This window comes from Pocillopora verrucosa, chromosome 8 (assembly GCF_036669915.1).
Source record: "Pocillopora verrucosa isolate sample1 chromosome 8, ASM3666991v2, whole genome shotgun sequence".
Classification (NCBI taxonomy): Eukaryota; Metazoa; Cnidaria; class Anthozoa; order Scleractinia; family Pocilloporidae; genus Pocillopora; species Pocillopora verrucosa.
Genome location: NC_089319.1, coordinates 1,718,914 through 1,823,526, shown reverse-complemented (window position 1 = coordinate 1,823,526; position 104,613 = coordinate 1,718,914). Strand labels below are relative to the sequence as shown.

The following is a 104,613-nucleotide window of genomic DNA, read 5'->3' as shown; positions in this document are numbered from 1 at the left end:
ACAATGGTTTCCACAGGGTAGTCGGCCAAAAATGTCGCGCGTGAATCATATTCACATAAAACGAATATTTGCGAAAAAACTTCAAATTAATTAATAGTCTCTTTATCTTGGGTAAATTAATTTGGTTAAACCGGCTTGCGCGGAAAAAAAAACATGTATTGCTTTTTTCACTTACAAAAGCTGTCGTTTTACTAGGTATCCTCCAGCGAGAAGAAGATTGTTGTTATAAATACGTACACAGACTGCCCATTTATAAAACATCCTTTAATTAGGTTGCCGATGCATACCAGTTTCGAACTTAAACGGTTGTTGCGTCTGCCTGTCGCAGCAGCTGCTGATGTACAGACAATTGAAAGTCCATTAAATTTGTAATATGGAAAGTGTTCATCTTGGTTATTATTCAAATGTTTGCGTCAAATCCCTTTTTAATGTTTTAATCATTAGATTTTTTATATAAATAAGTGACTTCTGCCTGCTCTATTTAGGCATTGGTAATAAATGATGCTTACCGAGTATCAATTTCATTCTAGAAAAAAATTGGCGAGTTGATCCTGCGTTTAAGTATTAGGAAACAATTGAATTATTTACCATGTCAAAAGTTTTAAGTTCACTATGAAAGTTATTGCAGAAACGACGGTGCATATGAAGATTTGACATGAGAGGGTATATTACTGACTAATATTTTACTGAGGAGAAAATGCTGCCATATTGAGTCTCCCGTGATATATTAAATTTCTTAGAATTTTTAGACACACTTAAGACTGAGCTTCATTACCGTAAACATCATCGTGCGGCAGTGTTTAAAGCGCGAAAAATAGAATGCCTTGAATTGTTTCTGCACAAAAATTACTCCCGCGCTTTCCACAAATGCGTCTCACGTATCTACATTATATAAAAACACACTCTACATGTTTAGTTCATTTAACGAAATATGAACTATGCAGAGATAAATTTCGGGAATACATCTTTAATGTGGGTACTCTCTCCTCTGTTCAGGTGAGGAAGGTCAAAAACAAATGGCCGCTGGCTGACGCATGAAGATGGAATTACGCAACAATGAAGATCCGACTGGGTTAGAGTTAAAATATAATTTGGGAGTGTAAAGATAACTTACATATATCTTGGCTCCACTTTTGCTATCGATGCATAATGTAACATGCATAGTGTATAATTTATCCTTAGAAAGTGAAACTGCGCAAATACCGCGTTGTCCGTAAATAACGTCGTCATGCAAATGTGACAAAATTGACGTTGGCTAACGTCCACAATGGCATGAGTGCAAAAGTGCGGTCAATTTTTACTGGCTTAACCCTCGAAAAAAGAAGGATAAAAGGACATTTGTGGATAAAGGCTGTGACATGTTGGTTACTTGCTTCGTTAGCTTCACGTAACATCCTGAATCTAGGTCGTGGAGCAAAGAGATACCAAAAGACCGCGGTGATATGGCTGAAAGTCTAACATTTTGTGGGTTTTAATAGCGTTCGGTAAACCCCAAGAGGAACATAGGGATAGTGATTACAGGAGGCCAAAGAGCTACCTCAAAGATCTATCGGAGCCGACAACCTACCGCCCTTTGTTACCGTTTGCCCAGTACTAAGGAACGCGGGCTCACAAATTGTTTGTTAGCGCTAGTCATGTGCTCTTACGTAACGTATTGACTAATTTCTGTAAAGATGTCGGACCAAGACATGTCTCCTCTGCATCGTTAAAAGCCCTGTCGTGCATGTACGGATTTCAATTCATGGATGAATCAAGGGAATAGAAACAAATGTACAACGGTAAGGTCTTTAGATCATCACAAAATCAATAGAATCCGAACTACAATATATTTGAAAGAAGAACATCATCACGACGTGATGGAGAAATTATGTTACATCACCTGGGTTGCATCATGTGTTATTCGATTGCCCCAAATTTTAGGTGGCAATGATAAGCTCCTCTCAGAAATCTTGAATAATCCTTTAATTTTAATTTTTAACCCAATTCTCATAAGAAGCTATTTAATAATAATAATAATAATAACTTTATTTAAGTGTCAGTGTATTTTAGCACTGCTGTGCTAATTGGGGACACTGTAAATAAGGAAACAAATATCGTAAATGAACAGAAACTCGTTAAGAACCCCAACTGGTAGGAGGCAGACCAGTTGGCTATTTACAAAGCGTGCAGGAGTTGAATTCGGGGCCACCGAAGACAAATCCATCTAGTGGCAGGGAGGAGGACTTGAACCCGGGACCTCCGGCTTACAAGTGCAGCGCCCTAACAACTAGGCCACGCTCGCCTCCTCAAATCACTGAAAGCGTTTCCATAGTATTATGCGAGCGCATGCATAACTACCGGAGTGGGTGACTGTCGATTTTGTTAGGAAATTACGGCTCCACTCAAATAGCCTTCGGTTGCTCATTAACCTTTCCAAGGATAGTGAACAGTTAATATTCAGTCAAGCATAATCGTAACTATTAATAAGACACTGTTAAGACCTGTTTAACAGATGCCTAACTACATTGATCAGTATTATTCCCTTTCCGTGCTACTCGAGCTAGATACAGTAGCATAACACCTCCAACTTGTTATTTTAGGGCGTCTCATGGTCTTTGCGGTCAGAGTGTAGAGTTCAGTGACAACCTCTTGTTTCCTCCCTCCCTCCCCTTCCTCCTGACATACTTTCTGGTTTCCTTCTTCCCTACACACTCCTCTCCCTTCGTCTCCCCACTCCCCCGTCATCTTTCCTGTCACCCCTCCCAGTCATCCCTTCCTTTAAACTTCTCTCCTTACAGATTTCCTTTTTCATCTTTCCTTTTCTACTGTTTTTCACTTTCTAGTATTATGAAATTATCTCCTTTCACTAGTTGCATGTTTTTATTCATTTTTTTTAACAGAGTTATAGCAAGAACTCATCTCAAAGCCATGACTCAGCATCTCAGGATGAATCCAGTATAGAGTGTCCCCTTGATAGGCCGATCAACATGGAACTTTCTTCATACAATGGCTGCTTATTATCCAGACAATCCTTCTCAACAACAACAAAATGACATGGCTGGTTTTGTAAAAATATTTTCCAAATTTTATCCCTGTGAAGACTGTGCTTCACATCTTAGAGAAAGGTAAGTTTTAGCGCAGCAATACAGGCATTAGATTTTTCATTTGACTGAAAATTGTGTACTGTTTATCGTGATTTTTTTTTTCATTCAGGTTACAAACTCACCCCCATGACATAAGCAACAGATACAGTTTTTGTCAGTGGATGTGCCATGTGCTTAATGAAGTGAACAAGAGGCTTGGAAAAAAAGAATTTGATTATTCAAAGGTTGATGAGCGATGGCTTGATGGTTGGAAAGATGGATCATGCGACTAATCAATATATATAGCATGACAATATGATTGGTCATCAGTGTTTTTGGTCATCTATTCATTTTCTACAGAAAAACGATCAGTCACGGTGGTGGTCGCGGGAAATCCGGATGTTTCTAAAGGTGACTTTTCTAACGTTAGTTAGAGCTAAGAGACATGTTACTGCAATCTGATCCCAACGCTTTCTTCTCTGCGGGAACCGGTCGGACTCAACTCAACATTTCGTGTTTTAGGACTGTTTGACGATGTGAAGAGCATTTCTAAAGAGTATTGTTTAAAAAAAATACTTAATGCTCGTTTGCTAAAGTATAAAAGCGGCATAGTGATTACTTCACTGAACATGTGAAAACCTGTTCTCGAGCAAACGAGGTCTAAGGTTCGTGTAAACAATAATAGATCATCAATTGTTTTAACTGGGTTATGTGTTGACATTTTTTTTGTCAACTCAGACAGCGGATGGTGCAGAACCTTAGTTTACACGTAACTTTCCGCATGCTAATCTTCATGGTTTTGTTAAAGAGATCATCTCAAATAGGCCCAATGTGATGCCTTTGAGAACACGTTAGAGCAGAAAAAATGAAAGAATGTTCCACGAAATACAATGTAGTCCTCAAATTCAAGAAGATGGACACAGCACGTTATGTGGAGCAAATATTTGCTTTTCATGTCGATTCGAAATCACAACGATATTTGTGTTTTGGTTCAATATCGACGACGTGTAATTAATTAGACCACAACTACTGGTAGTATGTAGTGATGATTTTTATTCCCTTCCATTCAAATGTCATCACGAAACCACATAAAAAATACAATCTTGAGAAATGTGTGCTAAATTTTTCTAGCAAATATACAGTCAGTTAACTCTTATGAGGACCATGAATTTAAACTTGGGAAAATCAAAAAATAAAAAGATTAAATCCATTTTGCAATCTAATGCTATGGAATCCATAATTAGAATGTTCTTTTCTATACAAGAGACACTGAACGACTCGCTAATCACTTCCAATTACTTGGTCAGACAGAACCGCCGACCGGCAGTGCCGCCGACAAAAGCCATAAAACCTTCAATGAATCATTTTTAAGACAGATACAGAGAGAAACAATAATCAGATTGATATGCAGATCTAATTTTAGAAGGCCAAAGGACGAATAAACATCTAGATCACTTTTTTAGTGACGTCAATAGTTCAGTATCTTTCTGTTCAGTCGTAAGCCAATATCAATACCGTGACATCTCGCCGATCGGCGGTTACCGTAACTCGGCGACATTGAGCTTAGAGCTCAGTCATTATTTTTAAGCTGAAAGACTGACATAGGAAGAAGTAAATTTACCCCAGATCGTGCCTTTATTGAAGAGCAGTTGTAAGAATCGTTTGCACCAAGGTTCGAGGAAAGCTGCGACTGTCTGGGGACAAGTTGACTAACTATAAAACATTGGTGAGTTAAAAATCGTTGATTATTGTATCACTTCTCAAAATGTCTTTTTAATGAGAAACGAGAAAGTACCGCAGCCCCTTGCTTTTTTAAACCGAATGTGTGAAGCTACTTTTCAGTGCCGCGGGAACAGTGAGTTCTAAATGAGCCTTTTAAAATGGAAAGAAGTTACTTCCTTTTCATTTACAATCCTTTCGCTTTACAGGAGTTTAATGGCAACTTCAAATGGAAAAAATCGAACAAAATAGAAAAATCTTCTTCGTCTTTTTTTTTCTTTTTCTGCTCTTAGGTTCTTGGTTTATTTGTTTCTTGTTTTGCTTTGTTGATTTTGTCGTTTTTTTTGTTTGTTTGTTTTTTTTTTTATCAAATTGACTTTCTTATTCAAAACTCAGTTCGTGGGATCTTTACTTCGAAACACTTGGGCAGAGTATAATTGTTCAGTGGCCAAATCCAACTAAACTCGTTTAGCTTCTCTGCTTAATTTCATCTCTAGCATCACCTGGAAAATCATTACCAAACGTAACACCAAGTTTAGTTGCAATATCCGACGCCTCTCGTGAAAGAAATTCGTAGCTATGAAGAAAAGATAGAGCCTACGGCCAATGTTTACGTAGAAATTCTTTGATAATTGAGGAAACACTTGGCAAAATAGGAAACGCAATATTGGGGGCCCTCAATGGCGTAATGGCCTTTAAGGCTAATGGTTAAAATTTTTGCCATTATACGGCTAACGGAACTTCCTTCTCTTTTGATCAAATGAAAAATTTTTACGGTTAACTTTTTTTTTACGATCAACGGTTAAAATGTATCAATTTTTACGCCTAACGGCTAAATTGTTTGGCCGTTCTACGGCTAGCTTTTAACACCATCGAGGCCTTCATTAGATAGTCGTGCAACTCAATTATATCCCAGTTTCCCTCGTCTTCTCATTTCCAAGATCAATATACATGTGAAAACCTGTTCTTGAGCAAAGGAGGTCTAAGGTTCGTGTAAACAATAAAAGATCATCGATTGTTTTAACTGGCTCATGTGTTGACATTTTTTTTTTGTCAACTCAGAAAGTGGATGGCGCACAACCTTAGTTTACACGTAACTTTCCGCATGCTAATCTTCTTGGTTTTGTTAAGGAGATCACCTCGAATAGGCCCAATGTGATCCCTTTGAAAACACGTTAAAGCAGAAAAATGTTTATTAACAAGAGAGGCTTATCCTCTCTCGATGTTAATTACTCCAAGAATCGACAAGCTTGGGCAGACCAAATAAAACAGAACTTCATAGAACCTATGATTTACTTAGCGTAGAACGTTTATTCTGTACACTAAGGTAAAAACATTATTAACAATTTCTTTCCTTGTTATTTTCAGATCTGATTTGCTCATCTTCAGCAAAGTATTGGTTCCAAAAACACCATGTCGCTTTTCACTGACACAGAAGCGGCGGAAATCAGCCTTCGCGTGGCCTTCTCGTTTCTTGTGCTAATCACCCTCGTCAGTAACTCTCTGGTCTGTCTTGTTGTCCTGAGAAACCGGCTGATGAGAAGTGCCATGAATTATTTGTTGGTGAATCTCGCCTGCGCCGATATGGTGGTAGCTATATTTGTGATCCCTCGATATATCCCAATTCACACGTACGAACACTCCATGGGGCACACCGGGGACTACCTCTGCTAACCGGAGGGAATCTGGTATGGACCAGGGGCGTGGTCTCGGTGGTATCACTGATTGCTGTTGCAGTCCAAAGATATTTTGCGGTGTTGTACCCACACGACAAGAAAAAACGCATCACAAAGGCCAAACTCAAATTCATCATACCTGCTTGTTGGCTGTTTTCAATCTTCTGGAATATTCCAGTATATGTGTTGGTGAAATACAACGAGGATTGGCTCTCTGGTTGGTATTTGAATGCCTATAGCCTTGGATGGCTCATTGTAGTCGGAATTTTACCGTTGTCTGTTATGATGCTTCTTTACAGCCGAGTGGTTTTTAAACTCTGGGTCACAAAGTCGCAACCGGTAGAGCAATCACAGCGCGCCGTTATCAAGTCACGCAAACGTGTCACGAAAATGGTCTTGACCGTGACAGTTGTTTGCGCAGTATGTTGGCTTCCCAATCTCATTGCCTATGTTCTTGATTTCTATGGGTTAAACTCTCAAGGCGACATAATTCACACGACAACCGTTGTCCTAGTAACTTTAAACTCAGCTGTTAATCCGATCATCTACTGTTTTCAGAGCAGACAGTTTAGGAGATGTGTCAAGGTACTATTGTTTTCTCCATGTTTGGTGCGGCGAACTGCAACTGTAGGACCCGCCTAGAATTTCGGATACGCTGAAAGGAATCATGAGGCTCCTGAAGAATTGAAGATGGTTTTTTCACCTGAGAAATCTAAAGGGAAAGAGTAAAACTTAGTTCATGAACTAAGAGAAGTCGTCCTGAAACAAGCATCCTCCCAGTGACATATTTCACAGGCTAAATTTAGTTTGAAGTTATACTGCGCAGCTATTTTAAGAACGGTGTCTCATTAACCATACGTAATAAGTTACAATAGGCTTTGATTTTTTACCAAAGCAATTCCAGAAAAGACATGATCATGTTACAAAAATCAGTTTTTATAGGCCGCAAGAGGCATTGAACTCGACTTTACAGCGCTGAGTCGGCTGAAAATGATTAGAATAAACTAAGATATGAGAGACTAATTTGAGTTTTACTGGGCTAAGGACAATGTTTAAAGGTCAGGCAGTCGGAAACACGATTTTCTTAAGTTATTCTTGAATCTCTTGTTTCACAGTTGTTTTAAAAAAATGTCAAAAATAAGTGGCCCGTCGGCAGGGAGACTGAGGCGAAAGGTGATAGCTTTTGTAACGAAGTAATATTAGCTCTTGAAAAGATATTGAAAAGAAAAATGAATGACTTATTCATCAGTTTATACAGGGAACTCCTTGCTATGAACTCATGAGCCCTTTGTATTTAATTGAGTCGTATAGCCCCCCTTTTCCATTCTAGAGAATCAATCCACATCCGGGCCTTAAGGCAATTTATTATAAATGCCACTCCCCTCCACCGATGTGCCATTTCATCATGAAACAGGAAAATCAAAGCTTCGATATTGAACTCTAAGGAATATTTATATAAAATGACTCTAATGTAGTTACAATTTGCGTTCATCCAGTTTTTTGGTAACACTTCGGTTGAAAATAATATCTTATTTAGCCCTTATCAACAGAAGTAACTGAAATATACTAATCGATGAGTTATTTTATTTGGAAAGTTAAAGAAATAACTGATATTTAAACCAAATTTAACTCAACAAAAATTATGTACATTTAAGATATAAGACAAGAAGGTTGACAATTAAGTTCTCATATATACGCTTGTCTAAATTTGCTAAGCCAGACGAGCGCATATTAGTAAATACATTAGATAACGGTATTACATTGCTTTCCGCCGGAAAGCAAAGTAATACCGTTCGTATTATGAACAAGTTAATGCCATGATGGTGCTTATGTCAAAGATAAGAACTTCGAGTGATCGTTACAAATACTACACAAGTCGCGCACACTTTTCAATCAGGTTTCAGGAGGTGTAGACAACGAGCCGTCCCCCCCTTTTCACCGAAGTCCATCGCGCAAGTAAAGGAATAAAATCAGTGGAAAAAAATTGATGTCTGCGTACCTCACTTCTAGAGTTCCGTGGCGCACTAAAATTATTTTTCTTTTCACAGATTCTTTGTTTCCTCTCGTGATGGACTTCGCCGAAAAGATCAGACTGCTTGTAGTCTACAAAATGAATCTTAACATCTACTACTTTATAACTGCACTTCTTATGTAAAAGTCTTTTTACTTCTGCTATTGTTTCCGATATAAATTAATCCTGAATATAGCCAGTTCTTTTCTTTACAGGCTTTTAAAAGGCTTGTGTATGTTTCAGTCATCAAACTGGCCTCTATTATCTTGAATTATAGTCCCTGTAAATGCATAAATATTTGTCTCTATGACGAGATCACTCAGCTGTTAGGTTCTTTTTTTTCTTTTTCTATTTTTGGTGACGTCAGTGACGTAAGATAAGTTTAATAGACACATAACTCCCCATTGGTATAAATTATTACTGTGACATAACTTAAACGATCTGGTCTTGATATCCGTGAGTTGGAGCAGTTTTTCAGCGCTTGTATTAGTCCGATCACGAAGCACGCATGTCCTGTCTCCCATGATGGTCTCCCCACATACCTTCCCAACGAGATTGAAGGGGTACAAAAGCGAGCAATGCGCATCATCTTTCCCTTTTGCTCATACAATGGGACATCGGCTGAATCAGGCCTAAATAAACTTCAGATCGCCGTCAGGAATTATTTGACAAACTACCCAATAAAATTATTCAGAGCGAAGAGAATAAGCTCCATGACCTTCTTCCTGCTCGTAACACAAGTACTTTGAACCTTAAAAATAAACGGAAGTTTAAGCGCGTGTTCAAGACAAAACGATTTCTTAATAGTTTTATCACTTTTAATGCCCTTAAAGCCTAAATCTATTTTGATAGAATTTTAGATTTAATCGACATATTTCATTTATAACCAAAACAGATGTAAAAAAACTTGCTTTAAACCACTGATAGTTCTATTTAATGCTACTATTGATATCATCTTTTGTAATAAGCGTGTAATTCAATTTCTAGTTGCAAAGCGATTGTGAATAAACTATGTATCTTTCATCTTTATCTTTTATCCTATGTTGGCGCCTGCGCGACACGTGACACGTGACGGTAGCACAGGGTGCGTGCTAGAAACGTGACGTAACTACAACGGTACTGTTTATTCATCACCCCATAGACGACTGGGTTTAGACAGCTATGGAGTCTTGTTAGTATATCTGCAACAAACCAAAGTTCTTCATAGGAAACATTTCTGAAATCCAACAGCATCCACGCGACTTGATTAGGCAACAGCAACACCAAAAACAAGAACATAATTACTGCCACGGTTTTCAGTATTATCATACTCTCTCTTGAATTTTCTTCTCCTGGGATCCGTCTGTTAGTGAATAAATTGCTGTTTCTCGGAAACACCGGTCGATTTCTCATAAAAAGCCATATTCGTATGTAGCAAATTGCAGTAATCAGCAGCCGTAAAATATACTGTGCTGTGAGGAGTGAGACGGTGTATGCCTGGCGATGAGCAAGGGAAGGCCAATCTTCTTTACATTTGCCATCTTTTGTTATTTTACCAACAACAATGAGTGGAATAACGAAAATAAAAGCTGCCAGCCACACGAAGGACACCCATATTACTGCACCTCTTCGTTTTAGCTTTGGCCTCCAAGGATTTGTTACAACATGGCACCGATAGATCGCCATGGATGTGATGGTGAAAAGTCCTGCATTGTATCCGGTTGTAACAATAGTCAGATGTACTCTGCAGCTGTATGTTTCAGACGTAAGGCTGAAGTGTTGTAAAATAGAAACAGGCGAATCCGAACACAGCAAAACCAAATCTGCAATAGCCAGACTTATAACAAATGTTCCATGAATTGTCTTCCTAGCGTTTCTCTGATGAACTGTGATAAGAACAAATATGTTTCCTACAAGCCCTATGATGAATACTGTTATGATAACTGCAACCTCGGTCCACCATTGCAGGTTCTTCTCCATGGCAGGGCTTAAAGAGTCGTGGTCAATGCGTCCGTTTTGTGAATCGTTTCTGCCCAAAACTTATTCACAGTACATGTGTCACGTTTTCAGTGCTGCAGCCACGCTCACAAACCTACGAGTATACCATTACTACAATGTGTTCTACGCCCACAAAATAAGTTGCAAAACAAGTCAGTTAATGAACTATCTGTGAATAAGGACAGTGTAGCTATGATAACTGGTAGATGTTAGAGTACAGACACAAGGATATTTGGTTATCAAAGCCTATTAACCGGACCCACAATGTTTGAACAGCGTTATACAGGCTTTAAACACAGTGAGTCAAAGTTTTTTTCACCTTTGCAGTTCGTTGCGGTTTGGGTTAAAAATCTTCACAATGGCTTCCGCAGGGAAGTCGGCCAAAAATGTTGCGCGGGGGTGAATAATATTCACATCAACGAATATTTGCCGAAAAAAACTTCAAATTAATTACTGGTCGTTTTATCTTGGGTAAATTAATCTTGGTTAAACCGGCATGCGACGAAAAAATTACCTGTATTGCTTTTCCCACTTTACAAAAGCTGTCGTTTTACTACGTATCCTCCAGCGAGACGAAGATTGGTATTATAAATACGTACACAGACTGCCCATTTATAAAACCTCCCTTAATTAGGTTGCCGATGCATATCAGTTTTGAACTTAAATGGGTCTTGCGTCTTGCCTGTCGCAGAAGAGGGGATGTATGGACAATTGTTGAAAGTCAGAATTTGTAAGGTGGAAAGTGTTCATCTTGGTTACTATCAAAAGTTTGCGTTTCAATATCCCTTGTTTAATGTTTTAATAATTAGATTGTTATAAAAAATAAAGTGACTTTTGCCTGCTCTATTTAGCCGGTGGTAATAGATGCTGCTTGCCGAGTATCATTTCATTCAAGAAAATGACAGCGTCTAAGTGTTGGGACACAATTGAATTATTACCATGTCCGAAGTTTTAAGTTCATAAAAGTTACTGCAGAAACGACGGGAAGTTTCATGGTTTGCATATGAAGATTTTTAAATTAATGAGGTTGAAAATGGTGCAATACTTGAGTCGCCCGTGATATATCAAATTTATTAGAATTTTCAGACACACTTAAGACTGAGCTTCTATTTTGTTCTAGTGTCAAACTCCGAAAGCTTTTTTTTTTATTTTTCTACCCCTAAAAAACCATAGACGCTGGAAAAAAACAGCTACGCCCCAGCTTTGTCCATTGCTGGACCAATTAAAAGAGCCTGTATTTAACATGACGTTTTAATAGCCACTGCATTTAATCAATATTTGAGCACCAATAGTGTGAAGAAGTGACAGCCTGTTCACTATCGGTAAGCATAGAACTCAATCTTATTGACGTCCCTCTGTAATTTTCTCAAGCGAACATGATCTTGACAATTCGCTTTCTCAGTTTCGCTTGGAATCAGATCTGTTCAACAGTCCCTGTTTACCACCAGAACATTTTATCCATTTTACACATTCTACAAAAGGTAAGCAGATCAAGAATGAGTAACCAAAATTTAAAGGTATTTCTTGCCAAAGAATTTGTTTGTTCTAGAAAAGCAGGCTGGTCGATTGTTATAATAAAACGTGCGTGATGCTTAAAGGAGCTTGACGTTAAATTGAGATCCACTTTGAGAGGAAGCATGTAGTTAAACAGCTTCAGCATACTACTTTCAAAAATGTAAAAAATATCTATTGGTGTCTAAAACCAACACAGCGGCCAAAACTAAGGCATGTGCAAATGAGGTCAATTTTTGCAGCCAGCCGCGCTTTACTTTCCGGAGAAAAAGCTCAATGTGAATTGACCACCCGTGCAAATTTTCTAAAGGTGGCTTTTTCTTTTTCGTCAGAGCTAAGACACATGTTACAGCAGTCTGATTCAAAAGCTTCTCTTCTTTGCGGGAACTGGTCGGACTCAACTTAACATTTCGTGTTGTTCAGGGACTGTTTGACGAGGTGGAGAGGGAATCTCTAACTCGAATATAATTACACAAAAGAGTATTGTTTAAAAATACTAAATGCTTGAAGTATAAAAGCGGAACAGTGATTACTTTCACTGAACATGAGAAAACTGTTCTCGAGCAAAGGAGCTCTAAGGTTCGTGTAAAACAATAATAAATCATCCCAATTTTTTAACTGGTTTATGTGTTGAAATTTTTTTTGGTAAATCAGACACGCGGATGGCTGCAGAAACCTGAGTTTACACGTAACGTTTCCGCATGCTAATCCTTATTTGGTTTTGTTAAGGTGATGCCTTTCGAAAAAAACACGTCTAGAGCAGAAAAAAATGTTTATTAACAAGAGAGCCTTATTCGCTCTCTTGATGTTAATCTATCCCATGAAACGACCCAATAAAACAGAAACTTCATAGAACCCCATGATTTACTTAGCGCTAGAATGTCTATTCTGCACACTAAGGCAAAAAAACATTATTAACCATTCATTTTCTTGTTATTTTTCAGATCGGATTTGCTCAGCAAAGTATTGGTTTCAAAAAACACCATTGTCGCTTTCACTGACACAGAAAGCGGCGGAAATCAGCCTTCGTGTGGCTTTTCGCTTTCTTGTGCTAGTCAGCCTTGTCAGTAACTCTCTGGTCTGTCTTGTTGTCCGGCGAAAACGGCTAATGAGAAGCGCCATGAATTATTTGTTGGTGAATCTCGCCTGCGCCGATATGGTGGTAGCTATATTTGTGATCCCTCGGTATATCCTAATTCACACGTAACAATACCGACGGGGCACACAGGGGAAGACCTCTGCAAGTTCCTAACCGGAGGGAACCTGTTATGGACCGGGGCGTGGTCTCGGTGGTATCACTGATTGCTGTTGCAGTTGAAAGATATTTTGCGGTGTTGTACCCACACGACGAGAAAAAAAACGTATCACAAAGGCCAAACTCAAATTCATCATACCTGCCTGTTGGCTGTTTTCAATCCTTTTGGATCTTCCTCTATATGTGTTGGTGAAATACAACGAGGATTTAGATTTTTGCCTCGAGGATTGGCCCTCTGGTTGGTATTTGAATGCTTATAGCCTTGGATGGCGCATTGTAGTCGGAATTTTACCGTTGTCTGTTATGACGCTTCGTTACAGTCGAGTGGTTTTAAACTCTGGGTCACAAGTTCGCAACCGGTAGACCAATCACAGCGCGCCGTCATCAAGTCACGCAAGCGTGTCACGAAAATGGTCTTGACCGTGACAGTTGTTTGCGCAGTATGTTGGCTTCCTTGTCTCATTGCCTATGTTCTTGGTTTCTATGGGTTAAACTCTCAAGGCGACATAGTTCACACGACAACCGTTGTCCTAGCAACTTTAAACTCAGCTGTTAATCCGATCATCTACTGTTTTCAGAGCAGACAGTTTAGGAGATGTGTCAAGGTACTTTTGCTTTCTCCATATTTGATGTGGCGAACTGCAACTGTAGGACCCGCCTAGAATTTCGGATACACTGGAAGAAACCGTGAGGCTCTTGAAGAATTGAAGATGGTTTTTTCACCTGAAAAAATCTAAAGGGAAAGAGTAAAACTTAGTTCATAAACTAAGAGAAGTCGTCCTGAAACAAGTATCCTCCCAGTGACATATTCCAGAGTCTAAATTTAATTCAAAGTCATACTGCGCAGCTATTTTAAGAACGGTGTCTCATTAACCATACGTAATAAGTTACAATAGGCTTTGATTTTTATCAAAAAAATTATAGAAAGACTGATCATGTTACGAAAAACAGTTTTTATAGGCCTCAAGAGGACTTGAACTCGACTTTACAGCGCTGAGTCGGGTAAAATGATTGGAATAAACTAAGATATAAGAGACTAATTTGAGTTTCACCGAGCTAAGGACAACGTTTAAAGGTCAGGCAGTCGGGAACACGATTTTTTTAAAGTTATTCCTTAATCTCTTGTTTCACACTTGTTTTAAAAAAATGTCAACCAAGAAAAAATTAGATGCCTGTCGGCAGGGAGACTAAGGCGAAAGGTAATAGCTTTTGTAACGAAGTAAGATTAGTTCATGAAAAGATATTGAAAAGAAAAATGAATGAATCATTCATCAGTTTATACCGGAGAACTCCTGAGCCCTTTGTATTTAATTGAGTCGTATAGCCCCGCTTTTCCATTTTAGAGAATCAATCCATATCCGGGCGTTAAGACAATTTATTATAAATCCCACTCCTCTTCACCGATGCGCCATTTTATTATGAAACAGGAAATCAAGGCTTCAATATTGAACTCTAAGGAATATTTATATAAAGTGATTGTAACGTAGTTACAATTTGCGTTCATTTAGATTTTTGTTAACACTTCGGTTGAAAATAATATCTTCAAAATTTAGCCCTTATCAACAGATGTAACTGAAATATACGAATCAATGAGTTAATTTTATTTGGAAAGTTAAAGAAATAACTCATATTGAAACCAGATTTAACTCAACAAACATTATGTACATTTAAGATATAAGACAAGAAGGTTGACAATTAAGTTCTCATATATATTCTTGTCTAAATTTGCTGAGCCAGACGAGCGCACACTAATAAATAGATTAGAGAACGGTATTGCATTGCTTTTGGATTATGAACAAGTTAATACCATGATGGTGCTTATGTCAAAGATTAGAGCTTCGAGTGATCGTTACAAATAATATACAAGTCGTGCAAAGTTTTCAATCAGGTTTGAGCAGGAATAGACAACGAGCAGTCTCTCCTTTTCGCCGAAGTCCATCGCGCAAGTAAAGGGAAATAATCAGTGGAAAAAATGATTGATGTCTGCGTACCTCACTTCTAGAGTTCCGTGGCGCACTAAAATCATTTTCTTTTCACAGATTTTTTTCCTCGCGCGACGGACTTCGCCGAAAAGATCGGACTGCTTGTAGTCTACAAAATGAATCTTAACCTCTACTTCTTTAGAACTGCACTTCTTCTGTAAAAAGTCTTTTTACTTCTGCTATTGTTTCCGATATAAATTGATCCTGCAAATAGCCAGCTATTTTCTTTCCAGGATTTTAAAAAGGCTTGTGTGTTTCTGTCACCTTGAATTATAGCCCCTGTGAATGCATATTATCTCTATGACGAGATCACTCAGCTGTTAGATTCTTGTTTCTTCTTTTTCTCTTTTTGGTGACATCAGTGACGTGAGACGAGTGCAAAAGACGCGTGACTCCCCAGTGGCATAAATCATTAATGTGACATAACTTAAACGATCTGGTCTGGGTACCCGTGAGTTAGAGCAGTTTTTCTGCACTTGTATTTGACCGATCACAGAGTATGCATGTCTTGTCTCCCCACGCACCTTTCCAACGAGAATGAAGGAGAACAAAAGCGAGCAATTCGCATCATCTTTCCCTTTTGCTCATAGAATGAGGCATTGGCTGAATCAGACTTAAATAAATTTCAGATCGCCGTCAGGAACTATTTTATAAATTATTCAATAACTTCTTCAGTGTGAGCTCCATGACCTTCTTCCTGTTCGTAGCACAAGTACTTTGAACTTTAGAAACAAACAGAAGTTTAAGCCCGTGTTCAAGACAGAAATCTTTCTTAACAGTTTTATCACTTTTAATGCCCTTAAAGCCTAAATTATTTTGTCAGAATTTTATATTTAATCGAAATATATTATTTATCACCGTACAGATGTACAAACATATTTCCATAAAAACTGCTTTATACCACTGATACTTCTTTTTAATGCTACTATTGATATCGTCTTTTTTAATAAGCGTGAAATTCAATTTTTTAGTTTCTGAGCGATAGTGAATAAACTATGTATCTTTCATCCTATGTTGGCGCCTGCGCGACACGTGACACGTGAACCGTAATACAGGGCGCGTGTTAAAAACGAGACGTAATTACGACGGTACTGTTTATTCATCACTCCATAAACGACTGGGTTTAGAAAGCTATGGAGCCTTGAAAATATGTCTGCAACAAACCAGAGCCCTTCATAGGAAACATTTCTGAAATCCAACAGCATCCACGCGACTTGATTTGGCAGCAACAATACCGAGAACAAGAACAACAATTACTGCTACGGTTTTCAGTATTATCACACTCTCTCTTGTATTTTTACTCCCGGGATCCGTCTGTTAGTGAATAATTGCTGTTTCTCGGAAACACCGGTCGATTTCTCATAAAAAGCCATATTCGTATGTAGCAAATTGCTATTATCAGCAGCGGTAAAATATACTGTGCTGTGAGGAGTGAGACGGTGTATGCCTGGCGATGAGCAAGGGAAGGCCAATCTTCTTTACATTTGCCATCTTTTGTTATTTTACCAACAACAATGAGTGGAATAACAAAAATAAAAGCTGCCAGCCACACGAAGGACACCCATATTACTGCACCTCTTCGTTTTAGCTTTGGCCTCCAAGGATTTGTTACAACATGGCACGGATAGATCGCCATGACAGTGATGGTGAAAAGTCCTGCATTGTATCCGGTTGTAACAACAGTCAGATGTACTCTGCAGCTGTATGTTTTTCAGACGTAAGGCTGAAGTGTTGCAAAATAGAAACAGGCGAATCCAGACACAGCAAAACCAAATCTGCAATGGCGAGACTTGTAACAAATGTTCCATGAATTGTCTTCCTAGCGTTTCTCTCGTTAACTATGATAAGAACAAGTATGTTTCCTACAAGCCCTATGATGAATAGTGTTATGATAACTGCAACCTCGGTCCACCATTGCAGGTTCTTCTTCATTGCGAGGCTTAAAGAATCGTGGTCAATGTGTCCGTTTTGTGAATCGTTTCTGCCCAGAACTTATTCACCGTACAAGTGTCACGTTTTCAGTGCTGCAGCCACGCTTACAAACTTACGAGTATACCATTACTACAATGTGTTCTACGCCCACAAAATAAGTAGCGAAACAAGTCAGGTAACGATACTATTTGTGAATAAGGAAGTGTAGATATGATAACAAGTAGATGTAGATTACAGAACGCAAAGATTTTTCTGTTATCTTAGCTATTCACCAGACCCAAACACTCCTCAACAGCTAACCTTGCATCTCCAATGTTTGAGAAAGCTGACCTTCTTACTGTGTTATGCAGGCTTTTAAGACATAGTGAGTCCAAAGTTTTTTTCCGCCTTTTCAGTTCGTTGCTAGTTTGTGTAAATCTTCACAATGGTTGCCGCAGGAAGTCGGCCAAAAATGTCGCGCGTGAATCATATTCACACAAAACGAATATTTGTGAAAAAATTAAAATTAATTAAATATTCTCTTTATTTTGGGTAAATTAATTTGGTTAAACCGGCTTGCGCGAAAAAAAATACATGTATTGCTTTTTTCACTTACAAACGCTGTCGTTTTATTACGTATCCTCCAGCGAGAAGAAGATCGAAATTATGTATACGTACACAGACCGCCCATTTATAAAATATCCCTTAATTAGGTTGCCGATGCATATCACTTTCGAACTTAAATGGTTGTTGCGTCTGCCTGTCGCAGCAGCTGCTGGTGTACAGACAATAGAAAGTCTATTTAATTCGTAATGTGGAAAGTGTTTATCTCGGTTATTATTCAAATGTTTGCGTCAAATCTCTTTTAAAATATTTTAATCATTAGATTTTTCATACAAATAAGTGACTTCTGCCCGCTCTATTTAGGCAGTGGTAAAAATGATGCTTACCGGGTGTCAATTTCATTCTAGAAAAAAATTGGCGAGTTTATCCTGCGTTTAAGTGTTGGGAAACAATTGAATCATTTACCATGTCAACAGTTTTAAGTTCACCATAAAAGTTATTGCAGAAACGACGGAAGTTTTATGAGAAGGTGTATTACTGACTAATATTTTACTGAGGAGAAATTGCTGCCACATTGAGTCGCCCGTGATATATCAAATTTCTTAGAATTTTCAGACACACTTAAGGCTGAGCTTCACTGCCGTAAACATCATCGTGCGGCAGTGTTTAAAGCGCGAAAAATAGAATGCAATGGTGCACGAAACACCTTGAATTATTTTTGGACAAAAATTACTCCCGTTCTTTCCACAGACGCGTCTCACGTATCTACATTATATAAATCTCACTTTTGCATATTTAGTTCATTTAGCGAAATATGATAAGATGAACTATGCAGAGATCAATTACGGAAATATATCTTTAATGTGGGTACTCTCTCCTTTGTTCAGGTGAGGAAGATCAAAAACAAATGGCCGCTGACGCATGTAGATGGAATTACGCAACAATGAAGATCCGACTGGGCTAGGGTTAAAATATAATTTGGGAGTGTGAAGATAACTTACATCTATATATCTTGGCCCCACTTTTGCTACCGATACATAACGTGCACACACGCGTATAATTTATCCGTAGAAAGTGAAACTACGCAATTACCGTGATGTACGTAAATAGCGTCGTCATGCAAATCTGAGAAATTGACGTCGGCTAACGTCCACAATGGCATGCGTGTAAAAGTCGGCTTAACTCTCGAGAAAAGAAGGATAAAAGGGCATTTGTGGATGAAGGCTGTGACATGTTGGTTACTTACTTCGTTAGCTTCACGTAAACAAGGTCGTGGAGCAACGAGATACCAAGAGACCGCGGTGATACGACTGAAAGCCTAACATTTTGTGGGTTTTAATAGCGTTAGGTAAACCCCAAGAAGAAAATAAGGATAATGATTATTGGAAGGCATAAAGCTAACTCAAAGATCTGTCGGAGCCGCCCTTTGTTACCGTTTGCCCAGTACTAAGGAACGCGGGCGCACAAATTGTTCGTTAGTGCTGTGTCATGTGCTCTTACATGACGTATTGATTATTCCCCGTCAAGATGGCAGACGAAGACATGTCTCCTCTGCATCGTAAAAAGCCCTGTCGTGCATGTAGAGATTTCAAGTCATGGATGAATCAAGGGAATAGAAACAAAAGTACTATGGTAAGGTCTTTAGATCATTACAAAATCAAAAGAATCAGAGCTATAACATATTTGAAAGAAGAACATCATCATCATGTGAAGGAGAAATATGTTACATCACCCGGGTTACATCATCATTACACATGCACAAATTTTATTCGTTTGTCCCAAATTTTAGGTTTAGTTCTTCTCAGAAATCTAGAGTAATCCCTTAATTTTAGTTTTTAACCCAATTCTCATCAGAAGCTATTTCAAATCACCAAAAGCGTTTCCACAGTATTATGCGAGCGCATGCATAGCTACCGGTATAGGTGACTTTCGATTTTGGTAAGAAATTACGGCTCCACTCAAATAGCCGTCGGTTGCTCATTAACCTTTCCAGGGATAGTGAACAGCTAATATTCAGTCAAGCATAATCGTAACTATCAATGAGACACTGTTAAGACACCTGCTAAGATGCCTGACTACATTGATCAGTGTTTTTCCCTTTCCGTGCTACTCGAGCTAAATGCAGTAGTATAACACCTCCAACTTGTTGTTTTAAGGCCTCTTATGGTCTTTGTGGTCAGAGTGTAGAGTTGAATGACAACCTCTTGTTTCCCCCCCCCCCTCCTCCTGACATCCTTTCTGGTTTCATTCTTCCCTAGACACTCCTCTCTCTTCTTCATCCCCCCCCATATCTTTCCTGTCACCCCTCCCCTGTCTTCCTTTCCTTTTTAACTTCTCTCCTTATAAATTTCCTTTTCTACCATTTTCACTTTCTAGTATTATGAAATTATCTCTTCTTACAAGTTGAATTTTTTTATTTATTTATTATTTTTTTTTTACCAGAGTAATAACAAGAACTCATCTCAAAGCCATGACTCAGCATCTCGGGATGAATCCAGTGTAGAGTGTCCCCTCGATAGGCAAGAGCTTGGCCGATCAACATGGAACTTTCTTCATACAATGGCTGCTTATTATCCAGACAATCCTTCCCAACAACAACAAAATGACATGGCTAGTTTTGTAAAAATATTTTCCAAATTTTATCCTTGTGAAGACTGTGCTTCACATCTTAGAGAAAGGTAAATTTGTCATAGTGCAGCCATACAAGCATTGGATTTTTCATTTTACTGAAAATTGTGTACTGTTTATCTTTATTTATTTATTTTATTCTTTTTCTTTTTTTTTTTTTTTATTTAGGTTACAAACTCACCCCCCTGACACAAGCAACAGATACAGTTTTTGTCAGTGGATGTGCCATATGCACAATGAAGTAAACAGGAGGCTTGGAAAAAAAGAATTTGACTGTTCAAAGGTTGATGAGCGATGGCTTGATGGGTGGAAAGATGGATCATGCGACTAATCAATGTATATAGTATTACAATATGATTCGTCATCAGTGTCTAAAAACTGTAATAGTACTATGCAGGAACCATGCAGGAGGAGGGGCTGGGGGACTGTAGCCCCCCCACTCTTTTAAATTAAACAAAAAGTTGTTTAACAAAAATAACAGAGCCAAAAATAGCCCCCCCCTCCACTCGAAAACTTGCTGCATGTTACTAAACATCTTTCAAAAGAAATATTGCTTATTTAAATGATTCTCCAGTGTGCTGGTAGATCCAGTATAGTTAGGGGAGAAATATTGTTGAGACAATGAAATATAACAACAAAAATAAAAATGAGACAATATGTTAACCTTAGAAAATAAGGTATTTAATCGGTGCCTTCAGTGTGTAAGGGATATGGATTTTTATGAACAAAAGCTAAGCTCTTCTCAAATAAGAGTTGTGCAACCTTCAAACAAATAGATGTTTCCCCCACCAGAAAAACAAATACAAAAGCAAATGCTCCTCTTTGAGCTTGGCAAAAGCTATTACTTGAGAGGAAGTAAGATATAGCAATACTTTGTAGTATTCAGTGATATCACTGTAATTTGTAAAACTGTTTTAAAGTTTTGTTAACCCTTTGGCCCTGTAAGAGTGACTAACATCTAATTTCTCCTTACAATATCAGCCCTGAATCACACATTAAAGTCACAAGAATGAAGGACACGATCGCCTACTAAAGTAGCTCCTGATTGTTAACAAATTTTCCTTGTCAGCACCTTACAATCAACATACACAGAATGGTATGATGAATATGCATACTGATGTAAGGGTGTAAAGGGTTACCTCTCCTACCCTGAGAGGTTATGAAGTGATTGAGGTGTGGCCTCTTTTAACACCAGAGAATAGGCATATGATACAACAGTCACAGGTTGGTGTCTTTATGTATTACCAAATTCCCTTGAGTAATTTTCAAGGACATTTACAGTGCATAGAAGCAAGTATTACAATCACTTCATGGGAGATACAAGGTCACAAGAGTTTTAAATTGAACTGGATAGAAAAGTAGATGAAGCCTTCTCAAACCCCCTGGAGTTTTGACTCTCTAAAAGGTTTTTCTTCAAAATGTAATTTGGTTTGATGATATTACATTTTTCCAAAAAAAACTACCACCCACAATTTTTTGGCATGTTTGATGCTTTCAAGTTTTGCTTAACCCTGGATCACTAGCGTTCATTTTGGTGAAGTGATTTCGAATTTTCAAAATTGAGGGGTTGGACAGCTGCAGTATTTGTAACAGAAATTGAAATCTTCACGAATTCTAAGAACAATAAGGAAATTTCACCGATGGTTGATTAATGCAGCTTATTTCACACTGATTGAAATTAAATTTACCATTAGCTATAAAACAAAAGAATGAGTTCTCCTGAATGGGTGAAAGAAGATCTACTTCGCGTTGTATTTCAGTTCGTTAACGGAAGCAACCTTCTTTGAATTGCTAGCATGCTGAATATTTATTTTGTTTCCAAGAGGCTGGTATTAATTTTGAATCACCGGCTATTACGATTAGAATCTAGTTATCAGCGTATCAATTAAAGTGATTATTAAGAGTTCCACAACCTATTGAAAAATCGATACCCTCTTCCGAAATTTCATGGTGTTAGAAAAAACCTAGGCATTTTCTGAACGAAAATATTTGGAAAAGTTCAGGGACGAACTGGATAGAATAATGAATAATTTTTTGCGTACATTCATCGGCAATTTGGCCGAATGATAATTTTATTAAACGCTAAAGCAATACAAAATTAAGAAAGCACGTAGGGTTATGAATATTAAAGCTAAATGCGTGGTGCGCTTAGAGGAAAGCTGTATATTCTCGAACATTCAGGATTTTTCTTCCCCCTTTTTAATTTAAATCTGAAAAAAAAAGAATCACGTCTTTTTCAGAACACATCTACGGTTTCAATTTTTGTTGGGATTTTAATTGGATTTCTGTATATTTTGAGATGTTGCAGCCTCTTTTTCTATGTTCAACGAATTGAGAGAAATTACCAAAACTTAAAGGAAAAACTTGTATGAAAGATATCGCCCTCAGCAACAGGGCTTTGGCACTTTGTTTTCATATTGGGGATGCTGAATTACTATCTTAGCCTTAGGGACAAATTTAAATAAATGTAATTAGAATTGACCGAGTTCTGCGTGATGTGACAGCCGGTAGTGTAAAAAGTCAAGACGGAGTATCTATTTAAAATGATTTCGTAATTTTGAGGAAAAGAAAAGGTTAAATCTTTTTTCACAAACCCAATTAGAGCACCAGAACTCGATTTGTCATAGGCATGAAATATTCATTTATCTGAAGTAGAAGGCGTCATGATAGATTTATCTGCGAAATTGATTCCCAAATTTAAACGAAATTAAAAAGGCGAGGCGAACTTTTAATTTTCCCGGCAACACTAGACCAAGATTATTTAAGAAGAACTGCAGTAGGTAAAATCATGATAAAAATTCCTTTGGATAGAAGTTCTGAGACAGCCATCTAGAAGGCGATAATTGGAGGAAAATTGAACACCTTAAATTGTGAAAAGTTTTTTGATCAAAATTTTCTTCGCTCAAAGTTCAAAGTACACCGTCCTTTATGTACTTTGTGCATCTTGCAAATTCATGTCGCCAGTACCCAAGTTTTTTTCGTGTCTTGAATAGGTCAAGTCATATGAAGACGATTAATTACACCTTTGCTCCAGGATTTGTATTTAAATTAATCAAATATAGAAAGGGTATTGTCGAGTCAATTACATTAAAAGCTTCCGCAATACACAGTGCACTTTCCGTGTTCTGTAAAAATACCTTATTCAATCATAATCTGTGTGAGTTTTATTCTAACAATAAGTCCTTACACTGAGGAATATTGCCTATCAAAGACTCAATTTGCCACTTTCTATATTTGTTTGCCCAGTGATTCGTCGGTAGAAAAAGAGATGAGATTTGGCTGTCATGGTTTATCTCTGCATCAAGGCACCGTGACAAGTTCTTAAGTGATCTTTATTTCCTTCTCAGGCTTAGCTGCTGTGGCAAATTCATGAACCAGAGAAGGGCTTAAGTCTGGTTGACAGAATTAATTCGAAGCGTCATTTTAGAGCTTAAGGACTAAAGCTTATCGTAAGTTTAAGTGTGGTTTTGAAAACTTGACCTATAGCGCGCACTCGAAAGGTGCAAATAGATTTAGCTGAAATATTCTGAACTGGCAGTGAAATTTTAGTAACAGCAGGAAGGACTGAAAAAGAAATTAAAACTTCAGTGATAAATTGGCAACCGGAAAACGACCAAAAAGAAACTGTGAAACAATTAAGGACTGAAAGGCTAGACATATTTGCATTGAAGTAAGGATAAATGGCTCTAAAAAAAGATATGACAAATCAATAAATTAAAGATTCTTTGCCGAAGCACACACTAAATGGACCCGCAGACTATTGTACAGAGATGTATTTTTTTAAAGATCTTCGCTTCGCTATGAAGTCATCAATGGTGCTATCAGTTCACTAAAATTCAATTTTAGAACCGTACTTGAAGCTTTGAAACTCGAGATTATTTGATTTTATTGATTAATTTTGCTCAATCGCGTTCACGAAACTGATTTCTTCACAGGTTATTATTTGTTTCACGGTGGAGGCATTTGTCACTGGCGGTAGAGAAGACAAGATAAACCCATAGATTACAAGCTCGCACAGGAATGATTCACGGAAACGCCTCTAGCCGCTGGTGGGTCGAGCTTTTAACAGAAGTGACAATTTTCGTTATAGGCTTTTTGGGAAATATCTTTGTGCTTATTATCGTTCACAAGAGGAACGCCAGGATGACAGTACATGGGATTTTTGTTACAAGTCTGGCTATTGCAGATCTGGTTTTGCTGTGTTTTGATTCACCTGTTTCTATTTTACGCCGGTTCAGTCTCGAGTCCGAAACGTATAACTGCAGAGTACATCCGTCTGTTGTTACAACCGGATACAATGCAGGACTCTTCACTATCACTTCTATGGCGATTCATCGGTGCCATATTGTAACAAATCCGTGGAAACCGAAGCTGAAGCGGAGAGGTTCAATAATTTGGGTGTCGCTTGTGTGGCTGGCTGCTTTTATTTTGGTTATTCCACTTATTGTTGTCAATAGAATAACAGAAAATGGCAAATGTGAAGAGCAGTGGTCCTCACTCACAGTCCGTCGGGCGTACACTGCTTTGCTAATGACACTTCAGTACATGCTACCACTGCTCATAACAGCAATTTGTTATCTTCGAATACTGGTATTTTTGAAACAGCGCCCTGTATTGCCGGGAAACAACGATCCCAGGAACAGAAGTCCAGCTCTAAATGAAGAGAACACCAGAGAAACAATAACGATACTAAAGACCGTAGCAGCAATTGTTTTCTTGTTTTTGGTGTTGTTGTTGCCAAATCAAGTCGCTTGGATGCTGTTGGATTTCAGAAATGTTTCCTATGAAGAGCTTTGGTTTGTTGCAGATATACTGACAAGACTGCATAGCTGTCTAAACCCAGTTGTGTACGGAGTCACGAACAAACAGTACCGTCGTAGTTACGCCAGCTTTTTATCGTGCATGTTTTGCACGATATCGTGGATGTTTTGCGATTGCGGACGATCTGGGAGCCTTGATCTTACGCCAGCGGAAAACGCCACCGCATAATTAAGGAAACGACTGAGCAATTTGCCTGTGGTTACACGGAACAGTGTTAGATTCAAGAACTTAGGATTTTCTTTAAAAAAAATTACATTTGTTAAGGGGCGCTACTCATGCCATGTTTGACCAAAAAACATTAACCCCCTCACAAACTTTTTAACTAAATACGTTTTAACGCAAAATGTTTCCCATATCCCTTGATTAATTCATATTATTCTATGTTATTCCCGTGTGATTAACCTCGGTTGCCAGACAAATTACCTGATCTAGGCGGAGCATCATCAACTTTATATACAAAAAGGATAATCTCGAGAAACAACTCAAGGAATATAGTTCCTTCTTAAACTTCCTGGTTATGCGCTCTACTGTAAACGTTAGAGTTAGCGCCAAGGGAGCTTGCTAATGCTTTTGATTCAAGAAGGGGTGCTATAGCTAAGCAGATTCTCCTTTTGAGGAAATTTTAGTTTTCGAGGGTTGGCACTTCGTCAGAGCGAGAGAAGAAGGACTAACGCTCGAAACGTCAGCTTTGAAACTCTATACAGTGGCCAATTTACATTATCAACTCAGTCGATAAAACCAACATTTTCAAATTTTTTGTGGGCCTTTTCGCTCTGACGAAGGGCTAACGTTCGAAACCTCAGCTTTTAAACTCTTTACGGAAGTCAATTTACGGTTTTAAAAACCAAAATGATCTTGTTATACTCTCCCACCGACACAGCACCATAGTTTCCTCAGAAACTTACCCCCTCTATTCGGTTTTACCGCGAATGCTCAAAAATCAAACAAAACCTAATACATTTTAGTCCATGTAGCTTTCCCTGATAATATATCTGTTTTACTGATTTAAATGGTTACTGAGGTTTTCGTTCTAAACTTTGCTTAGGATTCCTTAGCACTAATCAAACGTACTTATTCTTGAATAACCGAGACGATTTATCGCAGATTATTTCCAAAATATCAACGAAAAATTGGGTGATGGCTACATTGAAATTGAGTGACTCAAACTTGTAACACTTTACGCTAAGAACCAGGAGCTTATAATGGGCTCCTGCAAGAACTTATAAAATGCTAATGAGGAGGAAATTTGTATATCGACGAAAATCCAAGTCACGACGCGACAGTGATTCAACGGGTAAGACAACGATTCCATATATGCCGCGAACGAATGTTCTCTTCGGAACATTTCTTTGTCGCGACGGCACGCCTATCACGTGAATTTTGATCATGCAGGGTTTCATAGCGTAATAAACGCACAGCTGAGTGCACTCCCTAGCAGGCAATGACAGGAAAATTCACTTAAATTTAATTTGAAAATGCAAGTTGCGCGAGTTGTATTAATTGTGGTAAGGATAGGAAGGACGTAAATACATTTGTTATGACGTCATGTCATGGTTACTTAACTCGCCAGTAACATGAATAACAAGCGCTTCAATAATTATCATCTTGTTGTAGGAGACCACTCATGGCATTGGTGGCGTTTTAGAGGAAAAAAATTATGAATTTATCATTTATCTTCGTCCTTTTTTTAATCATACTACCGTCGACGTGTTAGCGTGAATTACTAAGACCCTCATCATAATTATGACTCCTAGCGTTTTAAATTGGGATGAAATGTTTTCCAAAGGCCGTAATTCGGGTTTGCCCTTTGTACAACTTCTTTTTAAAGTCATTTAATGAGTGCACCCATCAGTTTAGCTTTTGAAAGCGCGCAATTGCTCCTAACCGGAAAGATATCTCCATAGCAACAGGTCCTTGTGTTGGAGGGTGTGTTAATCATTGACTCTTGTAACATGTTATATTATATTTAAACTATTAATCAAGCTCACGGTTCAAAGTACTTTAACATGAGTCCAAGACTGAACGTAAGGAGATTCCATTTTTTAACGCTCATTGTTATACGTTATCGGAACCAGTTCCACAGGACAGCTTTACGTCTTAGCGACATAACCTAATTTAGAAACATGTAAAATACATGAATATTGATCGCTGTGCTTAATTCAACGCCTACATTTTTATATAATGTACCAGTAGTTAAAATAACAACCTTGAACAAAACTCCTTTATGAAGAATTTTTGTTACAGGATTCAACAAGTCGAAAGATTTCATGAATTACTGAGGCTCGATGTGCGCGAGCATCAATAGATGACATTAAACGACACGGCAGGTAAAGAAAATGGAATATGCCATTATAGAAAGAATAGCGGGTTGTACGGAGAACTTGTTACCTTACAGCTGCCTATTAAGTGAGTTGACTGACCAATCATATTTCACGATCTGAAACATTTGTCCAGGGTATTGCCAAAATTTTCCGGAGGCTAGTGAGGCTCTTGGAAATTATTCTGAATTATTGATGAATCGGCATAGTTAGTGAAAAATATAAACGGAAAAATACAAAAAGAGTACTAGTTTAATTAACAGTATCATTAAGAGAGTAACATGGTCAGTCAACACTTGTCGGGAAAAAACTTTTCATCGAGCCATCATCGATAAACAAAGACAAATACATCATTGTGTAAATTTAGGAAGCGGTCAATCAAGGAACTCGAAGATAACAGCTGGAAGAAAGTAAAGCTTTGTTGATACAAACGAAGCTTTCGCCGAGTTATTGAAACTCACAAGTACTTACCAAGCGATAAGTGATCAAAGGCGAAGACAGAACTTAACTTCTTAGACTCAGTTATTCATGTTTGAAATGGAGAACACAAAATGGGGGTTCCAACTTGCCCTTGAGGTCACTATCTTTATCGTGGGACTTACAGGAAATATCTTTGTACTGATTATAGTTCACAAGAGAAACGCCAGGACGACAATTCATGGAACATTTGTTACAAGTCTGGCCATTGCAGATCTAGTTTTGCTGTGTTTTGATTCGCCTGTAGCCATTTTACGTCGTTTTGGTCACAAGGCTGATGTATTTAACTGCAGAATACATTTGACTGTTGTTACAACCGGGTATAATGCAGGGCTTTTCACTATCACATCCATGGCGATTCATCGGTGCCATATTGTTACAAAGCCGTGGAGACAAAAGCTTAAACGAAGAGCTGCAAAGATATGGGTGTCACTCGTGTGGCTAGCTGCTTTTATTTTGGTTATTCCACTTATCATCGTCAATAAAATAACAGAAAATGGAAACTGTGAAGATTGGCCTTCCCTTGCTCATCGCCAGGCATACACCGTCTCACTCCTCACAGCACAGTATATCTTACCGCTGCTGATTACAGCAATTTGCTACTTACGAATATGGCTTTTTATGAGAAATCGACTGGTGTTGGCGAGAAACAGCAATTTATTTACTAACAGAAAAATCCCTGGAGAAGACAGTACAAGAGAGAGTGTGATAATACTGAAAACCGTAGCGGCTATTGTGTTGACGTTCTCGGTATTGTTATTACCAAATCAAGTCGCTTGGATGCTGTTTGATTTCAGAAATGTTTCCTATGAGGAGCTCTGGTTTGTTGCAGATATATTTACAAGGCTCCATAGCTGTACAAACCCAGTTGTTTATGGAGTCATGAACCCACAGTATCGTCGTAATTACATCGCATTTCTTTCGCGCATGTTGTGTTGTCGTCGATTCCGACGTGTTGCACAGGCACCCCCAAATAGGACAATGGGTGACCAAGCCGTTCCACAAGCTGCATGTATTGAGCAAAACATATCACAGAACCACCAGGCTGACAGTGGCGGTAACATAGAGCTTCCATTAACTATTCAATATTAGTGGTTGGGTCAGTGGTTGATGTGACAACTGTCTCCGCTTTTCGAAGAGTTTTCAAACAGAATCTACCGCATTCACCTCCACACATTAACAAAAGAGCTTTAAGTACTTGGTTGGAAGGACACCAAGAATCAAAGCCTGAAATTGACATAATGAGCGAGAACAAGTGGTTGCATTCCAATGAAAACTCAATGGTTTTGTATACTCAAACTTCAGTTTGTTAAGACTCTTTCTAATCTGAAAAGATTTGCTCCAGTTGGGAAAGATTCCGCTTCAATTTAGTAAGGCTTGCTCCAATTACGAAGGCTTGCTCTGATTTGAACAAGTTCCACACCAATATGGAACACCAATGCAGAGAGATTCTGTTCCATCTTGGAAAAAGCTTACTTCAATTTGGAAAAAATTTGGTGGAAAATTTGTTATTCGTAAGGAAACTCGTTCTTTGCCACCACCTTTAATTTCACAAGCGGTTGTTCAATCGCGCCATGAGATCGTCCTTTAACAAATTCCGCAACTTGTAACAATAGCGGAGGTAAAATAGTACAGTGCATACTCCAAAAAGATGACGCATTTCCACTGTGTACAAAAAATGCTATGAAAAGCTTTATTTGATCTACAAATATATGTTTTTATAACCTTCTGGCAGTTAGCTCAATAAATAACATAAAAAAGGACCATCAATACAAAAGGAAGCTCTTTCAATTCAAAAAGTTCTCTCCATAAATATGCTTGCCATCAAATGTGCTGAAATGTCCAAATTACAAGAACTATTGAACTTGAATCCGATTAGAAGAACGATTAAGGCGCCCACTTTTCTTCTGAGAAGGCGTGTCTTTGATTTTATTCGTTAGGCTGCCGGGCTGAAACAAGACCACATCAAAATTAGTAGAAGACAATTTTTAAGCCACGAGCATTACTCCATTGAAAAGGATGAGGACGATTGCATGGGATTGAAAAATAAAAAACGCTAAAACTTGCAACTTACCTTTAGAATACTTAGAGAACACATCAAGTTCTTGTTGACCACCAAAACGCCACCAGCATTGTCAAACTCACCGCAGTAATTTGGAGCACTGAACAGAGTAACAAGCTGGAAATTAAGGACAATAAATATGAAATGAAATTGCCTGTCATTCCAGACAACGCTCATGAAGTGAAATAACAGTGGACAAAGCTTTTTCGTCTCAGGTTTACATCCAATCTACAACTACATTTACACATGCAACTTCCTTCAGTAAGTGCCGACGAAACATTGTTCACTGTTTACGTTGGTATAGAAAACTTGGTGTTGACACTTATTTGGGATAAGTTACCATAGAAAAAATGTCCATCAACCTCGTACAATTTCACTGTGAGGGTAACAGTATCATCGGCACCATGCAAGAATATTATAGATCTCACAACGTTCTTTTACATGCAATAAACGTTCGGGTTTGGCTACCTTTCTCTTCTCGAAAAATCTGTAACCGTCTTCAACAACCTGTAAAAGAAGACAGAGAAAGCCACAAACAATTATCACCACGAATGAGCTGCAGAAGCTCAGCCAACGTTTGCCTCGCTAACGTGGACAACTTTCGTAAGGGAACAAACAAAATACTTTCTTAGTCTTAAATATCAAGTGAATTGAACCTCTTAGTAACAGCCTAACCTAAACTAAGCCTGTCACTCACTCTACTTCCGGAGGGAGGGGAGGGTTCATCTTCGCTCTCTTAGAGCGAGTGCCGTGGCACACAAACCAAAGTAATCACTACGGCCAGTCACACAAAGGGAAATAATACTCGGAGCCAATTAAAAATCAGTGAGCGCGGGAAAACATCGTGAATTAGGTAAAGATTTGTTTTAAGCACTGCATCTGACTGGTTGATAGGGTGGCGCGAGTATTCTGACCAATCACAGAGCGTGGGGAAAAAGAACCCATAAAATCTCGGATTCCTTTTGACACTCATTTGAAAACTGCTCTATGCTTCGAAAACGGAGATACCTACGCTCTGAAAAGTCCGAGGGGAGTTGGGCAAAAAAAATGTCTTATTGTGTACCTGATGAGCACGTGCTACTAAGCTTAAGTCGTGCTTCTCGAGAAATGATCGGACAACATCACCACCAAACGTCCACGATACACCGCGGTCGTTTTCGCCCCAACCAGTAATGTCCTAGGAATAAATATTTGGGAGAAAGAATCTCGTGAGAATGACCATAAATAAACATAGGGTATCAACGATACGTAATTGGATGGAGAACAACATTTAATACAAATAACAACCGTTCCTGAAGCTCAATATTGCATTACCGATTATGCGGCCGGGAAAATAAACAGTACAATGATAACAGCTGATAAACATACAGCCTGTTGCAAGTGCGCAGAACACACCACCTTTTCTAGCGATGGAAACTGTTAAAATTGTTTTCAATTATAGGTACCAAATGCACATGAATAATTAACCTTGCAAGGTATTAAGTTCTGTTCATTATTTATAAAGACAACCTTTATTTGAACTTGGGTAACCACACAAATACACCTTTTAGTGCGTTAAAATTGAAAATTTACGAAATGAGTATGACTCCTGAAAAGGTTTTTTTTTTCCATTAGGAAACTTTCATGAGAAATGTTTGTTTCTTCTGTATTTCCTCGCTTTTTCAAACCAGTTTCAGACCCTTTACGTTTGCATCGACAAAGTTTGGTGTTACTCTCTAGATGTCACACCTAACCCACATTAATCATACGACCGACGCAATAATTTAGCAGGAAATAAATATATATCCTGTACACCACTCCCAAAAGAAGATTGGATGTCAATTGGTGTACATCAACATGACCCGAAATAAAAATTCATGCAAATTCATTCAATTCTGTACCTCATCTGGGTCGGACCAAAGTAAATCACACACAAGTCCATCGTCAGGAACATCCATGGGCCGCTCTAGAGAGCGCAACTGAAGATCAACAATAACTACTGTCATGACTGTTTCACTAAATAATCCACTGACAGAGGAATAGTTTTTATGATTACCAAGATTGCTCAGAAACGTCCACACGATACAGGAATTAAACGCTTGAAATTCTGAAGTGCCTACGGTACTAGTACAAAATTTGCCGACAAACGAGCAAATGCATCAGATGAGTAAAGACATAAGGTAGTCCAAATTCAGACGTTTCTTCAGCACACGGAGTCAATTTGATTCTCATGGTTTCAACACATTTTTTTTAACCTCATCACAAGTGGAGCAATTATAACCGTAATTGAGTCAATTACTGATGGCTTAATATCTTTATTTAAGGGAATGCTTTACAATTACAATTGAAATTAAAGCCGCTATGGACCAACCTGATCAAAGTCATGTAAATCTGGAGAAAGGCCTCCATGAGAACAAAAGATGGTACTCTCTACAACTGCAGCTAAAAAGAGTTCAAGTACAGTTAAAACGTTTGTGAATGTTGAAGTAAGCATTTTTTATAATTATATAAATTAAATGGACACCATTCTCAGCAGTTTGATTGGTTTGGCTATTTATTTGTAAACTGATGAAAATGTTACCAAATTACTGTCTCTAAAATAGGAGCATTTTGCTAATTGTGCTTTACCTAGAAAACAGAACTGTAGTTTTTAATCTTAAATTAACAATAAAAATACCTTAAATATAACAAAGCATTTACCAATTGGTAGACAATTGAAACAGTCTGTGAATGTTTTCCAAAGTTTTATGTTGTATCTTCTTTTACATTCATCATAGAAACCATAAATTCTACGAGGAAAAACAAATTCAATCCACTAAATGAAACACAAACAACACTTTCTTTTTTTAATTTCTACCAATCAAATTTTCCTTAAGCTTCCTTAAACTGTATCCCATCACTTGTCACTTCCTTGTAAACAACCTGCACTTAATCATGCATTTCACACACAGGGGGAAAAATCCAGAAAGGCAACAACCAAATAAAGAGCTCACATTATTATGCCCAAGTGAAAGCCTTTAAAATAAGATATTTTTCTCTTTTGTTCAATGTATCTTCACTTATTTAGAGAATGAAGATTACAATATAGGGTCTGTTGAAGATGAAAAAGAGTTTCTGTTTGCATTTTGCATTAAAATTACATGGGATGATATTCCTAGGGCAACTAAAAGTAAACGGACAATGTTCAATAATCTCAGACAGAGGAATGAATGTAAGCCCAGCTTCCCTTACAACTGTTGTTTGGTCTCTTCAAAATGGGGGAGAGAGGGCATTGCCTGACAAGAGAAAACATCACTGAGTTACAGTACACAGTGTCCCACCTCAACCCACCAGGCCTAAAAATTAAACTCTTGTATGCATATCATGCCTATGTTCTTTTATTGTAACACCTGCAGCAGGGAAACATGTCCAAAGGGGAAGATTAGAGGTAGAAGTAACATTATCAAGGTAGAATGGTCAATCTGCAATGTTGTGCAATAAGAGGAAGGAAAACAGGAGTGAAATGTAAAGGAAGTCAGAGATTCTGCAGTCTACCCCTCTCCCCCTGCCCACAAAAGGAGAAGAAATTTTCCTCTTTCTCCAGTTACAACAGAGAGGACTACCAATAACAAAAACAGCAGTGCTAAACATCTCAGGCCAAAATGCTTCCCTGACTTTATGTGATTTGTTTGTTTGTTTTTATCTGTAATATTCACTAATCTGCAAATTAAGTAAATTCACCTGTTAATGGAAGCAGACTCATGATTTCCTCGCAGCAAGTACATTTTATCAGGATACTTGATTTTGTAAGCAAGTAGTAAACATATTGTTTCTAAGGACTTCCTTCCCCTGAGAAACACAAATTATTAAAAGCCAAAGTTTTCAACACCTGAATGTGGAAGCGAATGTGGAACTCAGAGAAAAGTGGACACCTGAAGAATTTATTGAATGTGATGGTACATTCCGCAGGAAATCCGGGGAAACACACCTGAGAAATGTTAACCATCGGCAGTAATGTTTTGTGGTTTGCTTACATGTCCTGATATCTCATTATGTGATTCCAGTCAGAGAACAGTAAACAATCTGGATGTATTTCAGCTGTTAAAGATTATAATATTAATTTTGCTAGTAAATTAATTCAGCATGCGATAGACAGATGACATCACTGGAAATTATAATCATGCAAGAGATAACAACTACATGATTTGAAACAGCTGTAGAAACTTAGTTCTACCTTAAAAACACTCAATAGAAAACATTTGCTTGCTTTTAGTGCAGATCAGCATAGGTGACAATTTGGATAAAGGAAAATAGATAGATAGATAGATAGATAGTTTAATCTCAAATGCATTTGCAGCCCGAGGGCTGAATTACACATTTTTACAATCCAAGAAATTTAAAATTTAAAATTCAAAAACCTAATTACACGTCTTATTATACCAGCAATTTACAATATAATAACATAATAGTAAATTAAATAAAATACATTAGCTATAAATGTAAACTAATTAAAATAAATTTAAATTAATTAAAAGTATCTACATTATCATTATCATTATTATTACTATAATTATCACGCGTGCCGTAACAAAAATAAAGGATATCGTATCGATAAAAATCTAGCCATTAAACCTCCTTGCCATAGCAAATATAAAAGTGTTCATCGTTCTCGAAGTGCGAAGGCGTGGCATATTAAATTGGCGCTTATTTTTGAAGTTATAGCTGGGTTATGTATGGGTGGAAGAAGCGCCTTTAACTTGTGGCTAGGGTTGTCTAAGATACCTTTAAAAAGCTTCTGACATAGAAATTCGTAATGTTCTAAGATGGGTCGTATTCCTAAATCTTGAGCAACCGCGCAATCACCCGCAGTTATAATGGAAATTGACCGTTTCTCAATACGTAAAAGCTCATTCTTCAGATATTGCGGAAGCGCATTATAGAAGACAGGTATCGCGTACTCTGTTACAGATCTTACACATGATGTGTAGAAAAGTACTAGGTCTTGTAAGGGAACCCTAGCTCTCTTTAGTTGCACTAAAAAATACAACCTCTTACTGGCCTTTTTGTTTATAATTACTCTCTCCGAGAGAGATGGTGCTGATTGCTCAACAAAAATGCTAAAAAGTTGGTAATTAAAATAACTAATGATGTTTAAGCCATACCTGTCCACATAGTCTCCCATAAATAGGCAGGCAATGTCTGGAGGGTAACCTAGATTGTCAAAATGCCTCAGAAGATCTTCATACTGTCCATGGATATCACCAAAAATATTCATTGGAGCACCTAGTTCTAGAAGCACACCCTCTTGCATGAAAACTTCTCTGGAAACCTGGCATAATAATCGGATGGTTCCCTCAGGAAGCTGAACCTGTTTTGGACCAGTCAATCATTATAATCAGTACTGTTAAAACATGGCAAGGAAACAACTTCCATCTGCAAATAGGCCATGAGAGCAGTAGATGATATTAATGACAAAACAACACTAGGATACAAAGGGATTGAACCAATCAACCATGTGATTGCATTTATCACTTTATTCATAAACCAAGGAAGTGATATTTTAAATACTGTACATGCTCCAATAAATCTTCTCTTTAAGGCTCCCTCTCAAATATACCTCCTTCATCAAACAAAAACCAAAGTGATAACATTTGTTTTCCAATGATTACACCACAGCACTGTCACATTCACTAAGGCAAAGTTTACCAATTCAAACCAGTTTTTTCTTAGTTTTTGTGTACACAATAAGGATTTTTCTTTTTTAAACAGAGCTGTGTGATTACTGCATAAGCTATTTATTAAAGAAGCAGAAAGTTAAGTGAAAAAGTTACTGTTAGTATTAACTTGCACTTTCATTCCCATTGAGTTTGTTGCATTTATTTAGTCCTTTATCTAAAAGCAACTAAAATCAATTGTAAACTGAGAGCATTTGTGATTGAATAACATCTGAGGAGAAATGTAACCAAAATATTCACCCGGTTTCAAATTTCCTTTGTCGTTATAAACAACAACACTCTCGTTAATGGAAGCCGGATGAATTCATGCTGACATTAAAATTCAATTTCTGAATTGACAACCAAATTTAATCCTTGGGGTTGACTAAAATCTGCATATACAATTTTTGTTCATTGTTGCTATGATTATTATCGTTGTCATTTTGTACTTTATTTTTGGTATCGTCAAAAATATAGTAACTAAAATTTTAAAAAAGCTTGATGTTGGTTAATACCACATAAGTTAATAACTGGTCGGTTTCATATTTTATGACAAATGGTCGCATTTTTTGAAGCTGCACGAAAGAAAAGATAATAACAGTGGTTTATTTTGGTCAACAAAACATCACTGTCGCTTAGTTTTGTAAAGTAAAGTAGATACACACGCATGTACCCTATAACAAAGAGCAGTTTTGTAGTAACTGAGGACAAATCTGAACTTGTGAGACTAAAATGTGTAGACCTTCGTAATGCTAATTCATATTTTATTGATGCAAATAAAAAATTCTGCTTTTCCTTTCTATGCGCTATTGGAAAAATTTACATTTGAAAGCGACCCGCCTTTCGCAGGTCAATGAGCAAATGCTATGAATTTTGACTCAAACTGAACTTTATGGGCAAATTTTAATTTTTACTCAAAAGTTTTGTTGGCAGGTATAAAATAATTGGTGAATGAAACGAAAGCTGTATCGAGAAGAATTCCTTGTGATGTTTTGATGAGCTATCCAAATCAATTCTATGAGCCGCACTGGTTTAACCTTCTGCAATTTTTCTCAAAGAAAGCTTTACTGTTTGCAAACAAACCTACCTGCTTAGTCGAAGAGTTTCTGTAGTCAAGAAGCTGATTTATTGCCTTATCGACATCAAGTCCAAATTTTTTGCAAAGGTCTGTCATTGCAGAAGGCTACATTGCTAGTGAAAACCTACAGCCACGTAGAAGTCTCTGGTAAACTAACTAATTCCAAGGTGTAACCTTGTTCACGGATGGTAGCCATGTTTACAAGTGCACAAAAAGACAAACACTGTAGAAAACTAGTTTATGACGTCACAGTTAAAAGTTCAGTGGACTGGACTCTGATCACTTTACGGGAAACTCTTTCACATTGAAAACAAACTTAGCAGGTATCCAGTTGAGTCGAAGCTGAACTTCCTCAATCAGCTTACAAAACCCTAGATTTCAGATCATATCTGATTTCTTAGATTGAGCAAGCTGGGATTTAGGCAAAAAATGGCAAAATTCCAACAAAGAGAGCTACCTCAAAGGCTCACTGCTAACATCACTAAAAGTATAGAAGCCAAATGTGAGTATGGGGAAATCTAATTGGAACTGAAACTTTCCTCGATGCTCAACTAATACATACAGTTTGATACTTACAAATCATTACATTCAATACTCAATTTTTATTTTCAGTTTCAGGTCCCAATTCTTAATTTGAACCTATGACCTCAGCAATTCTAGTGCAGTGCTCTACCAACTGAGCTAACAAGCCAACTGAAAGCTGGTCATTATGTTGATTCGTAATTTACAGTCAGTGATTAACCTTTCATGCATTTGTATCACAGAGGTATGTGTTCAAACCCTATACCGGCCTAAATTTTTTTCAGGCTTAATTTTCACCACTGTTTATGTAAGTTTCATTACTGCAAAGATTCCTTTAGTATTAATTTCTTAATCCAGAGTACACATGTATTCATTTTACATATTCACAGTCATTAATGCAAAGTATGTCACTATATGTTTGCACATTCACTCATCCAGAGATACACCTAAAGACAGTGATTATCAGTTATCAAGAATATATTTGATACAACAATCATTTCCTAATACTTCAGTAGGAGAATGTATCTAGTATAAGTCTTTTCATTGTGGTCCCCACAGACTGAGATGGCTGGTCGGAAGCTTGGTAACTAAACTTATGAAGGTAAGGTTGAACGTCTGGGTAGCTTATATCAAAAACATTAGCAACATCTGACTGATTCGGCATCTTGGGAACATACTCTGGTCTGTTCATCACTCCAGCAATACAAATTATTTTTTCTGCGAGAGCCTCGCCGACTTTTTCTCGGCAGATCTGCCGTTCGTGCTCGTTAGCTAGGCTGACGACATTTAATTTTATCGTCCAAATTTCCCACGGAATATTCTCCATTCCGAAAGGCCACCGAGCTTTCTTTCTTTGATAAAACTCTAGAGAGATTTGTCCGCTCCTTAGGCCGTTGGAACTTTTCAAAGATTCCCTAAACTCCGCAACTTGTCTTTTCAAGGAACGATGTAACTCATCCGAATCTACCCGAACATAGGTGCAGTTCACAAAATCGCAGTCAACATCAACCATCCCAACGGTTCCTATGCTATAAGACCCTTCTCTTTTGTAGTTAAACTTTCCAGACGTCCTGTGAAGTAAAATTGAGTGAAAAATACTCAAAATTGCCTCTTCAATCTGTCGTCCTTCGACAGATAACTCGAAAACTTGCGATCGCGCATTCATTCTTCCTCAGTCTCGGATGCTTTCGCCTTCAGTTGCCACTCAATCTTTCTGTTGTTCTCGAGAAGAAAGGTAGAGGAGGTACTGGGAGCTAAGCCGTAATGCGAACGAGGCTAACGAGCTTGCGTACCCGATTTAAGATGGCTGGCGTTATGAGAAAGACTATTGACTGGTTTAAAATTGCTTGGGCAAGGGAGCCTGTGCTGTTTATGTCATGTGTTTTTGGAATATCAGGTAGCTTAACTGTCTGTTAGTTTGTATAGAAATGTTTGTTAGTCGATAGGTGTGCTAAAACAGGCTTAAATTTCGTTCAGCTTACTGAACTATCCCGCAGGTCTTTCATGATCAGATACTTAGCTTCAGCCAATACTGATTATATCAATACAAAATGGAGCTATTCCGAAGTAAAAAATGAAGTACAGGTTATGTAATCTCTATCGAAAGATTATTCAATGTCGTTCAGACTTATCTTTGCATATGTGCGTTGACAAAAAGGTAGGGACAACATTGCTTTCCTATAAAGTTTCGTGGTTGTTTACTTTAATAACAACGTTATGTTTAGAAGAGCGAATTTTCCATGGAAAATTAAGCAGAGGACTCTTCTTTTGTCCAATGAAAAGTTTTTTCTTAATTTGAAACTGCAAATTTCATTCTCTAGCAGATAAACTTAGAAAAGTTTTGCTCTCAATCACAAGATCCTAGTGAACTCCGAAAATATAGCCTACTTTTGTTGTGTTATTTTCTCATAATGTGATAATTAAGAACTCTGATGTAGCACTCGAACTTACTTACTTTCTATTTCTTCTAGGTCCAATCTTTGCACTGGTCAGTCCATGGACAAAAGATACAGTTGCCACAATGAAATCAATACCCCATGTTTACCCATGTAAGTTAGTGTATTTGTCAATTATTTGATATCAGTATCACACCACTTCATGCTTCCAGTTTGTTTGCATGCTGCTGGGGAAAAGCACAGCTCATTATTTAGGTTGTGTTGTTTACTTATTTGTTTAAAAAAATATGGCATTGAATATTTATCCTCATATTTTATAGCATTGAAATATGAGAACATGATAATTTTTGTACTTTGTTTTTTTTTTCCAAAGATCCTCAGTTAGAAGATCAAGATTTGAGTGATGTTGACAGCCATGGAGATAATATTTTCAAAGTTAAATATCTTTTTTGACAGCCTACTTGTTCTGAGCAGAGATGTGTCATTTTTTTACTTGTACAAAGTTGATTTTGCATGTTTGATAATTTCCTGAGAGTGAGGTAGTATACCCTGTTACAGCAGAAATAAGAATTGATCAGTGGAATGCTCATGTATTATCAATTGTGTGAAAGTTTGTTACTTGTGAGCCACTCCAAATAAAGTCAAACCTTGGTGTTGACAACAGTTTTATTGAGGTACTTTCTCCATTTATGAGTAGAAAAGGCAACGATTCAGGTTGGGGCAAGGAAATCCTGGTAATTGACCCTAATTGAGAATCAAGAAAGTTTACTAAGTCTGAAATATTATTTTAGAACAAACCAGAGTCCAGTAAGGATGGGACACTCCTATCATTATGATCAAGAGCTCCCCTCTTTCCTCCCTTCCCCAAGAAAAAAAACCTACGTATGAATCTGTTCCTAAGAAAGGCTAAGGGCAATGCTGAAAAAAGCTCAGGATCCAATTTATTTGTGTTTTCTATGCTTAGTGGTTGTACTAGAAAATGTATACCTCTCTTAACCCTTTTACTCCTGATCAAGTTTGTATTTCTCCTTACTCTCAATCATACAATTTTTATAATGTTAGTTCAGAGAATTTTGTATTGGATCAACAATTTTCTCCAAGTTGTCATTTTTCTCTATTCTCATCACTAATGTAGTTGAACTTGTATTAATATTATAAGGAAAAATTCTGTCCTGGTCACTCATGTGAGTTAAAGGGTTAAGGTATCTGTTTGAAAAAGAATTGAAATATGCATGTCTCCTCCCCTCCTCCTTCATGACATGATTAATTTCGTTCTGATGCACTGTTGGGATATTTTTGGTTTTACCATCATGCAGTGTAATCTAGTACTTGATAGTAGTCTTTTCACAGTCTGTTTCTTAGGGTGTGAAGGTGTTATTCCAAGTTTACTGAAACTTTACACACTTCAAATGGACAATTGATGGTTTTCTTAAAATGACGTTGTTGAAATTGTGCTAACTTAATAGAAGAAAAGACAAGATTTCAAGGATATTTGATTTTAATCAGCTACAAAGTTTACATAAGTGAACATTTTATCCTTAGTTATACTTTCATAAGAAAGCGTCTCTCTTTAAAGTTACAATATTTCAAGTCTTACTTGAGTCCTGTACAATATTTACAAAGATAATAATAATCTATTTACCTTAGAATTAACAATATCTATATTTTTTACCATTCCAACTATTCGATATATCTTGTAGCTTTACAAACAAGTACGAAATCCTTACGAAGATTTGTAAATTTTAAATAGACTTGTCTCGTAAGGGTTCAGAGGATTTGAAGAAGTCATCGAAAAGTTCTTTCCAATTTGATTTTTCAAGGATTCTGCGAAATTCGAGGAGCGCCAAGGAAAAACTGTATATTTCTTTTTCCTTTGCAACACAAATTTTACTAATATTTTAGGACGTTCATTGTTGTTTCAATTAACCAAAGTTTTCCTCACGAAGGCGAATGAGTTACATTTCTTATTTTCTCTTCCGATGGTAATAAACGATAATTTTTATCGGGGACGAGCCAAAAACTTCCCCAGCATCCTATTCTTGAAATACTTACATATACTCGACCTTGAAACGAGTTATATGTTATAAATCGCGTTACTGTTCATGGGCTGGGAAAAAAGCGGTATATTTTCGGGAAATGTTCGTAGGTTTGGTGAGGAAGGGCACGAAGATTCCCGAATACATGTTTAGAGCCAATCGGGAGTAATGTCAATACTCCGGTGGGTTCTAAATCACGAAACTTAGAGATAAAACTACGGGTCCAGTCGACTCTTGGGCCTGTATCAGGTGAATGTTGTCAACGCAATTAAACATGAACCACTTTGCAGAAATGCAGAATGTCTTCTTTGGGAATGTTGACCCAAGCCTCTTCCTGAATATAACACTGTAGCGCAGGTCCTTTACCACCCTTAAGGTTTCCCGTCAACAATAAAAGCTGGTTCATTGTTTCTCTCCAATGGCAGCCACCAGGAACATTGATAGACCCAGCGAATTTGTTTGCGTCGTGTTTCACAAAAATTTCATGTTCTTGTCTGATGATTTCTGTTGCTTCAAAATCAGCTTGTTCAGTCAGACCATTTCCGACGGGAATAAGTCTCCTGATATACCCTCGAACAACTATAATAGAAAACTTAAGGTTAGCTATGCATGAAATAATTATCTTTATCAATATTAATCATGTTGTTTATCATCAATCATACTGAGACACAAAACGGCGGACCCAGTCGCTATAGGCGAAAACCCTTGCTATTACGTCACTCTGACCTGGGGCTGACGCTCAAAAACGTCAGCTTCAGAATCTTTTAAGATGGCCATATTGGACCGAATTACTGTATCTATACTTACCAAAATTTGCTTCGCAAAAAGATCTGAGCAGTTCTCTATAGTGACATGGCTTGCATTCTGTGGATAAAAAATAATGAATTACATGTTACGGCCAGTTCAAGCAAATTGTTGATGAGTATTCTATGGCTCAATTCACCTGCTGACAATTTCTTGCTATTGATGGTTCTATCAATTGTCAGGGGAAAAGTCCTCCGTGGTTTTAATTTAGTCATGTGCGTCATCATGGCTATCTCCGAAAAAGGCTGTGCGCGGGAACAAGACTGTCGTCTGTGGGATTAAGGCTGCGAGTCGGAGTATTGCTACTCCTCTCCTGTGGGGTGCTAACCCTTTCCAGACTCCCCCCCTCCGAGGGTTGTCAAGTTTTACGTAAAGCTTGCAGCCAATCATTGGCGAGGAGGGGCACTGTTAGAGTCACATGTCACAACACGATGACCCAGGCAGGGATTGAACACAATTATGGCCTGCTAAAGCCACGGCATCGATCTAAACAACTACAAGAGTGTGCGATCAACGTTGCGTTGCGTGTCATGTTAAGAATTCATTCTCAGTCATTTTACCTTTTCGTCTTTTATGTATGGGTCTCTTTCTACCATTCACCAGCACAGTGTAATTCAGTTGTGTCATTATTTGGTCTTCCTGAGTTTCTAGGTACAACACTGGACGTTGCGCCGCGGAGCTCTTTACGCAAACTGCATTTCTTGTCTCGTTTTCCTCAGTTCCTCTCAACAAAGTCAAATTCTGTCCCCACTCAATGTAAATCCTTACACCAGGATGCCGTGCGGTAAAACACAGTTTATAGTCGGCGTGCACATCACGTGGATTGAACGTGACTCGCAGGCCACCAAAAGGGTCTGACCAATGAAGTTCCCCTTGGTGACACTTGGTCTCTATGCTGACTACTGATGGCCTTTCTTGACGAGGAACACCGCTGGCAAAAGGAAGTTCAAAGAGTAATTATACATCGGGGTTGCTATATTAAGTCTCATTAGCTACAGGGACACAGTCAGTTATTACTGGCAGCGTTTTGGTTACGTCATACATACAGTATCGACGACAATTTCTATCAGAAGAAATGAATTCATATTAGCAAAAAACTTCGCAATATAGCCCACCAGAAATTTTATGTAAGCTACAGTCGAACCTGTATTAAGAGGATGTAATTGGAATTCGGTGCACCAAAAAAAAAATGTATTAGTGTGGCGATTCGTTTGAGGTTTTTGTTTACTAAAGAACTACTCGCCCTTGACAGGAGAGAGTTTTGCTCAAGAAGGCGCCCACATTACATGAGTATGTGGAAAGACTGGAGAGTGATACGCGACTTGAACTTATTCAAAAAAACAATTTTCATAGGATGTGAAGTGTTACGCGATTCACCATACTCTAAACTCCTTTCTTTAACGTTTTAAAGATATTTTTCACATTTTCAAAGCTCACATTTCAGATAGCAGATAATTCCAAAAGATGGAATTAGATATTGCGCGCCATTTTCTTAATAACGTTACTTAGGTTGTGTAAAGGCAAAATGTACGTTACTGATGTTACTCACCCGAAACATTCCGACAAAATATAAAATAAAGCTTATCAGAGGTCACGACATTCGGAAAAAACGGTTTTAGTCCTAAGTGCATGGTTCATGCCTAAAGATGCGTAACTTGTGCGTTGGCGACAAAACGAAATGTAAGATAGCTTTTGCCAAAAAGATGTCGCATATTTTCGTCAATAATTGAGAATATTTCTTTCTCTGTCTTTTAGCGGGAAAGCTATCTATCTCTTAGCAAAAGATGGCTAAAAACAGCCAATACGATTTTAATCAGAGATAAGGTAAAGAGCTCATTGATATTCCAAATCTCAAATATCATTACACTTTCCTAAGGCGAAAAGCTTGAATTTTTTCAATTTTTTTCCTTTATCAGCTTTGTCTCTTATCGAGATTATAAATCTTGTCAACAGTTATTTGGATTAGCGTGTTGCCTCCAGAATATTCTTTGGTTGAATTATTTATGTGAGAAAGAAAACTTGCGCGCATTTTGCCGTGATAAATTTCGTGATATGGGCCTGAGAGCCCTCTTCAGAATTAAATTATACCAGCACCTGGCGGTTATATTTTGATTGAATGCGGTTATATTTTGATTGAATAACTTTGACGCCGAAAAAAAGACGTTGGGATGGTAAAATGGTTTTGTATTTTTGTTTCCGGTTTTTTGTTAGAGAACATGCGTTTTCCACTTTCTCTCGTGAATTGCAAAAACACACAAAGAGAAGAAGCAAAGTGAACAATAACACAATTCTGTTAGGCAAATCGGGAACTACGCACTCGCTGTTCCTTTTGTTTGCGCGCATTCAAACAATGGGTCTCCGCAAACACAAAAGCAAAGCACGTGCCCCAAACAGACAGTTAATACTCCAGATGAAAAAGAAAACAAGTTCGAATTCATCATTCTACACGACGTTGCACTAATTTTACAGAGCACTCATGAAAACTGGAAAAAGGGGAACAGATTCGCCATCAACTGTGTTTTACCAAGCTTTTTACCAAGTAGACCTTGAAATTTTTCACATTGTGTTGTCTCATAATTGCTTGTCAAATTTGATAGTTCGTGTGTACAATCCAGTAACGTCATTGCTGGGAAACTTTGTATTTTGAGCATGGTTTCCATTCATCGAACAAATCTGTTTCTTTTCTGTCAACCGGATAAGAACAAGTTCAGATACGGCTATCTAAAACTCTTTTCATAAAATTAACAACAACGATTTACGCGGACTATCGCCTACTATCAAAACAAAACACTTAAACTTGCGCTGGTCATAAAATGGCGCGGACATATCGATGTAACTCAAAAACTTGCAAAATTAAACCAAAGAATACCGGTCGAGGGGAAGTTGCGCGTTGGTTACGGTATTTAATAATTGTTTCTTAGAACTGCAGCTTCGAGTCTTCACCACATACTCATTTGGCACGCGCTCGGTTTATTAAAAATCTTTCCGCACTGATAATTACTGACGTCTTCTGTTCACAGTAAACTACCAAAACTGAGTTATTTTCCTACCTTCCTCGCCAGATGCAATCTTCTTCCAAGCTGGTGGGACACACCGAGTTGAAACAAGTCAATAACAGAAGCCAGCGAACAACTTTGAATGACGTGCAGTACTCCATCGCGGCTGTGTTGTTTAGCTGACTGACTGGTTAATGAACCGAACTAGTAACAACGATGTTAATTTGTTCTCCTAATGGCACGAGGCAGAAGTATTTCGATAACCGCAGTTGTGATGGATGGTCCAATCACAGAAGCTCGTTGTCTCTCCTCAGGGAGCAATAATGCTGTTCGTGTGAAAGAAGACAAAACAAGTTATTCAAGTGGCAGAGGTGCTTAGAGCTTGCGCTGCATTAACATATGAATAAAATCATTCATTTGTTATGTACAAACGAGTCGGTGTAACAAAGAAGCCCGCGGACAGCTTGTCAGTCGCATGGCCTCTAGAAGAAAAAACGCTTCGGGTTGTTTTTATGAATATATTTGATACATGCCATTTCACAAACGCGTGCCGAACTTTCTTGGGGATAAATCAATTAAGTTGAATATTCATAATTCTGTTTCAAGCAAATCGCAGTCATTTAATTCGGGACAAATTCGATTAAACTTTTATATATCATTTTCATTGTATTGAAAACTCCCATAACCTCGACAGGCGAAAAAGTAATCCCGAATTGAAGGCTACAAGCAAAGACTTGTTGAAAACCAATTTGCATTTGAAAACAAAGTTTCAGCAACTGACACTTTTCTATATCTTTACAAAGATATATATCAACTCGTTGCCGAGGCAAAGCAGGTACTCCCGTTAAAATATTTTTCATTACATGCGGTTAACTTACCATGTCGCTCTAAAGATAAACAAGGTTGACTCAATTCACAAGAAATCCTGATTAGTTCAGCTATGTGTCAAATTGAGCCTATGGTAAACTAAAACTTTACATCGCGGCTTCTGGGATGGTTTCCTTGCTTTGAATAGCGTTTTTGAGGGCTTCCCTTGGTATCATAACCAACAGAATTAATGTATCTATTTTTAACTTCTATGGCAAAGAAGTCTGATGAATTTTAATAAATTTTTACTGAAGATTGTTTACACAGGAAAGAAACAATTTTTCCATTAAGTAAAGAGTGTTTCTATTTGCGTGGATCTAAACCGGCTAAAATTTGAATAAAGAAAAGAAAACTGATCAACCAGCCGCAAGACAACGCCCTCTGGACTGGAAATCAACCGGGGCTCTTTGGCGCACGTGCGATGAGACTTAATCGGTTTTATTTTAGATCGCATGCTGCATTGGGAAACAGGTTTCATATGATTTTCACCCGTGAAGTTGTTTTAGGATCTTTTTTCGTATCAGAAAAGTGGATATCATACGAACTATTACAAGACCTAAAGGTGCTCCGATTGAATAAAGAAATCTCAAAGCCTGCATTATACTTAGAGGTTACAGTAAAGATTGCTGAAAAAAAAAACCGAACTTAAGTCACAATATATATAACTGAAAGACGCAGTGAGAGTTTAACATAGTGTATAGTGTATCCTCAACTGATTATTCAGTTTTGGAAAAATTCTATTGTTGTCTTCTTTTTACCTAAAAATCTGCAACTTTATTGTGTGTTATAAAAACAAACACTCCAAAAAAACTGAAATTTATCAAAAATGAGTTTTTTGTAATTCTCAATTATTAGAAAGAATACCAAGTTTCCGCTAATACAAAAACTGAATTAATTTTTGGAGAAATGCGAAAATTTCAATTTTTTCTTTTAATTTCAGTTTTTTTTTCAAGAATTTACCATAACTTCCGATCAAGTAGTCTTCATTGGAAATTTTCAAAAACCACCAGTTCACCGACTTTATAAAGAAGTGAGAAAAAAATTCTGAAGCATTCTTCGTTGATTCAACATCAACATAAAGATATTTCTTATGAAAACAGGCTGTTTTAATCTTTATTTCTATTATTATGCAGCGAGTTTTAGCTCTTTCGGCGTAACCTCAAATTCAACCGAACAAAGCTTTTTTAACATCAGTTTTGTTTTTGAAATGCAACGATAAACGGCAATCTTTCAACCTAATTTGAGAGAAAATGAATTTGTTGCAGATGAAATTGAGACAAAATTTATCTTACCGCCAGGGTTATCACCAAGTCAAGTTAGTGCTTTTGACCCAAAAACTACGTTCCCAAATCACATCCGCCAAGAATACGTACTGTTATATCACTAACAGCTCCAAGTCAGGTATTCTACTGTTTTCAGCACATGCTATTTTCAAATCTCTACCTTCTGTTACACGTGGATAACATCTGCTGATGTATAGCAACATGCTGTTATGAATATTGATAAGAGGGCATCGCATATAATAAGCATAAACACGTGTTTGCCAACTTATGTTGTGCTGTATTCATCCGATTAATTACCCGTAATTACTTTGATTTTTTTTCAAGCAGTATGGAGTTTATATTATTCAGTGACATTCTTCTTCTGTAAAGCAAACTGAAAAAGTAACAATTTTTTGAAGTATTTCATTTAATTCCAGTAATATGTTAAATTCGCTTACACACGAGCAACAATCATGTTTTGAATTTTCAACAAAGGAATTAATTTTTTTAATGTTTCCGGTAGGTTGAATGGTTTACGGGTGCAAATTTTAAGAAAAGGCATTCAAAAGACAAAAAAGTCAACAATTTGATTTGCAAGCACTTTTAACAGCTAAGTTAAACAGCGCCTAATATTTCACAGAAAAAAATCGATACCTCAGGCTATGTCAATTGTGCAATGAACACTGCCGGCTAAAATTAAGTTTTTCTAAAATAACAATCGGACTTCGAAAAGGAGACCTTTATTGAACCAGCGAGAGCCATAATACTCTGTCAGTAAACCTCAGACTTCGACTATTTTATTACAGGTTTTTCTGCCTAAACACGGAAGCCATTAATTGCGAGATAGAGGAATCCATCACTTATCTCTCTATGCAAACTTGTTTCGGTTTTCATTTCGCCCACCTGGAAAAAGCAAGGTTACGCGCCCTTCGCTGCACTGTTTACAACAAGGCGGAGGGCGGTTTACAGCTGTTCTCGTGTTCACAAGGTGGACGAGACCAACCATCATGTAATCGATAACATTGACGCGACCGCCAGACCAGAACGAAAGATATTACTCATGTCAGTTTTTCATTGTCACTGGCGTGTTTTCGTATCTTTTGATATTAATTTCATCAGTTAATTTTATTTCTTATTTATAACATTATTTACCTATTTATTTATCTATCCATTCATTTAGTTAGTTAGTTGGTTAGTTATATTCTCCAGGCGTTAAACGTTTAAAAGATACATAGAAAGCTGTGAACAGAGTGAACTTTGGGTCGGGTTTTTGGGGTTACAAAAATCTCTCGCTAGAACTGGGTATTCTATTCCATTCTGTTTTCCAACACGGATAAACTAGTTTTCTCTTCATCGATTTCGTCAAGTGTACTCAACGCTAAATTTAAAAACGAGCAAATGTATGAGTTTCGCGGCAAACGACCGAACAAAAAAAGGAAGCTCATCAGAACCAGGACCCCAGGCTCTCTGAGAACATGAAGAAGAGAGACCCTGGTGATAAGGACGAGTATGCATTGTAGAAGCTTGGCGCCAAAAAAAAAGAACCGAAGAAAACAAAAGAAACACTTCGCTTTTCTAAACCACCTTGTATTTTTTCTAATTATAGCTTATTATGTAAATAGCCGTCTGAATGCTAGTTTGAATTATGCCGTTAGAATTTCGTGATTTGCACACGTCAAATCGTGTTGAGGTACTAAATACTTGTATGCGCATAATTTCGAGAAGGTTGTCTCTCTACTTCACGGCCCAGATTCCCGAAACGCTCGTTCTATGTGATAAACTCGCCATTAGTACAGTAGTAACAAAGATGCGATTTTAGGCAAAGGCTTAGTTAAATCGTTTATATATCCCTTTTCAAATGCAGGTGAAGTTTTGATCGGCCTCGGTGACCACTAAGTGACCTTAGATATTCATTCCTAAAGAGATTTTTCTTGCATGTGCAAGCCACATTTTGCTCATGCTTATATCTTTCAAACTCGTCCCAAGATAAAGGGGTGAGTTTCTATAGGAACTGTAGTGCTACGTCGGTGGGAGAGTATAGCAGGTAATTTAGTGTTAACAACTGGGTTGAAAACGTAAATTAGCCACCGTAAAGGGTAAAAAAGCTGAGGTTTCAAGCGTTAGCCCTTCGTCAGAGCAATTCGACGCTCTTCAATCGCTCTGACGAAGGGCTAATGCTCGAAACGTCAGCTTTTTTACCCTTTACGGTGGCTAATTTACGTTTTCAACCCAGTTGTTAACACTAAATTACCTGCTCGTCCCAAGATAAACTGGTTATCTTGTGAGTTAAACAGGATAAACACATACATTAATTTCTACCAGTATTTCCGTAGTTTGTAATCACATGTGAGACGCTTGCAATCCTTAAAGAAATAGTTTTTCGCTTTTATCGTCTTGGCAAAACTATTTTATGAATAATTTGTTCAGCTTAGTCGATTTTTATGGATATTTTGCGTCATGAACTTTGGGCAGAAGTTACTTTCGTCCTCTAATTTTAAAGTTGTAAACAACCGCTCATTGAATGAACGTTTGCACATAATATAAGTTAAACTAATAAACTTTAGAAAACCAAATGAGATAAGACTAACGTACCTAGCATAGACGCACTTTCAGTCTACAAACGACAATCTTCTTGATGGTTCCCAGCACAAAAGCAACATTTTTGCATCCCACAGAGGTCAAAGTACTATGGAATCTAGTTTCACACTGCGATAAATTAATTTCAATGGCTGAAACATGTCTCGGTCAATACAAAAATGTCATAATTGGTTTATGCGAGAACCATTTGCGTTCCAATCCCAATAATCCCCTTTTGTTTTTATTGTTTCGATTGTCGTCTTTAAAATTGTCTTTTGAATGAACAACTTAACCCCAAGGAATGAATGAAATTATCGCTTGGGTCATTGAATTTTTTTTTAATATCAGTGACTAGGAATTTTTAATGTAGAAGTAAGAATTGCAAACAGTTTTAGTGATGTTTTCTAGATCACTTTAATAATTTGAGTTGCTTTTTGACGTTATTAATTGCTCTCTGTCTCGGTTAATAGGCTTTGTTGTAAGTAGTGTACGTACAGGTGATCATATCAGAAATTGAATATGAGAATGTCTTTACCTAAAGACAATCGTGGCTCTGTGTAATGATTTGAAAGAGAACCGTTTAAAGACGGAAGGGGAGATTGAGAAACTTAACGCTTTTGACAAATTTTGTCAAATTTCCCTCTGCTTGTTGTTTTTATTGATGTTGTTACGAGTTCGTCGAAGTTTTCGTTCCGTTGCGATCTTCAATTGTTGGTATTCATTTGCACATTTCAATTCGTTGAATTCTCGCCAGCAAAGAGTTCGTTCAGTTTATCAATTGCAGCAATCGTCAAAAAACAAATTTGCTTAAAACCAACTTTTAAAGAGGCTAAATCAATCCTCCGGAAGAGAATTTTGGAAACTGATAAACCCTGCTGGGAAGTTGAGTGTCATATTTTTATACATATGGCGCAAATTCATCCTTACCCTTGAGTGGCACAAATTCATGAAAAATTATAAAGAAACCATGGAGTTAAAAGCTGAAAAGAAAACGTTCTCACCGGCATTACATGGCACGTTTTAACGCCTTTGAGTGACAAAAATTTTTCTCTCCCCATCCTACCAATTAGCAAGAAAAACATCAATCGATTCAAAATGATACAGTATTAGCTTTTTTCAAAGCTTGAAAATGGTGTGGAACCCCAAATGGTTGTAGCTAGGGTGTATTTATGTATATACATGCAGCAACGGAAGGTATTTCCGCGGGAATAAATCAACAAATCAAACTGACAATTATAAGATATTAGCTGGATGTTTGCTTTTGTTGGTGGTTTAATGAATCCAGATTAAAGTGTTAATCCAAAATTTTGACAAAATAACTTCTGGATGTCTGAAAAGCTCTTGATTTAACAACATCGCACCCATTCTTATAAACTAAGTTGCTATGTCGCATTTTGGCCCAAACCTTTCCAAAACTGGTTAAACTTTAAAATCTTTAAGATACTGGTCCTGTTTAAGTTTGCGCTGCTAAATCTTTCCTTAACTGCCGTCTTGTATCGACTGTTTATGAGAAATGAGTAAAAAATAGTTAATAACGAATAGCTTGTAGTCGAACACCTAGCGACAAGTGAGCGTTGAATATCTACACTGTATATAATCATACACTTATCTTAATTGCACCCCTTTCCCGAAAAAATACGAAGTTACAAACCTTCACATTGTAAAGAATGAAAAGCTTTAGCCAAAGATGTTCCTGTGTATCTATTCAATTCATCAGTTCAACCCCTCTTTTCCTTGCCGCTGGACTAAACTAATTTGCGTTGTCGCTAACAAGCCGACAATATTGGTTCACTCGTTCAATAGCAAAAGCCCATGGTGATTTGTCTTGTTATTTATTGTCTAAGGTGGATTAATCCGTTAATTATGACCTCTTACAAGTTTGACAAGGTATTCAACTAATCTCATCTTTAACCCTTCACCATTGAAAATCAAATTTAGTTAGCATATAACAATGAAACTGTACATCGCGCGTTGTATGAAGTTCTACGGTACATTGTTTGAAAAAATTAATTAAAAAGCTCGAATCCCGACGCTACACTGCCAGTCTTTTACGACTGACTCTATTATGCGCGGGAGAATCGTCTGTGACAGGCTCTTAGTCAGAGGCGGGCCGAAAATGGCTGGATTGTCGGGACAGCCGTTTTTCCTAACAGTCTAGAAGAGTCGTTTCGCTCCTTCCGGCACTACCCAAGAGCATTAAATTAGCTCGCTGGAACACTTCACCAGAGAAGCACAGGGCTTTTCAGATCTCCCTTAGCCAGGTTTTGAACTTTTTTTTGCGAATTTATCCAAAGGATAATTCATCCCAGGGGAGGGTTATGATATATCCCAGGAGTAATTCGTCCCAGCGAAGGGGTTATGCCACGACAGTCGGGAAGTCGCGACCAGTGAATTGATTAGACTCCATTTTGTGTTGTAAGCGATTTACAGTATGGTTAGCTCTATACCAAAACAACGTTTTAGAACACTTTATAATCAATTACATCTAATTTAAAGATTTCAGGTTTAAGAACAGTATAATCATGTAACCATTTTAATAAGAAGTTATAATTCAATTATCAACAAAGATGAAACCCTGAAATGCTTATAAGCAGTAATAAGACTCTTCCATGGAATGCTTCCTTGCAGTCAATAACAGTTGTACTTTCTTACACAGCGTTCTATCATCATGTTAACCACTATGTTATCACCAAGTTACACTTTGACATCAGTAGGCATATTCTTCCTACAATTCATTTCTTGTTGTATTGACAAGGAGAAATTGTTTAACGATCAAGAGAGTCTTGAGTGGGTGGACATTTTCTTCCTCTGTTTGCCCTTCAGTACAGATACTGTATGGAGAATTTTCAGGGCTAAGATGATAGAAGTAATAAACTCTCTGACTCTCAAGGCTAATAAAGAGATTTCTAATTCACGGTTTTGATTACTCGAACAGAAATCAATTGTTCCAGAAGTCTGTATCAAAGGTTTACATTAACTACGTGTGTGAAAGCTTTACAATGGCGGTAAAGGATTTGTTGATGAAAACGACTTCAAAATGAAGGAAATTTATATTTCTGAAGCAAAAACAACAATAGGGCACTACGTGAACGTCTCGGGAAACAAACTATCTTTACAAATTAAAATGAAAAATAAGTTAAATAAAATCGAACATCCCAACCAACGACTCGCTTGCCCTTGTCTGACGTCCCTTCATAAAGATGCTCTTTATTCTACTGTAAGACGCCGGTGTAAGAGTTTCCAACCGGAATATCCTCTCTATACTCCTGGGTATAATAAGCTATAAACCAGCTGTATCATAAAGGTTTAATTCTTTCTTCTTTTCCCGAATTCTGAAATGCCTTGCATATCTTCTCACAGCTCCAACCGTCATAACGAAGGCACTTAGGTCAATCATAATATCAAGTCCTGTTTCTCTCCTTTCGCCAGCATGAGGGCTTGGTTATGATGAGTAATTGTAATCACACACGGGCCTTCTTCCCAGGGTTCCCCATCTACTTGAACCGGTAGAGACCTGGTGTCCTTCAGTGTAAGCTGTCGAGAAGAGATCAAAATGCACTGGCTGAGATCAAAGAATGTAAACTGGGATACAACTGATCATTTAGTTTATTGATTCCTACCCTTAAGTCACAATGTTTTCATTTGTTCCAAAAAGGAAAATCTTAATGTGATAGCTATAGTGTTTATTGTAACTCCCTTGATCAGATAAGTAAATCTCCCCTCTTGCTGCAATTCTTTCTTTGCAAAAAAGTTAAGAAAATGCATTTATATATCACGACAAAATCCTCCATCTTGAGTCATAAATTCCCTTTTTTTGACAGGAGAAGTCAAATTTTAACCAGTCCTTGGAGTAAAAGAATTACAATATAACCTTCCCAATTGTCAGATTGATATTCTACTTTACAGTCCCAACTGCCACATAATAATGTTGAAGTCACTGGCATCACGTTTTTGTTTTTTTTTTCCATAAAATAATGCCTTATTTCTTGACTTTCCACTCTACCAGTAACATTCCAATAAATACCATCCCAGAGGAAGTGATAAAAAGGATTTTATTATTTTTAATTAGCAGATTAATCCAAAATCAAATAAAACTATTGTTTTATATAAATAAATATTATTGTAACATCATCTAACCAGAGTTACTGTTCTCTCGATTATATTCAGCAAACAAAAGAAGACTGGTGCACAGAAAACCTTTGGTCTCCAGTACTTACTTTTATTGATCGTGCTTGACCAAGCCGTAGTGGATCAGCCATATTGACTTGTAACCTTGCAATGTGAAGAGCGGAATAAAGCCCTGCTACCTCCAGGATTCCATCATTAATGCTGCCAAAAGAACAAAATAGATCTTTCCTGTAAACAGAATTACCAGTTACCTGTATTTTGTTGCTTTCTTAAATTTATATTGTTCATGGATAAGGAATGGATCATGTTATATAGTTGGTAACAAGTCACTACTATTAACAACAGGTCTCGTACAAAATGACTCCAGGCGTACTGCTTCTAACACATGTAATTGTCACTCATCTCCTCACACTGACTCAAACCAGTAAGCGTTTGAGTGCCATTTTCAGGGGGCAAATTTCTTTTGCTGAGGAAAAAATTTGCTCTCATCTAACTTTCTTTCTTCTCTTATTTGAAAACATTCTAAAGTTTAATGTTTAAGTTCCTTCTAATGACCTCTCCTTTTAAAGGTCACAGCTGTGACCCCAACTAGCAGTACTTTTGTTTTGAATTTTTTTTATTTTGTAAATCTCTCAGTACTTTTATTTTGAATTTCATGTTAAATGAAATGGTGTTCAATTTTATTGAACAGTTACAATAAACTGACCTTGGTGGTGAAGAGTGTTCCTCATCACCATTAACCCACAATTCACAGCCTCCACACCAACTGTTAATGTTCAGAAAAACAATTCCCTCCAGCTCTGGCAGTTCCATTTTTCTTCCATCCATTTCCAGCTGAAAATAAGTAATGTTCAAAAGTTAAAGGGCATGATACTAACTTTAAGTAAATGCAATCTGAGCTGGATTTGGTCTGAATACAAGACAATGGTCCCTTTCATACCTCAACAACTTCATGTAGGTTTTTGCAGTCTTGTTCGAGGACATCTCTGGCACCATACAACCCATACACTGCCTGAAGAGAAAGAAAAAAAAAGGAAAAACCTGTATAATGCCAAGTAACCAAAACAATGTAGTAATGAGTTCAGTAAGGCTTAGTCTGTGCAATCAAACTTAGAGTAAAACAAAAGAAAACAAAACTGGAAAAAAATCAGTATTTACCTTATTAATAATGCGACTGGTAAACAAAGATGGCTGACTCTCACGATGAAGGTGGAAATTCAGAACTACTTTGGCATCGCAACCAATAGAAAAGTAATTATTCATCCAAAACACCTAATGAAAGAGTGGAAGGAAATAGCCAAGACTCACGATATTTCTCATTGTGCAATATGGACTAAGTGTCTCAAACCACACGTGATAAAAATGAATTTTCAAATAAAACTAAAACTTAGTTAACAAACTACCTGACTTGAAAGGAATACACAGTGAACCATTCACAGAATAAATTCAGGAGATACATATGAATGGCTTAGAATCTGGTATTACCTTCTTACGCCTCCTTACATCAAAGTACCGTCGGTTACTCTCAATAGTTATTTTCCATCTATAAACAGAAGGGTAGAATATTAGAATAAAAAAAAAAGTCTAGTTGGTATAAATCAATATTTACAGTTAAAATTCTTAATTAATGCTGCTCTCATCCATGCCTTGTATTCCATACCTGTCCAAAGGAGTGACATTAGCCGTCATTACAGATGTCAAAACTTCGTTAACATCTTCCTCACCAGTGTAACCACTCCCCCATCCCAGAACTCGTGCCAGGTCATTCCCAGTACCTAGAGGAAGAATTCCAATGTATGGTGGCACCTAGTAACAAAGAAAATAGAGTATAAGTTTCTTGAAAAAAAATTGTACATGGCAAGTTTCTTTAGCTAACAATCTTAATTTTTTCATTGTTTTCTTTTTCAATTCAATGTCATTTTTCTCCTGTGTTGCACTTGGTGTCCAGGCACATGATGTAGACAAAATTCTGTGTTAACACAGTTATTCATTTACATGTATTGAGTGATGAAAATTAAAGTTGCTTAGTAGAAGTTCACAGCATGAAGAGATTAGTGCATGAAGACTGCACCAAAAGAATACTGTATACATCAATCATTGATTCAACACAACAAAAATGTGGTACAATATAAGCTTGCAATTTATGAAAATGGATAATATATGTGGAAACCATTTTCAGAGTTGTAAATAAGACCTGGCCACTGGCCAACCTGTATGCAGCCAGTTACTTTGCAAGTTAATTTAATGATCAAACTTAAGAAACAGCAAAGAGGTTAATATAGATTGACTAAAATACTTCATACCTGTCACCCTATAATTTTGAGAACAGTTAACAAATAATACTTCAAACCGTAAAGATAGAACTGTGAAAACAAAGCTCTGTGCCTAGTTTTATCCCTTAGAAGAGCTTTGACTACAACATGTATTGATTATTTTCAGCTATTGGTGCAACCATAACCTGACTGACCTTTAACTTGACTTTATCCAAAGCACCAAGAACCCATCCAACACTGCCATCCCCTCCACACACCAGTATACGAGTCCTGTGGTTTGGCAGAAGCTTACAAAATTCTAATGCAGATTCAGGAGGAACCTCATGAAGGTCTACTACCTGAAAATATCATTAAACATTTAGCAGCTGTTTAATAATTTGCTGTTAATGACAAGGGACTTGTGATGGAAGAATGGATAGCAAGTTAGACTCCAGAACAAGAGGTCCACTGGCAGGTTCAAACACTGATTAATATCTGTACTGAAAGGTTAGTAAAGAGTCTGCCATCCTCCAATAGTCTTGATCAGCCATCATAGTAAGCACTCTGGTGATTATTAGTAGACACCACAGAGAAAGGAGTTCTGTCAAAAGTGACTGCTTATGCATCATTACCATAAATGGATGCTAGCAAATTGCTACCTGGCAATTAGCTATCTTCTTATCCATGGAGTAGTAGCGAAACTCATAGTGGCTTCATGTCGTAGAAAGTGAGCATTCTCCCTCTTAACTTATATAAGTGCATTACCTTATTGGAAAATCACCAAATACAAGCTATGGCATGGCATAAACTAGGATTCTGTCAAGTTGACATGTAGCTCTAAATGTGCAGACATTTAGCTTGGTGCTAAAAAAAAATCTATGCTCACTGATATGATTTTTATTTCCTTTGTTTCAAATTATGAGAAATTAACAATTACTGGGAAAAAATAGAAAAATTTAATTGGAAACAAAAATTGAATCAAGAGAAAATTTTGAATCATTACATTTCTCTATCAACTGTTTGGAGATCACTTCCAATTTTTGAATGCTACCACTCGCACTTACCTGTACTGGATTTAAAAGATTTTTAAACGCCATTAATAATCTTTCACCTTCATTGTCCCCACTCTTACGATTAGCAAACACAAGCAGTGGACTCCAATTTTTGATGGGCGGTGTGCTGACTTCTCGAACCACAAATCTCTTTTTACTTCTCCAATTTTCCACAGTCAAACTAATGCAATGTGGAGGTAACATCATAGTCTTATACTTTCCAAAATCACACACATTTGACTTGCTTCGAAGGCAGTAATCATGTGTTTTATCCTGACACCATACACATCTGAGATCGCATAATCTCGGTTCAGTACCACAATGAAAACCGCAGACACTGCAAGTGCTACATAGAGGTAGATTCCCACGAACCCATTGGTGGTTCATGTATTCTCTCTTCGAAAGAACGAGGACTTTGCAAGCAAATCTCTTGGTTGCTCCGTCGATGCATTCTTCGTGAACTGAGATCCCACAGTTTTCACAATAACCGCCTCTTACAAGAGGACGCTCGCAGAAGTTACAATACGTGGGCTTGTCAAGTATTTCTGTCATAAACCATCGATGGCCCTTCTGAGGGTCTCCCACTCGTAGTCCTCTCTTCCAAGTCAGACCTAACAATTTTGTTAGTACCCAAGAAAGTAAAATGAAAACTCCACAACATGCAAGAACTTGGTATGCATCTCCTCGCCATTCTAAGATGTCTCCCATTGGTTTTAAACATATCCACGCAGAGCTTTAGGGGATCAATTTAACCGCACAAGAATCATGCAGACAACACCTGTTTCTTCAGCCATGTTGGTAATTACCCATACTACCCTGCGTGATACAAGAGGATGAGAACTGGGTAATAGTGAATCCTAACCTTGACCTTACTTCGACTCTTGACCTTAAGGGAATGGGTGGCAAGCTTCAGGCTTGGAAATGAGTGTACAAAATGAGAGGAAAAGATAAAAGTAAAGGAAGAGAGAAAGAAATCGGATCGCGTATAGGAGATCGAGACTATCGCTGGCTGCTTCTCAGGTTGTGTCTACGTAGTCGAAGGTTTTCGTAACTCTCGAGTGTTATGTAGGAGGCTGTGTAAACACGGGAAAATTTTTCATCACTTTTATTTTACAAACTCTCATCTAAACACATTGAGCGACCAATGAGAACGCTTTCTTAAAAACTTTTCATATGCGCGTTGCAAGAGTATGGTCTGCGATGATCAACTACATGTTATCAAGCACATTACGACTTCTTTTTCCTCTAAAATAGTTTAATTAAACTTTAAAGATATCATTACAATGAGAGCACCTCGTAAAAGTCACTTGAACCGCCATGTTGTTATAAGCTGGTTACCATGAGGACACCGTTACTTTGCATACGAAGATGTAAATGATCTGTTCTCTTCGTGAACTGAGATCCCACAGTTTTTTTGGAAAAGTTGACAAGACTTCTTGTTCGCTAATCGCGGATTTGGATGAAACAGAAGTACTAAACAGTGAGTCAAACGCAACAATATGGCCTCACCTCTACCTCAAAAGCTTTTTCTTTTTTGTTTCTAACCGTTTACAAAAATTTTTTTGATAAACTTCCAAAACTCAAGAAGTAAAATTAGTTGAAGAGTATTGCGAATCGTTGTCTAATCGCTTTCAAGTTAATTAGTTTAAAACGTCCCTCTTTAAAAGAGACCGCTGATCATGTTTTGATCATGGTAGGTGGCGGCGGCGGCTTCTTTAGTGATGGACAAAATGCACCGAATCATCCTCACGAAACAGGGAAAGGAGGTAAAGGATATCTCCACGGGGGAATGGGTGGACAGAATTATGGTGGATTTGGAGGTGCTGGTGGTTTTCTTATCGACAAAAGAGGAGTAGGCGGCGGAGGAGGTTATTCTGGGGGGGAATGGTGCAGCTAATGAAGAGTTTTCCTGTGGTGGAGGTGGGGGATCTTTTAACGATGGAACACATCAGCAAAATAAATGTTGTCATAATAGCGATGGTCATGGAAGAGTGTTCATCACATTACTTCAGAGAAATGTACTTGGCAGCTCCTTCCTTAACGTATAGTGGTAATTCTGCTCTAAAGTGCTGATTGGCTAGTCGGAACTATTTTCCTCCACTGTGGTGAATAATTGTTAATCGCACTAGTCATGGTGACTTGTTACGAGGAACAGTTGGTTTAATTTACATCGATAAATTCTTTCTTAGCCGTCGAGATTTGTTTGTTAGTGTTAATAAAAAAGCACTGCAGTTAACAGTGGGTCCTGCAATGTATGTCAAAGGCTTTACTGATTTTTACTTGACTGATATTTACTAGTGTGATCAAATGTCGCATAATCAGGGCTATCAGTGTTTCCACACCGTCCAGATTCTCTCGAGATTACATTTAGCATCGCTGCATCCAAGAACCAAATATTATTTACGAGCTCAGACTGTCACTGACGTCATCGTCAGTCAAAATGAAAGTTTACATTTATCTTGAAGTTTCGACCACCTGCAATCATTAGAATTTAAGGCAAAGGAATGATGCAGCAAACAATCCTGATTGGTTCCCAAGAATCCCTGACGGTCAGGGTCTCATGCTGAAAAAGAAGAAGAATTCAAATCTAACGCTTTTGGCGTTAACCCTTCGTCAGAGCGAATGGAGGAATTGTAGGTAATGTAGCCTCAAATGTAGCCTACTAACAGCCAGGTGAACTCGAAATTGTGTCTTGGATAAACTTCAACACATAGTTGTATTCCTCAGTATTCCATACCTCTAGGGGCAGTCTGGAATGTCAATAACAGTTTTTGTTCAGACTGCACAAAGTCTTATTAACTCAGTATGTAAAGTCTTTAGCATATAGCCATCCATTCCCCGATTTTGTAGACAGCATATCATGATGCTACACGAAGATTGAAACTTAGTGGTTTTTGTCTTTGGGTCACGATATTTTCTCAACGTTATGAATGAAAGGATAATGACACTCGAATTGAAAAACACACAGAGGAAATCTTCCTCTATGAATTAAAAAAGGGGGCCATTGATATGCATTAAGTACAATCGAGTTTCACCAACCAACCACATCCAAGAGGATCTAATTTAGTTGTGACAATCGCAGAGACACTTAAAATTTGATAAAGAGGGTGACGTGTTTCGAGCGCAGATGAAACCTCAACTGTCTCAATTTGCCTGATGTTTCCCTGAAAGTTGAAAATATCGCGGTCGCTGTTCGCCAGAAATATAACGGTTTTTTTTTCTGAGAGCAAACTCTTTGTATCCTACTGCCTCGTCCTCACCATTTTGGCTGCCCTAATACCAGAAGTACAAGGTGAGATTTTCCTACAGTAATGTCTTTTTTATCGCCTTAGTACTATTTAAAGTTTACTGAGGCAATTTTTACCTGAATATTATCGTTATTGACATCTCTAACTTTTCTTCTCTAACCATTGAGTATAACGAGTTATTTCGTCTGAATACTTACTCTCCCTGCCATGGCATAGGATAACAAATACATTTTACAAAAGGTTCATACATTGTTGAGGTCATTTTGCGACCCATCTTTTGGGTGTAATTAGGGGAATGGTTTTTTTCGAAACGCCTAAAATAAAAGTTTGACTGAAAATAATTAATTTGGTATCTGTCTCTGCAATGCTGCCCATCAACATTTTTTATTTTTCGTTATCACACGATGGGGTGGGACCCTTCATGTGTAATAAAATCTGGCTTTTTGTTCAAAATTTGGCTCTAAAGTTAACTTGAAGTTCGTTCAAATTTCACAAAATCTAAAAAGGACAATTTGTGTATTCCAGTTATTTCCGAGTTTTATCGCTAAAAATTATTTACAATAATAAAAGTGAATCGATGCACCCTTCAAAATATGAATAAGATAAGCGTTCTACACCCTGACGTTTTATTCGTGCGCTGAATATCGATTTGATGTATAATCAATTCGGACAAAGAACATTTCTTTTTATCTGCGAGCATATATCAGTTTCGTAAAATTCGTATCGATAATTTTTTTCGTAAAAATAACAGGCATAGCCTAGGCTTCTAATGTCTTTGTTCAGAGTGAAAAACTTGTTTTATCGCGAGAAAGAATAAAAAATGAACAAAAAGATAAAACAGAATAGGACAAAAGAGCAACTATTCCAAAAAATTTTGTTATCCCTTGTTGTAAAAGGAATAAAACATATTTACCTGGGCCGGTATTATTATAGTAAGTAACATAAGAAAAATATTCACATTTTTAGAAAACATTTGTCGGCCAGTCTGCATTCAGTGGTGCATTCAGATCACATGCCTGTCATTGAAAAAACTGTTATGAATAATTTGCCACACGGGTGGTTTGTTTCTCGGCTACTAAGTAAGGGTTCTTTGCCAACGTGATCTACAACTGGGCTGTAACAGTAGGAATGAAATCACTTTATTAAAAGCACCTGGTAATCTATAATCTTCTATGTTATTCGGTACTGTAGTCTTTTTAGGTTGGGCAGATTAGATTTTGAATAAAGACTATAAGTCGCAGGGAGCTTCGTTCGCTCCACAATCAGTGAAAATTGTCATAACTAAAGGGTGGGCTTGTGGTCAATTGATATTACGAAAAATGCTTAATTATGATTAACACTTGGGATTATAATGAGACGAAAGGAAATAGGTCCGTGTAGGAAAAACATGTCTTCAATTAGGGACCGCCAAGACCATGACCATACTGAATGATACAGATATCGATTGTAAAGATAGTGCGCTCAATTCGTCGCAAAGGAAATGAAATTTAGTCTTAGAAGCTAAGGACAAAAATATTTTCACTCGTATTATTAGTCCTTAAAATTTTGGACGAAGAAAGTTAAAAAAAGAAACAACAATTTAAAGTACTGCACTGCAAAAACGCAATAAAAGCCTTGAAAGTGTCAAAACGTCGATTGCACTATGAATAAGATCGTCGAATTTCATCTGGGGCTTAAGAGGTAAAAGAATGGAGAAATTAGTTCTAGAATGGAATCAGAGACGATGATATCTTTGACCACTGTTTAACTGCTTCATGCGACATGTTTTTGCAGGCAAGTTTGTACAGTTCCATACTCTCACCATGCAGAACATTTGTTTGTGCCGGAGTTGACTAGCATTACTAAAAGGTTCTCCCATTTTGCAGTTCAGGCCGACATTCTTATCAACGACACCGCCTCCGATTAATTAAAGTCATCTGCGAGAAGAAAATTTATCACCGAGAGATTTAACTCAATACTCAATTGTCTGTCTTGAAGAAATGCTATTGCAAACCAGAAGGCTTTATTTACTAACTTGAAAACAGACTTATTACATGAAAAACCAGCTTCACCTCACAATCAAAGGATGAGAAATAAATATAAGAATAAGAAACAAATTCTCCATCAGAGCCAACCCCAAAATTTCGGAACATCAACGTGTTTTGGTAAAACGATCGTCTTTATTTTACGCTCAAGATTGGGCGAACGAGGAATGCGTGTAAACAGTTGGTAAAGAGTATTATTGTCTGCCTCATACGTCGCACTCATACGGACATAATTAAGCCACAATAAGAGAACGCATAAAGGACTTCAAATTAAAGGCTATTGACATGTATTAAGTATAATCCAGTTTCACCAAACAACTATTTCCCGGGGAAACTCATTCAGTTGTGTTTGTGACAACCACTGAGAACCTCATAATCAGACAAAGGAGGTGATGTATTCGAACAAATTAAAATGCAGCTGTCTCATTTCGCCTAATGTTTCCCTTAAGGAGGAAAAGCTCACCATAGCTGTTCGCTGCAATTACAACGGGCGTTTTTTTCTGAGGACATGCTGTCTGTTTTCTGTCGTTTCGTTCTCACCGTTTTGGCTTCCCTAAGACCAGAAGGACAAGGTAAGATTTTGTTATGCCCAGTTCACACCAATGCTTAAATATGTTTTAGAGCTGTTTTGTTAAATTTGGTTGAAAATTGTCTTCTTCTTAGCAGCTGCTTAGTCCAATGTTTTTCAGCTTCAAATTTAGCAGAATGAAAATAAAAATTAGCGTTTACTTGAAACTTATGGAAAATCCAATTATTCGCATCTCTGTTTTAATTCAGTCGGGTTGATGTTGTGAATGGGGTATTAGTAGTTGTCTAAGAACTATTTCAAAGTTTTCTCTATCATCATATAACTTTTTTATTATCTTTATCTACATAACTAAGCCTTGAAATATTCACATAAGCATCTCCGACTAGTACAAAAAACAATAATTATTTTATTCATCTACATACCTGGAGTGGCATAAGACAACCAAATATTTCAAAGGAGGTCTTTTATTTTATTTTACAATATTTTGAAAATGACAAAATTTTTAGGGAACTTGGTTTCTAGACTGAGCCAAAAGGGAAGGTTTACTTTGAATAAACAGTCACTGTCTCTACAATGTTGTCCGTGAACCGCGTTTAACTTTCGACTCTTTGATCCTGCACGATGGATAAAACGACTACTGGCAGACCTAGAAAAAAAATGAGCACCTTAATTTTCGCACTGTTTGGCTGTTTGGTACAGTTCGGCTTCAAAGTTGATGTAAAAGCTGGTTGCGTTTTTTATTAAACGTAAATCGAGGGGCTCATGTACTTTAATGAGTGGGCAGATGAAAGGAATAACTTATCACCGATCCACCGCAGAAAGAAAGTTTAAGATTAGCCTGTGGAACAATTTCACTTCACCCAACCAAAACAGGTGATTTCGACAGAAAATTTTGTTAAACAAACTCTACGCAGTCTTGTGTGATCGTAACCGAGATTGATGGCAATGATCGAGTCATTGAGCTCCTTAGGATATTTTAGGTTCAAAAATATACCTTAAGTCTTTATAGTGCACACTCCAGCACAAGTGTGCATTTATGAAGGTATTACACCGAACCCGAAACAAATTAAACGAATGACCGCCTCTGCATCGGGAAAAATGAATTGTCGGCGGTATCTCTACTCGATCAATTTCTCGTCCGCTCATTCATTCGAAATTGTCCAGACCTTGCAAAGCTCATAATTTCCCAAAACTTTCAAGTCCTATTACGGTACATTCAGCTCTAATTCTCCCTGCACCTCATTTGCAGAATCATCTGTAAAATGAAAGAATTTCCTCTTCCAGTCATTTTTTTTATAATTTATTTTTAAGGCTACATGTTTCTCTTTTGCGATGTCTTTTAAAAAAGAGTATAACAGAAGGGCGGGGGGTTGGGGGTCCTGTTGTTCTTACTATCCACCGTTCTTAGTCAGCCTTGAGAAAAAAATTTTATTCATTGCTTTCGTATTACCCGAACCTCTCTATAAATTTTGTTTTTCAGGAAAACTGCTGTGGATATTTCGTTATTTTCTGCTCTGTGTTTCGTTCACCAATCTTGTAACCGCTGGGGATCAATGCAGGATAGAAATTAACATTCGTGGCATGGCTCTCAAAGGTTTCGTTTTCAAGAGAATGACAGTAGCAGCTCTTCATATCTGTGATATCTTATGTGAAAGGGAAATTACCTGCCAGAGCTATAACTTCAACAGAAAAGAACAGATCTGTGAATTGAACAACCGCACAAAGGATGCAAGACCCGAGAATTTCCTCTCGGATCCAGAGTGGTTTTATATTCGCCGTTTCAACGGAAGAGGTAACTATTCAGCCAATAATGTTGGATAATAATTATCAATATTTTGGTCATACGCTCGACTTTGCTTACAGTCTGCGTTTTCTGATCTCCTGCGCTTATCGGTATTGATTTTCTATCATCTCTTAATTGTAATAATGAACGATATTAGTTCTATCCCTTTTCTTTGTAGTTGCTTTGTAGTTTCCCACCAAAAGCGAAAATCCACGTTCTGCAGATAAACACACAACCCACAATTCTCCCATTCAATTTGACGAAGAGCTAACGCTCGAAACGTTAGCTTTGAAACTCTTAACGGTGGCCAACTCACGTTATCAACTCAGTTGATCGCACCAAATTACCTTGTTTTACTCTCCCACCGATGCAACACCACACTTTCTTTAGAAACTTACCTCCATCATACAGTTTGACTTTTAGTTAACTTCTTCACTAAACAGCTTTGATGCATGTGTAAAAAACTGATAACAAATTATTTATTTCAATGTATTATTTAAAATGATACAAAAAGCTTAGGGTAAGGAGATAAAAAAGCTGGTGGCCCAAAAGGAAGGGTTTAAAATTGAGGGGGTCCCACTTCCTAGGAGAAAGGTGCTTGACAGAGCGTTTAATTTAACACATTCAAAGGCGGAAATTTAAGTGAAAGGGATTAGATCCTCATTTTAATTCTCTCGTATTTTTCAATCTCGGCTTTCGACTGGTGCACCTCTGCCGCACAGAACTCGAACAGCATCAGCTCAGCATCTAGAAATACATTGACTATTTTTGTAAACATCAACAACCAGTCAGGTGGAACAAACATGCAGAGAATGGCTGAGAGTCAACAGCGTGAATCGACCGGTGTTGTGCAAGGTCAGACTCAAAGGCAAGGAAGCAATCGAAGGGGAAGAAACAAGCGAAAGTCCTACACCGTCGATTTCATAAAAAAACACTGGATCTTTTGGATAATAAATACAAAACAGTTGCAAAGCAACAAGGAGTCAACAGATCGCTGGTGATTAAGCGGGAAAAAACAAAAGCAAAATTCTTGCAGAACTGACTCTGACCATGACGAAGAAAAACAAGGCCAATGAGACAAAGGAGAAGGATCGCTGGGAACAGATCCCAACGCACTTATTAATGTCCTCTGGCTTCCAATCTTTTAATTGCCGAGTTTAAACTACGGAGAGCAGCAGGAAACAAAGTGTCCAAACTTTGGTTAAAAAAAAATGAAATCGAAAATCGAAGCATGCTGTGGCGTAGCAGAAGCTGCAAAATTTAAAGGAAGCAACAACTGATTCCACAGATTCAAGGAAAGACACAACATAGTACTGAGGAGAAGGACCAACAAGAAAAAAGTCTGGGCAGATGATGGCTGGGATGCGATCCAGAAATTCCACAGGGATTGAAGCCTTGAAAACACAGAGGAGAAGAAACAAGTCCTATACCGTTGACCCAAAGTATGGAAGATGGATATCTAAAAATAGATACAATATCGACTACTTTCCTCTCTCATTTTTTAATAAGCAAGATTGGGTGCTAAGTAGTTGTGCGTGTCACAACCATCATCTGGTTTGGATAAACGACAGGCTACTCTACAACTTTGTATTGGGGCTGATGGGGAACAAAACGTGAAGCCAGCTCTTATCTTCAGAGGAAAAGGGCGTGTGGCCACTGAGGAGAAAGAAAAGTATGACAAGAGGGTTGATGTGTATTTCCAGCAAAATGCCTGGATGGATGAAGAGATCAACATGCAGTGGGTCCAGGGTACACTTATTCCAGAAATAGAGAAAGACAAACAAGAAAAAGTCCTATTTGCAAACAATGTCGGCTTCCAGCAAAGTCAACAATTCCTTGAAACATGTAGAAATCAGATCAACACTACAGTTTACATGCTTCCTGAAAACCACACTGACAAAATCCAGCCCATTGATGCAGGATGTGGTCGGATGATGAAAGCTAAAATTGGTGCAGCAATGGAAACATGGCTGGAAGAGGAGAACAATCTCGATAAATGGCAGGATAGACTTTCAGCAAAGAATAGAAGGATCTTGATGAACCAATGGACTGGGGAGGCGTGAAGTGAATTTAGTAATGATGAGACCTTTTTCCAGAGACTGTTTTAGAAAACTGACTGTTTGCTAACAGCAGATGGCTCCGATGATGCAAAGATCTCACCCCAAGTATTGGTTCAATGGATCTGATAATTAGACTGATAATTAGCCTGGGAATTTAAGAAACTGAATATTGACTGTTTTGCTCTCTCAGTTTGCTTGTAGGATTAGGGACCAGTCAAAAGTTACATGGAAAGAGAGAGGGGGGGGGGGGGTGGCGCATTTTGAATTTGTTTGACTTTAGCTGAGTTTCGAGTTGTTTATCACCAGAACTGCTACCCCTCCCCCAATGTAATATTATTGCCTTGATTAATGTAGTGAAGGTCAGTTCCATCTATGGATTAATGAAAATGTTGTGCTTGTACATTGATTTCATATGTTGATAGTCTATGCAGTATTTAATCTTTAGAACAATTTTAAAAACACCTGCAGAACATTTTCAGGCTGGTTTTGCAGAAAATACCCGCTATACAAGAGCAAAATCAACTTGAACCCCCCAAACAACACATCTTTTTAGCGGGTTTTCCTGTATTGGCAGAGCCAAAAGTAATTTATTTATAACAATTTCTTACTAGTATCATAACTTTGACTTTTATTTAATGTGTTTTATGAAGGATTTAAAGCTGTTTTTACAACTCTTGGTAAGAGTGGAACAGAGGGTCCAGACTCAGTTGGCAGTCACTACAAAGGTCAGGATCATGACGGACAGGTTACAGTGTCAAGCGGTATTCAACTGTGGACTGTGCCACACACTGGTGAATACAAAATAGAAACAATAGGAGCCTCAGGGGGGTACATTAAGGACAGTGTCATCAACGGAAGAAGAGGGGCGCGGATGATTGGAAACTTTATGTTGACCAAAGATGAGATCATTCGTATACTTGTTGGTCAAAGAGGGGGAAGACCGAATTCTAACGAAAAACCTGGCTCAGGCGGAGGAGCTACATTTGTAGTAAGAGGAGACAACAAGCCTTTGATCATAGCCGGAGGTGGAGGAGGAATTGCAAAAATGACAGAACAACATTCAGGATGTGATGCGTCCGTAAACACAACAGGAAATGCAGGGTATAACTCGCCATTCCTGTCAGGAGGAATGAACGGAGATGGAGGACAAGCCGATGAACCTAACTCTGGTGGGTGAAGAATTTCCTATTTATAACTACTGAATTTTTTCTTTTTAGTTTTTTCCATTCTGTTGCCATCCATCAGCATTTCGAAAAAAGAGGTGGAACTTGTTGCTCAAATTTGATTTTTTTTCAGAATTACTGAAAGCCATGATCTGTTAAGTTGCTAATGTCAACTGTAAATCTCTTGATTGTAGGTGGTGGCGGCGGTGGCTTTTACAGTAATGGAGAAGACTCAAAGATTGCTGGTGGAGGGGGAAAGGGAGGTAAAGGATTTTTAGCCGGGGGAAAGGGAGGAGCACATTCGGGTGGGTTCGGAGGTGGGGGTGGTTATCGTGACGATGATGAGATACCTGGGGGGGGTGGAGGGTACTCTGGGGGAAGTGGAGGTGCGAATAAAGATATTTCCTGTGGAGGAGGGGGAGGTTCTTTCAACAGCGGAACAAATCAGCAAAATAAATGTTGTTATAATACTGCTGGACATGGTAAAGTGATCATAACATTTCTCCATTGAAATGCGTGAAGTGGTAATTCTGCTTTGAAGCGCTAATTGATGTTTGTTTTTAAACTCAGTTGCTTTTAATTTTTTTAGGTCATTATTTAGATTTTGTAATAAGTCCGTGTTACTGTAAGACAAATAGCACAACATGTGGTTCTAGAGGCGTTTATATTTGAGAATTAAACATGGCTCGTACGTTCTCAGTTGTATGATGCATTAATATTAAGATGATAAAAAACAATGAACAACAAATGATCCCACCTCTTTATTCACACAAATTCTTGCGCGTTAAAAGCATACAATATTAGGGCGAGGCAAGATAATAGTTTATAATCTCCAGAGTAAGGAAAATGTTAGCCACAAATTACTTTCGCTTATAGAATAAAGAAGATACAATTGTCAGGAATGTTTAGACATTAAAGAGCGGGCATGGGGGGTGGGGGGGGGAGTTAGTGATAATTGGTCAAACAATAACTGAGAAATAATTTTGTAGAGAAACAATTGTGAACTCAGCTCCTCATATTCTTGTGTATCTAATGTCAATGAATACATGTAAAGGTCTATTATGCAGTTAATCTTTTTTTCTTGATCAGTTCAAAACCAAAATCGATTTTTAATAATGATACAGCCAGTGTGACTCAGTTTCTTCAATTTTTTTGCCCGTTGACCTTCTAAATTTTGCTGCGCGTAACACTGACTGTATTCAAGTCAACGCAAGACTTTATTTACTTCTTATATTTTTGGAATATACATCTGGAATATCTTTTCAGGAGGCTCTCATACTCTTTCACTCAAAGTGAAGTAAAGTGCTGTAATTTTCCAGTAGTTTGAAAGAACGATTCTGCTTAATAATAGTCAGAAATATGTTGAGAACATTCTTTGCAAGTGGATTTACTAAAAAGTTCCCAAGAATTGTTTCTATGAGTTATAGAAGAGAACAATCACTTTCCCTTTATTGTCGGTCTATAATGTAGATTTTAAAGTAAATTCTCGTGAAACTCAATAAATTGATATCTGGCTGTCAGTATTTTCTTCATGTTTGTTAGTTAAACCTCAATTATATATTACCTAAGTCACATCAACTGAGAGCGAAGGTTAATTTCTAAAAAAACGAAAGATGTCCATGTATCTCACAGGAAAGTTCCTGAATTCTCCAACTTTACTTATCATTTTCACTCGTCTTTGATATTTTTTTCGCGGCATTCGTAAACCAGCCTTGACTGAAGGTCTTTGCAGCCGGGTAATCGAAAATTGTATGATGCATGAATATTTAGGTGATGGAAAACAGTGAAAAGCAAATTGTCTTCTGTAATAGCTTTGTACAGCAGGACATTCCTAAAGAAAGGTATAAAAAGCGCTGCGAATTGTTTGACGATTTCAAACACGGTTTCTGATTGGACTCCTGATTGAGCAATCGGAAGATATTAACTGAATAATTCATGCACACTTTTAATAAGACATTAGTCACTCATAACAAGTATCTCCTTTACTGAGCGTAACTGCAGCGGAATACAACGAAGGTACAATTAAGTACAAAGTCAAATTCGCTGAAATGGTCGTGAGTTGTTATATAAAAACTCATCCTAGTAGATACGGCTAATTATTCACTTGCACAAAATGAAAACAATTGAATCGAGACAGTTGCTGCATGGTGACAATTTCCAGCAGAAATGATGAACACTTTGCCATGAAAGTTTCACATGCACCGAAATATGATGTGAAGTGAAGCCTGGACGAGGCTTTTCATCCAATAAAATCACAATTTAATTTCTAAGAACGCATAATTCTTCAGATATATAAAGGGATAAGTTTCTAAAGAAACTGTAGTGTTGCGTCGGTGGGAAATTATAACAGGGTAATTTGGTCTTATCAACTGAGTTGATAACGTGAATTGACCACCGTAAAGAATTTAAAAGTTGGCGTTTCGAGCGTTAGCCCCTTTGTCAGAGCGAATGGAGGAATTAAGGATGAACCTTCGTTTTGTTATGTTTCTGTTCGTGTTGTTAGTTTTAATTCTGTTCCAAATGTATTGAAATGGGAGCAACTGCAGAATACCCTGCCACTTTGTTCCCCCTCATTTACATGTGTCGGGGGGTTTTGAAGATCGTGGCATAACACAAGAGACGCAATTCTTATTCAATGACATGTAAATGAGTGGCCAGGTATTCTGCAGTTTAGCCAAACCTGAACTTAACTTCTTCTGAACTTAACAGACGCAAACCAAACCTTAACTAACGGAAATTAACTAACTTAGTCCAAAGTACGCAAAATATAATATACAATTTGGCACATTAAATAAAGGGAGCACACAATCTAATTGACATAAACTACAAGAACGCCAAACTAGCAAGAACAATAAATATTCCGGTCAAGTACTGACGACGCAATATTGGATGTGTAAGATCGCCACACTTCTGTGGGGAACAAACAAATGAGACAGGAAGGAGGACTAAGGAGAAATAAAAAGAAACACTTCTCCATGCCGAACCCCTTCCTCTTTATTAGTTAGTTAGTTTCACTGTTACTTCGTCTCACTGTCAGGTCCTCACTCGGTCCAAGCCTTCGTCGATCTTACCGATCGATCCAATATGGCGACTTCTACATTCGGTCTAAGTTCGTCCTCATTCCTCAGCTTTAAACTTAAGTCACATAAGCGGACTTTGGAACTTTCAAAGTAGGCGATTGAAACGAGAAGACTTAGTACAAGAAGCCAAGGTTTACTGAAGGATCAAGATTCTCTGGTTTTGAAAGTGGTTATTTCAATTTACAGTAAGAAACTGAGAAGCAGTGCGGGAGAGCCGATAAATAAAACGGAAGAGTTGGGGAAAGAGATTGGAAGATGCGGGGGGAGGGGAGAGAGTTGGATGATCAGACTTCTTTCCAGTCCCAGTTTACTTCGTCTTGTAGGCTCTTCTTTTGCAGTGATTCATTGATAGGATAAGGTGTTTCCTATAAACAGGGAAGAGTCGTTTTTCTGGCCAGCTACTGCCTATACGCGTATTACTCAAATAGAAGCAGTAGACCGCCCATTCCTTCAATGCGTCACTTCGATAAGCCTCTTGCAACTTTTGAGGAACACTCGAGGAGCTTGGAAATCAGTGGCCGAAGGAAAAAGTTTTGTAAAGTGCGGACCGTTGCTTCTATAAAACGGAGGTGCTGGTTTTTTCCTCTTGTTATCATCCAGGACCAAACATTGGTAATCTGACCATTGTTGATGAGGTGGTTAACGAAAACCCTTGTACATACCTTTCTTACTTCAAAGGTGGATTATTGCAACTCCTTGCTGTATGGCCTTCTCGAATATTTATTGCAAAGGCTCGAAAATTTCGTTGCCTGAAGTTGGTCATTAATTAACCTGTAGGAAATAGGACTATAGGAATTATTTTGAAGAGAAACTGTTGAGAAGTCAGTTCTTCATACTCCTGTGTATTTACGACAAAACACCAACTGCGACGTCATTTATGTAAAAGAATCTATATACGCGGATAAGTCCGCTGACCCGAGCCTTTGGCTATTTTAGCGAGGTAAATCCACATAATAATTAATCTACATATCGTAACATTATATTAACAATGACATATCTAAGACTGGTTTTCAACTGAATGTGAAAGTTTATTAAGCAGTCACTTCGTTTTATTGATCAGTTTAAAACCAAAATCGATTTCCTCTCTGCGTCAAACCAGTCCAACCCGGTATCTTTGTTTTTCCGCCCTTTGGTCCGATTGTGTTATCCCAGATTTCACTTTTTGCATGGCGTAGAATGTATTTCAAGTTGCGCCTATTGGAGTCGGTTGCAAATTATCCTCAAAATATGTTTTTACGATTCTACTTCGTATTGTGTCCTTTGGTTAATATCATGCAGCTGAATCCACAATTAGTGAATATTTTGATTCTGGTTTCACGGTTCCTAGTCAGTTGAAAAGCATTCGACCTCTCCTCCAGCACTGAAACCAACTTACAAATGTGGCCATGACTCAGGCCGTGTTAAGCTGGTGAACGTCCTTTTTTCATCAGGGTACAAAAGCGGCTATATAAGGAAAGGTGATGGCACTTTCAATTTTACGCAAAACTTTATTTACTTATCAGACTGTTATGTTTTTGTCAACATTTAGAATAACTTTTAGGAGGTTTTCGAGCTCTTCCACATAAAAAAGGAGGAGATAAACGCTGTAATTAGCATGTAGCTGGAAAGAAGTTTGTTAGTAAATGCATTAACATCTTAATAAGTTAGAGAAAAGTGCCCTCAGTTTTCCTGAATCATCGGTCTGAAGTTTAAGTTTTAACAAAGAGTTTAGTTGAATTTAATAGATTGATTCCTAGTTGTAAGCATTTGCTTCTTGCTGGTTAATTGGACTTTACGGTAAAGTCACACTGTTTGAAGCTATATTGAGGCCACGCCTTACGACTCACATGGCCACCGTTATGAGTGAAAAGCTGACGTTTCGAGCGTTAACCCTTTGTCAGAGCGATTGGAAGAATTGTGAGTTGTGTGTGGGTTTAGTATGCAGAAAGTGGAGCTACGCTATTGGTGGGAGTATGGTGACGAGAAAACAAGAATAAATTAGTTGAAGGAAAAGCGCTCGTTGATACCATGGGGATTAAGAATGCCGATTTGGAAGATAAATTTTTGTTCCAGTGTTTTGCGGCTTTCCGAACTGCCTAGATGTAAGGAAAGTCCACAAACTGTCATATATTGCTTAGAATGATTGGGGAGATTAAAGTGTCTAGCGACTGGTTTGGATGCGTCGACGTCCTTGTCATTTCTTTCCACGTCGCGAAGGTGTTCTCGAAATCGGTCACCTAGTCGTCTTCCTGTTTCGCCAATGTATAACTTATCGCAATAAGTGCAAGTTATGCAGTAAATGACGTTGGCGGAGGTACACGTGAAGTGATCAGTGATTGTAATGGATCTCTTGGGTCCCGATATTTCCTCTACGTTATGAATGAAAGGATAAGTTTTGCACCGTGAGCGAGCGCATTGAAATGAAATTCTGACCAGAAAGTTGCCTTTGTTTTTGTCGAAAAACAGCAAATGGAGGAATCGTGAATTATGTAGCCTAAGGTGTAGCCAACTAACAGCTACGTGAACTCGAAATTGTGTGTCGGATAAATTTTCGACTCATAATTAGACACTCAGTATTCCATACCTCTAGGGGCCATCGAGAATGTCAATAACAGTTTTTGTTGAGACTGTACAAAGTCTTATTAACTCAGGATAAAAAGTCATTAGCACATAGGCATCCATTCCTCGATTTTGTAGACAGTTTATTATGATACGAGGATTGAAACTTAGAGGTTTTTGTCTTTGGGTCACGATATTTTCTCAACGTTACGAACGAAAGCACAATTTTTAGACCGAGCGCGAGCGCATTTGAAAGTTCCGGGTTGGCTGTTAGTGGAGGTTGCGAAAGATAGTACCAGTCTCTGAATCATTCTGAAGTAAATTAACTGCGCGGTTGTGAGGGAGAAACGTGAACGTTAATGGAATACGATAAGCATTTTTCTTCTGTGACGTTTGTAGTACTTGATCAATTTGTTTCACGCGGTGGTGGCCTGCTTGAACGACAGAAACATGACAACCACGTTTTTTTGAAAAACTGGCACATTACCTCTGACTGATTTTTCCAACATCAGAGTATTTTTCGCGGTCCCGTTTCGAACATTTATCTATTTGTTGTGACAATCGCTGAGACACTCATAATTTAACAAAGAGGGTAACGTGTTTTGAGCGCAGATGAAACTTCAGCTGTCTCAATTTGCGTGTTATGAATAAAACACATTTACCTGGGCCAGTATTATTATTATAGTAAGTAATATGAGAAAAATATTCACATTTTTAGACAACATCTGTCGGTGAGTCTCATACATTCAATGGTTCTAGATTGTCATCACTGGAGAGATCACATGCGAGTTATTGAAAAACTGTTATGAATAATTTGCCACATGGGTGGTTTGTTTCTCGGCTACTAAGTATGGGTTCTTCACCAACGTGATCTGCAACTGGGCCATGATAGTAGGAATGAAATCACTTTATTAAAAGCACCTGGTAAGGGCAATTATCTTCTACGCTTTTTGGTTCTGAAGTGTTTTTAGGTTGGGTAGATTAGTTTTTGAATAAAGACTAGGAGTCGCAGGGAGCTCTGTCCGCTCCACAATAAAGTTGTCATAACTAAAGGGTGGTCTTGTAGTCAGTTATTGTTATGAAAAATACCTTATTAGGATTAGCACTTGGGGTTATTAGTGAGACGAACGAAAAAAAGGTCTGTGTAGGAAAACATGTCTTCAATTAGGGACCGCCTGGAGCCCAGAAAATTCTAAGACTTTCATCATCACAGTGGTGATACACATATCAATTTTAAGGGTAGCGCGATCAATTCCTCTGAGGAAAGGAAATGAAATTTAGTCTAAAGAGCTAATGAGCTAAGGACTCTCGTGGTATGAGTCCTTGAGATTTTGGATGAAGAAAGTTAAAAAAAGAAACAACAATTTAAAGTACTACACTGCAAAAACGCAATTAAAGCCTTGAAAGTGTCAAAACGTCTATTGCACAATGAGTAAGAACGTTGACTTTCATCCGCAGTTTAAAAGGTAAAAGAATGGAGAAAGTAGTTCTATTTCATCGAACTGTAAAAGATTGAAATTAAGTTCATCTAAACAGGAAGGAAGTTGGAGGTATTCGTGGAGCCTGTTATACAAACCTTCGAATCAGTCTCGGAGTTGCTTAATTTTTAAAATTTCCCCCTGGTGTTTAGATGAGGCTATGAAGTTCACTGAAAAGTCTCCTGTAACTTTTGAAAGGTAATTGTTTCAAAATGGGGGCGAATCTGAAACGTCACGTCCTCCCATCTTAACGTACATATGGATAAATAAGAATGTACAAGACTGATCAAGATAGTATCGTCTTTAGGTATACTCTAAGAAGTAATTTGCCCCGACAACCCCAGGTTTACCGAGGAATCGAATGGAATCAGAGACGATGATATCTTTGACCAGGTTTTCACAGTTCCATGCCCTCACCATGTAAAACAATTTTTTGTGTCGTAGCAGACTAGATGTGCCTTGCCAAGAGGTTCTCTCATTTTGTAATTCAGGCCGATATCCGTACCAACGACACCATCTGATAAAATTATCTGGGAGAAGAAACTTTAGCACCGAGAGACTTAACTCAATACTCATACATTTCTCTGTCTTGAAGAAATGCCATTTCAAACCAAAAGGCTTTATTTACTAACTTGAAAACAGACTCGTACCTCAGTGTTTTTTTGTGTGTGTTAATTCTCGTGTAAAAAAATTAACAAAAAAATAAAACAGAATAGAACCACAAAAGCAACTATTCCAAAGACTTTTTTTATCCCTTGTTTTGAAAGGAATAAAACACATTTACCTGGGCCAGTATTATTATAGTAAGTAATATGAGAAAAATATTCACATTTTTAGACAACATCTGTCGGTGAGTCTCATACATTCAATGGTTCTAGATTGTCATCACTGGAGAGATCACATGCGAGTTATTGAAAAACTGTTATGAATAATTTGCCACACGGGTGGTTTGTTTCTCGGCTACTAAGTATGGGTTCTTCACCAACGTGATCTACAACTGGGCCATGACAGTAGGAATGAAATCACTTTATTAAAAGCACCTGGTAAGGGTAATTATCTTCTATGTTATTTGGTACTGTAGTCTTTTTAGGTTGGGCAGATTAGTTTTTGAATAAAGACTAGGAGTCGCAGGGAGCTTTGTTCGCTCCATAATCAGAGAAAGTTGTCATAACTATAGGGTGGTCTTGTGATCAGTTGATATTACGAAAAATGCTTGACTAGGATTAACACTTGGGATTATAATGAGACGAACGGAAATAGGTCCGTGTAGGAAAAACATGTCTTTAATTAGGGACCGCCAGGAGCTCAGAAAATTCTAAGACCATGACCATACTGAATGATACAAATATCAATTGTAAGGGTAGCGCAATAAATTCGTAGCAAAGGAAATGAAATTTAGTCTTAGAAGCTAAGGACAAAAATATTTTCACTCGTATTATTAGTCCTTAAAATTTTGGACGAAGAAAGTTGAAAAAAGAAACAACAATTTAAAGTACTGCACTGCAAAAACGCAATAAAAGCCTTGAAAGTATCAAAACGTCGAGTGCACAATGAATTAGAACGTCGATTTTCATCTGGGGCTTAAAAAGTAAGAGAATGGAGAAATTAGTTCTAGAATGGAATCAGAGACGATGATATATTTGACCACTCTTTAACTGCTTCATGTGACATGTTTTTGCCAGGCAGGTTTTTACAGTTCCATACTCTCACCATGCAGAACATTTTTTTGTGTCGGAGTTGACTAGATGTGCATTACTAAAAGGTTCTCCCATTTTGCAGTTCAGGCCGACATTCTTATCAACGACACCGCCTCCGATTAATTAAAGTCATCTGCGAGAAGAAAATTTATCACCGAGAGATTTAACTCAATACTCGATTCTCTGTCTTGAAGAGATGCTATTACAAACCAGAAGGCTTTATTTACTAACTTGAAAACAGACTTATTACATGAAAAACTGGTTTCACCTCACAATCAAAGAATGAGAAATAAATATAAGAATAAGAAACAAATTCTCCATCAGAGCCAACCCCAAAATTTCGGAACATCAAAGTGTTTTGGTAAAACGTTCGTCTTTATTTTACGCTCAAGATTGGGTGAACGAGGAATGAGTGTAATTTGTCTACCTCATACGTCGCACTCATACGGACATAATTAAGCCACAATAAAACAACGCATAAAAATAACGCATCAAATTAAAGGCTATTGACATGCATTAAGGATAATCGAGTTCCACCAACCAACTATTTCCCAGGGAAACTCATTCAGTCGTGTTTGTGACAACCACTGAGAACCTCATAATCAGACAAAGGAGGTAAAATGCAGCTGTCTCATTTCGCCTAATGTTTCCCTTAAGGAGGAAAAGCTCACCATAGCTGTTCGCTGCAAGAACGGGCGTTTCTTTCTGAAGACATGCTGTCTGTTTTCTATTATTTCGTTCTCACCGTTTTGGCTTCCCTAAGACCAGAAGGACGAGGTAAGATTTTGCTATAATCAGTTCACACCAATGCTCAAACATGTTTTAGAGCTGTTTTGTTAAATTTGGTTGAAAATTGTCTTCTTCTTAGCAGCTGCTTAAACCGATGTTTTTCAGCTTCAAATTTAGCAGAAGGAAAATAAAAATTAGTGTTTACCTGAAACTTATGGAAAATTCAGTTTTTCACATATCTGTTTTAATTTAACCCGGTTGATGTTGTGAATGGGGTATTATTAAAGTTTTCTCTATCATCATATAACGTTTTATTATCTTTATCTACATAACTAAGCCTTGGAATATTCACATAAGCATCTCCTATTAGTACTAAAAACAATATTTATTTTATTCATCGACATACCTGGAGTGGCATAAGACAACCAAATATCTCAAAGGAGGTCTTTTATTTTATTTTGCAATATTTTGAAAATGACTAAATTTTAGGGAACATGGTTTCTAGACTGAGCCAAAAGGGTAGGTTTACTTTGAATAAACAGTCACTGTCTCTACAATGTTGTCCGTGAACCGCGTTTGATTTTCGACTCTTTGATCCTGCACAATGGATAAAATGACTACTAGTAGACCTTGAAAAAAAATGAGCGCCTTAATTTTCGCGCTGTTTGGCTGTTTGGTACAGTTCGGCTTCAAAGTTGATGTAAAAGCTGGTTGCGTTTTTTATTGAACGAAAATCGAGGGGCTCATGTACTTTAATGAGTGGGCAGATGAAAGGAATAAGTTATTACCGATCCACCGCAGAGAGAAAGTTTAAGATTAGCCTGCGGAACAATTTCACTTCACCCAGCCAAAACAGGTGATTTCAACAGAAAAATTTGTTAAACAATCTTTGAGCAGCCTCGTGTGATCGTGACCGAGATTGATGGCAATGATCGATTCATTGAGCTCCTTAGGATATTTTAGGTTCAAAATATACCTTAAGTCTTTATAGTGCACACTCCAGCACAAGTGTGCATTCATGAAGATATTACACCGAACCCGAAACAAATTAAACGAATGACCGCCTCTGCATCGGGAAAAATGAATTGTCGGCGGTATCTCTACTCGATCAATTTTTTCTCGTCCGCTCATTCATTCGAAATTGTCCAGACCTTGAAAAGCTGATAATTTCCCAAAACTTTCAAGTCTTATTACGGTACATTCAGCTCTAATTCTCCCTGCACCCCATTTCCAGAAACGCCTGTAAAATGAAAGAATTTCCTCTTCCAGTCATTTTCGTCATAATTTATTTTTAAGGCTACATGTTTCTCTTTTGCGATGTCTTTTAAAAAAGAGTATAACAGAAGGTCGGCGGGGGTTGGGGGTCCTGTTGTTCTTATTATCCACCGTTCTTAGTCAGCCTTGAGAAAAAAAGTTTATTCATTGCTTTCGTATTACCCGAACCTCTCTATGAATTTTGTTTTTCAGGAAAAATGCTGTGGATGTTTCGTTATTTTCTTGTCTGTGTTTCATCCACCAACCTTGTAACCGCTGGGGATCAATGCAGGATAGAAATTAATATTCGTGGCATGGCTCTCAAAGGTTTCGTTTTCAAAAGAATGACAGTAGCAGCTCTTCATATCTGTGATATCTTATGTGAAAGGGAAATTACCTGCCAGAGCTATAATTTCAACAGAAAAGAACAGATCTGTGAATTGAACAACCGCACAAAGGACGCAAGACCCGAGAATTTCCTCTCGGATCCAGAGTGGTTTTATATTCGCCGTTTCAAAGGAAGAGGTAACTATTCAGCCAATAATGTTGGATAATAATTATCAATATTTTGGTCATACGCTCGACTTTGCTAACAGTCTGCGTTTTCTGATCTCCCGCGCTCATCGGTATTGATTTTTCTATCATCTCTTAATTGTAATAATGAACGATATTAGTTCTATCCCTTTTCTTTGTAGTTGCTTTGTAGTTTCCCACCAAAAGCGTAGCTCCAAGTTCTGCAGATAAACACACAACCCAAAATTCTCCCATTCAATTTGACGAAGAGCCAACGCTCGAAACGTTAGCTTTGAAACTCTTAACGGTGGCCAACTTACGTTATCAACTCAGTTGATAGCACCAAATTACTTTGTTTTACTCTCCCACCGATGCAACACCACAGTTTCCTTAGAAACTTACCTCCATCATACAGTTTGACTTTTAGTTAACTTCTTTACTAAACAGCTTTGATGTATGTGTGAAAAACTGATAACAAACTATTTATTTCAATATATTATTTAATATTGATACAAAAAGCCTAGGGAAAGGAGATAAAAAAGCTGGTGGCCCTAAAGGAAGGGTTTAAAAGTGAGGGGGTCTCACTTCCCAAGAGAAAGGTGCTTGACAGAGCGTTTAATTTAACACATTCAAAGGCGGAAATTTAAGTGTATGGGATTAGATCCTCATTTTAATTCTCTCGTGTTTTTCAATCTCGGCTTTCGACTGGTGCACCTCTGCCGCACAGAACTCGAACAGCATCAGCTTAGCATCTAGAAATACATTGACTATTTTTGTAAACATCAACAACCAGTCAGGTGAAGCAAACATGCAGAGAATGGCTGAGAGTCAACAGCGTGAATCAGCCGGCGTTGTGCAAGGTCAGACTCAAAGGCAAAGAAGCAATCCAAGGGGAAGAAACAAGCGAAAGTCCTACACCGTCGATTTCATAAAAAAAAACACTGGATCTTTTGGATAATAAATACAAAACAGTTGCAAAGCAACAAGGAGTCAACAGATCGCTGGTGATTAAGCGGGAAAAAACAAAAGCAAAATTCTTGCAGAACTGACTCTGACCATGACGAAGAAAAACAAGGCCAATGAGACAAAGGAGAAGGATCGCTGGGAACAGATCCCAACGCACTGATTAATTTCCTCTGGCTTCCAATCTTTTACTTGCCGAGTTTAAACTACGGAGAGCAGCAGGAAGCAAAGTGTCCAAACTTTGGTTAAAAAAAAATGAAATCGAAAATTGAAGCATGCTGTGGCGCAGCAGAAGCTGCAAAACTTAAAGGAAGCAACAACTGGTTCCACAGATTCAAGGAAAGACACAACATAGTACTAAGGAGAAGGACCAACAAGAAAAAAGTCTGGGCAGATGATGGCTGGGATGCGATCCAGAAATTCCACAGGGATTGAAGCCTTGAAAACACAGAGGAGAAGAAACAAGTCCTATACAGTTGACCCAAATTATGGAAGATGGATATCTGAAAATAGATACAATATCGACTACGTTCCTCTCCCATTTTTTAATGAGCAAGATTGGGTGCTAAGCAATTGTGCGTGTCACAACCATCATCTGGTTTAAACGACAGGCTACTCTACAACTTTGTATTGGGGCTGATGGGGAACAAAATGTGAAGCCAGCTCTTATCTTCAGAGGAAAAGGGCGTGTGGCCACTGAGGAGAAAGAAAAGTACGACAAGAGGGTTGATGTGTATTTCCAGCAAAATGCGTGGATGGAGGAAGAGATCAACATGCAGTGGGTCCAGGGTACACTTATTCCAGAAATAGAGAAAGACAAACAAGAAAAAGTCCTACTTGCAAACAATGTCGGCTTCCAGCAAAGTCAACAATTCCATGAAACATGTAGAAATCAGATCAACACTACAGTTTACATGCTGCCTGAAAACCACACTGACAAAATCCAGCCCATTGATGCAGGATGTGGTAGGATGATGAAAGCTAAAATTGGTGCAGCAATGGAAACATGGCTGGAAGAGGAGAACAGTCTCGATAAATGGCAGGATAGACTTTCAGCAAAGAATAGAAGGATCGTGATGAACCAATGGACTGGGGAGGCGTGGAGTGAGTTTAGTGATGATTAGACCTTTTTCCAGAGACTGTTTTAGAAAACTGACTGTTTGCTAACAGCAGATGGGTCTGATGATGCAAAAATCTCACCCCAAGTAATGGTTCAATGGATCTGATAATTAGACTGGAAATTTAAGGAACTGAATATTGCCCGTTTTGCTCTCTCAGTTTGCTTGTAGGATTAGGGACCAGTCAATAGTTACATGGGAAGAGAGAGGGGGGCTGGCGCATTTTGAATTTGCTTGACTTTTGCTGAGTTTCGAGTTGTTTATCACCAGAACTGCTACCCCTCCCCTAATGTAATATTATTGCCTTGATTGATGTAGTGAAGGTCATTTCCATCTATGGATTAATGAAAATGTTGTGCTTGTACATTGATTTCATATGTTGATAGTCTATGCAGTATTTAATCTTTAGAACAATTTTAAAAACACCTGCAGAACATTTTCAGGCTGGTTTTGCAGAAAAAACCCGATATACAAGAACAAAATCAACCTGAACCCCCAAAGCAACAGTTCTTTTAAGCGGGTTTTCCTGTATTGGCAGAGCCAAAAGTAATTTATTTATAACAATTTCTTACTAGTATCATAACTTTGACTTTTATTTAATGTGTTTTATGAAGGATTTAAAGCTGTTTTTACAACTCTTGGTAAGAGTGGAACAGAGGGTCCAGACTCTGTTGGCAGTCACTATACAGGTCAGGATCATGATGGACAAGTCACAGTGTCCAACGGTATTCAACTGTGGACTGTGCCACACACTGGTGAATACAGAATAGAAACAATAGGAGCCTCAGGGGGGTACAGTGAGGACAGTGTCATCAACGGAGGGAGAGGGGCGCGGATGATTGGAAACTTTATGTTGACCAAAGGTGAGAACATTAGCATACTTGTTGGTCAAAGAGGGCAAAAAGCGTATTATAAAAAAAAAACTGGTTCAGGCGGAGGAGGTACATTTGTAGTAAGAGGAGACAACAAGCCTTTGATCATAGCCGGAGGTGGAGGAGGAGTTGCAAAAATGACAGAACAACATTCAGGATGTGATGCGTCCATAAACACAACAGGAAATGCAGGGTTTAACTCGCCACCCCTGTCTGGAGGAAGTAACGGAGAAGGAGGACAAACTGATAAACCGCCCTGTGGTAGGTGAAGAATTTCCCATCTATGGATACTGAATTACTTTTTTTGTATTCTGCTGCCATCCATCAGTATTTCAAATAAAGAGATGGTACTTGTTGCTCAAATTTGGATTTTTTTCAGAATTACTTAAAGCCTTGATATGTTAAGTTGCTAATGTCAATTGTAAATCTCTTGATTGTAGGTGGCGGTGGCGGCGGCTTTTACAGTAATGGAGAAAACTCTAAGAATTCTGGTGGAGGGGGAGAGGGAGGAAAAGGATTTCTGAACGGGGGAGAGGGTGGAACACATTGGGGTGGGTTCGGAGGTGGGGGTGGATATATTAACTTCAATGAGTCACCTGGGGGAGGTGGAGGGTACTCTGGGGGAAGTGGAGGTGCGAATAAAAATATTTCTTGTGGGGGAGGAGGAGGTTCTTTCAACAACGGAACAAATCAGCAAAATGAATGTTGTTATAAAACTGTTGGACATGGTAAAGTGATCATAACATTTCTCCACTGAGATGCATGGCAGCACTTTCCTTAGCGTGTAGTGGTAATTCTGTTTTGAAGCCCTCATTGATGTTCATTTTTTTGCCTCAAACCCACAGGGTTGTCAGCCTGTGCTAATAGAGGAACTATTTCAGTGAAAGTACTGCATGATGTACATAGCTTTTTAGCGCCTAACACTCTCAGAGGTTCACTCCAATAGGTTCACTTCCAGAGGTTCACTCCTAAAGGTTCACTCCCAGAGGTTTACTCCCAGAGTTTCACTCACAGATGTTCACTCTTAGAGGTTCACTCCCATAGATTCAATCCCAGAGATTCACCCCTAGAGGTCCACCTCCAGAGGTTCACTTCCAGAGGTTCTCTCCCAGATTTCCACTCCTAAAGGTTCACTTCCAGAGGTTCACTCTTAGAGATTCAACCGTAGAGGTTCACTCCCAAAGGTTCAATCCTAGAGTTTCATTCATAAAGGTTCACTCCTAGAGGTTCACTCTCCTGGAGGTTCATTACCACGAGTTCACTACCAAAGGTTCACTCCTAGAGGTTCACTCTCAGAGTTTCACTCCCAGATTTCCACTCCTAAAGGTTCACTTCCAGAGGTTCACTCCCAGAGATTCACCCGTAGAGGTTCACTCCCAAAGGTTCACTCCTAGAGGTTCGCTCCTAGAGGTTCACTCCTAGAGGTTCACACCTAGAGGTTCACTCCCAGAGGTTCACTCCCATAGATTCACTCCCAGAGATTCACCCCTAGATGTTCACCTCCAGAGGTTCACTCCCAGAGGTTCTCTCCTAGAGGTTCACTCCGAGAAGTTCACTCCCAGAGATTCACACCTAGAGGTTCACAACCACAGGTTCACTCCCAGAGTTTCAATTCCAGATTTCCACTCCTAGAGGTTCACTCACAGAGGTTCACTCACAGAGGTTCACTCCTTGAGGTTCACTCACAGAGGTTCACTCCTAGAGGTTCAGGGAAAGCTTGGTGGTAATGAAATCATTTTTGAATCGTAATGAATTAAACATGGCTCGTATGTTCTCAGTAATAATAATAATAGTATCTTTATTTAAACACGATAGGGTTTAAAGCTCAAAGCTTGTGGGATCGTGAGAAGAAAAGATGGATGAATGCATGAATATTTAGGTGATAAACAACAAATTATCCCAGCTCTTTATTCACACAAATTCTTGCACGGTAAAATCATACAATGTTAGGGTGAGCAAGATGATAGATTATAATTTCCAGGGTAAGAAAAATGCCAGGATTGTTTAGACTCTAAATAGCGGGCATGGAGGGAAGTTAGTGATAATTGCTCAAATAATAACATATGGGCAATAAAGACTAAGTAATAATTTTGTAGAGAAACAGTTGTGAAGTCAGCTCTTCATATTCTTGTGTATTAAATGTCAATGAATACATGTAAAGGTCCATTATGCAGTCAATCTTTTTTTCTTGGTCAGCTCAAAACCAAAATCGATTTTCACCAACAACACAGCCAATGTGACCCAGTTTCTTCAATTTTTTGCCCGTTGACCCTCTAACTTTTGCTGCGCATGACATTGATAGTAGGCGATGGCACACTGAAGTTCACGCAAAACTTTATTTACTTGTAATATTTTTGTTTTCCTGCTAACATCTGGAATGTCTTTTCAGGAGGCTCTCGTGCTCTTTCACTCAAAGTGGAGTAAAGCGCTGTAATTTTCACGCAGTTGGAAAGAACGATTCTGCCAATAATAGATACTATGTTGAGAACATTCTTTGCTAGTGAATTGACTAAAAGTTTCCAAGAATTGTTTCTATGAGTTACAGAAAAGAACAATCACCATCCTTATATTGTCGGTCTATAGTTTAGATTTTAAAGTAAACTCTGGTGAAACTCAATAAATTGATATCTGGCTGTCAGTATTTACTTCATGTTTGTTAGTTGAACCTAAATTAGTAAGTCACATCGACTGAGAGCAAGGTAAATTTGTAAAAGAACGAAAAAATATCCATGTATCTTACAGAAAAGTTCGCGGATCCCCCAACTTTACTTATCATTTTCACTCGTCTTTGAGGTTTTTTTCGCGGCACACGGAACCAGCCTTGACTAAAGGTCTTTGCAGGAAAATCGAAAATTGTATGATGCATGAATATTTAGGTGATGGAAAACAGTGAACAGCAAATTATTCCTGTGACAGCCTTGTGTAGCAGGACATTCCTAAAGACGGCTACAAAAAGCGGTGCGAATTGTTTGAGGATTTCCAACTCAGTTTCTGACTGGACTTCTGATTGAGCAATCGAAAGATATTAACTGAATGATTCACGCTCACTTTTGATTAGACATTAGTCACTCATTACAAGTGTCTCCTTTACTGAATTTAACTTCAACGAAATATAACGAAGGTACAATTAAGTACAAAGTAAAATTCGCTGAAATGGTTGAGTTGCTATATAAAAACTCATCCTTGTAGATACGGCTACTTATTCACTTACACAAAATGAAAACAATTGAATCGACACAGATGCTGCATGGTGACAGTTTCCAGAAGAAATGATGAATACTTTGCTATGAAAGTTTCACATGACAGGGCTCCTCAGCCAATAAAATTACAATTTAATTTCTAAAAACGCATAATTCTTCAGATAAATAAAGGGGTAAGTTTCTAAATAAACTGTAGTGTTGCGTCGGTGAGAGATTATAACAATGTAATTTGGTAACTGAGTTAATAACGTGAATTGGCCACCGTAAAGAGTCTAAAAGTTGACGTTTCGAGCGTTAGCCCTTCGTCAAAGCGAGTGGAGGAATTGTGGGTTGTGTCTGTTTTTATATGAAGAAAATTGAGCTACGCTATTGGTGGGAATATGGTGACGAGAAAACAAGAATAAATTCGTTAAATGAAAGACGCTCGTTAATACCGTGGGGATTAAGAGTGCCGACTTGAAACAAAAATTTTTGTTCTTGAGTTTTACGGCTTTCGAACTAATTACCTAGATGTAGGGAAAGACCGCAGACTGCTATATTCCGCTTAGAATGATTGGGGAGATTAAAGTGTCTGGCGACTAGTTTGGATGCTTCCTTGTCATTTCTTTCTTTCGTGGCCCCATACATTGAACTCGTTCGGACATAATTAAGCCAAACTAGAAAAACGCATACCATAAATTGCCGCATATAAGCCCCCCCCCCCTTCCCGGTCCATCTGACGGAAAACAATATAGGCTCCCCTAGCTTTTCCTGTTTTGATAGATAGGAACTCTGTGCAGTTTAAAAAAAATCATGGCGCGCGGGACAATAAGTTTATCACTTCCTTTTGATTATTAAGGATGAACCTTCCTTTCGTTATGTTTCAGTTTTGTTTGTGTTGTTAGTTTTAATTCTTTTCCAAGTACCCCGCAACTTTGGTCCGCCTCATTTACATGTGTCGGGAGGCTTTGAAGATCGAGGCATGACACAAGAGACGCTATTCTTATTCGATGATATGTAAATGAGTGGCAGGGTATTCTGCAGTTTAGCCAAACCTGAAGTTAACTTCAACAGACGCAAACTAAACCTTAACTAACGGAAATTAATTAACTTAGTCCAAAGTACGCAAAATTTAATATAAAATTTGGCACATTAAATAAAGGGAGCACACAATCTAAGACTAATTGACATAAACTACAAGAAAGCTAAACTAGCAAGAACTACAATTATTCCGGTCTAGTACTGACGACGCAATATTGCATGCGTGAGATCGAGGCACTTCTGCGGGGAACAAACAAATGAGAGAGGAGGGAGGACTAAGGAGAAATAAAAAGAAACATTTCTCCATGCCGAACCCTTTCCTCTTCATTAGTTAGTTAGTTTCGCTGTTACTTAGTCTCACTGTCAGGTTCTTACTCGGTCCAAGCCTTTGTCGATCTTACCGATCGATCCAATACGGTGACTTCTACATTCAGTCTAAGTTCGTCCTCATTCCTCAGCTCTAACCTTTAGTCACATAAGCGGACTTTGGAACTTTCAAATTAGGCGATTGAAACGAGAAGACTTACTACAAGAAGCCAAGGTTTACTGAAGGATCAAGATTCTCTGGTTTTGAAGGTGGTTATCTCAATTTACAATAACAAATTGAGAAGCAGTGCACGAGAGCCGATAAGTAAAACGGAAGAGTTGGGGAAAGAGATTGGAGGATGTGGGGGGAGGGGAGAGGGTTGGATGACCAGACTTCCCTTCCCGTCCCAGTTTACTTCGTCTTGTAGGCTCTTCTTTTGCAATGATTCATCGATAGGATAAGGTGTTTCCTATAGGCAAGGAAGAGTCGTTTATATGGCCAGCTACTGCCTACACGCGTATTACTCAAACAGAGACTAAAGTGCCACAATGAGCTCGACAAATAGGTACGAGAGTTTCCTGAAGCGATAGACCGCCCACTCCTTCAATGTGCCGCTTTGATAAGCCTTTTGAGACCTTTGAGGAACACTCGAGGAGCTTGGAAATCAGTGGCCGAAGGCAAAAGTTTTATAAAGTGCGGACCGTTGCTTCTATAAAAGGGAGGTGCTGGTTTTTCCTCTTGTTATCGTCCAAGACCAAACATCGGTAATCTGACCATTGTTGACGGGGTGGTTAACGAAAACCCTTGTACATGCCTTTTTTACTTCAAAGGTTGATTATTGCAACTCCCTGCTGTATGGCCGACCCAAATATTTATTGCAAAGGCTCGAAAATTTTGTCGCTTAAAGTTGGTCATTAATTAACCTGTAGGAAATAGGACTATAGGAAGTATTTTGAAGAGAAACTGTTAAGAAGTCAGTTCTTTATATTCCTGTGTATTTACGACAAAACACCAACTGCCGCGTCATTTATGTGAAATAATCTATATACGCGGTTAAGTCTGCCGACCCGAGCCTTTAGCTATTTTAGCTAGGTAAATCCACATAATAATTAATCTACATATCGTAACACTCTATTAACAATGACATATCTAAGACTGGTTTTCAACTGACTGTGAAAGTTCATTAGGTAGTCACTTTGTTTGATTGATCAGTTAAAAACCAAAATCGATTTCCAATTTTCGTCAAACCAGTCCAAACCGGTATCTTTGTTTTTCCGCCATTTGGGCCGATTGAGTTTTCCCAGATTTCACTTTTTGCATGACGTAGAATGTATTTCAAGTTGCGCCTATTGGAGTCGATTTCAAATTATCCTCAAAATATGTTTTTAAGATTCTACTTCGCATTGTGTCCTTTGGTTAATATCATGCACCTGAATCCACAATTAGTGAATACTTTGATTTTGGTTTCACGATTCCCAGTCAATTGAAAAGCATTCGACCTCTCCTCCAGCATTGAAACCAACTAACAAATTTGGCCATAACTCAGGCCGTGTTCAGGTGGTTAAAGTTCTTTTTTCATCAGGGTACAAAAGTGGTTATATAAGGAAAGGTGATGACACTTTGCGCAAAACTTTATTTACTTGTCAGACTGTTATGTTTTTGTCAACATTTAGAATAACTTTTAGGAGGTTTTCGAGCTCTTCCACATAAAAAAGAGGAGATAAACGCTGTAATTAGCATGTAACTGGAAAGAAAGTTTGTTGGTAAATGCATTAACATCTTAATAAGTTGAAGAAAAGTGCCCTCAGTTTTCATGAATCATCGGTCTGAAGTTTAAGTTTTAACAAAGAGTTTAGTTGAAGTTAATAGATTGATTCCTAGTTGTAAGCATTTGCTTCTTGTTGGTTAATTGGACTTTACAGTAAAGTCACAATGTTTGAGAGAAAAGTTTACTTTTTAAAAGAAAGAGGAAATGTTTTTCACGAGAAACAGGAGAATCCCAAAATCTAGTGCATTGATCTCCAAACCATGCACCATTTTCTCTGTATATTTGTCCATATTTCGAATACCTTTTCCTGCTCTACTGTGCTGAGCCTCTCAGCGTTGAACTATTTGATATGAAGCTATATTGAGGCCACGCCTTAAGACTCACATGGACATTACTTGAATGGCTTTAAAAGCGGGCCAGCGGATTGTGAACTCCAGGAAGAGGAGACTTGGGATGTGCCCAAAAAATTTAACTGCAATCAATTGAAACCTTTTTGTGGGGTAAAATAACTTAACAAAAGCGGAGGAGGGATGCTGAAGAACTTTCGAGGACATCACTGTTTCTGCATTATTCCAAATTCTCCTAACACTGTAATTTAGTGTTAACTGAGTTGAAAACGCAAATTGGCCACCGTAATGAGTGAAAAGCTGACGTTTCGAGCATTATCCCTTTGTCAGAGCGATTGGAGGAATGATGGGTTGTGTGAGGGTTTATATGCAGAAAGTGGAGCTACGCTATTAGTGGGAGTATGGTGACGAGAAAACAAGAATAAATTAGTTGAATGAAAAGTGCTCGTTGATACCGTGGGGATTAAGAGTGCCTATTTGGAAGTTAACATTTTTTTTCTTGTGTTTTGCAGCTTTCCGAACTGCCTAGATGTAAGGAAAGGCCGCAAACTGCCATATGTTGTTTGGAATGATTAGGGAGATTGAAGTGTCTAGCGACTGGTTTGGATGCGTCCTTGTCATTTCTTTCCACGTCGCGAAGGTATTCTCGGAATCGTTCACCTAGTCGTCTTCATGTTTCACCAATGTATAACTTATTGCAATAAGTACAAGTTATGCAGTAAATGACGTTGGCGGAGGTACACGTAAAGTGATCAGTGATTTTAATGGATCTCCTGGGTTCCGACATTTTCTCTACGTTATCAATGAAAGGACAAGTTTTGCATCGTGAGCGAGCGCATTTGAAAGTTCCAGATTGGTCATTGGTTTGAAATTAACTTCTGACCAAAACGTTGCCAATGTTTTTGTCGAAAAAAAAAGCGAATGGAGGAATCGTGGATTATGCAGCGTAAAGTGTATCCTACTAACAGCCAGGTGAACCGGAAATTGTGTTGGATAAATTATCGATTTATAATTAGACACTCAGTATTCAATACCTCTAGTGGCCATCGAGAATGTCAATAACAGTTTTTGTTGAGACTGTACAAAGTCTTATTAACTCAGGATAAAACATAGCATATGGCATCCATTCCTCGATTTTGCAGACAGTTTATTATGATGCTACACGAAGATTGAAACTTAGTGGTTTTTGTCTTTGGGTCACGATATTTTCTCAACGCTGTGAATGAAAGGACAATTTTTAGACCGAGTGCGAGCCCATTTGAAAGTTGCGGGTTGGCTATTAGTGGAGGTTGCGAAAGATAGTACCTGTCTCTGAATCATTTTGAAGTAAATTAACTGCATGGTTGTGAGGGTGAAACGTGAACGTGAATGGAATACGATTAGCATTTTTCTTCTGTGACGTTTGTAGTGCTCGATCAATTTGTTTCACGCGGTGGTGGCCTGCTTGAACGACAGAAACATGACCACCACGTTTTTTGAAAAACTGGCAAATTACCTTTGACTGATTTTTTTTTCAGAGTATTTTTCGCAGTCCCGTTTCGAACATTTATCTAATGCCGTTGTGACAATCGCTGAGACGCTCATTATTTAACAAAGAAGGTGACCTGTTTTGGGCGCAGATGAAACTTCAGCTGTCTCAATTTGCGTGTTATTTCCCTTAAGCTAAAGCATTGATTGAAAAAGGCTTTATTTAACTTCAATTTAAAGGTCTTTCTCAAAAGCTATCCCAGCCCTATAGTCAACTGTTTTACGGTAAATACATTCGCGGTTCGTCATTTTACAGTTTTGTTACGATATTATTTCCCTTAAGGTTGAAAAGATTTTCCTACAGTAATGCCTTTTTTATAATCTTAGTACTACTTTATAGTTTATTGAGGCAATTTTTTTCGAATATTATCGTTATTGACATAACTAAGCCTTGGAATATTCGCACAGGATTCTTCTCTAAGCATTCAGTATAACGAGTTATTTCGTCTAAATACTTACTCTCCCTGCTATGGCATAGCAGGGAGGCCCTCTTTGCGACCCATTTTTTTTCTCAATTAGAAGATTACAAACAGGTGTAATTAGGGAAATGGTTTTTTCAAAACGCATAAAATGAAAGTTTGATTCAAAAGAATTAATTAGGTATCTGTCTTTGTAATGCAGTCCATTAACATTTTTTACTTTTCGTTACCACACGATGGAGTGAGACCTGTCATGTGTAATGAAATCTGGCTTTTTGTTAAAAATTTGGCTCTAAAGTTGACTTGAAGTTCGTTCAAATTTCACAAAGTCTAGAAAGGATAATTTATGTATTCCAGTTATTTCTAATTTTACCAATAAAAGTATTATCAATAACTAATATGAGTCGATGCACCCTTCAAGTTATGAATAAGATAAGCGTTGTACACCCTGACGTTTTCTTCGTGCGCTGAAGATCGACAAGAACAGAAAAAAAAGAAACTATTCCAAAAACTTTTTTATCCCTTGTTGTAAACGGAATAAAACACATTTACCTGGGCCGGTATTATTATAGTAAGTAACATTAAAAAAATATATACATTTTTAGAAACATCTGTGGGCAAGTCTCATGCATTCAAGTTTTAAATTGTCATCACTGGAGAGATCACATGCGAGTTATTAAAAAACTGTTTTGAATAATTTGCCACATAGAAAAAAAGAAAGAAACGTTGAGGAAATCTTCCTTTGCATTAAGTATAATAGAGTTTAACAAACCAACTAAATCCAGGAGGTTCTATCTCCGTTGTAACAATCGCTGAGACACTCATTATTTAACAAAGAGGATGACGTGTTTTGAGCGCAGATTAAACTTCAGCTGTCTTAATTTACGTGTTATTTCCCTTAGAGCTGAAAATCTCACAGTCGCTTTCCGCTAGAAATATAAAGGTTTTTTTTTCTAACAACATGCTCTTTGTATCCTACTGCTTCGTTCTCACCGGTTTGGTTTCCATAATACAAGAAGGAAAAGGTAAGATTTTCCTACAGTAATACCTTTCTTATAGTCATAGTACTACTTTAAAGTTTACTGAGGCAATTTTTTACCTGTTTATTATCGTTATCGACATGACTAAACCTTGTAATATTCGCACAGGATTCTTCTCTTAGTATAAAGTATAAATTTTTTTGCAAAAAGACAGCCGAAAAAATGAATTGTAGGAGAACCACCAGTGAAATGAAAGAATTTTCTCCTCCTGTCACTTTCTTAATAATTTATTTTGAAGGCTGAATGTTTTTTTTTTTGTGAAATGTATTTTAAAAAGGACAGTTGTACTTATTAACTGCTGTTCTAAGCCATTGACGCCGTCTTACCTATCTATGAAATTTGTTTTTCAGGAAAAATGCTGTGGATATTTCGTTATTTTCTTGTCTGTGTTTTGTTCACCAACCTTGTAACCGCTGAGGATCAATGCAGGATAGAAATTAACATTCGTGGCATGACTCTCAAAGGTTTCGTTTTCAAGAGAATGTCAGTAGCAGCTCCTCATTTCTGTGATTTCTTATGTGAAAGGGAAATTATATGCCAGAGCTACAATTTCAACAGAAAAGAACAGATCTGTGAATTAAACAACCGCACAAAGGACGCAAGACCCGAGAACTTCCGCTCGGATCCAGCGTGGTTTTATATTCGCCGTTTGAACGCAAGAGGTAAGTATTCAGCCCATAATATTTGATAATAATTATCAATATTTTGGTCATACGCTCGACTTTGCTTACAGTCCGCGTTTTCTGATCTCCCGCGCTCATCGGTATTGATTTTTCTATCATTTCTCAATTCTAATAATGAACGACATCAGTTCTATCCCTTTTCTTTGTAGTTGCTTTGTAGTTTCCCACCAAAAGCGTAGCTCCATCTTCTGCAGATAAACACAAAACCCACAATTCGTGTGGAAAGGAAACGAAACGTTAACTTTGAAACTCTGAACGGTGGCCAACTTACGTTATCAACTCGGTTGACAATACCAAATAACCTTGTTATACTCTCTCACCGACGCAGCACCACAGTTTCTTTAGAAACTTACCCCCTTTATTCAGTTCAGCTTTTATTCAACTTCTTCACAAAACAGCTTTGATGAATGTGTGAAATAGTGACAACAAATTGTTTATTTCAATTTCTTCTTTAAAATGATACAAAAAGCTTAGGGTCTTGCAAGAAGATAAAAAAGCTGGTGGTTCTAAAGGAGGGTTTAAAAGTGTGGGGGGCCCACTTCCCAAGAGAAGGGTGCTTGACAGAGCATTTAATTTAACACATTCAAAGGCGGAAATTTAAGTGAATGGGATTAGATCCTCATTCTAATTCTCTCGTGTTTTTCACTCTCGGCTTTCGACGTGTGCACCCACATATATTTAATTTTCAACATTTTTACCCTTACCAGCTCCCTTGGGTTCGATTCCGGAGTTACCAGCACGTTCATGCCGGGAAATAACAGCAAGCGAAGGAAAAAACACTGCAAGCAACAAATACTGGCTGGATCCATCTGGCACTGGGAAGGGAATTCTGGTTTACTGTGATATGCATTTGGAAGGTAAATTATTAAATTTACATTCGGAAGGTAAATTTTTTATATAAAAAAGTCATATACATTTATTCGGTTGGGGGATGGGAGTGTAATGAGTTTGGCGACAACCATGAAGAATTTGGTGCCAACTAAGGAGGATTTTGCTAAAACTAAGTAGTGGTTTGCCACAACTAAAGAGTGTAATGCGACAACTAAAAATTTTTTGCGACAACTAACAAGTGGTTTGCGACAACTAAAAAGAGTTTGGCAACAACTAAGGAGTGCTTTGCGACAACTTATTGCGGCAGCTAAGGAGGGTTTGGCGATGACAATGGAGAGTTTGGCGACAGGGTTTGCTGACAACTAAGAAGAGTTTCGTAACAACTGAGCAGAGTTTGGCGACAATAAAGGAGGGTTTTGCGACAAGTTAGCAGTGTTCTTTGCCACTTAAGGAGAGTTTAACGAAAACTGAGGAGAGTTTGACGCAACTAAGTAGAGTTTTGCGACACCTACTGGACCAAATGTGCAAAACTATACTTACAACACCCACTACACTGAAAAACACCCGAAAAAAACCTACTATACCAAACTACACTTTCTACACCAAACTACACCGAATTACACCAAACTTCGCGACACTATACCAAAGTAGACCTACTACAACTATTACACCAAACTACACCGCGCTGTACCTACTACATCAAACTACACCAAACTTCACTTATCACACCAAACTACACCTACTACACCAGCATTCACCAACTACACTTACTACACCAAACTACACCTACTACACCAGCATTCACTAACTACACTTACTGCACCAAACTACACCTACTACTCCAGCATTCACCAAATACACACAGGACGAAATCACATGTTTCCGTATTTCTGAAACGTGGCGGAAACATGCAACTCCATGTTTCCGTTATGTTTACGTAAAAGTGGTCCGGTTCCGTTGTATAGGCAGCAACGGAAACGCCAGAAAACGTCACGAAACCGGTAACGGAAACACAGGTTATCCGTCGTGTTTCCGGAACGGTTTAACATGTTTCTGCCACGTTTCCGTTTACGGATTCTTACAATTTCGTCCTGTGACACTAACTACACCAAACTACACCTACTACACCAGCATTCACTAACTACACTTACTACACCAAACTTCACCTACTACTCCAGCATTCACTAACTACACTTACTACACCAAACTACACCTACTACACCAGCATTCACTAACTACACTTACTACACCAAACTACACCAAACTACACCAGTATTCACCAACTACACTTACTACACCAAACTACACCAAGCTACACCAGCATTCACCAACTACACTTACTACACCAAACTACACCTACTACACCAGCATTCACTAACTACACTTACTACACCAAACTACACCAAACTACACCAGCATTCACCAATTACACTCACTACACCAAACTACACCTACTACAACAGCATTCACTAACTAGACTTAGTACACCAAACTACACCTACTACACCAGCATTCACTAACTACACTTACTACACCAAACTACACCTACTACACCAGCATTCACCAACTACACTTACTTCACCAAACTACACCTTCCACACCAGCATTCACCAAATACACTTACTACATCAAACTACACCTACTACACCAGCATTCACTATCTACACTTACTACACCAAACTACACCTACTACACCAGCATTCACCAACTACACTTACTACCCCAAACTACACCAAACTACACTTACTACACCAGCATTCACCAACTACACTTACTATACCAAACTACACCTACTACACCAGCATTCACTAACTACACTTACTACACCAAACTTCACCTACTACTCCAGCATTCACTAACTACACTTACTACACCAAACTACACCTACTACACCAGCATTCACTAACTACACTTACTACACCAAACTACACCTACTACACCACCATTCACCAACTACACTTACTACACCAAACTACACCTTCTACACCAGCATTCACCAAATACACTTACTACATCAAACTACACCTACTACACCAGCATTCACTATCTACACTTACTACACCAAACTACACCTACTACACCAGCATTCACCAACTACACTTACTACACCAAACTACACCTACTACACCAGCATTCACCAACTACACATACTACCCCAAACTACACCAAACTACACCTACTACACCACCATTCACCAACTACACTTACTACACCAAACTACACCTTCTACACCAGCATTCACCAAATACACTTACTACATCAAACTACACCTACTACACCAGCATTCACTATCTACACTTACTACACCAAACTACACCTACTACACCAGCATTCACCAACTACACTTACTATACCAAACTACACCTACTACACCAGCATTCACCAACTACACTTACTACACCAAACTACACCTACTACACCAGCATTCACCAACTACACTTACTACCCCAAACTACACCAAACTACACCTACTACACCAGCATTCACTAACTACACTTACTACACCAAACTTCACCTACTACTCCAGCATTCACTAACTACACTTACTACACCAAACAACACCTACTACACCAGCATTCACCAACTACACTTACTACACCTACTACACCAGCATTCACCAACTTCACTTACTACACCAAACTACACCAAACTACACCAGCATTTACCAAATACACTTACTACACCAAACTACACCTACTACAACAGCATTTACCAAATACACTTACTACACCAAACTACACCTACTACACCAGCATTCACTAACTACACTTACTACACCAAACTACACCTACTACACCAGCATTCACCAACTACACTTACTACACCAAACTACACCTACTACACCAGCATTCACTAACTACACTTACTACACCAAACTACACCTACTACACCAGCATTCACTGACTACACTTACTACACCAAACTACACCAAACTACACCTATTACACCAGCATTCACCAACCACACTTACTACACCAAACTACACCCAGCACATCTACTTCGGTGTCAAATCGAAGACTGTTAAAAGAAACATGGCCTGAGTCTACCTGCTCGCAGTTCATAACTTATCCAATATACACCGCCGCATATACAAAATAAGCGTGGTACCCACGCAAGCTTTCCTGAACATAGAATTTGTATTCATCTGCCATTTTATAGTTTGATTTGTGCAGAAAGTAGACTTTTCCCACGAGAAATTCAGGATGGAAGCTTCACTTTCCTTCACTCGAAATGACTTCTAGAAAATTTTCAAGACAACAGAAAACCGATGTACAGCAAAACAGTCATTGTCTCTAAGACAATAGACGAACAAGGTATTATGGGCCACATTACTTTTAAATGAAACACTGCGACAGGTCGTTCAAAGGTCAGCCATATCTGGACAGCCATGTACAATTCAAGCACCCGGCCTCTGTCGCACAGAACTCGAACAGCATCAGCTCAGCACCTAGAAATACATTGACTATGTTTGTAAACATCAACAACTACTCAGGCGAAACAAACATGCAGAGAATGGCTGAGAGTCAACAGCTTGAGGAGGTGCCACATGAATCGGCCGGTGTTGCGAAAGGTCAAACTCAGAGGCGAGGCAACAATCGAAGGGGAAGCAACGAGCAAAAGTGATACACCGTTGATTTCATAAAGAAAACACTAATCGGACGCTAAAACGGAAGCAAAATTCTTGCAGAACTGACTCTGAACAGGACAAAGAAGAACACAGGTGGTGCAAGGCCAATGAGACAAAAGAGGTTTGGTTGGAACAGATCCCAACGCACTGATAAATATCCTCTGACTTCCAATCTTTTACTCGCCGAGTTTAAACTACGGACATCAGCAGGAAGCAAAGTGTCCAAACCTTGGTTCAAAAAAAAAATAAAATCGAAAATCGAAGCAAGCCAAGCTAAATTTAAAGGAAGCAGCAACTGGCTCCAGAGATTCAAGGAAAGACACAGCATAGTACTAGACACAACACAGAGAAGAAGGACCAACAAGTAAAAAGTTTGGGCAGATGATGGCCGAGATACGATCCAGAAATTCCACAGGGATTTGAGGAAAGCCTTGAAAACACAAAGGAGAAGAAACAAGTGCTATACAGTTGACCCAAAGTATGGAAGATGGATACCTAAAAATAGATACAATGTAATATAACCCATTATGTAATAGGCTCAGTTATGCACGCATTCTGATTGGTTCTCACTTATGATCTATTGGAGGACAGAAGTATAGATGACGTCATCATTAAAACTTTTTTAATTCTTTAGTATATAAAACAAATAGATTCCAAATTGCCGTGCGTCTGTTCAGTAATAGATCACAGAGAACGTCAAAATGTGGTAAGAACAAAAATATGGCACACGAGGCGCAGCCGAGTGTGTCACTGATGTTCTGTATTCATCTCTCAAGGAATCTATTTGTTAAATAGACTGGGGAGGCGTGGAGTGAGTTAAGTAATGATGAGACATTTTTTCAGAGAGATTGTGTGAGAAAACTGGCTGTTTGCGAAAAGCAGATGGCTCCAATGATGTAAAGATCTCACCACAAGGTTAGGAAGATTATCAGATTTAAATGGATCTGATAATTGGACTGGAAATGTAAGAAACTGAATTCTGACATTTTGCTCTCTCAGTTCTCTCTCAGTTTGCTTGTAAGATTAGGGACCAGTCAATAGTTACATGGAAAGAGGGAGGGGGGAGGGCTGGTGCATTTTGAATTTGCTTGACTTTTGCTGAGTTTCGAGTCGTTTATCGCCAGAACTGCTACCCCTCCCCCAATGTAATATTATTGCCTTGATTGATGCAGTTAAGGTTAGTTCCATCCATGAATTAACGTAAAAGTTGTGCTTACATGCTGATTTCATCTGTTGGTAGTCTATGCAGTATTTAATTTTTAAAAACAATTTTAAGAACACCTTAAGAACATTTTCAGGTTGGTTTTACAGCAAACACCCAATGTATAAAGACAAAATCAGCCTGAACCCCCAAAACACTTGTTCTTTTAAGCGAGTTTTCACTGTGTTGTCAGAGACAAAAGTAACTATGACAATTTCTCACTAGTATCATAACTTTTATTTTTTTGTGTATGTGTTTTATGAAGGATTTACAGCTGTTTTTACAAATCTTGGTAAGAGTGGAACAAAGGGTCCAGACTCAGTTGGCAGTCACTACACAGGTCAGGATCATGACGGACAAGTTACAGTGTTCAGCGGTATTCAACTGTGGACTGTGCCACACACTGGTGAATACAGAATAGAAACAATAGGAGCCTCAGGGGGGTACAGTAAGGACAGTGTCATCAACGGAGGGAGAGGGGCGCGGATGATTGGAAACTTTATGTTGACCAAAGGTGATAACATTAGTATACTTGTTGGTCAAAGAGGGCAAAAAGCGTATTCTAACAAAAAAACTGGCTCAGGCGGAGGAGGTACATTTGTAGTAAGAGGAGACAACAAGCCTTTGATCATAGCCGGAGGTGGAGGAGGAGTTGCAAATATGACAGAACAATATTCAGGATGTGATGCGTCCATAAACACAACAGGGAATGCAGGGTATAACTCGCCATTCCTGTCAGGAGGAATGAACGGATATGGAGGACAAACTGATGAACCGAACTCTGGTAGGTGAACAATTTTCTATTTATAAATACTGAATTTTTTTAATTTTGTTTTTGTTTTTTTTCACATTCTACTGCCATCCATCAATATTTCGAACAAAGAGGTGGTACTGGTCGCTTAAATTTGAATTTTTTTGAGAATTACTAAAAGCCATGATCTTTTCAGTAGCTAATGTCAACTGTAAATCTCTTGATTTTAGGTGGTGGCGGTGGCGGTGGCGGTGGCGGTGGCGGTGGCTTCTACAGTGATGGAGAAAACACAGATATTTCTAATGGAGGGGGAAAGGGAGGTAAAGGATTTGTAGCCAAGGGAAAGGGATTGGGGGGAGCATATCGGGGTGGGTTTGGAGGTGGGGGTGGTTATAGTCTAGATAGTGAGTTACCTGGGGGAGGTGGAGGGTACTCTGGGGGAAGTGGAGGTGCGAATAAAAATATTTCCTGTGGTGGAGGGGGAGGTTCTTTCAACAACGGAACAAATCAGCAAAATGAATGTTGTTATAATACTGCTGGACATGGTAAAGTGATCATAACATTACTCCACTGAAATGCATGGCAGCACTTTTCTTAGCGTCTAGTGGTTATTCTGTTTTGAAGCGCTAATTGATGTCTGTTTTTAAACTCAATAGTTTAACTTTTTTGGATCATTATTTAGATTTTGTTATTAAGCCGTGTTACTGTAAGACAAACAGTGCAACATGTGGTTCTAGAGGTGTTTATATTTGAGGTTAGAATTAAAATTCACAAACAAAATTTGCTAGAACAGATGAGTTTGTGAATTTTTACTGACCTTACAAATTTTTTGACAGCAAAAGCTGTAATATTTGTTCTTTTTCCGGCTCTTTTCGGAGCAAATAATCAGATGTTTTTGACTGTTCATACAGTTCTGTATTCATCTCTCAAGTTCAGTGGACTCAAACAAGTCTTTACTTTAAGCGTTTTAAGCAAGGTTTAGAGCGTGCGACCAATTAAAAGTTTTTTGGCTGTGGACAAAGTTGCTTATCTATTGTAAAAAATCTAAAATCAATGCAAAAACCCGTTGCACTTCAAAGCATAGTGGCTTCTCAACATCTACATGCAAAGATAAGATACCAAAGAACACTGGCATTCATTACTAATAGAGAAGCTATTTCAGCGAAATTACTGTATGATGAGCATAGCTTTTTAGCGCCTAATACTCCCAGAGGTTCACTCTCAAAGGTTCACCCCAGAGGTTCACTCCCAGGTGTTCACTCCCAGGTGTTCACTCCCAGGTGTTCACTCCCAGATGTTCATTCCCAGATGTTCACTCCCAGAGGTTCACTCCCAGAGGTTCACTCCCAGAGGTTCACTCCCAGAGGTTCACTCCCAGAGGTTCACTCCCAGAGGTTCACTCCCAGAGGTTCACTCCCAGAGGTTCACTCCCAGAGGTTCACTCCCAGAGGTTCAGGGGAAACTTTATGGTGATGAAACCATTTTTGTCAGCGTAATGTTTTCTTAGGCTTAGAGCTTACTCCCAGAGGTTCACTCTCAAAGGTTCACCCCAGAGGTTCACTCCTAGAGATTCACTTCCAGAGGTTCACTCCCAGAGGTTCACTCCCATGGGTTCACTCCCAGGTGTTCACTCCCAGGTGTTCATTCCCAGATGTTCACTCCCAGATGTTCACTCCCAGAGGTTCACTCCCAGAGGTTCACTCCCAGAGGTTCACTCCCAGAGGTTCACTCCCAGAGGTTCACTCCCAGAGGTTCAGGGGAAACTTTATGGTGATGAAACCACTTTTTTCAGCGTAATGTTTTCTTAGGCTTAGAGCTTAGAGCAAGGCCCGTGGTCACATGCAAACGAGGGAAGGTAGGAGGGGGGGATGGGGGAGAATTAAACATGGCTCGTATGTCCTTAGTTGTATGATGAATGAATATGTAGGTGATAAAAAACAGTGAACAACAAATTATCCCACGTCTTTTTTCACTCAAATTCTTGCGCGTTAAAAGCATACAATGTTATGGTGAGGCAAGATTATAGTTCATAATATCTAGGGGACAATGTCAGCCACAAATTGCTTTCGCTTATAGAATAAAGAAGGAGCAAATGCCAGGAATGTTTAGACTTTAAGTAGCGTGCTCTTTCACTCAAAGTGGAGTAAAGCACTGTAATTTTCATGTTGGAAAGAACGATTCTGCTTATAATCGATAGAAATATATTGAGAACATTCGTTGCTGGTGGATTGACTAAAAGTTCCCAAGAATTGTTTCTAGGAGTTACAGAAGAGCAATCACTTTCCTATATTGTAGGTCTATAGTGTAGATTTTAAGGTAAACTCTGGTGAAACTCAATAAATTGATATCTGGCTGTCGGTATTTTCTACACGTTTGTTAGTTGAACCTAAATTAGTAAGTCACACCGACTGAGAGCAAGGCTAATTTGTAAACGAACGAAAAAATAACCATGTATCTTACAGGAAAGTTCCTGAATCCCACAACTTCACTTATCATTTTAACTCGTCTTTGATGCTTTTTCGCAGCACACGAAACCAGCCTTGACTAAAGGTCTTTGCAGGGTAATTGAAAATTGTATGATGCATAAATATTTAGGTGATGGAAAACAGTGAACAACAAATTATTACTGTGACAGCCTTGTATAGCTGGACATTCCTAAAGACGGCTACAAAAAGCGATGCGAATTGTTTGAGGATTTCCAACTCAGTTTCTGATTGGACTTCTGATTGAGCAATCGGAAGATATTAAATGAATAATTCACGCACACTTTTGATAAGAAATTAGTCGATCATTACAAGTGTCTCTTTCACTGAACTTAACTTGAGCGGAAAACAACAAAGATACAATTAAGTACAAAGTAAAATTCGCTGAAATGGTTGTGAGTTGCTATATAAAACTCATCCTAGTAGATACGGCTACTTATTCACTTGCACAAAGTGAAAACAATTGGATCGAGACAGTTGCTGCATGGTGACAATTTCCAGCAGAAATGATAAATACCTTGCCATGAAAGTTTCACATGTACTAAAATATGACGTGAATTGAAGCCTGGACGGAGCTCCTCAGCCAATAAAATTACAATTTAATTTCTAAAAACGGATAATTCTTCAGATAAATAAAGGGGTAAGTTTCTAAATAAACTGTAGTGTTGCGTCGGTGGGAGATTGTAACAGGGTAATTTGGTAACTGAGTCAATAACGTGAATTGGCCACCGTAAAAAGTTTAAAAGTTGACGTTTCGAGCTTTAGCCCTTCGTCAAAGCGAGTGGAGGAATTGTGGGTTGTGTCTGTTTTTATATGAAGAAAATTGAGCTACGCTATTGGTGGGAATATGGTGACGAGAAAACAAGAATAAATTAGTTAAATGAAAGGCGCTCTTTGATACCGTGGGGATTAAGAGTACCGACTTGAAACAACAATTTTTGTTCTTGAGTTTTGCAGCTTTCCGAACTAATTGCCTAGATGTAGGGAAAGACTGCAGACTGCTATATTCTGCTTACAATGATTGGGGAGATTAAAGTGTCTCGCGACTAGTTTGGATGCTTCCTTGTCATTTCTTTCTTTCGTGGCCCCATACATTGAACTCGTTCGGACATAATTAAGCCAAACTAGAAAAACGCATACTATAAATTGCCGCATATAAGCCTCTTCCCGGTCCATCTGACAGAAAACAATGTAGGCTCCCCTAGTTTTTCCTGTTTTGATAGATAGGAACTCTGTGCAGTTTAAGAATAAATCATGGCGCGCGGAACGATAAGTTTATCACTTCCTTTTGATTATTAAGGATGAACCTTCCTTTCGTTCTGTTTCAGTTTTGTTCGTGTTGTTAGCTTTAATTCTGTTCCAAATGTATTGAAATGAGGTAACTGCAGGATACCCTGCCACTTTGGTCCACCTCATTTACCTGTGTCGGGAGGCTTTGAAGATCGAGGCAGAACACAAGAGACGCTATTGTTATTCAATGACATGTAAATGAGTGGCAGGGTATTCTGCAGTTTAGCCAAACCTGAACTTAACTTCAACAGACGCAAACTAAACCTGAACTAAAGGAAGATAATTAGCTTAATTCAAAATACGCAAAATGTAATATAAAATTTGACACATTAAATAAAGGGAGCACACAATCTAAGACTAATTGACATAAACTACAAGCACGCTTAACTTGCAAGAACTATAAATATTCCGATCAAGTACCGACGACGCAATATTGCTAAGCTCCAAGCCTTCGTCGATCTTACAGATCGATCCAATATGGCGACTTCTACATTCGGTTTAAGTTCGTCCTCATTCCTCAGCTCTAACCTTTAGTCACATAAGCGGACTTTGGAACTTTCAAACTAGGCGATTGAAACGAGAAGATTTACTACAAGAAGCCAAGGTTTGCTGAAGGATCAAGATTCTCTGGTTTTGAAGGTGTTTATCTCAATTTACAATAAGAAATTGAGAAGCAGTGCACGAGAGCCGATAAGTAAAACGGAAGAGTTGGGGAAAGAGATTGGGGGATGTGGGGGGAGGGGAGAGGGTTGGATGACCAGACTTCCCTTCCCGTCCCAGTTTACTTCGTCTTGTAGACTCTTCTTTTGCAGTGATTCATCGATAGGATGAGGTGTTTCCTATAAACAAGGAAGAGTCGTTTTTATGGCCAGCTACTGCCTACACGCGTATTACTCAAACAGAAACTAAAGTGCCACAATGAGCTCGAAAAATAGGTACGAGAGTTTCCTGAAGCGGTAGACCGCCCATTCCTTCAATGGGCCGCTTTGATAAACCTTTTGCGACCTTTGAGGAACACTCGAGGAGCTTGGAAATCAGTGGCCGAAGGCAAAAGTTTTATAAAGTGCAGACCGTTGCTTCTATAAAACGGAGGTGCTGGTTTTTTCCTCTTGTTATCATCCAGGACCAAACATCGGTAATCTGACCATTGTTGGTGAGATGGTTAACGAAAACCCTTGGACATACCTTTCTTACTTCAAAGGTTGATTATTGCAACTCCTTGCCGTATGGCCGACCCAAATATTTATTGCAAAGGCTCGAAATTTTGTCGCTTGAAGTTGGTCATTAACTAACCTGTGAGAAATAGGACTATAGGAAGTATTTTGAAGAGAAACTTTTGAGAAGTCAGTTCTTTATATTCCTGTGTATTTACAACAAAACATCAACTGCCAGGTCACTTATGTAAAATAATTTATATACGCGGTTAAGTCCGCTGACCCGAGCCTTTGGCTATTTTAGCAAGGTAAATCCACATAATAATTAATTATTAACACGATTCCCAGTCAATTGAAAAGCATTCGACCTCTCCTCCAGCATTGAAACCAACCCACAAATGTGGCAATGACTCAGGCCGTGTTCAGGTGTTGGTACATACTGGGAGGGGGTGAGGGTTTGATTCAGAAAATATTTTAAAACGAGATCAATTAAATCATCATGACAGTTTTCAGAATGAATCATTTAGAAGCTGGTTAACGTTCTTTTTTTCATCAGGGAATAAAGCGGTTATATAAGGCAAGGTGATGGCACGTTCAATTTTACGCAGAGCTTTATTTACTTGTCAGATTGTTATGTTTTTGTCAGCATTTAGAGTAACTAATCGAGGTTCTCGAGCTCTTCCACATGAAAAAGGAGGAGAAACTCAGGTTAATTAAGGCCTGGGTCACCCTACCTTTAACCCATATTTTTCACAAAATTGAGAATAACTTAGCTATTTTGCGAGGGATTTTTCTCATA

At 38.2% G+C, this 104,613-nt stretch overlaps 11 protein-coding genes and 5 pseudogenes across 12 annotated transcripts; 10 read left to right on the top strand and 6 right to left on the bottom strand.

Moving 5' to 3' along the window:
• Positions 1 to 1,634: 1,634 nt before the first annotated feature.
• Positions 1,635 to 3,355, top strand: LOC131791365 (FAD-linked sulfhydryl oxidase ALR-like; annotated as a pseudogene).
• A 2,839-nt stretch (positions 3,356 to 6,194) lies between these two features.
• LOC136283194 (allatostatin-A receptor-like) lies at positions 6,195 to 7,099 on the top strand (annotated as a pseudogene).
• Positions 7,100 to 9,506: 2,407 nt separating this feature from the next.
• Positions 9,507 to 10,427, bottom strand: LOC131789184 (neuropeptide FF receptor 1-like). The gene has a single exon (XM_059106270.2). The coding sequence runs from the start codon at positions 10,425 to 10,427 to the stop codon at positions 9,507 to 9,509; it is 921 nt and encodes a 306-aa protein (XP_058962253.2).
• Positions 10,428 to 10,709: 282 nt separating this feature from the next.
• LOC131791524 (QRFP-like peptide receptor) lies at positions 10,710 to 13,991 on the top strand (annotated as a pseudogene).
• A 2,207-nt stretch (positions 13,992 to 16,198) lies between these two features.
• LOC131789158 (neuropeptide FF receptor 1-like) lies at positions 16,199 to 17,126 on the bottom strand (annotated as a pseudogene).
• Positions 17,127 to 19,157: 2,031 nt separating this feature from the next.
• LOC131790878 (FAD-linked sulfhydryl oxidase ALR-like) lies at positions 19,158 to 21,615 on the top strand. Its single transcript, XM_059108131.2, is given in 3 exon segments — positions 19,158 to 19,301; positions 20,112 to 20,347; positions 20,466 to 21,615. Coding segments are annotated over 3 exon segments (543 nt in total). The 3' UTR covers positions 20,629 to 21,615.
• A 2,702-nt stretch (positions 21,616 to 24,317) lies between these two features.
• On the top strand, positions 24,318 to 25,286 carry LOC131789151 (neuropeptide FF receptor 1-like). Its single transcript, XM_059106226.2, has one exon. The coding sequence runs from the start codon at positions 24,318 to 24,320 to the stop codon at positions 25,284 to 25,286; it is 969 nt and encodes a 322-aa protein (XP_058962209.2).
• A 2,648-nt stretch (positions 25,287 to 27,934) lies between these two features.
• Positions 27,935 to 29,298, top strand: LOC131791533 (neuropeptide FF receptor 1-like). Its single transcript, XM_059108876.2, has one exon. It carries the CDS (start codon positions 27,965 to 27,967, stop codon positions 29,003 to 29,005), a length of 1,041 nt encoding a protein of 346 aa, XP_058964859.2. The 5' UTR covers positions 27,935 to 27,964; the 3' UTR covers positions 29,006 to 29,298.
• A 285-nt stretch (positions 29,299 to 29,583) lies between these two features.
• LOC131789999 (uncharacterized) lies at positions 29,584 to 37,203 on the bottom strand. Its single transcript, XM_059107178.2, has 10 exons — positions 36,735 to 37,203; positions 35,096 to 35,301; positions 33,675 to 33,782; positions 32,655 to 32,743; positions 32,326 to 32,396; positions 31,856 to 31,933; positions 31,039 to 31,152; positions 30,444 to 30,482; positions 29,988 to 30,092; positions 29,584 to 29,862 (listed from the first exon to the last, which is right to left on the bottom strand). The coding sequence occupies exons 1-10, from the start codon at positions 36,819 to 36,821 to the stop codon at positions 29,770 to 29,772; spliced, it is 990 nt and encodes a 329-aa protein (XP_058963161.2). The 5' UTR covers positions 36,822 to 37,203; the 3' UTR covers positions 29,584 to 29,769.
• Positions 37,204 to 37,289: 86 nt separating this feature from the next.
• On the bottom strand, positions 37,290 to 38,461 carry LOC131790007 (autophagy-related protein 101). Its single transcript, XM_059107191.2, has one exon. It carries the CDS (start codon positions 38,410 to 38,412, stop codon positions 37,756 to 37,758), a length of 657 nt encoding a protein of 218 aa, XP_058963174.1. The 5' UTR covers positions 38,413 to 38,461; the 3' UTR covers positions 37,290 to 37,755.
• A 65-nt stretch (positions 38,462 to 38,526) lies between these two features.
• Positions 38,527 to 39,815, top strand: LOC131791060 (NADH dehydrogenase [ubiquinone] 1 alpha subcomplex subunit 3). The gene is made up of 3 exons (XM_059108378.2): positions 38,527 to 38,643; positions 39,218 to 39,295; positions 39,516 to 39,815. Exons 1-3 carry the CDS (start codon positions 38,550 to 38,552, stop codon positions 39,593 to 39,595), a joined length of 252 nt encoding a protein of 83 aa, XP_058964361.1. The 5' UTR covers positions 38,527 to 38,549; the 3' UTR covers positions 39,596 to 39,815.
• An 807-nt stretch (positions 39,816 to 40,622) lies between these two features.
• LOC131790713 (meteorin-like protein) lies at positions 40,623 to 47,287 on the bottom strand. Of its 2 annotated transcripts, none has more exons than XM_059107973.2 (5): positions 47,138 to 47,287; positions 45,033 to 45,304; positions 42,543 to 42,913; positions 41,986 to 42,042; positions 40,623 to 41,757 (listed from the first exon to the last, which is right to left on the bottom strand). In XM_059107973.2, exons 2-5 carry the CDS (start codon positions 45,137 to 45,139, stop codon positions 41,447 to 41,449), a joined length of 846 nt encoding a protein of 281 aa, XP_058963956.1. In that variant the 5' UTR covers positions 45,140 to 45,304; positions 47,138 to 47,287; the 3' UTR covers positions 40,623 to 41,446. The 2 variants fall into 2 exon arrangements, with proteins under 2 accessions (XP_058963956.1, XP_058963965.1); XM_059107982.2 differs by lacking the exon at positions 47,138 to 47,287 and adding an exon at positions 45,857 to 45,963.
• A 4,348-nt stretch (positions 47,288 to 51,635) lies between these two features.
• Positions 51,636 to 57,916, bottom strand: LOC131790077 (diacylglycerol kinase epsilon-like). Its single transcript, XM_059107262.2, has 9 exons — positions 57,129 to 57,916; positions 56,280 to 56,423; positions 55,473 to 55,618; positions 55,298 to 55,355; positions 54,971 to 55,084; positions 54,753 to 54,824; positions 54,519 to 54,646; positions 53,902 to 54,013; positions 51,636 to 53,218 (listed from the first exon to the last, which is right to left on the bottom strand). Exons 1-9 carry the CDS (start codon positions 57,822 to 57,824, stop codon positions 53,078 to 53,080), a joined length of 1,611 nt encoding a protein of 536 aa, XP_058963245.1. The 5' UTR covers positions 57,825 to 57,916; the 3' UTR covers positions 51,636 to 53,077.
• A 6,709-nt stretch (positions 57,917 to 64,625) lies between these two features.
• Positions 64,626 to 68,434, top strand: LOC131789133 (uncharacterized). The gene is made up of 3 exons (XM_059106208.2): positions 64,626 to 64,709; positions 67,411 to 67,929; positions 68,118 to 68,434. Exons 2-3 carry the CDS (start codon positions 67,632 to 67,634, stop codon positions 68,432 to 68,434), a joined length of 615 nt encoding a protein of 204 aa, XP_058962191.2. The 5' UTR covers positions 64,626 to 64,709; positions 67,411 to 67,631.
• Positions 68,435 to 77,430: 8,996 nt separating this feature from the next.
• Positions 77,431 to 82,922, top strand: LOC131789122 (leukocyte tyrosine kinase receptor-like). Its single transcript, XM_059106198.2, has 4 exons — positions 77,431 to 77,493; positions 78,913 to 79,224; positions 81,908 to 82,426; positions 82,606 to 82,922. The coding sequence occupies exons 2-4, from the start codon at positions 78,918 to 78,920 to the stop codon at positions 82,920 to 82,922; spliced, it is 1,143 nt and encodes a 380-aa protein (XP_058962181.2). The 5' UTR covers positions 77,431 to 77,493; positions 78,913 to 78,917.
• LOC136282792 (uncharacterized) lies at positions 80,021 to 81,401 on the top strand (annotated as a pseudogene).
• Positions 82,923 to 104,613: the final 21,691 nt, after the last annotated feature.

Coding starts and splice junctions, on each gene's coding strand:
- LOC131789122 (XM_059106198.2), top strand. CDS start 78,918: ATGCTGTGGATGTTTCGTTATTTTCTTGTCTGTGTTTCATCCACCAAC. Junction 79,225..81,907: donor TCGCCGTTTCAAAGGAAGAG/GTAACTATTCAG, acceptor TGTTTTATGAAG/GATTTAAAGCTGTTTTTACA. Junction 82,427..82,605: donor AACTGATAAACCGCCCTGTG/GTAGGTGAAGAA, acceptor TCTTGATTGTAG/GTGGCGGTGGCGGCGGCTTT.
- LOC131789999 (XM_059107178.2), bottom strand. CDS start 36,821: ATGACAGACCTTTGCAAAAAATTTGGACTTGATGTCGATAAGGCAATA. Junction 31,934..32,325: donor ATTTACATGACTTTGATCAG/GTTGGTCCATAG, acceptor GTTGATCTTCAG/TTGCGCTCTCTAGAGCGGCC. Junction 30,093..30,443: donor GATTTTTCGAGAAGAGAAAG/GTAGCCAAACCC, acceptor CTTAATTTCCAG/CTTGTTACTCTGTTCAGTGC.
- LOC131790713 (XM_059107973.2), bottom strand. CDS start 45,139: ATGGAGTACTGCACGTCATTCAAAGTTGTTCGCTGGCTTCTGTTATTG. Junction 42,914..45,032: donor GATTGCATCTGGCGAGGAAG/GTAGGAAAATAA, acceptor TCCTTTTGCCAG/CGGTGTTCCTCGTCAAGAAA. Junction 42,043..42,542: donor CATACATAAAAGACGAAAAG/GTAAAATGACTG, acceptor TTTTATCCACAG/AATGCAAGCCATGTCACTAT.
- LOC131789151 (XM_059106226.2), top strand. CDS start 24,318: ATGATTCACGGAAACGCCTCTAGCCGCTGGTGGGTCGAGCTTTTAACA.
- LOC131790077 (XM_059107262.2), bottom strand. CDS start 57,824: ATGGGAGACATCTTAGAATGGCGAGGAGATGCATACCAAGTTCTTGCA. Junction 55,619..56,279: donor TGGATAAAGTCAAGTTAAAG/GTCAGTCAGGTT, acceptor CTTTGTTACTAG/GTGCCACCATACATTGGAAT. Junction 55,085..55,297: donor ATGTAAGGAGGCGTAAGAAG/GTAATACCAGAT, acceptor CTCTTTCATTAG/GTGTTTTGGATGAATAATTA.
- LOC131791060 (XM_059108378.2), top strand. CDS start 38,550: ATGGCTGGCGTTATGAGAAAGACTATTGACTGGTTTAAAATTGCTTGG. Junction 38,644..39,217: donor ATGTGTTTTTGGAATATCAG/GTAGCTTAACTG, acceptor TATTTCTTCTAG/GTCCAATCTTTGCACTGGTC. Junction 39,296..39,515: donor AATACCCCATGTTTACCCAT/GTAAGTTAGTGT, acceptor TTTTTTCCAAAG/ATCCTCAGTTAGAAGATCAA.
- LOC131789184 (XM_059106270.2), bottom strand. CDS start 10,427: ATGGAGAAGAACCTGCAATGGTGGACCGAGGTTGCAGTTATCATAACA.
- LOC131791533 (XM_059108876.2), top strand. CDS start 27,965: ATGTTTGAAATGGAGAACACAAAATGGGGGTTCCAACTTGCCCTTGAG.
- LOC131789133 (XM_059106208.2), top strand. CDS start 67,632: ATGATTGGAAACTTTATGTTGACCAAAGATGAGATCATTCGTATACTT. Junction 67,930..68,117: donor AGCCGATGAACCTAACTCTG/GTGGGTGAAGAA, acceptor TCTTGATTGTAG/GTGGTGGCGGCGGTGGCTTT.
- LOC131790007 (XM_059107191.2), bottom strand. CDS start 38,412: ATGAATGCGCGATCGCAAGTTTTCGAGTTATCTGTCGAAGGACGACAG.